This window comes from Eptesicus fuscus, chromosome 1 (genome assembly GCF_027574615.1).
Source record: "Eptesicus fuscus isolate TK198812 chromosome 1, DD_ASM_mEF_20220401, whole genome shotgun sequence".
NCBI lineage: Eukaryota > Metazoa > Chordata > Mammalia > Chiroptera > Vespertilionidae > Eptesicus > Eptesicus fuscus.
The window spans coordinates 122461027-122605205 of NC_072473.1; the positions used below are offsets into that span (position 1 = coordinate 122461027).

Genomic DNA, 144179 nt, shown 5'->3' on the forward strand with positions numbered 1-144179 from the left:
AGACCAGTGATGGGCAACCTTTTGAGCTTGGTGTGTCAAACTTCGCCAAAAAACTGAGCATAACTCGGGTAGTGTGTCACTTTGAGGAAAAAACATTATTTCGCAAATGTTTCATCCTCAGGAGCAGCAAATGTTTCATCCTCAGGAGCAGCAAATGTTTCATCCTTGGCATGCAGCCGCCTCAGCGGCCGCGTGTCATCAGAAATGGCTACGCGTGTCAGTGCTGACACGCGTGTCATAGGTTCGCCATCACTGTTCTAGACATTGTATTAGGTAGATTACATATAATATCTCATTTAATCCTCACAACCCATAATATATGTCCATCTTAAAAACCACTATGTCCATATTTAAAAATAAAGAAATAAGATTTAAACCGGTTGAGTGACCTGACAAAAGAAATGCACTGGAAATTGAACCCAGGTCTGCCTAACTCGAAGTTCATGCTTTTAACCACCGTAGTATCCTGCTTCTTGCACAAAAATAACTTTAAGACGCTCTAAAAGGTTGGCTCCCAGAAAAAAATACTACTAAGTAGGAACATCTTTTTCTTCAGCTTATTAGGACTTTTCCTTAACATATGGAAAAACTGGAAGGATAGCTCAATGAACACCAGGACACTATCCACTTAGGTTGAACAATTGGGTGCTCTCCTTCTAGGAAGCATGCCCATGCCATTCCCTTCCCCCTCTACTAGCCTCACAGGCACATATCCCCTAAACTCTATGGGACCCCATGACACTTGCAACCAGGGGAGCAATGGGCAGCGGCAGCTTGTCCTGGGCTAACCCCCTGAACCTGTCTGCAAGGCCCCCATTTCTCTGACTTCCCAGTGAGCCAAAGCAGCCCAGCCTAGGCTCTCCTGTTGCTTCTTCTATGCCCTTCCTTGTTTCACTGTCCTAAGTATAATTTTGCTGCTGCAGTCAATAAATTCTTGTTTGCTTATCTAAAAGAGAAAAAATTCAACAATTGTTCATTAACACTTTGCTATATTTGCTTTATCTCTTTCTGTTTAAACAGACATATTTTTCCTCTATTTTAAATTTCAGACATAATGCTTCACCAAAATGAGCACACACCACCTAAGAATAAAGTCATTCTCCTACATAACCACAACACTATTATCATACCTGAAAATTTAACAGTTCTGCAATAGCATCTTATAAACAAACCATATGCAAATTTATCCCAATAGTCCCAAGAAAATCTTTTATATCTATTTTTGGAGGAGGAGGAGGGCTTGAATTTGGTTTGTTTTTCAAACCAATCTAGATTCATGCAATATATTTGATTATTTTGTTCTATTCTCTTTTAGTTAAGGAGGAATTAATATCATTAAAATGTCTTAATATCACCAAAATATTTTTATTTTAAGCTTTTCCCCATTGCATCAGGACTCAATCTCTGTCCATCATAGTTTTTTAACTTGATGAAATCAATCCTTAATCCAATAATTGTAAATATTCCTTTATAAATATTAAAATGCTTCATCTATAACCAATGAATGCATGGATGGGTGGAACAACAAATTGATGTTTTTCTTTCTCTCTCCCTTCCTCCTTCCTCCCCCACCGCTGTCCCTCCATCTCTCTCTTCCTCTATTTAAAATTCATAAATAGCCTGGCCAGTGTGGCTCAGTGATTGAGCGTGGACCCATGGACCAAGAGGTCTCAGGTTTGGTTCCTAGTCAGGGCACATGCCTGGTTTGCGGGTTTGATCCCCAGTAGGGGGCATGCAGGAGGCAAACTGATGGATGTTTCTTTCTCATCCATGTTTCTATCTCTCTATCCCTCTCTCTTCCTCTCTCTCTAAAAAAATCAATAAAAACATATTTTTTAAATTAAAAATAAATTTTAAAAAATTTTAAATAAATTAAATTAAATGCTTCACCTTTTTAAAAAATTGCCTAACAGCTTTACTGCTCTGGACCTCTGCTTCACCAAGTAATGAAAAATTTATCTCCTCTTACCAAAAATCAAATTCATTCATTAAATCACAAATACCACCTACAGAACCCTCCAGTCCCTTCCTTTCTGCCTCTTGGCTAGAAGGCCAGATATGCATACTAGGTTTGAAAAGCAGGAAATTTTCTTCACATTTAAAACTTCTTGGGCACTGGGATTATATCTTCCTCTGGATTTTTTTTATAATATACTCAATCTAATATGCAAAATCTAATATGGGTAGATAATAAACATTATTGTTTCATAACACCTGAACTTGGCACTCAACTAACAATAACTGACTCCAACAATTATACAATGCTTTCCCTTATAGAGAATTATCTCTATGAGGCAAATTTAGATATAAATTTAAAAGGAAATGCTTAGAGTACTTATCACAGTTTGTGAATATATGCTTGTGTAATTATGTAAGTGTTGTCTATTCTCCCAAATAGACTGTTAGTTTCATAGGGACAGGGATCAAGTCTGGAACATAGTAAGTTCAATAAATATTTGTTGAATGAATGAATGAATGAATGAATGTTCTTTCTTGGTCTTTCTGGAACACATAATGAGAGAATCTGCATTTTTCAGATTTACCACAAGATGGGAATTCATTTTACTTTTATATTCCTTAATACCTAGTATTAATAAATAAGTTAACACCAGAAGTCACTTTCAGCTCCTGTGTCTTTCAATATCCCCAAATACATATTTTCTAATAAGACTTACATTTGTGAAGTAATCTTAGGGTTGGATAAAAAGGTCCTTCTCTTTGTCTAAAAAATAGTAACTCTCCATTTACTGTAAGGATTTCTATATGTTCATGGCTGTAAGACAAATGTCACAAAGTACAAGTTAGATATTTTCTTTCTAAAATGAATATGCCAAATAGCCTTTAAATAATGTATAATATGAAACATGTATATACAGATACAGTAAGCTTTTTTAAAAAATTTCAATAAAGATCCAAGCAAAAAAAAATTGTTTATCTGCTTTACCTATCATACCAGTCCAGTGTAGAGAAAAAATGAGCTGCTACACTCAATTTTATTTCACATATTATTAATTTCATTGTTATGTAATTCAATAAAACAAATCTCTGAAGTACAAATGAAATAAATTAAATCCAATTGTAAATATTTAACTGATAAAAAAATCAGTACATGTTTTCATATAGAAAAACACTTGAAAATATAAATATTGCTTAGAGTTATTCTATTTATCTACTCCCATAATCTATCAATAATTAATGTGAAAATAATTTTACTTATTATGGGTACAATCTAATCATACAATATTCAACTACTTAGGCCTGAGCTTCACATAGAGAAAAATAAAGACTTACCATCGCACTATTTTGACAGGATCTTTCTTAGGCATGATTTGATTAAGCCATGGTTCAATACCTGGAAATTGCTCTATCAATTGGTTCTTAATGCCCTTTATAACTGAGGTTTTCAACTGGATGCAATTGGACACATTTTCTTTTTCATCAAATCTGCCAAATGATTTTTGAAAGGAAAAAAAAGGTATTTCTAAGTAAACATATCAGAACAGCTAAAGGTAGTGTTTTAATTAGTCATATATTCCCAAGCAAGTATTTAGATGCCTAAAATAATAATGAAATAAGTTGATTTTTAAAATACTATTTACCTTTTATTCTGTCCAGCACAAGCAACGTCTTATTACATTAAAATAAGCTGTCATACATACACAATTAGCTGGGGAGGGGAGGATATGAGGCATATTTCACATTATAACCTGTAATCAGCTACACAAATGCCTGTTTTAGAAAATCTTACTGGTCTCTACCCAGGAAGAAACACAGACTTCCACCTATAACAAACCTGTGGGGGGGAACAAAAGAAGCAAACCAAAACAAAATAGCCCTCAAGCATTGAGATACAGAAGACCAACGCCAAGTATAACAGAAAATCGGTCCCTGCTAAATTACGCAATCTACTCAGATATTTTTTTAAAGTCATGATAATAATGATGACTTCTAAGATCCCTGTTTATTTTTGCTCAAAATGTCATAAATAAAACCCACCTTCCTTTGCCCATGTTTCCCCTTGGCTTTTTGCGTCTACGGAAAAGATAGGTTCCCAAGGAATTTTTGTCTTCCTTACACTGAATAGCCTAAGGGGCAATCACGCTGTTTTCAAGACAAGGTTAATCTGGCAGCTAAGCAATAGGCATGACAGCCCGCTTGCTTCCTGTCACCCAGACTCCTTCACTCCCATGACCCAGGAAGTCAAGCCTTCCCTTATTCAGTTCATAACTAATAAACAGAAGGCAGTGAGTGCATGGCTCTCCTCTTAGCTAAAGAGGATATACCCTTAAATCACAGTGTAAGGATGTGACTGGTAGAACCTGGAAATGGAGATGGTATTGGGAAAGGGAGCAAAAGAGAAAGAGGGGTGGTAAGGATAAAGAAAATAAAGGTGGGAGAACCGAAACCCGACTGGGGATTAGGGATGGAAAGCTTAAAGAAGTGTTGTAAGTTTTGAGTGAGAGCATAGTACTATAGAAAACCTTAGGGAGTAAGGATGGCAGGGGCAGGGGAGAGAGAAAGAGGATCTTTGCTCTCGCCCTCTTCCCCACCTCCCACCCCCACCACCTTTGTGAGCAGCGGACGGAGGCCACACCATGTCCTTACTTCTTGAACATGATCCAAGGTGAAGGGGGCGACGATGGGGAAGGGCCTGGAATGGGGGGAAAATTGAATTAGCACGGGTCCGGCGGATCCCCTTACAGGAGGAAGGCCGGCACTGACAGGCGGAGCTGTCTTCGTTCTCCGGAAAGGGAGACAGCCAGCAGCACTTTCCGGTTCTCAGCGAAATTTGACTACTTCCGCTCCTCAGAACACCTCGCCCACTTTTGCCGGCCCTTTTTGGGCAGCCGATTGCTATCCTGAGCGGGTAGCTGAAAGGGCGGGACTTGAGAAGGAAGGAAAAATAGAGAAATCATTCTAGTCGCTGGGAGAGAAGAATGGAGGGGGCGGGGAACTCAATCAAAGCAGCACTTATGGAAGTTGCGTCCTTACGGGTTCCTCAAAGGATCAAAATTCTTCCGCGTCGGCGCAACCTACTGTTAACCTAACAATTTTTTTTACTAGGAAAGGATTTTTGTTCCCCGAGGCAACCGAATGGATTGGTGTTCACCCAAGAGCATAAACTCAGGTTAGCCTTATAGTCTCCTGTAGATGTATTCGTGGACTTGCCAAGTTTAGCAAATAAAAATACAGGACATTGGTTAAATTTCAATTTTACATAAACAATGAATGTTGTTTAAAGTATAAATATACCTCATGTAATATTTGGGCATGCTTAGGCTAAAAAAAATGTGTTATCTGAATTTAATTTGGCATCCCGTATTTTAATCTGGCAACCATATTCACTGGCTAAAACGAAGTGTCCCCATAGAATTATTCACAAGGTTGCCATCCCCTGCCTCACCCCCAAACCTATGAGGTGAGGTATAAATCAATAAAGGCAATTTCCTTGAATGATAAAACGGCCTGTAGGCGAGCAATAGAAGATTAATCTGATGGAAGAGATAACTAAAAAACACGTTTTACTTATGTAATTTTTAAAAGTAGAGTGAATCAAGGGTTTTGATCAGCATAGAAAAATACAAAATCTAAACAGGCACTACCCCCAGGCGTTGGGGTAGATGTACACTGACCTGTAAAGCAAATACACCAGTCCCTCCAGGAAGTATATACTCAAGTCTCTATTGGGAAGATGGACGCCTGGAGCAATCATATGTATTTGAATTGTACAACTAACTCCCTTTGCGTTGATTCTATGGTAGCAACAATCTTCTGATTATAATTTAGCTTCCCATAAAGATCTGCCTGGAAACAATTTTCTATTTTCAAATCAAGTACCATGAACAATTGTTTGTCTTTGTAAATTAATAATTGGCATTCTGGTTTACACATGGGGGCTCTTGTGAACATCCTTATCATGACTTCGCATTCCCAGCATCAATCAATTTGAGACCTTTAGAATATTGAGTTTATGAACATGCAAAACTGAAAACCAGACCCTTAGTTGTGGTTAGTACTACAGTGTCAGGTTTGTTGCCAAACAGCTTTCCTCCCCTGGCAACTCTCACATCATCCTGGGAGCCTGCCATGTAACAATATGCATTGTAACAGCAATAAGCAGTTACTATCAAGAAGTTTAATAAAATAGATCATTTGTATTTGGTCTATATGTAACACAATATAATAACTATATATTCCACTAGAAACAAAATTTAACTTGATGAACCCCAAAATTAATAATACCTAGATGGACTTCCTAATCTCTTGAACTTTTGGCTTGAGAAACCTACTAATTTTAGACCTTCTAGAAAGTATTATGCTGAATATTTGCAGTGTTAGAAATGATAGTTAACTTTTAATTCTATAAAAATGAGACACTATCTAAATTATGACAAATCCCACATGCCTGGGGATATACAGCTACATATACATACATATTTTTAATTTGTCAATTACAGTTTACATTCAATTATATATTAATTTCAGGTGGTATACATATATATTTTAATCCATTTTCATATACTCTGATAATCACAGAAACTGAATCTGAGTTATGACAAATGCCAAGTTAGATCATTAGTATTAATGAGGTATTGAGTTCTCTATGTGTGCATCAATACCTTCATTCATAACCCACCTACACAGATACATAAGCAGAGCCCACTTGTCACTACAATGTGTTTCTGGTTTTGTGTTGTAAACAGTATAATCATAAATCTTGGACTCTGTTTTTCCAAGATTACAACTGTTTCTGGTTTTGTGTTGTAAACAGTATAATCATAAATCTTGGACTCTGTTTTTCCAAGATTACAACTGGGGTTTGCTCCTGCCAAAGGACTCATCTTCAAATAAATCATCACTACAACAAATAATAAGTCATAAAAGAAGAAATACCTCAAAATAAACCTCTTCAAAAATTAAAATAATAAAAAGGACACGTAAGGATTTAATCCCTTTCATTGTGTAGAGAGCCTCCTGGGAAGGCACCTGAGCATTCTATATTGGTCCTTCTTACCCTTTAGGCCAAGAGAGACCCTCTTCTCACAATTCAATTGCTCACAGCTGTTGCATGAGCTCTCTGTTCATGTCGAGGTTGAAGTCTCGTGATGACTGGTGCCATGGATCTGTCTCTCGCCCAGTGGGGCAAACTGAGCCCTCCCTGGAGAAGAAACCTGGGTTCCACAAGATATGTGATCAGTGCTGGGGCCCCGCCAGCAGACGAGGGGATCCCAAGGCAGGTGCTGGGCATGGAGGCCACGGGGGCATAGGCTACCAAGGAGACAAAACTGAACCTCACATCACTCTGCTTGGCCCCAGAGGATGGCTGGTTAGCCAGAGACAGGTAAGATTCCTCAGGGAAGGAACAACCTAAGACAGGCACAGTCGCAGAGGGGCCATCAAGAGAGAACTTGGGGGTCAACAGAGGTGGGGCACAGAACCTCACCCCCCCCAACAACCCTAGCCCCTTCTGAGGGAGGTCTCCTGCCCCCATGGCTGCTTTGTGCTTCCCATGCCCAGCTCAGATCAGGACCCAGGTGACCAACAGAAACTTGGCCGACAGCAGCTGCCCTCTCACTCCAACAAGAATTGTTTGAGTTGTCTTGTACCCATGGTGTGGGGAAGTGGGTTTACGATATCTAAATCCAGCCTACCACCAGGAATGCTCAGGACCTACTCAAGAAGGCAAATAATCCTTTTCACTAATATTTACAGGGTAAAATAAGATTGTTGTTAAGAGTAATAAATTTGACAGTAAAATAGTAGTCAAGTTTTCAGGCAAACTTAAATTGGCTAGTTGAAACAAGCGAATATTCTAGAAAAATTAATTGTACTGGACAAAAAGGTGTTCCTAAAGTGTCAACTAAAATTTTTATTGGTAGTCCATCTCATGATAAAATTGCGCACCATGTAATGAACCTAAAACAGTAATATTATAGTGCAAAAAATTAAAATTTAAAAGCCATCAAGACTACATTATAAAATTTTCAAAAGCCTCCTAATATTTAAATCAAGAAAGGGGGGGATAGTAGAAGAATATCATGTAAGGAAAAATAACCTGTAAGTAAATTACATCTAGAAAATTAATACTTTAGAAAATTAATTGTAAGGCTAAAAGCAAGACACCCATGAAAAACACACAAGGTGTCAAAACAAGCCAGAGGAAAATCATTTGGGCAAAAAATGAAATAGGATCCCAAGTCAAATTTATAGAAAATATTCCTTTATTAACTTTTGGTCGAGAATATGATTGTATATTTTCAGAAAACAACTCTGAGACCATGTGGATTCCAGCAACAGAGAGGAATCGTCAGGACTACTCCAGCCATGAAGACAGGAGAGAAGCAGTCCAGAGATGGAAGACACCGACGTGGCCTTGCCATACTAGCAGTTAGCAGCTGTGCGTCACTGCAGATTGCCCAGGACCAAACCAGAGAGAGTCGGACCTGCATTACCACCATTTGTCCACCATCCAGAACTGAAATGTCAGTGCTGACATGTACACATAAGGAACTGTTTGACATTGAAATTGGGTCTCAAAAGAACTGTTGGCCCAGAAAGAAACTCACTACAGACTGATTCAATTGCCTGTCAGCATAACCATTATTGCTTTTCTCATTTTCGGTTCTTATAAGTGTATTTCTAATAGCACATGATCTCACTCATCTAGGGGAAATAATGAACAACATAGACTGATGAACAAGAACAGACCCAGAAACAAGGAGGCATAGATCAGACTGTCGGGCCTCAGAGGGAGGGTAGGAGAGGGTGGGGGTAAAGGGGAGAGATCAACCAAAGGACTTGTGTGCATGCATATTAGCCTAACCAGTGGTTAAGGACAACAGGGGGGTGGGGGCATGTGTGGGGAGGGGTGTGGGATGGGAATGGGGGGATGAGGACAAATATGTGATACCTTAATCAAAAAGAAATTTAAAAAAAATTAAAATAATGAAGTTCATTTATTCATGCAGTAGTTACTATAATGGATTTTAATGCTTTATACATACATGCTCTGTACTGTAATTTGTGCATACCTGGTAAGTATTCTGTGCACATTTTATTTAATTTATTTTACAAGGGTCCTCAATGTACATGCAGCACAGAACATAGAAAACCCAAGTCTATCAAACATTTTACTAAAATAAGTAACTTAGCTATAACAAGCATTAAATATTTAATTATTGTGTTTGCCTTACAATTTGGAAATTATTTTATAGAATCATCTTGACATGAAGCTATAAAATTCTACCCAAAGGAGTTTTGTAGAAAGACCTCCTTTGCTTCTTTGTAAGCTTCCTTGAGCAATAAGCATGGCACCAAAACCCTTCAGGGTGTCCAGTAAAGAAAAGTTTCTTTAGGAGCTGGGCCACAGCTTTGTACACTGAAAAAAACTGCTTTTGCTGCAAGAAAGAATTGGGCCACTGTCAGAATCCTGCTGGACCTCACATCTCTAAGAATCTATAGCTTTGGAGTCTTCCATTAGGGTCACTTTTCCCACAAACTGCCTCTCAGCCTCACACCTTAGAGCCCCCTGCAACTGGCTTTATATCCCCCACAAGAACAAGACATACCTAAGAATTGCAGCACTATCCCCACCACCAATGAACTCTGGTGAGAAAATACATTGGCTCAACCCCTGTCCATACTGAGCAACATAAGGAACACCAACAAAACAGCAGCTCCTGCCTGCAGTCCCAAATACTAGTAGAGCTAAATTTGGAGAAATCTGAAAGCCCCCTATTTATCAGAAGATTGTCAGGACTAACCATCTTGCCAAACTTGTGATAAGCCAAACCCACATCCCTGTTTTCCTTTGTCATTACCCAATATGTAAGCACCCAGTTCACCTCATTTGCTATGTGCTCTTGGGCAAGTCAATTAATTCTGTGACTGTCTTCCATCCTATCTAATAAAGAGGGAATATGCTAATTGACTGCCCGCCCTCAAAGATGGTCGCAGCCACAGCCAATAAGGAGGGAACATGCATCATAAGGTCAAACTTAATTATGCTAAGAGGGCTGTGCCCTCTAACCTGGGACTTGTTTGTGGCTTTGCCAACAGGTCAGTCTGAGGCTTAACCCTATAGCCGCTCCCTACAGTTAAGTAACTTGCCCAAGATTACCAAGCTATGAAGTACTAGAATCTGGATTTGAACCCAAGTAATCAAACTCTGCCCTCTAAATCACAATACTTAAAGACCCCCTTCTGTGCCCTGACCTATCCTCCCCTCTTCAGATCTTCCCTCCCTTCCTTCCCCATCCTACCTTATAATAGAGAAACATGCAAATTGACCGCACCTCCGCTACGCCCACGATTGGGCCAGCAGGAGGCTGGGGGGCGGGACTCCGGGTGGCCTATCTGGCCTTTGAGAAGATCAAGATGGCGGCGCCCAGTCCTCTTAGTTCCGGGGGTCCCTGGGGAGATCAGCAACCTGGGGGGCATGGCCGGGCCCATCCAGCAGCTCCCGGGGGTCCCTGGGGCGATCAGCACCCCAGGGGGCGTGGCCGGGCCCATCCAGCCGCTCCCGGGGGTCCCTGGGCGATCAGCACCCCGGGGGGGCGTGGCCGGGCCCATCCAGCCGCTCCCTGGGGCGATCGGCACCCGGGGGGGGGGGCGTGGCCGGGCCCATCCAGCCGCTCCCGGGGGTCCCTGGGGCGATCGGCACCCCAGGGCGGCGTGGCCGGGCCCATGCAGCTGCTCCTGGGGGTCCTTGGGGCGATCGGCACCCCGGGGGGGCATGGCCGGGCCCATCCATCAGCTCCCGGGGGGTCCCTTGGGCTATCGCCAACCCAGGGGGCGTGGCCGGCCCCATGCAGCCTCTCCCGGGGGGTCCCTGGGGAGATCAGCAACCTAGGGGAGCGTGGCTGGGAGATCGGCAATCCGGGAGGCCTAGCTGGCCCATCCAGCCACTCCCGGGTGTCCCTGGGGATATAGGCAACCTGCGGGGGCATGGCCGGGCCCATCCTGCCTCTCCCAGGGGTCCCTGGGGAGATCGGCACCCTGGGGAGGTGAGGCGGGACTCGCCCAGGTGCTCCCAGGGTCCCTGGGAACATTGCAGGCATGTGGTTGCTGAGACCCAGACCAGGCTTCTGGCCACAGATTCATAGCTTTGTGGAGACCTAGGGCAGGGATCTGCCTCATCTGCAGAGAGACAGAGGTTCTGCAGTGCCCCCAAGACGTGGGTGGGCCCATCCAGGGATCAAGGGGCATGGAAGGACTCCTGGCAGAGGGGCTTGAGAAAGAGGCTCAGAAGCCTGACTGGAAGGTTTGTTCTGTTTGCTGGGCCGCTGCCCCTTAGGAAGCGCAAAGAGCATGGCTCTGAGGGCTTCCTGTGTGCTGAGTCAAGTTCCACAGTCAACTGGAATTGGCCTCAGTTTCCTGGTCTGTAAAATGGATGAAGCGTGTCCCAGTGCCTTCAATGAGCTTTGATGGCCAATTGAGATACTATATAAAGAAAATGAGGGAAGAAGTGAGAAAGAAAAGGAAGGACAAGCAACACAAAAGAAAGACTGAAAGGAACCTGTAAAGCCATTGTCACTTAAATAGGGAATATAGTCAATAGTGTTGTAATGATGGTATGATGCCAGGTGGGTACTAGAAATATCGGGGAACACTTTGTAAAGTATATGATTGTCTAACCACTATTCTGTAACTAATATAAAACCTAAAAACCAATACAAAATAATGTTGAATGTAAAGAAATGAAAATTGGAGTGAAATTTTTATAAATTTCAAAGTTTAAATAAAAGCTGTAAAGGAAGGAAGGGGAGAATAAAAAGTGTTTTTCATTTTGCCACTTCATTATAAAGACAGTTGTCTTTATATGGTGCTTTTATACTTTTCTAAGTCATTATCTCATTTTAATTTCCGGGCAACTTAAAGACAAGATAAGTATTCCCTCCACTATTCAAAGAAAGGAAATCTTGGTGTCTGGTCCTAATGATTCAATCGTCAAGCCCTTATTGTAAAGCAGGGTTAGTAAAATTTTCTGTGCAGGGTCATATCTATACTAATAAAAGCCTTGGGGGTGATCAGGCCAGCAGGGGAGGGTATTTGGGGGCAATCAGGCCTGCAGAGGAGCAGTTAGGGGGCAATCAGGCCAGCAAGGGAGCAGTTAGGGGGCAATCAGGCAGGTAGGTGAGCAGTTAGGAGCCAGCGGTCCCGGATTGTGAGAGGGATGTCCAACTGCAGGTTTAGGCCCGATTGCTGTGGAATCGGGCCTAAACCTGCAGTTGGACATCCCCCGAGGGGTCCCATATTAGAGAGGGTGCAAGCTGGGCTGAGGGACACCCTCCCCAGTGCATGAATTTCGTGCACCGGGCCTCTAGTAGTTAATAACTGGTAATAGTTGTGTGTGCATCCTTCCAGAAATTTTACTGGCATATTTACATATATATTGTACAAATGCATAAGAAACATAAATGGAATCATACTGAACATGCTATTTTGCTTTTGGTTTTTCACTTTATAGGAGAAATATATGCTGGAGATCTTTCCATGTCAGACCATATAGATAGCTAGATACACAGATTAACTTCACTGCTTTTTTAAAAATATATATTTTATTGATTTTTTTACAGAGAGGAAGGGAGATGGACAGAGAGCTAGAAACATCAATAAGAGAGAAACATCAGTCAGCCGCCTCCCGCACACCCCCCACTGGGGATGTGCCTGTAACCAAGGTACATGCCCTTGACCGGAATCGAACCTGGGACCCTTCAGTCCGCAGGCAGACGCTCTATCCACTGAACCAAACCAGCCAGGGCTTCACTGCTTTTGATGGCTATAGGGCATTTCATAGTATGTATATACCATAATTTATTTAACCAGTCCTCTTATGATAGTCATTTAGGCACCTGCAAGAAGATTGAAGGGTAGAATGAGTCACAGAACCCCAATGTTCCTCAGACCTTCTACTGGCCTGCCACTATCAGGGATCAGAGCCCTAATCTCTAACACCTATCTTAACCTCAAAAGTCCACAACTGCATCAATGGGAGGTCAATGGGGACCCCATACACAGGCCTGCCCCTGGCAGAAATCAAGAATAAACTTATACACTGGGACTAAAACCACACCATCCTCAAGGTTTTTACCCACTTTCAACAATGATTAAGAGGGGCCCAGGCATATCCTTGGCCTTCTCTTTGTCCATACTCCCTCCCTTGATACCTAGTCTCAAAGCTTTGAATATGCCAGTGATATCCACATTTATATTTTCAGCCTATACTTCTCCTTTGAACTCCAGACTCTATATCCAACTGCCTACTTGACTTCTCTGCTTGGATATCTAACGGATATCTCAAATTCATGTTCAAAACTGTAGATTCTCTCCATTCCACCCCCTGCCCAACACATCAATTCCCAAACCTATTTTACCCATAGTCTTCAGTTATTGACAACTCGATCCTTTCATGTTCTCAGACCCAAAAGTGTGGGAATTTTCTTAAGTCCTCTCTTTCACATTCCACATCCAAGGCATTGACAAATCCTATTGACTCTTCAAAATATATTAAAAAATTCGACCACGTCTAATGACCTTCACAGCTACCTTCCTGGTTCAAGTCATCATCATCATATCTCTTTTTTTTTATTTAAATTCTTTATTGTTTAAAGTATTACACATGTCTCCTTCCCCCCCCCCCCATTGACCTCTCCCCAGCCGCTCCCACCCCCCAGCACATTCCCTCACCCCCCTACTGTCTGTGTCCATTGGTTATGCTTATATGCATGCATACAAGTCCTTTGGTTGATCTCTTACCTGCTCCCCCCCCCCCCACTCGCCTTCCCTCTGAGGTTGGTCAGTCTGTTCGATGCTCCTATGTCTCTGGATCTATTTTTTGTTCATCAGTTTATGTTGTTCATTATATTCCACAAATGAGTGAGATCATGTGATATTTATCTTTCTCTGACTGGCTTATTTTGCTTAGCATAATGCTCCCTGGGTCCATCCATGCTGTTGCAAAGGTTAAGAGTTCTTTGTTTTTTACAGCAGTGTAGTATTCCATTGTGTAGATGTAATCATCATCATCTCTTGCCTGGATTATTTTAATAGCCTCCAAGCTGGTCTTTTACTTCTTCCTTACACCACAATTTACTCTTGACACATGCCAGGTTTTCTTATTAAAAATGAAAGTCAAATTAAAGTATCTTCTCTGCTCAAACCTTTCCAATGGCTCTCCATCTCAACCAGAGTAAAACCATTATCTGTAAAATAGCTTATATGGTCTTTAATTGAATTCCTGTTATCTCTTTGACTCTCCTCCCCTCCTCCTCCTCCTCCTCCTCCTCCTCCTCCTCCTCCTCCTCCTCGCCTTCCTTGCCTTTTCTTAGTCTTCTCCAGTCACAATGACCTCCTTGCTCTTTTTCTAACATCTTGGGCATACACACCTTAGGATTGTTACACTGGTTGTTCCTTCTACCTGGAAAGCTCTACCCCAAATCTCCACATAACTACTTCCCTCACCTCCTTCAGGCCTCTGTTCAAATGGTACTTTTTCAATAAAGTATTTCTCTACTCTCCCCGTTGAAAAATGCCATCTCCCCCATACCTTTACTCAATTCAAATTTTCCACAGCATACTATAAAATTTGTTTAGAAAGACAAATGTATGTATTAGAGAGGATGTGGGACACTGGAACCCTCATACTTTGCTGGTTGGAAAATAAAATGATACAACCTCTTTGAAAAACAGTTTGGTACTTCTACATAATGTCAAACATAGAGTTACCATATGATCCAGCAATTCCACTCCTCAGTATATACTCAAGAGAAATGAAAATATATGCCCATGAATGTGCATAACATCATTATTCATAATTGCTAAAAAGTAGAAATAACCCAAATATCCTTAAACTGGTGAATTGATAAACAAATGTGGCATATTCATACAATGGAATATTATTTGGCCATAAAAAGGAATTAAATACTAATACATGTTACAACATGGATGAGCCTTGAAAATATTAGGTAAAGTAAAGCAGCCACACACAAAAAACCCATATTGAGTGGGTCCATTTATATGGAACTAGAGTCCCGGTGCACAAAAATTGTGCACTGGGGGGGGGGAGTCCCTCAGGCCAGCCTGTGCCCTCTTGCAGTCTGGAAGTCCTTGGGGGATGTCCCTGATGGCTTGGGCCCTCTCCCCCTGGGGAGCAGGCCTAAGCTGGCAGTCAGACATTCTTAGCGCTCCCATCATCACCACTGCACTCAGCAGCCATGAGCCCGGCTTCTGGCTGAGCAGTGCTCCCCCTGTGGGAGTGCACTGACCATTGAGCATCTGCCCCCTGGTGGTCAGTGCGCTTCATAGTGACCAGTTGTTCTGCCGTTGGGTCAATTTGTATATTAGCCTTTTATTATATAGGATTTCCAGAATGGGTAAACACATAGAGACAGAAAGTAGATTAGTGGTTTCCAGGGTATGGGAAAAGGAGAGTATGGGATATGACAGCTAAGGAATAAAGTGTCTCTTTTGTGGATGATAAAAATGTTCTAAAATTAGAAAGAGGCAATGGTTGCACAACTCTGTGAATGTACTAAAACCATTGTATTGTATGCTTTCAAAGGGTGAATTTCACAGTATGCAAATTACTATCTAAAGAAAATAATTTATGTAAATTATATCTGAAGAAGCTGTTATCTAAGAGAATTTAACGGGAAAAAATATTGTGTTGCTATTTTTGGCTCTTTTTCTGTTGTTAATTTCTCATGTTATTACTTGTATGATTTCTGCATTTGCAAAAAAATACATTCTATGGTTGTACAGGGTAATTTATCATATATAATCAACCTTATTAAGTAGTGTTATGTGTTATGAACTTTTCTACATCCTTACTTATTCACCTAATCTGTTGATTTATGAGAGAAATATTTTACCTCGAATATGCCCAAAAGTCTACCAGCAATCAATACTTATCTCTTGTCAAGTCCTTCTGAACTGTTTCAAACCCTTCCCACTTTCATAAACTTCCACCACCCTCTCCTGTTCCATCACATCCTACTTTATACATAAAATACCAGGGCACTCCACCTGACTTTTGAAGAGAAGATAGGATTGCTCTTATCTGCCTGCTACCAAACATACACCTTAAAACAGTCTACCCCATTTCATTCCATTTAACTTTTCTCATTTGTGTAGCTCTCCCTCTTTCTGAGACTAATCTCTCCACCTGACCTTTTTTAAAAAACCTCACCAGAGGATATGCTCTTTAAATTGATTTTAGATAGAGTTGGAAGGGAGAGAGAGAGAGAGAGAGAGAGAAACACCAATGCAAGAGAGAAACATCTATTGGTTATGTCCTAAACCCACCCCACCAAGGGATCAAACCTGCAACCTGGGCATGTGTCCACACTAGGAATCAAACCCACAACCTTTCCATGCATGGGATGAGCACACTGGCCAGGGCACTCCACCTGACTTTTGAATTCCATACCTTTCCACTTTCTCAGAAGCCTGGCCTTATCAATTTTCCCTTTTCTCTCTTAACTTATTTCTCTCCTCTCTCTCTCTCTCTCTCTCTCTCTCTCTCTCTCTCTCTCTCTCTCTCTCTCCTCTCTCTCTCTCTCTCTCTTTTCCCCTTCCCCCTTCGCCAGCCCTCCCCTTCTCTATCTATATGTCTCTCAAGAGGTGAAGTTTAGCCCTGACCGGTTTGGCTCAGTGGATAGAGCGTCGGCCTGCGGACTGAATGGTCCCGGGTTCGATTCCAGTCAAGGGCATGTACCTTGGTTGCAGGCACGTCCCCAGTGGGGGGTGTGCAGGAGGCAGCTGATCGATGTTTCTCTCTCATCGATGTTTCTAGCTCTCTGTCCCTCTCCCTTCCTCTCTGTAAAAAATAAATAAAATAAATAAAAAAAAGAGGTGAAGTTTAATTCCCCTCTCCTTGAAACTGGTCTGGTCTTAGTGCCTTGCAGCTTCCACCTGGGCCTCTTAGAACACTCACTCTTAGACTTTTGAGATGCCATGTAACAAGTCTGCCTACCCAAAGTCTATCTTTCTGTGAGAAGACCCAAACTAGCCAGGTGGAGATACTATCTAGAGAGAAAGATGCCCAACTATTCTAGTTCCTAGCCATTCAGGTCACCCCAACTGAGGGGCCCAGACGTCATGAAGCATAAGTGAGCTGTCCTTGATATTCCTTATCTGAATTTCTGACCCAAATTACCATGAGACATGATGATGATGATTATAACTGTTTTAAGTCACTAAATTTTGGGATTGTGTGTTATACAGAAATAAATAATTGGAAGTTAAAAATGGCCTCATGTTGCTAAATGTAATAGACATGTTTGCATCCCTATTTATTTGACCTGTTAGCAGCTCTTGTCACAATTAATCATTCTCTCTTCTTTTAATATGTTTTTTAATTGATTTCAGAGAGAGGATGAAAGGGGGATAAAGATATCAATGATGACAGAAAATCATTGATTGGGTGCCTCCTGCATGCCCCCTACTGAGGATTGAGTCTGCAACCTGGGCATGTGCCCTGACCAGGAATGGAAGAATAACCTAGTTCATAGGTCAACACTCCAACCACACTGGCCAGGGCTGGAGAGGTTTCATTTGCTCAGGGAACCTTCCTTGACCACTCCTACAGAGCACTCATTACAGTTGTAATTTTTTGTGTATTTGAATAAATATTTTAATGTTTGTCTCCCTGATTAGACTATAAGCTTCAGGCTGCAGGCATCAAGGTTGGTTTGCTTGTTACTGTACTCACAGTACCTAACTCAATGTGTGGCACATATTACGTGCTAAGCATATATTTTTGGAGGAAAGTAGGGAAGAAGGAAGGAAAGGGAGGAGAGAAGGGAGGAAGGAGAAAAGGGGGAGTAGGAGGGGGTACTCTCCCTCTCCCATGATTGGTTATTTGTAAATTTTTACTCTCTTTGTATTTCTAATAGACTTTGCTTTGTATATCTCTAATTCATGTTGTTATGTGCATAAATATCCATGATTGTCACATATTCTTAGTTGAGTGCACCTTTTATCAATATTAAATATCCCTTTGTTTCTTTTAATAGTTTACCTCTGAATTCTTTGTTTGATTCAAATGGTGCTCTTTTTTTGCTAGCATTTAGACAACTCAGAATTTTACTGTTACTTTGCTCACACTATTTCTTATATTCTATATGTTATTTTCAAGATTCATTTTTTTATTTTGCTATAAACCTACCTGACTAATTCACAATGGTTCTGAATTTGTCTGCAATGTGCTCCGAATATGTAGAAAAATTAGAATCTAAAAATCAGAGTCATGTTCTGTGTATTATTTCCAACTCAGGGCCAATTATTCTATTTATTCATTTTGGTTCTTTTCTTTTATATTATAGATTTTCTCCAAATATTTGTTGATCCTTTGGTGTCTATGCATGTTAGTGAATAAGGAACAAACACATCTGCAAAGATAACTTGCCTGAGTTTACTCTGCAGTTATGTGTCCCTAGATAACCCATCTCCTGAGCTGGAGGGCCTTGTGTAAGTAGGTTGCATGTGTTGACTTGTCAGGCTTCACTTGGAAGTGGGTATGAAGGAGACAGAGACTGTTCCCCCTACTTCCTGCAAATTGCCAAAACAATTTTACTGTGGCAGTGGAAGACTCCAGTGTATTTCTTCCTGGCCAATTCTTCAATCGACCAGAGGGGGCTCCCACTACACCCGCTCTTTGTCTTTATTCATTCTGAGATTTGATTTTCTCTAATAATTTTCTCTTGCAGGCTTTGGACTTGACTATTCCTCCTATCTTATCAATATGATCATATATGATTTCTATCCTCAAGGAATTCATCTCAATTTCTGAACTACTGATGGTACATTTTCCTTTATTATACCACTCTTGTTTTTTGTGTGTGTTTTTTGTTGTTGTTTTGTTTTTTGTTTTTTCTACTCTGATGCTTTAAGGGACTTGGGGAAGAGAAGATGGGAACAAAATTACAAGCATTTATGTTGCCATCTTGATCTAATCTGACCAAAGTCATTTTCTTATGTCAATTTGCCTGAGGCAAGGAGAGTGGCCAGGGCTCACTCTGAGAGGCAAGGGAAAGGGCCTCTTCTATTGATAGCTTCTGATCACTCAGGACTTCCAATAGAGGCCCATTAGGTTTATAAATCTAGTATTTGCATAGCAATGCTTCTGAGAAAGCCAAGGCACCAACGAGCAGGCACCACCCTGGAGCAGAAAAATTGTGAAAGAAAAAGTACCCCCTTGCGGTGAATTAATTAGAAAAAGGCATCCCTTTGGGTCGTCCAAGTATAAAAATTCTAGCTTTCCTCTGCTGACAGTGGCATCCTAGCATTAGCAATCAAGGCTTGTAGACTAGCAGAATACAGGATAGATTTAATCCTACCTCCAACACACACACACACACACACACACACACACAGAGAGAGAGAGAGAGAGAGAGAGAGAGAGAGAGAGAGAGAGGGTTCACTTTGAAGTGGGTATGAAGGAGACAGAGATTGTTCCCCCTGCTCCCTGCAAATTGCCAAATATTCTACAGAACCATATATATTAAACAATAGCCTCTGTCAGTGCCAATTACAATGTCCAGAGATAAGGCCTCCATACTCTGGGGCTTCTCCCAATTCCACACAAGCCTGAGAGGTCAGGTTCAAGCTCAGAAAAACTTTCCTTAAGTGAGCCTCCTATAAAAGCAGCTTTTGCTCCCTGCTATTCACCACCCCAAGAAATAGGCCTCTGACCTCCCTGAGCCCTTGCACAGCCAACATTACAGAGCAGCCCAGAGAACTCTGATTTTACAAACTAGGCCTTCCTCACTTCTAGTAGAGCCACTCTCAGCACCAAGAGGAAAGGTCTTTAATGCAAATGCCACCAATAGGCTGCTCAGAGACCATTAAACACCACTAGGTCACTCCAAGAGTTGTGCATAGGAACTAGGGACAAGGACTTTACCGACCTTCCTCTCCTGCCCCCACAATGTACCCCCACTCACCCAATGGGGCATCAGCATATCTACCAGATGTAATTCTCTTGGCCAATCTACAAGAGATGATAAACATAGATATACATATACATATATATACATATACATATACATATACATATACATATACATATACATATATAGATGTAGATATAGAAATATATGTGCCCTTCTCTAATACCATCTCCCAGAAATTAGCTATATCAACGGTTTGCTGCATTGTGTTCTTGACTTGTTGCTATGCTTACTATGAAATGTCAGATGGAAAAGGACAAAAACCATATGATTTCACTCATACCCAGAATATAAAACAAAAAAGTAACAAATGAACAAATGTAACAAAACAAAAACAAGCTCATAGATACAAACAGAATGGTGGTTACCAGAGGGAAGGGGGAGGAGAGTGAAATGTGTAAAAGGGATCAAATTTATATTAATGGATGGAAACTAGACTTTTGGTGGTAAGCATACAATAGAGCATATAGGTACTGAATTATAATGTGATATACCTGAAATTTGTTATTAACTAATGTTACCTCAATGAAAATTATTAATTAATAAAATCAGCAGCCGTTCCTTATAAAACTCAATGGAATAGAAGAGAACTTTCTAAAGAGTATAAAAAAGCCATGAGCAAGCATCATAATCAAGTCACTTCCCATGAAATTCACAAATAAGACACGGATATCTTCCATAGTGTTCTGAAGGTTCTGAAATATAATGAACCAAGAAAATGAAATAAGCTGTATAAATCTAAAAGGAAGAAAGACAAAAAGGGAGAAAAAGAATAATTGTTTGCAGATGATATGATTATGTGCATTGAGAATCCAAGAAATGCAATTTAAAAACTATTAAAACTGAGAAGTCTATGTAGTGAACATCTACTGTTTTGGTTTGCCCAGCATTCCTTTCTCCCTGCTTCTGATAATAGAACTCTTCTTCCTTTGGAGGTCTACCCCTTACTCACTGACCTGGTAGGATGGGCTATGAGACTGCCCTACTCCATTCCTCATATACACACATGCCTGGCTGGGCCCCTAACCCTGGATGAGTTACCCATAAAATCAAATTCTGCTGGACACAGTGGCAGCTCCAAGTGGAAGGCATGTGACCCAGGCCAGATATATAAGACCTTTCTTAGAATATTCCAAATCAGAGGTAAAGAAGTAGTTTTCTCTTTTCTTTGGATCTTGAATCCTAAGAGCAGTTGGTAGCCCTGTCTCTACTATTTAGAAGAATCTTAGAGAATGAGGCAATGCAAAAAAGAGAGAAGCTGAGAATAGAAATGAAGAGATGAGTGAGAGCCTAATACCATTTGAGTCTCTGGCCTGTCTGAGATCTGCCCTATCCTTCCCAGTTAAAAAAAAATGAATGAACTCCATTTTCTTCTTAAGCTTATTCAAGTTGGATATCTGTCACCTGCAAACAAAGAGTCTTAACTGATACAAGCTAGATGTAAGATAAATATACCAAATCCCATAGCTTTCTTTTTTTCTAAGTATTATAAAGGAGCTCCCTTTTGTTTTACTATTTTCCAACTTTTATTATAATAATTTTCAGACAGAAAAGTTTAAAGAATTTTACCATGAACACCAATATACCCACCACTTAAATTTTACAATTAACATTTTATTATTATATACCAATAGCTTTCTTTTATTTTAGCAATAACAGAAATAGAAACGGGAAAAAACGTATCCCATTCACAATTGTGGAAAAAGATATGTGTGAAACACTAACCAGCACAAACAACTAAAGCTCTCATAAAATTCTGCTCTCGCTAGACAAAGGATCAGGAAAGGAGCAACGTAGCAAGACAGAAAATTTTAGATAACTGATTTACTCTAGTCACCCGCAATGGAAAAAATGCAGCCCCAGCTTCACCCACGCCAGGAATAGCCAAGTGGGGAGCCTAGACTCCAACCTTGGCAGGCTCCCATCCGCACCCCCACCCCCTAGTTCCCTCTCCCCTCCCCCTTCTGTGGAGACTAGGTGGGGAGTCTGAAACCCCGCCCCCTCCCCACTGGTGTGGTATCACAAAGGCAGGAGGGAGTCCCCATCCGTGTCAGGTAGGAATTGGGCCCGTCTTTGTACAGAATAACTCAGACTTGGGGAAATGTATCTATTTCAGATCATTTGAGGTTTTTTTTGTTTTTGTTTTTGTTTTTTGCTTTTGGTGCCAACCAGGTCCCTGCTGGGCTATTAGGGTTTCCCCTGAAGGGATTGGTCAAATCTGCTGTCAATCATCCTTGAAATAATTAAATATACATAAAATCCATGGGTAGAACTTCACGTGAAGAAAGAGCACAAACGTTGCTATGGTGATTACTGTTTACTAAAACTCTTCTTAGCCCTCTTGTTTCAGATCCCACTAGATATAGAACAGGACAACAACAAATCCTATTGATTCTCCTGGGACGGTGAGTTAACCCCCCCATTGGAGATGGTAAAATTCAGGGAGGGTATTCGTTAGGAACTTTTTATCTGCTTTTGACCAAGAGTCTAAGTGATGTCACATCTTTGGGCAATTTTAAATTATTCTTTATGTTACACTTCCTTTCATTATACCCAAAAATGTAGAAAAAGCATATTAGAAGTAACAGCCTTTATTCACCTGTGATATGGAGAATTTAGAGAAAAACATGTTAGAGCCATAGTTATCTGACCACAAGAGGACCCTCAACAGCCACAGCACTATAGCCTGTTGAAAAGACCAAAATAAAAGATAATGAGAGTCTTGATTCAGATCACAAGTAAGATTATACTTTGGAAAACCCTCCAAATTAGCTGGAGGACACTTTGAAGGGAGACTATTTCTTAGCATTCAAGCCAGCAGGGACCTAAGCCATCATAATATTTAAAAGGACATGTTATACTTCCAGTTTAAGATGTTAGTCTGAACAAATGTGCTTTTCTCCCCAAATTAGCTTTAAATGAAAGAAGAAAAAATATAAAAATAGAGCCATAACCATAAGGGATAACAGGGAAGGGTGTGATTAACAGGCCAAAATTGTCGTGATTTTCTTGAATATATGAAACAAATAGGATAAAATTGATTGAGAAACTACAGTCAATGAATCCATGACACCATAATGATATGGGAGAGGGCTACTGTAAAAGTGAATTCTCTGTTTTCTAACATAGAGTCCCAAAGATAGACAATGTCACAGTCACCTGGATCAGGGGATGAGAATGATGATGAGGCCATCTCAGAAGATAATGGTGAGTCAATGAACTAATAAAACTTAGAGTTAAGTCCAAATAATTTTTAAGAATATGTCTAGGAAGCTTGAGTTAATTATTAAGAAGTTATTCCTAAGAAGATGAAGCATAATGAAACCATCAATAGAAAATTAATAGCAAGGTAGAAATAAATTTCCCGAGATTGTTATTAGGTGATGATGGTCAAGAGGGCATTTCTGCTTTTGCTTTCCTGTGGTTGTTGTGTAGTGAGAATGAATTTGTGTAATATTTTGGCCAAAAAAAAAACACCTTTAAAGTTTGATAGTATTAAGTGTTGCTAATGGTGGGGGCAATCAGCAGTCATTCTGAAAGTGGGAGTGTATGCACAACATTTCTGAAGAGTAACATGGCAATCTATCAAAAGTTTAAATATACCTTCCCCTTGATACAATACTACTTCTCCAAATAAATCCTCAAAGCTACTTGTACACATTCACAAATATCTGTTACAGGATATTCACTGCTACATGATTGTCGTAGCAAAAAATAAAATAAAATAAAATAAAAATAACCAAATATACAAAAACTAGAGGCCCGGTGCATGAAATTCATGCATGGGTAGGGTCCCTAGGCCTGCCTAGCGATCAGGGCCAATTGGGGCCTCCCTTCCCCGGCTGCTGGACAGAGCCTTCCTTCATTCCGCACCACCCCCTAGTGGTCAGCACACGTCATAGCAAGCGATCAAACTTCTAGTCTCCTGGTCGAACTCCCGAGGGGACACTTTGCATATTAGCCTTTTATATATATAGATATGGGAGTGGTTTAAAAATCTAGTATATGTTTACTACAAAATAGTATGCATCCCTTAAACAGAATGATATAGATCTCTATGCACTGTCATAGAAAGATCTCTCCAAAGTATATTAAGGGTTTTTTTCAAAGTACTTTCATTAAGTTTAAAAAGAAAATTATAATCCAAGAGTAAGTAGAAGGAATGAAATAATAAAGATCAGAGTGGAAACAATGACATAGGAACTAAAAATAATAATAACAATACAAAAGATCAATGAAACCAAGAGCTGGTTCTTTGAAAAGATAAACAAGATTGATAAATCTTTAGCCAGACTCATCAAGAAAAAAAGACAGAGGACCCAAATAAATAAATCAGAAATGAAAGAGGAAAAGTAACAACTGACATCACAGAAATACAAAGGATTGTAAAAGAATATTATTAAAAAGTATAGGCCAACAAATTGGACAACCTGGGCAAAATGGACAAATTCTTAGAAACATACAATCTTCTAAAACTCAATTAGGAAGAATAAGAAAACTGAATAGACTGATAACTAATTAAATTGAAGCAGTAGTCTAAAAAAACAACAACAACAACTCCCAGCAAACAAAAGTCCTAGACCGGGTAGCTTCGCAGACGAGTTTTACCAAACATTCAAAGAACTACCACCTACCCTCCTCAAACTATCCAAAAAAATTCAAGAAGAAGGAAGACTTTCAAGTTCTTTTTATGAGGCCAGCATTTTATTTTAGCATTTCAAAACTAAATAAACTACAACAAAAGAAAATTATAGGCCAATATCCCTGATGAACATAGGTACTAAAATACTCAACAAAATATTAGCAAATCTGATGCAGCAATACATTAAAAAGATCATGCACCATGACCAAATGGGATTTATTCTAGGGATGCAAGGCTGGTACACTATTCACAAATCAAAATATGTGATACATCACATAAACAAAATGAAGAATAAAAATCACATGATCATATCAATAGACACAGAAAAAGAATTCAACAAAATCCAGAACCCATTTGTGATAAAAACTCTCAGCAAAGTGAGAATAGGAATCAGACCTCTACATAATAAAGGGCATATATGACAAACCTACAGCCAACATCATACTCAGTGGGCAAAAACTAAAATTGTTTCCCTTAAGATCAGGAACATGACAGGGATGCCCACTTTCACCACTCTTATTCAACATGGCACTGGAAGTCCTAGCCACAGCAATCAGACAAGAAGAAGAAATAAAAGGCATCCAATTGGAAAGGAGGAAGTAAAACTGTCATCATTTACAGATGACATGATATTGTACATAGAAAACCCTAAAGACTCCACCAAAAATGGTCTAATAAACTAATTTGGCAAAGTAGCAGGATACAAAATTAATATTCAGAAATTGATAGCATTTCTATGCACCAATAATGAACTATCAGAAAAAGAAATTAAGAAAACAACCTACTTACCATTGCAACAAAAAATAAGATACCTAAGAATAAACCTAATCAAGGAGGTAAAAGACCTATATTCTGAAAACTATAGGACATTGGAAAAATTAATAGAGGAAGATACAAACAAGTGGAAGAACATACTGTATTCCTGGATATGAAGAATTAACATCATTAAAATGTCCATAACACCAAAAGCAAATTATAGAATCAATGTAATCCCTATTAAAATACTGACAGCATATTTCATAGATCTAGAACAAATATTCCAAAACTTTATATGGAACCAAAAAAGACCCTGAATAGCCTTAGAAATATTGAGAAAGAAGAACAAAGTTGGAGGGATCATAATACCAGATATTAAACTACACTACAAAGCCATTGTAATCAAAACAGCTTGGTACTGGCACAAAAATAGGCATATACATCAATAGAACAGAACAGAGAGCCCAGGATGTCAACCCACACCATTACGGCCAATTAATATTTGACAAAGAAGGCAAGAACATACAATGGAGTTAAGACATACAATGGAGTTAAGTCTCTGCGATAAATTGTCTTGGGAAAATTGAACAGGAGTGTGCAAAAAAAAATGGAACTAGAATACCAAAATACACCATACACAAGAATAAACTCAAAATGGATAAAAGACTTAAAAGTAAGTCATGAAACCATAAAAATCCTAAAATAAAATAGGCAGTAAAATCTCAGACATCTCACATAGCAATATATTTTTTTATTTATGTATTTATTTATTTATTTAATTCTCACCTAAGGATATTTTTTCCATTGCTCTTCACAGAGAATGAAAGGGAGGGAAGAAGGGGATGAGAGAGAGAGAGATAAATATTGACGTGAGAAAGACACATCGACTGGGTGTCTCTCGCACGTGCCACCACCGGAGGTGGGGAGCAAACCCAAAATCCAGGTACGTGCGCTTGACCAGGAATCAAACCTGAGACCCTTCAGTGAGGATGTAGAGAAAAAGGAGCCCTAGTACACTGTTGGTGGGAATGCAAACGGGGCAACCGCTATGGAAAACAGTATGCAGTTTCCTCAAAAAAATTAAAAATGGAACTGCCTTATGACCTACCAATCCCACTTCTGGGAATATATATATATATATATATATATATATATATATATATAAAAAAGCCTAAGCAACTGAACGACTGAATGTCCAGTCGCTATGATGCACACTGACCACCAGGGAGCAGATGCTCAACACAGGAGCTGCCCCTGGTGGTCAGTGCACTCCCACAGCCAACCTCCTGTGGCCGGCCAAATCCCACGGCCTCTCCCCCTGGCCGGCCAACCTCCTGTGGCCCCCCTCAGCCCTGATCACGGCCAGGCCAAGGGACCCACCCATGCACGAATTTGTGCATGGGGCCTCTAGTATATTATAAGAATCCTGAAACACCAATCAGAAAGAATATGTGCACCCCAATGTTCATAGCAGCACTATTTACAATAGCTAAGATCTGGAAACAGTCCAAGTGCCCATCAGTAGATGAGTGGATAAAAAAGCTGTGGTACATTTACACAAAGGAATACTATGCAGCTGTAAAAAAGAAGGATCTCTTATACTTTGAGATGTGAAGGGACCTGGAGAGTATTATGGCTAAGCGAAATAAGCCAGTCAGAGAAAGACAAGTATCATGATCTTACTTATATGTGGAATCTAATGAACAAAATAAACTGCCAAACAAAATATGCCTAGAGGCATGGAAGTGTGGCACAGACTGACAGATCTCAGAGGGACGTGAGTGGGGAGGGGATGGGCAGAGAATAGCCAAATAACTTATTTGCATACTAGTGGCCTGGTGCACAAAATTTGTGCACATTAAAAGGGAATTAATTAAAGGAAATAGTTTAATATTGCTATTTGCCCTTTCTCTATAAGTGTCAGAGATGAAAGAAAATTAGTAAAATGTATATAAAAATCTCCCTCCCCTCAGGACCCAGAGTCAAGTCCCCGCCCACAACCCGCACACACTTCGAAAATGCAGGAGACCCAGACCTGGCCGGCCCCATCCCCATTGGGTGAGACCCAGCCCCAGCCAGCCCTACCCTTGTCAAGCCCCTATGGGCAGGGGGCACAGCCTCAGGTCCCTTGGACCAGTGCCAGGTGGGGGGCGCAGTCTCAGGTCCCCCATCAAGCCCTGCTGGGCTGGGGGTACAGCCTCAGGTCCCCTGTCAAGTCCCGCTGGGCAGGGGGTGCAGCCTCAGGTCCCTCAGCGCAGCCTCAGGTCCCCCAACCTGGTGTTGGGGCGAGGGGTTTGGCCTTAGGTCCCCCATCAAGCCCTGCTGGGCAGGGGATGCAGCCTCAGGTCCCCTGGCCTGGTGCAGGGGGCGTGGCCTGAGTTCCCCTGTCAAGCCCCGCTGGGGTGGGGGGGCATGGCTTGAGGTCCCCATTAAGCCCTGCCGGGCTGGAGGTGCATCCTGAGGTCCCCTGCCCTGGCCAGGCGCCATGTAGCCTCACGTCCCTGCTGTGTGGTCGTTATGTTACGGCATCCTGAACAATTTGCATATTCCTCTATTATTAGTATAGATATACATAATCCATGGACACAGACAATAGGGTGGTGAAGACTTGGGATAGGGCAGGAATGGGGTGGAGGGAGGCAATGGAGGACATTTGTAATACCCTCAACAATGAAGATAAATAAAATTTTAAAATAACTGTGTAACACTAAAAAAATACTATGCAGCTTTAAAAAAGAAGGGGCTCTTACCCTTTGCAACACCATGGATAGACCTGGAGCTTATTATGCTAAGGGAAATAAGCCAGTCAGAGAAAAACAAGTATCACATGATCTCACTTATATGTGGAATCTAATGAATAAAATAAACTGCCGCCCAGCTGTTTTGGCTCAGTAGATAGTGTCGGCCTGTGGACTGAAGGGTCCCGGGTTCGATTCCGGTCAAGGGCACATGCCTGGGTTATGGGCTAGATCCACAGTAGGAAGCATGCAGGAGGCAGCCAATCAAAGATTCTCTGTCATCATTGATATTTCTCTCTCTCTCTCCCTCTTCCTTCATCTCTGAAATCAATAAAAATATATTTAAAAAATAAAATAAATAAACTGCCCAACAAAATATGTCCAGAGACATGGATGCGTGAAACAGAGTAACAGATCTCAGAGGGGAGGGGGTGGGGGGGATGGGAAGAGGTTAACTAAAGAACATATATGCATAGATAGCCCTTGGACAAAGACAAACTTATATAATAAAAGGCTAATATGCAAATCGACCGAACAGCAGAAAGACCGGTCGCTATGATATGCACTGACCACCAAGGGACAAATGCTCAATGCAGGAGCTGCCCCCTGGTAGTCAGTGCGCTTCCAAAGGGGAGCACCACTCAGCCAGAAGCTGGGCTCACAGCTGTCGAGCACAGTGGCAGTGGTGGAAGCCTCTCCCACTTTCATGGCAGCGCTAAGGATTTCCAACTGCCGGCTTAGGCCTGCTCCCCACGGGCTCCCAGGCTACGAGAGGGTGCAGGACAAGATGAGGAACCCCCCGAGTGCATGAATTTCATGCACCGGGCCTCTAGTAGTGTGATAAAGGCCTGGGAAGGGTTGGGTAGAGGGGGTTATAGAGATGGGAAATGGGGGAAATCTGAAATACTCTCAACCATAAAAAAAGGCCCTGAAGTAGAAAACAAAAAGCAAATTGTGGAGCTATATGTACAGTAATGATACCATTTAAAAACACCAAAGTTGCCCGACTGGTGTAGCTTAGTGGTTGAGCGTTGACCTATCAACCAGGAGGTCATGGTTTGATTTCTAGTCAGGGCACATTCCCAGGTTGCAGGCTCAATAGAGGGCATAGAGGAGGCAGCCAATCAATGATTCTCTCTCATCATTGATGTTTCTATCTCTCTCTCCCTCTCCCTTCCTCTCTGAAATCAATAAAAATATTTTTTTAAAAATACCAAAGCTTCCTATTAGTATACTAGAGGCCCAGTGCACAAAATTCGTGCATTGAGGGGGGTCCCTCAGCCCGGCCTGCGCCCTCTCGCAGTCCGGAACCCACTGGGGGATGTCCACCTGCTGGCTTAGGCCCGCTCCCCTCAGTCGGACATCCCTCTCACAGTCCAGGACCCCTTGCTCCTTACCGCCCACCTGCTCACTGGTCCTTACTGCTCAGCTCGCTGCTCCTTAGCGCTGCCACAAAGGCGGGAGAGGCTCCGGCCACCACCTCTGTGCTCGGCAGCTGTGAGCCCGGCTTCTGGCTGAGCGGCACTCCCCCTGTAGGAGTGCACTTACCACCAGGGGGCAGCTCCTGCATTGAGCATCTGGACCCTGGTGGTCAGTGCACATCATAGCGACCGGTCATTCTGGTCATTCCGCCGTAACAGTCGCTTAGGCTTTTATTTTATAGACTAGAGGCCCAGTCCATGAAATTCATGCATGGGGGCAGCGGTTCTCTCAGTCTGGCCTGGCCCCTCTCCAATCTGGGATCCCTCTTGCAATCCAGAACCACTGGCTCCTAAGCACTCACCTGCCTGCCAACCTATTGCCCCTAACTGTTCTCCTGCCTGCCTGATGGCCCTAACTGCCTATCTGCTCTCCCCTCCTGGCCTAAACCCCCTAACTGCCCATCTGCTCTCTCTTCCTCTCTGCACCTTCAGACCCTGGCGCAGGAGGGCTGAGAGCTCTCTGCCAAGGCCCCGCCCCCGTCCTGACACCCCCCCCTCTGGGCGGGGCAGTGTGGTGAGCCTGCGCAGGACTCCACCGGGTAGTCCACCCCCCAGCAGCAGCCTCATGTCCTGGTGGCACAAGTCCCCGCCCCCGTCCCTGCCCACCAGCTCCTATGCGCATACAGCCTGTTGAACGGTCGTGACTGGGACACCGTTAGGACCAATTAGCGTATTACCTCTTTATATATATAGATATACAAATATATATGTACATAAATACTGTGGAAGACAATGCACCAAACTTAACAGTGAAGGAACACTTCCACGTTTTATCCTATAATCTTCAATATGGTTTGGTTTTTTTTTACAAGAATGTATATGTGTATCATTTGTATAAGTAAACAAAACTGAAAGATAACCATCAATAAACTGTAAATAGTGTGTAAAACTTGCATTAATAGTTGAAAAAAGGAAAAAAAGAAATTCAGTCAGTCCAGCAAAAGTAAGAAAAGAGTAAGAAGAAACCACAATCAAGTTTGATGATTAGAATTTTTTAAAAAGTGACAGGGGGCCCTACCTGGTGTGGCTCAGTTGGTTGAGCATTGTCCCATGCACCGAAAGGTCACTGTTTCGATTCCAGGTTAGGGAACATATCCAGGTTGCAGATTCAATCCCTGGTCTGGGTGTGTGCAAGAAGTAACTGATGGATGTTTCTCTTTCACATCGATGTTTCTTTCTCTCGCTCTCTCTCTTCCTCTCTCTCTAAAAAAAAATCAATAAAAACATATTTAAATTTTTTTTAATCTTTATTGTTGAGATTATTACAGATGTCTCTCTTTTTCCCCCCATAGCTTCCCTCCACCTGGTTCCCACACCACTCCAGGCCCTTGCCACCCTATTGTCTGTGTCCATAGGTTCTGCATACATGCATATAAGATCTTTTGCTCAGTGGTTAGAGCATCGGCCCTCAGACTGAAAGGTCACAGGTTTGATTCCCAGTCCTACCCAAAGAATGTGTCTCTCTCACATATATGTTTCTCTCTCACACAGCATGATAAAACATGCGTTTGCTTAAATGGGTCATGGTTTTTCTCATACCTCCATGTCTTTGTACACACTATTCCCTTTTTCAAGTAACCCAAAGGTCTCCAGATCTCATATCTTGATACTATAAACTAAGTTCAGATTTGTATAATTAGTATACAAATTACAACTCTAAGCCCCTATCTTGTTGACCAAGGAAAGTCTATTCTTCTACCAGGTTGGACAGTGCTTCCTCTAGCCCCCAAGTAATTTCAGAGAACCCACAAAAAATTCTTAAATGCGCTGAAAATCAGTCTTAGTTGTCATTTGCCATCCCTGACAGCTATTCTTTTCCCAAACTGCTATGCTCCAGAGTTTAACTTTGACTTTTAAAAACTTTTAATTATATAATTTTAATACTTACAAAGGAATATTTGTGACATGTGATTTATAATAATAAAACAAACCTCCATGAACCCATCGTCAGCTTAAGAACTAGAACACTACCAATGCTTTTGAATCCACCTAAATTCTCCCTCCTTGCTTCCTTCAGAGCAATCAATCCCCTACCCTGGATTTTGTGTTTATTATTTCCCTTATAAATTTTAATAGCTTTACCATGTATATCCATAAGTTTTCCTTACTTTTGAGCTTTACAATAAAGTTATCAAATCGTATGTATTCTGCCCTGACTGGTTTGGCTCAGTGGATAGAGCTTCAGCCTGCGGACTGAAGGATCCCAGGTTCGATTCTAGTCAAGGGCACATGCCCGGGTTGTGGAATCGATCCTTGATGTGGGGCATGCAGGAAGCAGCCTAACAATGATTCTCTTGCATCATTGATGTTTCTATCTCTCTTTCCCTCTCTGAAATAAAAAAATATATATTTTTAAAGAATCATATGTATTCTTCTATGATTTGCTTTTTCCATGTTACATTATTTCTGTGATTTATGCATGTAGTTGGAATTCATTTTTCAATGCTGTATAATATTTTATTGTGTGAATATACCACAATTTATTTAGCCATTCTATCAAGTAATATTCTTTTCCCACTCTTTGGAGTTTGTAGTATGTTCATTCATACTAGGAACAGAAATCCTTAGCATGTTTGGCAAGGGTCAGCATTTATTTATTTTTTTCTATAAAAGACTAGATAGGAAATATTTTTGGCTCTTCAGGCCTTAAGGTCTATGACAACGACTGAACTCTGTTGTTTTAACACAAAAGCAGCCATAGAAAATATGTAGATAAATGAGGATGGCAGTGTTCCAATAAAAATTATTTAGAAAAACAGGCAACTGGCTGTATTTGGTCCACTGGCCATCATTCCCAAACCCTGATCTCGTTCATATGAATCGCTATAGCGTTGTCCAGTCTTGGTCATACGTTATTTCTATATCTCACTTCTTTCTCATTATCTTATTTCCCATGCCTCATCAGCACCCCCCAACCCTGCCATTGTGATTCTGAGCTCCTATATCTAAGGATAAGCCCAACCTGTAAGTCCAATTCCTGAACTAGTATGGCGCAAAGCAAAAATTATTACCAGTAGCCCAGCTGGTGTGGCTCAGTGGTTGAGTGTTGACCTATGAACCAAGAGGTCTCCCTTAGATTCCTGGTCAGGGCACATGCCCAGGTTGCAGGCTCGATTCTAGCAGTGGGCACGCAGGAGGCAGCTGATCAATGTTTCTCTCTCATGGATGTTTCCATCTCTAAAAAAATCAATTAAAATATATTTTTTAAAAGAATTATTACCAGTAGCCACAGCTCAAACAGTATGTAGGATATAGGAGTAAGGCCTGGTGCTAAGAGGCCTAGGGATTACTTTAAGGCAGTGATTTTCAACTGGTGTGCCAAAAGACTTTTTTTTTGATATATATATTTTTTTAATATTAATACTTTTATTTATTTATTTATTTATTTATTTATTATTGATTGATTGATTTTTTACAGAGAGGAAGAGAAAGGGATAGAGAGTTAGAAACTTTGATCAGCTACCTCCTGCACACTCCCTACTGGGGATGTGCCTGCAACCAAGGTACATGCCCTTGACCGGAATCGAACCTGGGACCCTTGAGTCCGCACGCCGACGCTCTATCCACTGAGCCAAACCGGTTTCGGCCCAAAAGACTTTTTAAACCATGCAATACCCGACTATTTAGTCAGGGGCACTGACCTCTTTTCCTTAGATTGTTAAATTTTAAAAAATGATAACAGCCAAACACAATAGCCAACTGGTGTAAATGCCATGACTTGAGTCATAAATATGTAGGTCATATAATAGAGTTGCATCTTTTTTGTTGTTATTAATCCTCACCCGAGGATATCTTTCCATTGATTTTTTTAGGGAAAGTGAGAGAGGGAAAGTGTAGGGAGCAGTTATAGGGTTAAGCCTCGGACTGACCTGCTGGCAAAGTCGCAAACAAGTCCCAGCTTAGAGGGCACAGCCCTCTTAGCATAATTAAGCTTGACCTTATGATGCTCCCTAGATCCTTCCTGGGTAGCTAATGGGCTGTAGGAGGTGCAGCAAGTGCTGCCAAAACAAGTGAAACTCACAAGAACATTGTAACTATGGTGACCACTACCTTGTTTACCTCTAACTAAAAAATAAAGGCTCAGTTTGCCCTCTGGATCTGTTTTGTGGTCTCAGCCAGGCACAGAAGATCCACCTAGACCCATCTTATTCTCTTTGTCTTTTCTTCATCCTTTTCCGGCCCTCCCTCAGGCTTGCCGAACCCTTGGCTGTGCTGGCGTGGCACAGGAAAGACAAACAGAAATATCCATGTGAGAGAAACATATCAATTGGTTGCCTCCTGCACAAGCCCTGGCCAGGACCCAAGTCAGGGAAGAGCCTGCTCCTGACCGGAATCGAATCCAGGACCCTTTGGTCCACAGGCCAACACTCTGTCCACTGAGCCAAACCAGCTAGGGCTAGAGTTGCATCTTATTGGTCATGTGCAAAATTAGGGCATCTGACAAGTCAATTCTTCTTTTTTCTCCATTGACTTTTAGAGAGAGTGAAAGGGTGGGAGAGGTGGAAAGAGAGAAATATTAATGTGAGAGAGACATATTGATTGGTTGCCTCCCAAACCAGGGCCAAGGACCAAACCTACAACCCACATAGGTGCCCTTGACTGGGAATAGAACCCCGGACCCTCCAGTACGTGGGCCACACCAGCCAGGGCTGACTGGTTAATTATTGGTACCAGAAATCCTCATATACAGGTACTAGTAGCCCTGCGCATGAATCCATGCACCAGTAGCTCTCTGGGGGGCCTGGCCGCTCCATGCCTGCTGCCCAGAGGCTCTCTGAGGCCCAGAGGCCCTCCGCAGCTGGGGTGGGACGCTTGCCTTGTTACCATGGAAACAAGGCAAGCGTCCCGCACCGACCACTCTGTGCATGCATGCGCTGCCCACATGCCCTCCGTAGCAGCTGCCCAGAGGCCCTCCGCGGCCAGGGCAGAACGCTTGCCTTGTCGCCGCAGCGACAAAGCAAGCATTCCGCCAGGCCTCTCATGCTGCCCGCTCTCAGTGGCTGGCCCCCCAGGACTGGGGGACTCTGGCGGGGCTGAGGAGACTGGGTGCCGCCATCTTGTGGCTATGGGCACTGCCATCTTTGTGATGGAGTGATGGTTAATTTGCATATTACCCTTTTATCAGATAGGATAAGCACCTACAAATGCATTTCACAGATACCAATGGAGTATTTCACAGAACTAGAATAAATGCTTCAAAAATTTGTATGGAACCTTCTGGCCATTGTGGCTTGGTGGCTGACAAGGAGGTCACAGTTCAATTCCAATCAGGGCACAAGCCCTGTAGGGGGTGTGCAGGAGGCAGCTGATCAATGATTCTCTCTCATCATTGATGTTTCTATCTCTCTCTCCCTCTCCCTTCCTCTCTGAAATCAATAAAATCAATAAAAATATACTAGTATTATTAAAAATTTGCATGGAACCACAATAGCAATGGCAATCTTGAGAAAGAAGAACAAAGTTGGAGGAATCACCCTACCTGATATCAAACTATACTACAAGGCCATAGTCATCAAAACAGCATGGTATTGGCATAAAACAGACATAATAGATCTACAGAACAGAATAAAGACCCCAGAAATAAATCCATGCCTTTATAGTCAATTAATACTTGACAAAGGAGGCAAAAACATACAAGGGACTAAATATAGTTTTTTCAATAAATGTTGTTGGGAAAATAGGACAGATATGTGCAAAAAAATGAAACTAGACCATCTTCTTACACCTCTCACAAGAATAAACTTGAAATGGATTAACGACTTAAATGCTGGACTGGAAGCCATAAAAATCTTAGATGAAAACACAGGCAGTAAAATCTCAGGCATTTCTCACAGAAGTATTTTTTCTGATATATCTCCTCAGGCAAGGGAAACAAAAGAAAAATAAACAGAACTACATCAAACTAAAGAGTTTTTGCACAGCAAAGGAAACCATCAACAGAATGAAAAGACAAACCACTGAATGGGAGAACATATTCTCCAATGATACATCTGATAAGGGGTTAATATCCAAAATTTGTAAAGAACTTATAAAACTCAACACCAAAAAAAAAAAAAAAAAATTGGCAAAGGACCTGAATAGACACTTCTCCAAAGAGGACATACAAATGACCAATAGACATATGAAAGGATGCTCAATGTCACTAATCATCAGAGATTGCAAATTAAAACCACAATGAGCCTGGCTGGTGTGGTTGAGCATCAACTCAGGAACCAAGAGGTTGCTGGTTCAATTCCTGGTCAGGGCACATGCCAGGATTGCAGGCTAGATCCCCGCTAGGGGGCATGCAGGAGGCAGCTGATCAATGATGTTCCTTTCTTATCATTGATGTTTCTATCTCTCTATCCCTCTCCCTTCCTCTCTCTCAATACAAATATATTAAGGCAAACAAAAAAACCATAGCATCCGCACACAGTCTTCAAGAAAAATAAATAAAATAAAATCACAATGACATACTACTTCACACCTGTCAGAATGGCTATCATCAATAAATCAACAAATAACAAGTGTTGGTAAGAGTGTGGAGAAAAGGGAACCTTGGTGCACTGTTGGTGGGAATGTAGCCATTGTGGAAAGCAGTATGAAGTTACCTCAAAATTTTAAAAATGGAACTGCCTTATGACCCAGCAATTCCTCTTCTGGGAATTTATCCAAAGAAGCCCAAAACACGAATTCAAAAGAATATATGTACCCCTACGTATTTACAATAACCAAGATCTGGAAACAGCCCAAGTGTTCATCAGTAGATAAATGGATAAAAAAGCTATGGTACCTTTATACAATAGAATTCTATACTACTCTGCCATAAAAAGGAAGAAAATTTTACACTTTGCGACAGCATGAATGGACCTGGAGAATATTATGCTAAGTGAAATAAGCCAGTCAGAGAAAGTCAAGTACCATATGATTTCACTCATATGTGGAATTTAATGAGCACACTGAACTACCAAGCAAAACAGAGACAGATTCATGATAGAGAGCAGGCAGACAACTGGGGGTGGGGGTGGGGTGGGAAGATTGAGCAAAAAAAAAAAAATGAGAGAACTCAGGGACACGGACATTAGTGTGTGATGGTGGGGGTGGAAGGGAGTAGGTGGAGGTGGAAGAGGGCATAGAGGGGATAAAAGATGATAGGAAAAAATAAAAAATAAAAATCACTTTGGAGCAAAAAGGGTAGGTAATTACTATTATTATTTTTTGCAAATCATCAAAATCATACCTATTTTTTGTCAGATCGGCAAAAAATACATTTTTTGGTGTGCTGCAGAATTTTAGTAATTAGTTTATGTGTGCCATGAGATGAAAAAGATTGAAAAGTACTGCTTTATAGATCTGGCTGTTGTAGCTCAGTTGGTTGAGTGCAATCCCATGCACCAAAAGGTTGTGAGTTCCACCCCAGGTTGGGGTGCCTGCAACCTATCCATGTTTTTCTCTCTCTCCCTCTTCCTCTCCATTCCCCTCTCTCTCTAAAATAATTAAAAAAACATTTTTTAAAAGAAAAGAAAATCACTTACATTACAGGATTTGAGACTGGGATGCTGCCTTTATTTTCCTCCTTAGCACTCCAAAGTTTCTGGTTAAGAATGAAAGCCAGCATTATAAGAAATGCTAAAGGGATTGATATAAGGGATTGCTGAGAAGAAACAGAGAGAGAAACCTAGCCATACAGAATTAAAATGGCTATAAATAAGTACCTCAATAATAATCCTAAACGTAAATGGATTAAATGCTCTAATCAAAAGGTGTAGGATAGCTGAATGGATACAAAAACATGACCCAACTATATGCTGCCTTCAAGATACCCACTGAAAAGCAAAATACACAAGCAGGATGAAAATGAAGGGATGGAAAAAAATTTTCATGCAAATGTAAAAGAAAAAAAAAGCTGGAGTACCAATACTCATATCCGACAAAATAGACTTAAGCATCATGCTAAGCGAAATAACCCAGTCAGAGAAAGATAAATATCATATGATCTCACCCATTTGTGGAATATAATGAACAACATAAACTGATGAACAAAAATAGAGCCAAAGGGGAAAAATATACTAGAATATAACAGAAGTAATCCTGTTACTTGCAGATTTTTAATATTTCCTACAACTTTTGTGATGTCATACTAAGTTGGTACAGTTTTGATATTAATATACATAAATCCTTTTATTCTTGAAATATTAATGTTTGTTGCATGTAATATTATATGTAAGATCATTTTTATTGAATAATTGGTGTTTATTGCATGTAACATCATATTTAAAATAGTTTTTCTTGAGATATTAATGTTTATTGCATGTAACATTATATTTAAGATCATTTTTCTTGAAATATTAAGGTTTATCACATGCAACATTATTATATTTAAAATCGTTTTTCTTGAAATAAAAAAAAGAAACTAAAAAGAAAAAGAATGAAACTATTCCCTGAGAAATAGTCTTCTTGAAATTTCCTGAATATGCCTTATTCATTCTCCCTCACCTTAAGGATTTAAGCATGCTCCCTGTTTTCCTTCTTTGTGCCCCTGCTCCCTCCTACTCCCCTAGCCTGACTAATTCCCACTTACCTTCAGGGATTTATATTGAACTACTCTTTCTGGAAACTCTTCTCCTGACTCCTACCCTTCCTCTACCCCACCCACCATACATTTGTGCAGGTATCTCTCTCTGGGTTCCTAGCAGCTTTTACCTCTGGGTCTTGTTAACTGTCTTCCTCACCCACTAGGCCAATTGAGAACTGTTTGAGGTAAAGGGTTGTCTTTGTATGCTCAGTGACTGGATCATAATGGGTCCTCAGGCAGTGTTTATCCAATGTTTGCCTGGATTTGGCTAGTAGAAGGAGCTGAATTCTACACCCGGTGGAGATCAGCCAATGGCTGAGTGTCCAGCCAGAGAACCCACTGATTTCCTAGAGCCAAATTGCCACTGACCCCATTTTTTGTTGTTAATCCTCACCCAAGGATATTTTTTTCCATTGAGTTTTTTAGAGAGAGTGGATTTTTAGAAATAGTGGAAGGAAGGGAGAGAGGGGGAGAGAGAAGCATCAATGTGAGAGATAGACATCGATTTGCTGCCTCCCACAGGAGCTCCCACAGGGCCAGGATTGAACTTGCAACCTAGGTAAGCGCCCTAGGCCAGGAATTGAACCCGAGACCCTTGGGTGAGGAGGGGATGATACTCTAACCACTGAGCAAAACCGGCCAGGGCACCACTCTTTCCTTGAATGTACACTTCTTGCTGCTGTGTCCTTCCAGCTTAAGTAAGGATGGCCTGGACTGAATCCAAGCTTGGCCTCCTTTTGGACACTGTGATTTGGCTCATCTCAATAAAGGAGTTATTTTATGATTCCTCATTTTATTTCTCCTGGTGAGTGGGGCTCTGAACATCTTTTCCTAACTTGTCTATTACTTGAGACAATTTTTTGGCATGTCTGCTTACTAAATTGTCAAGTATGAGAAGTACTGTATTTGGAATTAGAAAGAAATAGGTTTGGGTTAAGTCTGTGGGCTTTGTGTCATTGACGAGTCCTTTTAACCTCCTTCCCTGAGCCTGTTTCTCATCTGTAAAATGGGGATGGCTTTGACCTATCTCACACTGTGACTATGAGGACAAAATAAGATTGTGTGTGAAAGTGTCTGGAAAGCCTGAAAAATCAATTGCAAATGGAATTTTGTATTAGTTCTGTATCCCCTTATGACATCTAGCACCATGCTTTGCCTGGAGTAGTTAGTTGCTCAATACATTTTTGTGGAATGACCAAATGAATTGGCAAGAGAAATAATGCTATTGGTGGGAATGAAGAACATTTAATAGAATCAGGAAAAACGGATCACTTGGAAATAGAAACATCCATATGGTAAGTAATAGTTCAGAAGTTGGGCATTTATGGATAGTTCCAAACCTACACTCCTAATGTCTGCTCTTTATTTTGCTTATTAAAAATATTTAAATTTTCTAAGATAGTTTGCTAGGTAAAATGAGCTGTCAAATTTGACTAGGTCTTAAATATTTAGTTCACAAAGTTGGATTTGCCCCAGGCAATACTGTGAAGTTAGCAAAAACGTACTCTCTGAAACTTTTCCTCCCTTGACTGTAACTTTACACCCCACCCCCACCCCACCCCCACTGCAATGCCTACTCATAGTTCTGTTTACCACCAGATTCTCCCTGGCTAATTTGCACTTGAAAAAAATGATTCCTAGTGAAGGGTATTTTTTAATCAAAGAAATGAATAAATAATTTAAATTTTAGGCATTAAAGGGAATACAAAGTAGGCTTATCAGCCTCATTCAAATCACAATAGTACTTACTGCACCTTCACTTGTGGTCTCTACTCTGGTTTATGCAGAAACACCCAGATAGCCTCTTTAGAATACTGAAAGTTGAGACCCTACTCACAGAGATTCTAATTTACTTGGACTAGGTTCAGACCTGAACAAAGGTGTTTTTTTAAAGCTCCCCAGGCAATTCTGTTGTGCTGTCACAGTTGGGAACCACGGATTTAAACCTAAATTGGCCCTGCTCTTGAGAAAAAGAAAAGCTGAATGTCATTTGAAGATCAAACCTTTAAGCAGGATGAGGGTGAAGGAACTGCGAGAATCATTGATAAAGTGAACAAAGGGTTAAAAATAGGCTCAGAAATTCCATAATAAGCAAGTGCTTGGCAGCACCAAAGGAAGAAGTTAACCTATGGCAGATTCAGTCTCTCATTCCCAAACCTCCAGGGTAAATGACCTGGCCCTGATGGTCCTTAAATCTGCTTTCCAGATGGCTCCTGGGTATGACCTTAGATAAAATCTCTGAGCTAAGGAACTAATTCCTCAAATGGTTGTTGATGTACCTGAGTCTGTAGTTCTTCAGATGAGACAATTTTACATATAAGATAAATGATTTTTTTACAAATGAGATTTGTGTTGCTTATTTACATTTTACTGAGCACTAAGGGTTCAGCTGTTATAGAAAACAGGAGAAGAACCAAGCAATACTTAGAGAGATGGAGTTACATTTATTATGCGCGGGTCCAGAGGAAAATGTTTCTCAAATTCTGGGCCCTAACATGGAGGAACTTTCCCTATTTATATGTTTTTACCTTCTGTGTCTCCCAAATATGGGGTGTTTTCGGCCCCCTTTGCAAGTTCTTAAAGAGCCCCTATGTGCTGGGGCCTTGAGGCCTCAACCAAAGGCCTGGCCTGGTGCCAGCACTGATAACTTCGTCCCGGGAAGGTATAATGGCCTCTCTGGAATGGGAGTAGTCTTATTTTCCTTATTATTTAAGCAAGCAAGTATTTACAGAAGCCAAATAGCAGGGTTAAAATTTCAAACAGCAGTTTTTATATAAGATGGATGCTTCACAGCATTTGTTATTCATTTGTCTTTTATATAAAGCAATTCCAGGATGGATAAAGGGTTAGTTCACATTGTGTAGCTGGATCATCCTTGCCTAAACTCTGGCCTCCCCAGTCATCCCATAGCAGCGCCTCGCTGTTGATAGCATAACAAAGCCCTTATTATGATATAGTGTTTCTCATCTCATCACTGCTTGGTTGGCCTTTGCCATATTTCCCTGCTTCAAAAGTGGTCCTTCATAAAAGTGAATAGAGAACATGGGCGACCTTTTACCCAGAAGTTTGTTTTTTTTCTGGACAGTTTTAAACAAATACGGCTGCAGAAACATCTTTGGTATTCTGAGCAAGCAGTATCTCTTATTTTTATCAAAAATCTCATGGAGAACAAGGCTTCCAGGAGTGTCTATCCCTTTGACAAGCCCCTGCTCTGAGATATCTGGATAAGAATCAAGCACTCAGGGGAATTCCCTTGATGAAAACAGGGAAACAGGTTGTACTCTGCCTTTTTAGAGAGATGCCTACAGAAGTACAGGAATGGAATTTAGAAAAACTAGCCCTCATCGTATTTCTTCCTTTATGCATATATTTGCCTTTAAAGTACCTACACATTTGTTTGTTTACTTGATTAAAAGAAGGACAATAATAACTACAAATCATTTGGCAGCATTGTAAAGTTTAATTACTGTTTCTAATGTATGAATTGAACTCACAAAATGAAAGATTCTAATATATGGAATATGTGGTAAGTGCCCAATCTGGTTTAGTCTGATAATGGCCATAATTGTATGGTGTCCTACACTGCATGTCTACATTATTGTGGTTTCAGTGATTTCAAACTTGAAAAATGTATTTTTGTGTTGAGCATGTGTTTAACATTGGGTGTATAGAATATACACTTATGTTTTAGCTAGCCTCAGTTAGTTGATTCTTGAAGTAAATGATGTTTTACAAAGCAATGTGGGAGGTTTTTTCTTCCTTTAGATTGGTCCAAGGGGTCAAGAAAACACAAATTTCTGGTCCTCACACATCATATAATATCTAAGTTGGTTTGTGCCATAAAATGTAAATATCACTATTAAAATAACATATGCATATTAAGATGTGCTATTTATCGAGGACTAACCTGGCACAAAGTAAAATGAGGCTATAAAGGGTCAAAAGGAAGATAATTATTAATCACTAAGAAAAACATATTTTTTCCACAAAACTCATTTGAGGCTATTTCACAGAAAACTTAAATAGTAGGTTGGACTATTGGACCATTGAAATTAAACTAGAGCTCAAGAGCCAAGGATCTGTGTTTTCATAACTAACACACAACTCCAGAGAGTGAAGGATTTAGATAACCATGTCAGATTAGGAGCTATTATTACTAGAATGTAGTTGAATATTAACAGGCTTCAGCCTATCCTTTATGTTACTTATAAAAGTTTATCTTTGTGTGGCAAACCAGTTTTCTTTTATCTTTATGCCCACTGCCTTTCAGTTGCACTAATATTTGTCATTTAAAAAATAGCTAGCACTTCCATACATCGTTCCAAGGAATATAATTCATTAATTAGAACAGAACCCACATTTTTGTTTTGCAAAGTTCTTGGCTAAAATGCAAATCCTCCTAGTAGAGGTACTTTTAGGGCATTATCAGCTGACCCATCCATACACCCGTTTTAGGAATATAACTGCATGAATTAGAACAACCTTGTTCATAATCCTGAAAATTAGCCATGGCATTATTTTATTCTCATTCAATGAAATATTCCATTCAATAAGTATTTACTCTGCATATACACATGTTCAGCATCCTGTGAAATGTGAGACTCAATAAAGAAGGTTTAATGTTTTTGGATACCTTCCTTGGTCTTAAGAGTTTACAGTCTCATATTAGGCATTAAGAACCCTATGGTACGTTAAAAACAGACAGGAGTCCGTCTTGCCCCTTTCAGGCCTCTATCTTCCTATTTTTGTGTGGCCCAGGAGTCTAAGTTCTACTAGAGCCTTGCTCTCAGCTGGCTCATCAAACAGCACAAAGCTGATAATGGCCCAATGTGGTACCTTTTCTAGGATGATTTGCATTTTAACCAAGGAATTTTCAAGACAAAAACAAAGTGAAAACAACAGAAACTAATAATCAAAAAGAACAAAGTGAGCCTGTGCAAACAAAGTTAGAAAATTTATTTATTCTTAGGGTCCTCATAGGTCTATCTCAAGTTATAGGATACAATCTGCTTTTTAAAAAATATTTTTTTTCGTTAATCCTCACCCAAGAACATTTTTTTCCATTGATTTTTAGAGACAATGGAAGGGAGGGAGCGAAGAAGGAGAGAAACTCTATGTCAGACTTCTCAATTGGTTGCCTCCTGCTTGCAGCCGACCAGGGATCTAACCTGCAATCCAGGTACACGCCCTTGATCAGGAATCAAACCCGAGACTGAGGGCCGACTTTCTAACTAAGAGCTACACCAGCCAGAGCACAAACTGCTTTTATTCCACCCACAATCCTGTCACTTCCCTGCTTTTAAAAGCCCAGCTTGCTTGCTGGTTTCCATGTTATCTATCCTAGCCTACAGGGTAGACTCCAAATTTTTTTGCTTTTTGTGCCAGGCACTCTTGAGCCTCACCTTCGTTACTTCCAACCAGACACATCCTACTTTCCACTACACTTTTCATATTTCTATAAGTAGGCCAGGCCCTCTCACAACTCCCTCCTTAGCCTGTTTCCCACTGTCCAGAATGCCTTTTACCTTCTTTCTCATCTTTTTGGCAACTCCCACTTTAAGACCCAGCATGAACATCAATTCTTCTGTGAAACTCCATTACAAAATCCCCCCAAATTTCTTGTTTCACCTGTTTCCACAGCACTTTGGACACCTGTTATAGTAGTATATGGAAATTAGTTTTGAAACTCTCTTACCTCACTGGCTTCTCAATGGCAGGACCTGGCATAGCTTCTGGCATATAAAGTCTTTCAATACATGCTTGTTGAATGTTTCTCCAGTTAGAACAATCAACAGGTTGGCAAATTTAGCTTTATTTGACACTGTGTTCTCTCCCCGCAGTGTTCTCAGGTTAAATAAAAACTCCCAGCAGGAGATTTACAAGGTTTACAATTTAACAAAATTTAGAGGTTTGTTCTTATGAGTAATCAAAAATTTGGGTCGTGGAATACAATGATAGAAAATGTTGTTTTAATATTTTTAACCAATATTCTCCTAAATTTTCTCCTTTTAGACAATGTATATGAGCTGAGATTTAGTAAAATTAAATGACTTTGTTTAGTCTGTATACTACTGGGTTAATGACTGATGGGGTCGGGTTGGTCCTGGGAATTGTGGTGTGGTATGTGTTTGGGGAGGGGGTATGTTAGTTACCTTCCTGTTTTTCAGCCTTAGAATGCACCCTTAACTTTGGCTTGCCATCTTATAAAATGCTCCTGGTAGGAAGGAAAAAGGGTTCGCAGCTACATAACTGAGAAAGATATAAAAACTCAGGCCCTATTCAGTATTGGGTTATTGGTGTCCTTGACATAAGAGAAACAATTCACAGCTCAACCAAATCAAAAACTCCTTTTCTTGCTATCTAAACTGTTTTCCCATTCCTATCATGACATTCCTCCCTAGCAGCATAGTGGCATGATGATTTTTTTTTTTTTATCCACTTCGGGTTACTCCTTCCCTTGCCACTCCTTATTCCTTTATCTCTTTCAAAGTTTCCATTCTCCCTTCCGTTGCTCTTTACTTCCTCCCTTTCTCCATCCCTCTTTCCCTCCTCCCCTATTTTCCCATCTAGCTCACCCCGCCCCTCACAGTCACCACCTTCCCTCCCTTTCGGGATCCGTCCGGATCCCGTCTCCCACCACCTTTCTCCCCCCCCCCCCCCCCCCCCGCCCCGCGCCGGCGTTGCGTTCACAAAGCTCCAATCAGTAGCTCCGAAGGTGTCTCGAAGGCCCGCCCCCTCCGCCGGGGCCAAAGCTCTCACCCTTTTTTTCCCCCTCCCCCACACCCCCCAAGTCCTGCGGACCTGGGGGCTTCTGGATCTGGGAGCTATGAAAAGTATCTCTTCAGTCACTTCCGGTAAGGACGCTGCGGCACGGAGCTTCCCGCGGGACCGTTAAGGAGCCGGTGGGAGTTTCGGGGAGCAGGGTGAGGAGAGTGCTGCTTGGCTTGGGGAGGGAGGGAGGGAGAAGAGGGAGCAGGAGAGTGAGAGGGGGAGCGGGAGAGTGAACCGGGGGGCAGGAGAGGGAAAGGGAGGCGGGAGAGTGAGAGGGGGAGCGGGAGAGTGAAACGGGGGGCGGGAGAGTGAGGCGGGGGGAGAGCGGGCGAGAGCCCTAGAGTCCGAGCGTCCAGAGCACCTCGGTCGCTGCTTTCCCGCCGCCTGCCAGCTCCCCCGCCCCCCTGGAGACCGCAGTGCTTCTCTCCACCCTCCTCCACTCTCCGGTTCTGACACCGCCCCGCTCTAGCTGCCGCGTGACCGGAAGTAGCGCCATCTTTAGCCTCCCGTGCTATTGACAATAACAAGCCCCAGCTCGCTCCCCCTCCCCCCAGCCAGGGCAGCTCTCCTCCCTCCTAGAGGGAGAGAAGGGGGGGGGGGGGAGGAGCTGCCGCCTCACAGACTCACTGAGTCGCTTCTGCAGCAAGGGGGGGAGAGAGAGACCGAAAAGCTGGAAAGGCGGACGGTTTGGCCGTTTACCTGTCTGCCTTCTCATTCGCTCTCCCCCCCCCTTGTTCTGCTCGCTCCTGGTGTCAGCCTATCCGCCTTCCCAAACCCTCCCATTCCCCCGGTGTAGCCCCCCCCCCCTTCACTTTCCTTCTTGTCCTCTGTGTTTCTCCTCTCTTCTTTCTTCCCTTCCCCCTCTAGCATTGCCACCTTCTCTCCTACACGCACGCAAGGCACCTAAACGTAGGTTTTTGATGCTCCTCTGCCTCTTGACCCCGCTATTTTCATGTTTCCAACAGGTTTTTCTTCCCCCAATCCCTCAGCTGCTGCTGCTGCTCAGGAGGTCAGATCTGCCACTGATGGTAATACCAGCACCACTCCGCCCACCTCTGCCAAGAAGAGAAAGTTAAATAGCAGCAGCAGCAGCAGTAGCGGCAGTAACAGTAGTAACGAGAGAGACGACTTTGATTCTACCTCTCCCTCCTCTTCCACTCCTCCTTTACCACCTAGGGATTCGGCATCCCCTTCAACCTCGTCTTTCTGCGTGGGGGTTTCGTTGGCTGCTTCCAGCCACGTACCGATACAGAAGAAGCTGCGCTTTGAAGACACCCTGGAGTTTGTAGGTTTTGATGCGAAGATGGCTGAGGAATCCTCCTCCTCCTCCTCCTCCTCATCTTCACCAACTGCTGCAACATCTCAGCAGCAGCAACTTAAAAATAAGAGTATATTAATCTCTTCTGTGGCTTCAGTGCATCACGCAAACGGCCTGGCTAAATCTTCTACAACCGCCTCTAGCTTTGCTAACAGCAAGCCTGGCTCTGCTAAGAAGTTAGTGATCAAGAACTTTAAAGGTAACCAAGGCTAAAATCCATAATCACCTAAGAATTTGACACTTGAGAGCGGTCACGTGCCTATTTATGTTAATATATTAAACAGAATAGAGGTGGTCTAATGTTTTATGCATAATCAATGAGGTGGAGGGGAGGTCCTTTTTTAGGTGGAGGGTTCATTAGGGGTGGTTGGTATCCTTGTGCTGAAGCATACACTGGGGTGTTTCTGTGCAGGATTTTGAGATCTATCTCAGTTTATTGTAGCTAATCTGTTGTTCCTTATAATATTGACATTCGGTATGAGTGATCCGGATTTTACAGGTGAGAGATTTATATTCTAAAGAGCTTCCTTTATTTCAGGTGCACAGTCTTAGCACTGCTGGGATTTTTATTTTTGTGCTTCAGTAGGCCACATTCTCCAGTTTCTAGAAATGCAGGTAGCAATGATGATCATTTCATGCTCAGAGATTTATAGTTAGATTCATAATGTTGAGTACTATATTCTTGAAACTCAGTGGAAGCAATATTTGGAGAAAAATATTTATGATCTCTGCATTTCTTTCCAGAGGTAGGGTTTGGAAGTGAAAAATGGTGTATATACTCAGAAGTAGTAACTCTCTGTACCACTAATCTAAAGATAGGAAAAATTACTATACCTATATTTTACCATTAAAGTGGTTTTTAAAGTACTGACCTGCAGCTTTTCAGAACATTTGTTCATTTTTCTGTTCGAGATATGTGATTGAGAGTATAATGAATACATTGATATAAGTATAAAATTAGCAATTTAAAAAATGTCAGTTGAGCTGAATTAGTTTGCAGCTGTTGGCTGTGTTTCTATTTTTCTGACTTTTTCAACACTCTTAGCTGCAGGTAATAGATGCTAAACTGTTAAATGGAGAAGTAAATGAATGAACTAAAGTAATTACCAGATTAGTGCCTTGTGACTAAATATCAATATTGGGAAAATAGATTTTCCATGCTTGTGTTTTCAACATTAATTTAGAAATCAGGAATATGCTCTATTTTGTCTCAAGTAGAGGGTTATAGTGTTTATTTTTAACCTTTTTTTTTCTATCACTCCTCTTCCATTCCCAGGCTCTCAAGAGTGTGTTGTAATCTTCCTGATTTAATAGTAGACTTTTCTGAAGTAGATATAAATTACAATTGACTAATGTGTTCACTGTTTCACTTAAAATACATCGGTTTATAGCCAAGGGTTTTTAAATGGATGAGCTGTGATCCTAATTGCATTTGCATACTGGTTTCAGATTTTGTTTGGATTTTTTCTCTCCCTCTTAGAAACGGAAAACACTTTTTTAAGGCATTTAGATGTTTTAGTTTAAAAAATACTTGTTGCTGATAAAGGAAATTAAAGCCTGGATTAACATGTTCCTTTCCTTTCTGAAAATGCTACATTCTGAAGTCATTGAGGTGTTTTAATTTTTAAAAATCTCACTGTGCTCAATGTAGTTTAAATTCAAACCTGAATTAAAAATGGTTGTCTCCATTTATGTAGACCCTGCATAAATGTGGGGGCCAAACAGACTTGGATTAGAATCCCAATTTTGCCACTGACTGACTATAGTGACCTTGGGCAAACCTTACTAAATACATCTTCCAGCCTCAGTTTTCTCAGTTGCAAAATAGGGAAAAAGATATCTTGCTCAAGGCATTATTAGGAAAATTAAGATGTTTATAAAGTACCTTGTATATAATAGGTTCTCAGTATTTTAAAACTCAGGTATAAAATTCATGTGGACTGACTGAGGTTTTACACATGATGGAATAAGATCAGGATTGCTTTTTTTTGTCATTCTTGAATTTTTATTTTTTGAAGCAATACAGTCAATAGTAGGAAAAAACCTCACTTTCAGTTTTAATAGGTGACTCAAAATGACTTAAATAATACTCTGCCATTTCAAATTTTATTCTTTATACTAAGCCTAAATACAGTGGTTACTTGAGTATTCAGGTGTAATAATTATAAAGATCACAATTTACCCTTAAAAAGTAGTAATATTATTGTATTTTATGGATCCTTCTGTTGCTCTGACAAGTTGTGTTGCTCTGTCTTACATATTATTCTGATATCAACTTTTTATATGTTATCTAGATAAGCCTAAATTACCAGAAAACTACACAGATGAAACATGGCAGAAACTGAAAGAAGCAGTGGAAGCTATCCAGAATAGTACTTCCATTAAGTACAATTTAGAAGAACTCTATCAGGTATGTATTAATGTGGATAACCAGCTTTGGTCAGTGTAAACTGAGTTGGATGTATACGACTTTTATTTTATGTTTTTACATTTAGAAATTTTTTCAATTTTAGTTTACACTTAATATTATTCTGTATTAGTTTCATGTGTACAGCATAGTGGTTAGACAATCATATACTTTACAAAGTATTCTCCCTAATACAGGTCCTTATGTAGCCTTTTGGTTCCTCTCAAATTATAATTTCTTATTAATTTATGCACACTTTAATAAGCTATGGGTACAATCATATTGGTATAAATTGGGCTTATCTTGGACCCATCTGATTATGATTTACAATTAGGAGTACTTTCGTATAATAGAGGTTTTACAAAACTATGCCTGAATCCCAAAGATGATTTTTGGTGACTTGTCATTCTGTTGTACTTGCTAAGTTGTGTTACTCACCTATAGGAAAGGCCTCAAGAAATGCAGATATTCTCCATATACTTTTGTCTATCTCCTTCCTGTTAGCCTTTTCCCATTTCTTTTTCTTTTTGTGTTCTTACCTCCTGGGACACACCTTACACAAAAAAATGAGCTGCAGGTTGTAGCCCAGCAGCTTCGCATGAGGTCCAGGTTTGTTTTTCATGCTTAGCAAATGGGTCTGTACTTGAAGTGTGTAATTTAAATATACTCTTAAGGACAATTAATAATTTAGAATTCTTGCTACCAACTTATTTTGCCCTATTGAATTTTTAAAATTGATTTTATGGGAAGGAAGAGACAGAGAAACATAGATCAGTTGCCTCCCGAACGCGCCCTGACCAGGGATAGAACCTGCAACCTGGGTATGTGCCCTGACCAGGAATCAAACCTGCCACCTTTTTGGTGTATGGGATGATGCTCCAACCAACTGAGCCATGTTGGCCAGGGCTGTCCTACTGTATTTTTTTAAAATACATTTGTATTGATTTCAGAGAGGAAGGAAGAGAGAGAAACGTTAATGATGAGAATCATTGATCGGCTGCTTCCTGCACACCCTACACTGGGCAGCGAGCTCCCAACCCGGGCTAGTGCCCTGACTGGGAATCAAACCATGACCTCCTGGTTCAATCACTCTCAACCACTGAGCTACGCCAGCCCGTCTGCCTTACTATATTTTTGACACAACCAATTTAAGAAGTTATTTCGCATTATAGTATCAGCAGTTTTGTATTTAAAAAAAAATATTTCAGAGTCCAGTAGTTTGAGTTTTTGCATTAATGAGTAGCTTGTGAGAAATGATGTTGTTGGGTTGATCAGAATTCATAGTTTTATATATGTTCATTTTATCTATTTAAATATGTTTTTATTGATTTTATTTTATTATTATTATTTTTTAAAATATATTTTATTGATTTTTTACAGAGAGGAAGGGAGAGGGATAGAGAGCCAGAAACATCAATGAGAGAAACATCATCGATCAGCTGTCTCCAGTACATGCCCTTGACCGAAATCGAACCTGAGACCTTTCAGTCTGCAGGCCGATGCTCTATCCACTGAGCAAAACCAGCCAGGGCTGTTTTTATTGATTTTAGAGAGAGAGGGAGGGAGAGAGAAAAACATGGATTGGCTGCCTCCTGCACGTCCCTGCTGGGATTCAACCCGGGCATGTGCAACCCGGGCATGTGCCCTGACGGGATATCAAACCTGTTACCTCTTGGTGCATGAGAAGATGCTCAACCAACTGAGCCACACCATCCAGGGCTCATCTGTTTATTTTAGTTGCAGAGGTAGTATGGTGATTGACAAATCCTAGATTAGGATCTAGTTTTGATTGCAATTACCCTTTTGATCTTGGGCAAGGAACTCGGCTTTAGTTTCCTCCTCTGTAACATAGGGGGAAAATGCCTGTCCTATTTACCTCATGGGGTTGCTTATAAGAATCAAATAAAATGTGAAAAATACCTTGAAGCACTATGATACAGAAATATAAGTCAAACTTATTTCATAAGCCAGTGTGGCCTTTTCACTTGTGGTTTGTCAATTGAGATCACCATTTCCTGTTGCTGTGAAAATTAAATGAGTCAATGCATGCAAAACACTAAGAACAATGACCAACACATGGTAATAATGCTATGTAATACCATAAGCATTACAGTGCTGATACCTTAAGTATTATAATGCTATGTGTCAGGTAGTAGTAGTAGTACCTCAGCTATTGCTTCAGGATAAACCCACCTCATTTGGCTATGTTGTTAGATTCCTTACATGGCTTCTGAGTTGTACAACAATAAAAGTAGAATTACAGAGTTAAGAGTTAGAAAGGCCTTAAGAGATCATGTGATCTAATATCTTCGTCGAGTGCACATGGCAGCCTATAAAAGTTCATCTCTTATCTCATTTAAGCATAGAAACCCTTTGTGAAGTAGATAGGGTAGTAATTATTATCGCTATTCTACTAACAAGGAAACTGAGTCTCAAGGAAGTTAAATAATGTGCCCAGAGTCATATATTGGCATAGCAGGAGACTCAAGCTAAGATGCCCAAGTTTCTATTTCTAGTTCAGTGCACTTTCCCTACAATGCTGCCTCACTAATACACCATATAGCCCTTTAAATGCCTCTGTAGTGCAGTGTTTAAAGCAAATAGTTTTACTTTAGGAGAGAAAACTCGTCATCAAAGGTGATTTTTTCCATTTGTTCATATATAGGGTGTTTATTTGGATACACTGTACAGCATCTTTAATTTCTATGATGTACTTTCTTTAGTTCATATTTATGACATTGATTTTGGTTGTTAATTTACCTTGTTACTTTACCTTGAATATTTTTCTAGAGCTTTTGGGTTCAAAAATATTTTTCCTGATACATTGATTCTGTTATATCCATTTATGTTTTAAGAGCACATAGCTTATATTTTTATGTTTTTCTGTTTCTTGTACTTCAGAATTATTACCTGCTATTGTTCAATTGCATTGTTCTACCTAAAATCAGTGTTATAATTTTTTATTAAATATATTTTTATTGATTTCAGAGAGGAAGGGAGAAGGAGAGAGAAATAGAAACATCAATGAGGGGTGAGAATCATTGATCAGCTGCCTCCTACATGCCCTGGACTGGGTATCAAACCTGGGACCCTTCAGTCCGCAGGCCAACGCTCTTATCTACTGAGCCAAACTGGCTAGGGCAGTGTTATAACTTTTCACTATTTGCTTTTTTCATAGTAATTCACTACAGCTGCTAAAGTAAATTTAAAAGCAGTTGTGTCTAGCTCTTCTTTTAAAATATATATGTATTTTAATTGATTTCACAGAGAGAGAGAAACATCAATGATGAGAGAGAATCATTGATCAGCTGCCTCCTGCACGCCCCCTACTGGGGATCAAGCTCGCAACCCGGGCATGTACCCTTGACCGGAATCGAACCCAGGACCTTTCAGTCTGCAGGCCAGCACTATCCACTGAGACAAACCTGCTAGGGCTCTTTCGTTGTTGTTTTGAACATACCAAGATTTTACTGTCATATAATAAGACAAAATATGAAGCTTAGAGCTGGATCACTTGACCCTTTCTCTTCTTATCTCCTCCCAGTTCAAAATGCTTGCATCTCTTAATAGCTAGCATTCTCTTAGATCTGCAGTTAGGCTTAATGCATTCAAGCCTCAGCACAATCTTTTTTATAGTTTTAGCCTTTTTTCGGAAAATCGGCTTAGTCTGCCCACCATAGCCACTTTGCTTCCTGTCATAAGGCTGCTTTCCCTGAGCATACAATTCTTGTACTGTGTTACTCTGTGGGGTTGATGCTTGCCACACTTCTTACAGAAAGTTCGGCGGGTTTTAGGAACGTTCACTATGTTTTCGAGAGCGCTATCAGCAGGGAAAGGTCTTTTGTTGCTTTTGACCATAATTTTATAAATGCTTCTTTGGATTCTCAGAAAGATTATTTTGAGCTGTTCAAGTTCAAAAAAGGATAAAGGAAGTAAAATTATTTCATACCATCTGGATTTCAGGTGTGTGTTTGATTTTGACTGGTTGAAATGTAATTTAAAATTGAAACAATATAGAAGTATATAGTAAACCAAACAAAAGTTCTCCAAACCTCTCATTATCCATTTGACCCTCTCTCTATCCCTGATGTCACCATTTATATGACTTATATCTATGCAGAACTTTTTTCTGTGTTTGTAAAATCATTTTGCTTTAAAGCTTAAGCATGAAAGTCCCTAGGGTGGATTGCACGTACTGCTCCTAAGTTTTTAATTTCTGGGAAAGAACATGCTCTTCTGAGTGCATTAGCAGTACGCAGAGGTAGTCTTTTAGAAGTGATTTTAATTTTACTTTATATATATATATATATATATGTGTGTATATATATATATATATGTGTATATATATATATATATGTGTGTATATATATATATATAATTTCAGAGAGGGAGAGAGAGAGAAACATCAATGATGAGAGAGAATCATTGATCGGCTGCCTCCTGCAAACCCCACACCAGGGATCAAGCCCTGCAACCCAGGCATGTGTCCTGACCCTGAATCAAACCTCGAATTCTTTTTTTTTTCTTTTTGTTTTTTTTTTGTTTTTTATTCAAACCTCGAATTCTGGTTCATAGGTCAATGTTCAACCACTGAGCAATGCCGGCCCGGTCTAAAAGTAATTCTTATTTTTATTTTATTTTATTTTTGTAATCCACACCTGAGGATATTTTTCCATTGATTTTCAGAGAGAGGGCAAGACCGAGAAATATTGATGTGTTTCTCTCACACCAATTGTTTGCCTCCCACACACGCATAGACCAGGGTCTGTGATCTAGCCTGAAACCCAGGTACATGCCCTTGACCGGAGTCCAACCCAGGACCCTTCGGTCCGCAGGGCAATGCTCTATCCACTGAGCAAAATGAGCTAGGGATAAAAGTTATTTTTTAAATTATTTATTTATTTTTGTTATCTTTTAAAAGTTATTTTTAAATGAGATGATACCTGAGTATAATAATTACCTTTCCTTGACAACCTGGAACCCTATAAGAGTGAGGCAATGGTTAATGTTGTTTTGGTTTGGATTTCTTTTTGGTTAGTTGGTTTTTAATTGACTACAGATAGGAGTATGGTTAAATGCACTTCTTTTTAGTTGATTAGCCTGCTTTAGATTAGAGATCAGCCATTCATGATAACTCTGGGCAAGTTACTTCTCTAAGCCTTGGTTTCCACATTTAAAAAATGGGGAAAACTAACACAACCTATATGGCAAGGTTGTTTAATTATAAATAAAATACTGGGGAAAAGTACTTACTACAGTGCCTGCTATATATTCTGGTGTCATGGATGGTGATGATGATAATAATAATATACATATTTGAGTCTTTAAAAAAGATATCTGTCTTATATTACATTTTATTATATAACTCTAAAGCCACATGTTTTCAAATTCTAAATCCACATTGAGCCAGAACAGCTGGTTGAATAAATAGATTACATTCTAAATATGTATCAGTAGATACCATTAGCCAAATTGGAAGATAATAGAAAAAGAGAGGAGCTCTCTAGGAACAGTGTCCCTCTGCACTTTCTCAAGAATGTATCTTGTTTTTTTTAAAATATATTTTATTGATTTTTTACAGAGAGGGAGAGAGAGGGATAGAGAGTTAGAAACATCGATCAGCTGCCTCTTGCACACTCCCTACTGGGGATGTGCCCGCAACCAAGGTACATGCCCTTGACCGGATTCGAACCTGGGACCCTTGAGTCCGCAGGCCGACGCTCTATCCACTGAGCCAAACCGGTTTCGGCTGTATCTTGTTTTTACATGTGGTAGCTTAATAATTAGAATTTTGGTCTTGGCATGTGACTTTTTTTTACTAAATATTTTAAATAATGGGGTTATTTTCCTCAGGTTCTCAGCCTTTGTATGAATAGCTGTGCAGTGTTTTTAAATCATCTACCATTCTCGGAGCTGGCTACATCTGTATTTTTTCAGTTTTTTATATATGAAAGTTATTTATTCATTCATTTATTTATTTATTTTGGTTAATCATCACCCGAAGATATTTTTCCATTGATTTTTAGGGAGAGTGGAAGAGAGGGAAAGACAGAGAGAAACATCGATGTGAGAGAAACACATCGATTGGTTGCCTCCTGCAGGAGACCCGACCAGGGCCCGGGCCAGGGAGGAGCCTGCAATCCAGGTACGTGCCCTTGGGCGGAATTGAACCCAGGACCCTTTGGCCCGCAGGCCAATGCTCTATCCAGTGAGCCAAACCAGCTAGGGCAACGTTTATTCTTAATATAAATGCCTAGCTATTATCTTTAGAGGCAAGCCTAGTCCATTATTCAATTCTGATGAAAAGAACTTTGTATTAATAACGGGAACTCTTGCTTGTTTAGCTTTTTGTAAAATAACTTAAATAATGAACCTTTTTATTAATGATTAATTTATTGAGTAAATGACCACAAGACTGGAAGCAAATAGTTTTTCCATTTCAGTATATAGGTTATTATCTATTGTAAAATCTGGTTGTTTAATTAAGCATCCAATGGTTATAGGAGAGCAGTTAGAGTCTTAGCAGAGATGGATACGTTCTATATTGTATTTTATGTACATTTAACTTGTCACACTGTTGGTGTTTTTAAGCTTAGTCTATCATGTTATGTAGTGCTCTTTTATTAAAGTATAGTTGACGTATTTTTAGGAGTACAACATAGAGATTTGACAATTGTATACCTTATAAAATGATCACAATAAGTCTAGTTACCATCTATCACCATACAGAGTTATTACAATACTATTGACTATGTTCCCTATGCTGTACATTACATCCCCATTTTTCACCCATCTTTTAAACCCCCTTCCCTCTGTCAACTATCAGTTCTCTGTAGGAATCTGTTTCTGTGTTATTTTTTTGTTTGTTTTTAGATTCTACAAATAAGTGAAATCATACGGTATTTGTCTTCCTCTGACTTTTTTAACATAGCATCATACCCTCTAGGTCCATTCATTTTGTCACAAATGGCAAGTTTTCATTCTTTTTTATGGCTGAGTAATTTTCCTGTGTGTGTGTGTGTGTGTGTGTGTGTGCGCGCGCGCGCGCGCCACCACATCATCTTTATCCATTCATCTATTGATGAACACCTAGGTTGTTTCCAAAGGAGACATACAGATGGCCAACAGACACATGAAAAGATGCTTAACATCCCTAATCATTAGGGCAGCAATTTTGTTTTTTTTTTTTAACAAGCTCCCATATTTAAAAAATATATATATATATATATATTATTATATATTTATTTATTTATTATTGATTTCGGAGAGGAAGGGAGAGAGATAGAGAAATAGAAACATCAGTGATGAGCGAGAATCATTGATTGGTTGCCTCCTGCAAGTCCCCACTGGGGATCGAGCCCACAACCGGGGCATGTGCCCTTGGCTGGAATCGAACCTGGGACCCTTTAGTCCTCAGGCCAACGCTCTTATCCACTGAGCCAAACCGGCTAGGGCAGGGCAGCAATTTTCAATATTTTATAATATACATATATATTTTGGTATGCTACAGAATTTTAGTAACTAGTTTATATGTGCCATGAGATGAAAAAGGTTGAAAATCGCTGTATTAGGGGAAATGCAAATCAAAACCACAATGAGATATCACCTCATACTTGTCAGATGGCTATTATCAAAAAGACAACAAATAAGTGTTAGTGATGATGTGGAGCAAAGGGTACTCTCCTGCACCATTGGGGAGAACATAAATTGGTGTATCCACTATGGGAAAAAAGTATGAAGGTTCCTTAAAAATAGAACTGCCAGTCCTGGCTAGTGTGGCTCAGTGATTAGAGTGTCGGCCCTCGCACGGAAAGATTGCAGGTTCAGGTCTGGTCAAGGGCACGTACCTGGGTTGCAAGTTCATTTCTGGTCCTGGTTGGGGCACGTGTGGAAGGCAACCAATCAATCTGTCTCTCTCACATCGATGTTTCTGTCTCTCCCTCCCTTCCACTCTCTCTAAAAATCAGTTGGAAAAAATATCCTCAGGTAAAGATAAAAAAAAAAAAAATTGAGTTGCCATATGACTTTGTAATTTCACTTCTGGGTATTTATCTAAAGGAAATAAAACACCAACTTGGAAAGATATATGTGCACCCCTATGTTCATTGCAGCATTATTTACACTAGCCAAGATATGGAAACAACCTACGTATCCACTAATAGATGAATGTATTGCTCTTCCTTTTATTGAATTATTAATACTATCCCTGCTGCCCTAGCTGGTTTGGCTCAGTGGATAGATTGTCCTCCTGTGTACAGAAGGGCCCTGGGTTCAGTTCTGGTAAAGGACACATGCCCTGGTTGTGGACTTGATCAATAGGGGGCATGCAGGAGGCAACCAGTCAATGATTCTCATCATTGATGTTTCTATCTCTCTCTCTCCCCCTCTCCCTTCCTCTCTGAAATCAATAAAAAATATATTTAAAAAATACCATCCCTGCTACTTTAAAAAAATGTGCAACTATAAATTCTTAGGCCTTGATAATCATAGTCTTAATTCCTCCTTGCTATATGTAAAAAGAAAAATAATTTAGGTTTCATTGTCTGTCTTCCTTTCTGCAAATTCTTAGTTTTTGCTATATTGTATATTTAAAAAAAAAAACCACATTTATTTATTTATTTTTATTCCTCACCCGAGGATATTTTTCCATTGATTTTTAGAGAGAGTAGAAGGGAGTGAGAGAGAGAGAGAGAGAGAGAGAGAGAGAGAGAGAGAAACATCAATGTGAGAGAGAGACACAGATTGGTTGCATGCACGCCCAACCTGGGACTGGGGATCGAGCCTACAACTGAGGTAGGTGCCCTTGACTGGAATCAAACCCTGGGACCCTTCAGTCCACAGGCTGATGCTCTATCCACTGAGCCACACTGGCTAGGGTGATTGTTAGTCATTTTTATTAGATGTAAAAAGAGAGTTAATGTAGGTTTTATTTCTGTATTAGTTGTTGAAAAGTTTTTTGATGTATTTTGTTTCTTTAAACATATGGGTTGAAAAATAAGACACAACCCATTAGGCCAATGACCAGAGTTCAGCACCGTGGTGGGAATTTAATATCTTTCTTATTTCTGGCATTGTTAAATTAGAAAAATTTCTAGATTTCCTCCCTTACTATTTTTAAGTCTTTTTTATTTAATCCTCACCCAAGGATATGTTTATTGATTTTAGAGAGGGGAAGGGAGAGAGGGAGGGAGAACGGGAGGGAGAGAAAGAGAAAGAAACATCTATAGGGTTGCCTCCCATATGCCCCCTACCGGGGGTCCAACCTGCAACCTAGGTATGTGCTCTGACTGGGAATTGGACCCACAACCTTTTGGTATAAGAGATGATGCTCCAATCAACTGAGTCACCCAGCCAGGGCACTATGTTTAATTCTTTATTTTTTGTATCTTTGTATTGTTTATCCTTATTTCAGTAATATTTTTTATTCTAGTCTTCTCACCCTCATTTCTACTCCTTTCCTTGTTCCAAATGTAATCTTTGCTTTTGCTGTTTCTTAAATTCTATTCCTCAAAGCATCAATTTTCACCTTTTATAGTTTTGCATTTCACTTGCTATATATTTATATTTTCTTGGGAGTGATTTTTTTCTTTTAGGAAAACACATTTTTGATATGACATATGTGGATATTTTGGGGGGAGGGACTGGGATTTGGAGGAAGAATGTTTTTATTTTATACCCAGTTACCTTCAAAAAAGATTTAAGGCAGCATTTTTGCCAGTAATGATTATGAGCTTAAGTGAAAAGATAGTTTTACTTGAGGGAATTGTGTAACTCTACCTAGAATCTGTTTAATACAAATAGTTGCCTGTGAAATGAGGTTATTTTTATAATAATTAATCTAGATCAAACTTCCAGGGATTTCTAAAGTGTTCAGTAAAATGTAAAATAATTGTACATATCTAATAGTGCATTTCAAATATCTGGTATAAAATAGAATTTATCTCAAACTCCTAAGTAGTGATTTAACTTCTTATGCATGTTTCTATCCCAGCACCTAACAGGATACAGAGTACTTAGTAAAGACTCAATTCTTGTTGAGTCAGTGACTGCTTCCTGTGTGCAAAGCTGGACAGAAGCCATGGGCATATAATGACCTCTTAGTTCTTGCCCCTAAGGTGCTTATATTCTAGTATGTTCATGACATTAGTAGTTTGTGACCAGCAATTTTTTAAAGAAATAAAATAGAAAATATCAGAGAACATAACGCATAGTAATGATTCATTGTAGTTTCATGAAGATTTTGTTTTAATTACATACATTTATTTGCTTACTAGAGGCCCGATGCACAAAATTTGTGTAAGAGTAGGCCTTCCTTCCCCTGGCTGCTGGCACCTGGGACTGGGCTTCCCTGGCAGCCCCGGCTTCGTCTAGAAGGTCATCTGCAAGGACGTCTGGTCTAATTATCATATTACACTTTTATTATTATAGATTTATTTATTTAAAATAATTTTTATTAATTTTTTGAGAGAGAAGGGGGAAGGAGAGAGAAACATTGATTGGCTGCCTCTCCTGCACACCCCCTACCGGGAATTGAGCCTGCAACCCAGGCCTGTGCCCTGAGCACATAGGCCAAGGCACATACATTTATTTTAGGTACAGTGGATTATGACATAAAATGTATTTCTTACTGGGGCTTCTCAAAAAATTTTGGAAGCCACTGTTCTAGCACACATAACTGTCCCTAACAAACCTTGCTTAAGAGTGAGAAAAGCAGCCCTACCCGGTTTTGCTCAGTGGATAGAGCGTTGGCCTGTGAACTGAAAGGTCCCAGGTTCGATTCCGGTCAAGGGCACATGGCCGGGTTGTAGGCTCGATCCCCAGTGGGGGGCTTGCAGGAGGCAGCTGATCAATGATTCTCATCGTTGATGTTTCTATCTCTCCCTCTTCCTTCCTCTCTGAAATCAATAAAAATAAATTTTTTTAAAAAGGGAGGAAAGCATGCCCTGACCGGTTTGGCTCAGTGCTTCGGCCTGCGGACTGAAAGGTCCCGGGTTCGATTCCGGTCAAGGGCATGTACCTTGGCTGCAGGCACATCCCCAGTGGGGGTGGGGGGGGGAGATGCAGGAGGCAGCTGATTGATGTTTCTCTCTCATCGATGTTTCTAACTCTCCCGCTCCCTTCCTCTCTGTAAAAAATCAATAAAATATATTTAATATAATAATTAAAAAAATAAATAAAATAAAAAGGGAGGAAAGCAGAGTGTTTAGATTACAGGGTGTGTAGAAGATTATAAGCAGACGTGAGCTAAAACAGTACATAAGCCTTGAATGTCATGCTGAAATAAAAAGTGTGGTGTGGGGCAGGGAGATAGAAAGGATCTTATTAGATAAGGCAAGTAATTAAGTGTTTTGAATACTAAATATATTTGCCTGGGTCAAAGCCCCCAAAGTATTACAGATTATGTAGTTGAAAAGTTTCACTTCCACCCCATCTCCCAACACCCAACTAGTTTCCCTCTCCACAAACATTACTAGACAGAGGGTATCTTTCCAGAGATTTTTTTTATGTATGTAAAAACAACTGTGTTTTTATTCATTTTCTCTTTTTTTACATAAATGATAGTAGGCCATGCACCACATTACACTGTTCAGTTCTTTGTATTTTTTATACCTATTGTGGAATTTCTCTGTAATAGTACTTGAAGAGCTTGATGAAAAGTTGTTGAGGAAGGGAAATTACTGGATCTAGTCCATGTGTTAAGCAGTCAAAGCTAAACTAGAGAAGCATAGTGTTCTCTTCCAACTTGACCTTCAAAATTCACCTTAGATGTACCTGCCATTCCTGCTTTTTTTTTCTTTTATTATTAATTTTTAAAAAATCTTTTTTGTTGAGATTATTACAGATGTCCCTCTCTTTCTCCCTATTGTCCCCCTCCACCTGGTTCCCACCCCAACCCAGGTCTTCACCACCCTATTGTCTGTGTTCAGAGGTAATGGATATCCTATCTAATAAAGAGAGAATATGCTAATTGACTGTCACACCCTCACAAAATGGCGGCACCCACAGCCAATAAGGAGGGAATAGGCTAATTGACTGCCATGCCCTCAAAGATGGCAGCGCCCAGTCCCCTCAGCTCCCCAGCCCCCCAGGGCTGGCCCGAGGTGCAGGCAAGCCTCGGATTTCAGCTGCCCAGCCAAACAGGGCCGGCCCATGGGAAAACCAAACGACTGAACAAGCAGGATGCTTGGGGCGACCAGGCCAGCAGGAGGGTTAGTGAGGGACGATCAAATGACTGAACAGCAGGCTGCGTCGACCAGGCCAGTGGGGGGCTGTGAGGGGTGACCAGGCTGGCGGGGGTGCAGTTGGGGGTGACCAGGTCAGCAGGGGGGGGCGTTTGGGGGTGACCAGGACGGCAGGGGAGGTAGTTGGGGGTGACCAGGTTGGCAGGGGGGACAGTTAGGGGTGACTAGGCTGGTGGGGGGGGGCAGTTAGGAGCGACCAGGCTGGCAGAGAGGGTACAGTTGGGGGCGACCTGGCCAGCAGCAGGGGGCAGTTAGGAGTAATCAGTCTGGAACCGCAGAGGCAGTGAAGGGAGATCAGGCCAGTGGGGCGTGGGCAGTTAGGAGTGACCAGGCAGGCAGGCTGGTGAATGATTAGGAGCCAGCGGTCAGCAGTCAGACTTCCCCTGAGGGGTCCCGGATGGGAGAGGGTGCAGGCTGGGCTGAGGGCACCACCCTCCCATGCACAAATTTCATGCACCGGGCCTCTAGTATGCACATGCCCATACTAATCTTTTTGTTGAGATTATTACAGATGTCCCTCTCTTTCTCCCTGCCCCCCTTCCCTCTGAGAATCATCAATCTGTTCCATTTCCATGCCTCTGATTCTATTTTATTCACCAGTTTATTCTATTCATTAGATTTCCTATTGGTTTATTTTTATTTTTAGATTCAGTTGTTGATAGGTATGTATTTGTTGCCATTTTGTTGTTAATATTTTTTATCTTTTTCTTCCTCTTAGAGAATACCCTTCAGCATTTCATATAATACTGGTTTGGTGGTGATGAACTCCTATAACCTTTTCTTGTCTGTGAAGCTCTTTATCTGACCTTCAATTCTAAATGAGAGCTTTGCTGGGTAGAGTAATCTTGGTTGTAGATCCTTGCTGTTCATCACTTTGAGTATTTCTTGCCACTCCCTCTGGCCTGCATAGTTTCTGTTGAGAAATCAGCTGACAATCGTATGGGTGCTCCCTTGTAGGTAACTAACTGTTTTTCTCTTGCTGCTTTTAAGATTCTCTCTTTGTCTTTTGCTCTTGGCATTTTAATTATGATGTGTCTTGGTGTGGTCCTCTTTGGCTTCCTCTTGTTTGGGGTTCTGTGCGCTTCCTGAACTTGTAAGTCTATTTCTTTCACCAGGTGGGGGAAGTTTTCTGTCATTATTTCTTCAAATAGTTCCTCAATATCTTGCTCTCTCTCCTCCTCTGGCACCCTCACAATGCGAATGTTGGTATGCTTGAAGTTGTCCCAGAGGCTCCTTACACCATCCTCACATTTTTGGATTCTTTTTTATTTTTGCTCTTCTGATTGGGTGTTTTTTGCTTCCTCATATTTCAAAGCATTGATTTGATTCTCAGAATCTTCCACTCCACTGTTGGATCCCTGTACCCTGAATATTCTTTATTTCAGTCAGTGTATGCTTAATGTCTAACTGGTCCTTTTCCTTTTTTTTTTTTTTTTTTGGAGGTTTCTAAAAGATTCTTGAGTAACCTTATAACCATGGTTTTGAACTCTATATCCAGTAGTCTGCTCTCTTCCATTTCTTTCATTTGCGACATGCCTCCCTGTCTCTGCATTTTGGCTGCTTCCCTGTGTTTGTTTCTATGTATTGGGTAGAGCTGCTATGTCTCCTTGAGTTGGTAGAGTGGCCTTGTATAGTAGGTGTTCTATAGGGCCCAGTGGCTCAGCCTCCCCAGTCACCTGAGCTGTGAACCCTTTGTGGGCTGGGTGCACAGTCTTGTAGTTGAGACTTGATTGCTGTTGGTGTCATTAGGAGGAATTGATCTCCAGGCCAATTGGCTGTGAGGACCAGCTATGACTACAGTGGGAGAGCTGCTGTGCAGGAGACACCCCTATAGAACAGGACTTGGTTCAGTAGGGCTTTGGTGCTTACTGACTCTTGCCTGTTGAGTATGTCGCGTATGGGTGTGTAGAGTTGTAATCTGGTATAGTCTGACATTGACCACTGGATACCCTGGCTCTTGGGTCTCCAGGGAGATGCAAAGTCAGCCAGTGCCTGGGGCCACCCAGCAGAAGCTACAGAGAGATCTGCAGATTCCTTCTCTTTGTATCGGGTTTAGAAGTGCCCAGATAGGCCCAGCTATGAAGCAAGGCAGGCTGGTGCTGGTGCTGGGTCTTGGGCCTTTTATTGATAGGTTTGGAGCTCCCTGACCCAGCTGCACTTTGAGACATTTTTACCCTGAGCAAGGAAAGGCCATTTGTATGCAAAAGCTGATACACACAGTTTAGGTGGGATTGTAAATTGGATAAGGTGGGGGTCTTAGCGAATCACCAGGGTGGAGCAAACAAATGGCTGCCAGTCAGCCCTGTGACCAGAGAAGTCCAATCATAGGAACAATGATCCCTGCGAGTACCTCCATCTGGGAGAAAGCCACCCCCAAGTTCCTGCCTCAATGCCAGACAATCCAGTTCCTCCTTGTATGTGTCTGTGTTCCCTAGAACCTTGTCTTCGTGCTGGAGTTTAGAGCAAGCAGGACCTTGTAAAGTCAGTTCATGGTGCTGGCCTTTTAACCATTTGTACACCATAAGCGTATATAGACACAAGCAATGGACCTTCCCCACACACCGCCCGCATCTATAGCCGCAAACTCTGGTCACCCAATTTAAAAATCAGACTTTTTAGTGACATTTCTGGGTTTGTAAAGAAAATTGTGGTAACTTAAATTCGTAAATATTCCAGTGCATATGGAAGAAATGGAGATGGTTTCCATTTTGGACGCGTGGCAGTTAACTGGTTAAGAGGAACAACTGGATCTCCAGCATCCTCTGGGTCACTGAGCCCCAATCCACAGTTTTTTACAGCCCATAGTTCTTACTGCCTGTAGGGACTTCTTTTCCCAGCTCTGGGACCCTGGCCTGGGGGTCTGGTGTGGGGCTGGGACATCCTTCTTTGGGTGGCCTGTGCAGAGATAATCTACCTCCTGATTAAAAACGCGGCACACGTGGGTGCTGGACAAGCCTGTTCCGCACCTCCTACCAATCTCAATGTGCTTTCTTCTTTACTTCTCCAATTGTAGGACTTTTTTTTTTAATTTAAGAAAAGTATTACATATGTCTCCTTTCTTCCCCATTGACCCCCGCCCGCCACTCACACTCCCGAAGGCAAGCCCCCACCGCCCTAGTGTCTGTGTCCATTGGTTATGCTAATATGTATGCATACAAGTCCTTTGGTTGATCTGTAACCCTCCCCTCCCCTGCCATTTGTCTCTGGATATATTTTTGTACATCAGTTTATGTTGATCATTATATCCCAGACTAGAGGCCCGGTGCACGAAATTGGTGCACGGGGTGGGTGTCCCTCAGTCCAGCCTGCACCCTCTTCAATATGGGACCCCTCGGGAGATGTCCAACTGCAGGTTTAGGCCTTATCCCTGTGGAATCAGGCCTAAACCTGCAGTTGGACATCCCTCTCACAATCCGGGACCGCTGGCTCCTAACCGTTCACCTGCTTGCTTGATTGCCCCCTAACTGCTCCCTTGCTGACCTGATTGACACCTAACTGCTCCTCTGAGAGCCTGATTGCCCCCAAATACCCTCCCCTGCTGGCCTGATCACCCCCAAGGCTTTTATTAGTATAGATATGACCCTGCACAGAAAATTTTACTAACCCTGCTGTACAATAAGGGCTTGGCGATTGAATCATTAGGACCAGACACCAAGATTTCCTTTCTTTGAATAGTGGACGGAATAATTATCTTGTCTTTAAGTTGCCCGGAAATTAAAATGAGATAATGACTTAGAAAAGTATAAAAGTATAAAAGCACCATATAAAGACAACTGTCTTTTTAATGAAGTGGTAAAATGAAAAACACTATTTTTATTCTCCCCTTCCTTCCTTTACAGCTTTTATTTAAACTTGGAAATTTATAAAAATTTCGCTCCAATTTTCATTTCTTTACATTCAATATTATTTTGTATTGGTTTCAGGTTTTATATTAGTTACAGAATAGTGGTTAGACAATCATATACTTTACAAAGTGTTCCCCGATATTTCTAGTACCACATGTACCACAGGCTGGCAGAGAGGGTACAGTTGGCATCATACCATCATTACAACACTATTGACATCATACCATCATTACAACCTGGCATCATACCATCATTACAACACTATTGACTATATTCCCTATTTAAGTGACAATGGGTTTACAGGTTCCTTTCAGTCTTTCTTTTGTGTTGCTCGTCCTTCCTTTTCTTTCTCACTTTTCCCTCATTTTCTTTATATAGTATCTCAATTGGCCATCAAAGCTCATTGAAGGCACTGGGACACGCTTCATCCATTTTACAGACCAGGAAACTGAGGCCAATTCCAGTTGACTGTGGAACTTGACTCAGCACACAGGAAGCCCTCAGAACCATGCTCTTTGCGCTTCCTAAGGGGCAGCCGCCCGGCAAACAGAACAAACCTTCCAGTCAGGCTTCCGAGCCTCTTTCTCGAGCTCCTCTTCATTGCGGATGCTCCACATTCTTTCCTCTCCCCCCATTCTTTACTGCCCCCGCTTCTCTGAAGCAGGTGGAAGGCTTCCCACTCACTGCCTAGGCATGCTCTGCTATGGGGCAGGGTGTCGTGGGCTTGCTTTTGGGTCAAAGCAGGAGCAGGAGTCCCTGCCTCTGAAGTGTGAAGGCTGCCTGAGCGAGGCCCATTAGCACTGGGAGCTCCTCTGAGTCACATCAGTCAGTCCAGTACCCTGCAGTGCAGCACCCCTCCACTGAGGTGGCACCACCCCTCAACCCCCGCCTCAGGGGTGAGGGTCCTTGCCCCTCTGCCCAGGAGTCCTTCCATGCCCCTTGATCCCTGGATGGGCCCACCCGCGTCTTGGGGGCACTGCAGAACCTCTGTCTCTCTGCAGTTGAGGCAGATCCCTTCCCTAGGTCTCCGCAAAGCTATGAATCTGTGGCCAGAGGCCTGGTCTGTGTTTCAGCAACCCCATGCCTGCAATGTTCCCAGGGACCCCCGGGAGCGGCTAGGTGGGTCCGGCCTCGCCTCCCCAGGGCCGCGATCGTCCCAGGGACCCCCGGGAGTGGCTAGGTGGATCCGGCCTCGCCTCCCCGGGGCCACGATCATCCCAGGAACCCCGGGAGCGGCTAGGCGGGTCCGGCCTTGCCTCCCCAGGGCCATGATTGTCCCTGGGACCCCTGGGAGCGGCTAGGCGGGTCCGGCCTTGCCTCCCCGGGGCGGCGCTGTTCCCAGGGACCCCTGGGAGCGGCTAGGCAGGCCACTGCCCCTCCTGGGGCCTGCGATGGACCCAGACCCCTCCTGTGCCATCTGGCGCTGCCCACCCCACCGCCTCCCCTGCCGATGGACTGGAACCTTGTGGGCAGTGTCTGGCGCTGCCTGCAGGGCCTCCTTTGCCCCCGATGGACCCATTCCCCTGGAAGCAGGCCATGGTGCTGCCCGCCCTGCCTTTGTATGCAAATTAATCGCCATTTTTGGTGGGTTAATTTGCATACTCACTCACTGATTGGCTGTGGACATAGCGAAGGTATGGTCAATTTACATATATGTCTATTATTAGGTAAGATATGAGTAAGATCATGTGATACTCATCTTTTTCCAACTGGCTTATTTTGCCTAGCATAATGCTCTCCAGGTCCGTCCATGCTGTTGCAAATGGTAAAAGTTCCTTTTCTATAGCGGTGTAGTATTCCATTGTGTGGATGTACCATAGTTTTTAATTCACTCATCTGCTGATGGACACTTAGGCTGTTTCCAAATCTTAGCTATTGTAAATTGTGCTGCTTATAAACATAGGGGTACATATATCCTTTCTGATTGGTGTTTCTGGCTTCTTGGGATATAGTCCTACAAGTGGGGTTACTGGGTCAAATGGGAGTTCCATTTTCAGTTTTTTTAGGAAACTCCATACTGTTCTCCACAGTGGCTGCACCAGTCTGCATTCCCACCAGCAGTGCAAGAGGGTTCCTTTCTCTCCACATCCTCCTCAGCACCTGTCCTTTGTTGATGATAGCCATTCTGACAGGTGTGAGATGGTATCTAGTTGTTTTGATTTGCATCTCTCGGATGATTAGTACTTTGAGCATGTTTTCATGTCTCTCGACTTTCTGTATGTCCTCTTTAGAAAAGTGTCTATGTAGGTCCTTTGCCCATTTTTTGATTGGATTGTTTATCTTCCTTTTGTTAAGTTATATGAGTTCCCTGTAAATGTTGGAGATTAAACCCTTATCTGAAATAGCATTGGAAAATATGTTCTCCCATGCAGTGGGATTTGTTATTTTGTTGATCGTTTAATTTGCTGTGCGGAAGCTTTTTATTTTGATGTAGTCCCATTTGTTTATTTTCTCCTTAGTACCCAGTGCCCTAGGAGCTGTATTGGTAAAGATATTGCTATGGCATATGTCTGATATTTTGCTGCCTATGGAGTCTTTTAAGATATTTATGGTTTCCTGTCTTACATTTAACTCCTTTAGCCGTTTTGAGTTTGTTTTTTGTGTATGGCATAAGTTGGTGATCTAGTTTCTTTTTTTTGCATGTATCTGACCAAATTTCCCAGCACCATTTTTTGAAGAGATTGTCTTTACTCCATTGTATGCTCTTGCCTCCTTTGTCAAATATTAATTGAGCATAGTGGCTTGGGTCAATTTCTGGGTTCTCTATTCCGTTCCATTGGTCTATATGTCTGTTCTTGTGCCAGTACCAGGCAGTTTTGAGAAGCGTGGCTTGGTAATATAGCTTGATATCTGGTATTGTGATCCCTCCAACTTTGTTCTTCTTTCTCAGGATAGCTGTGGCTATTCAGGGTCTTTTTAAATTCCAGATGAACTTTTTGGAGAGTTCTAGGTCTTTGAAATAAGCCGTTGGTATTTTAATGGGGATTGCATTGAATCTGTAGATTGCTTTGGGTAGTATGGACATTTTAATGATGTTGATTCGTCCAACCCATGAACATGGTATGTTCTTCCATTTGTTTATGTCTTCCTCTATCTCTTTTTTTCAACGTCGTATAGTTTTCTTAGTACAGGTCTTTTACCTCCCTAGTTAAGTTTATTCCTAGGTATCTTGATTTTTTTTGGTGCAATGGTAAATGGGATTGTCTTTTTAGTTTCTCTTTCTGTGAGTTCATGATTGGTGTATAAAAATGCCATAGATTTCTGGGTGTTAATTTTGTATCCTGCTACATTTCCAAATTCATTTATTAAGTCTAGTAGTTTTTTTTTATTATTTTTTATTTTATTTTTTTTATTTTATTATTATTTTTTTTTAATTTCTTTATTGATTAAGGTATCACATATTTGTCCTCGTCCCCCCATTTCCATCCCACCCCCCTCCCCACACATGCCCCCACCCCCCTGTTGTCCTTAACCACTGGTTGGGCTCATATGTCTGCACACAAGTCCTTTGGTTGATCTCTCCCTTTATCCCCACCCTTCCCTACCCTCCCCCCGAGTCCCGACAGTCTGATCCATGCCTCCTTGTTTCTGGGTCTGTTCTTGTTCATCAGTCTATGTTGTTCATTATTTCCCCTAGATGAGTGAGATCATGTGCTCTTAGAAATACACTTATAAGAACCGAAAATGAGACAAGCAATAATGGTTATGGTGACAGGCAAATAAATCAGTCTGTAGTGAGTTTCTTTCTGGGCCAACAGTTCTTTTGAGACCCAATTTCAATGTCCAACAGTTCGTTATGTGTACATGTCAGCACTGACATTTCAGTTCTGGATGGTGGACAACTGGTGGTAATGCAGGTCCGACTCTGTCTGGTTTCGTCCTGGGCAATCTGCAGTGATGCACAGCTGCTAACTGCTATTATGGGAAGGCCACATCAGCGTCTTCTGTCTCTGGACTGCTTCTCTTCTGTATTCATGGCTGGAGTAGTCCTGTCGATTCTTCTCTTGCTAGAATCCACATGGTCTCGGAGTTGTTTTCTGAAAATATACAAACATATTCTCGACCAAGAGTTAATAAAGGAATATTTTCTATAAATTTGACTGGGGATCCTTTTTCAATTTTTGCCCAAGTGATTTTCCTCTGGCTTGTTTTATCACCTTGTGTGTTTTTCATGGGTGTCTTGCTTTTAGCCTTACAATTAATTTTCTAAAGTATTAATTTTCTAGATGTAATTTACTTACAGGATATTTTTCCTTACATGATATTACTCTACTATCCCCTCCTTTTTTGATTTAAATGTTAGGAGGCTTTTGAAAATTTTATAATGTAGTCTTGATGGCTTTTAAATTTTAATTTTTTGTACTATAATATTACTGTTTTAGGTTCATTACATGGTGCACAATTTTATCGTGAGATGAAGTACCAATAAAGATTTTAGTTGATACTTTAGGAACACCTTTTTGTCCAGTACAGTTATTTTTCTAGAATATTCACTTGTTTCAACTGGCCAATTTAAATTTGCCTGAAAACTTGACTACTATTTTACTGTCAAATTTATTACTCTAACAATAATCTTGTTTTACCCTGTAAATATTGGTGGAAGGGATTATTTGCCTTCTTGAGTAGGTCCTGAGCATTCCTGGTGGTAGGCTGGATTTAGATATCATAAACCCCCTTCCCCACACCATGGGTACAAGACAACTCAAACAATTCTTGTTGGAGTGAGAGGGCAGCTGCTGTCGGCCAAGTCTCTGTCGGTCACCTGGGTCCTGATCTGAGCTGGGCATGGGAAGCACGAAGCAGCCATGGGGGCAGGAGACCACCCTCAGAAGGGGCTAGGATTCAGGGCCCTGCAATGTTGGGGGGGGTGAGGGTCTGTGCCCCACCTCTGTTGATCCCCAAATTCTCTCCTGATGGCCCCTCTGCGACTGTGCCTGTCTTAGGTTGTTCCTTCCTTGAGGAATCTTACCCGTCTCTGGCTAACCAGCCATCCTCCGGGGCCAAGCAGGGTGACGTGAGGTTCAGTTTTGTCTCCTTGGTAGCCTATGCCCCCGTGGCCTCCATGCCCAGCTCCTGTCTTGGGATCCCCTCGCCTGCTGGCGGGGCCCCAGCCCTGATCACATATCTTTTGGAACCCGGGTTTCTTCTCCAGGGGGGGCTCAGTTCGCCCTACTGGGTGAGAGACAGATCCATGGCACCAGCCATAACGAGACTTCAACCTCGACATGAACAGAGAGCTCATGCAACAGCTGTGAGCAATTGAATTGTGTCAAGAGGGTCTCTCTTGGCCTAAAGGGTAAGAGGGACCAATATAGAGTGCTCAGGTGCCCTCCCAGGAGGCCCTCCACACAACGAAAAGGGTTAAATCCTTACATGTCTTTTTTAAATTGCTGCCAGACATTCCAAGAATTAGTTTGTACGTTTGCTTGGGATAATTATATATTATGCTTTAGTAATTCTAAAGTATCAAGAGATGTTTTAAGTTTGTCTCCAAGCACCAAACAGATGACTTTTTTTTTTTTTTATTCCCAAGGGTGCGAGGAACTATTATAAGTATTGGGGATGATCCAAATCTGGGGATAAATTTTAATGATAGTGTAGAATAATATCATGCAAGGATATTCTTTGTTCTCATCCATGGGAATTCCCTTTCAAACTGGCTGTCCATTTCAAGTCTAGTAGTTTTTTGATGGAGTCTTTTGGGTTTTCTATGTACAGTATCATGTCATCTGTGAATAAGGACAGTTGTACATCTTCTTTTCCAATTTGGATTCCTTTTATTTCTTCTTCTTGTGTGATTGCTATGGCTAGCACTTACAGTACTATATTAAACAGGAGTGGTGGAAGTGGGCATCTCTGTCTTGTTCTTGTTCTTTGGGGAAATGGATTTAATATGATGTAGGCTGTAGGTTTGTCATATAAGGCTTTTATTATGTTGAGGTACGATCCCTCTATTCCCACTTTTCTGAGAGTGTTTATCAAGAAAGGGTATTGGATTTTGTCAAGTGCTTTTTCTGCATCAATTGATATGATTATGTGATTTTTATCTCTCAGTTGTTTATGTGATGTATCACATTCATTTATTTCCAAATATTGTACCATCCTTGCATCCCTGGAATAAATCCCACTTGGTCATGGTGTATGATCTTTCTAATGTAATGCTGGATCTGATTTGCTAGAATTTTGTTGAGTATTTTAGCATCTTCTGTTCATCAAGAATATTGGCCTGTAGTTTTTTTTGTGGTGTCTTTATCTGTGTTTGTGATTAGGGTAATGCTGTCTTCATAGAAAGAACTTGGAAGTGTGCCTTCCTCTTGAATTTTTTGAAATAGTCTGAGGAGGATTGGTTTTAGTTCTTTGAGTGCTTTTTTAGAACTCCCCTGTAAAGTCATCCAGACCAGGGCTTTGATTTGCTGGAAGATTTTTTATTACTGCTTCAATTTCTTCCGTAGTTATTAGCCTCTTCAGGATTTTGATTCTTCCTGATGGCGGTTTGGGAGCTTGTATATTTCTAAGAATATGTCCATTTCTTCTAAGTTGTCCAGTTTGTTGGAATAGAGTTGCTCAAAGTATTTTTTCATAATGCTTTGTATTTCTGTGGGATCAGTTTTACTTCACCTCTTTCATTTCTGATTTTGTTTATTTGGGTCCTCTTTCTTTGATTTTTGGTGAGCCTGGCTAGAGGTTCATCAATCTTGTTTATCCTTTCATAGAACCAGTTCTTGGTTTTGGTGATATTTTGTATTGTGTTTTTTGGTCTCTGTGTCATTTATTTCCACTCAGATCTTTATTATTTCCTTCCTTCTGCTTACACTGGGCTTTTCTTGTTGCTCTCCTTCTAACTCTTTGAGTTGTAGGGTTAGGTAATTTATTAACATTTTTTTCTTGTTTTTTGAGGTAGGCCTGTAGAGCTCTGAACATCCCTCTCAAGATTGCTTTCACTGTGTCCCATAGATTTTGGATTGTTGTCTTTTCATTGTCATTTGTTACTGGGATGCTTTTTATTTTTTTTATTTCTTTGTTAACCCATACATTGTTTAATAGCATGCTATTTAGCCTCCAAGTGTTGACTTGTTTTCATTGTAGTTGATTTCTAATTTTATGCCATTGTGATCTGAGAAGATGCTTGATATGATTTCTATCTTCTTGGATTTGAAGAGACTTTGCCTCTATCCCAAAATGTGGTCTATCATTGAAAATGACCTGTGTGCACTTCAGAAGAATGTATATTCTGTGGCTTTGGGGTGAAATGTTATGAAGATATCAATTAATTCCATCTGATCTAGTGAGTCATTTAGGATTGATGTTTCTTTCCTGATTTTTTGTTTAGGGCAGTGGTCGGCAAACTCATTAATCAACAGAGCCAAATATCAACAGTACAACGATTGAAATTTCTTTTGAGAGCCACATTTTTTAAACTTATACTTTTTCTAACTCCACTTCTTCAAAATAGACTCGACCCGGCCATGGTATTTTGTGGAAGAGCCACACTCAAGGGGCCAAAGAGCCATATGTGGCTCGCGAGCCGCAGTTTGCCGACCACAGGTTTAGGGGATTTCTCCAGTCGTGTCAGTGGGGTATTAAAGCCCCTACTATGACTGTATTGCTGTCAGTCTCTCCCTTGATATCTTTCAGAGGTTTTTTTTTATGTAGTTGGGTGTTTCTGTATTGGGTGCATACATGTTTGCCAGAGTTGTTGTATCTTGTTGAATTGCTCCCTTTACTATTGTGACGTGGCCTTCCTTATCTCTTGGGTTTTTTATTTTATTTTATTTTAGTTTTTATTCTTTATTGATTAAGGTATCACATATTTGTCCTCATCCCCCCTTATCTCTTGTTATGGCCTTCACTTTGAGATCTAATTTGTCAGATATAAATATTGCTACTCCTGATTTGTTTTCATTTCCATTTGCATCAAAAAATTTTTTTTCATTTCTTCACTATCAGTCTGTGTGAGTCCTTTGTTCTGAGGTGGGTCTTCTGTAGACAGCAGATATATGGGTCATGTTATCTTATCCTTTCAGCTAACCTATGTATTTTGATTGGGACATTTATTTCATTTACATTTAAAGTTATTGATAGGTACTTGTTTGTCGCCATTTTTATTCTTTATGCCTGTGTTCCTTCTTCCCTTCCTATTTCTTCTTTTAATAGTGGTCCCTTTAGCATTTCTTGTATTGCTGGTTTGGTGGTAATAAACTCCCTTGTTCCTTTTTTGTCTGTGAAGCTCCTGATTTCACTTTCAATTTTGAATGATAGCATTACTGGGTATAGTATTCTTGGATTCAGACCCTTGCTTTGCATGACTTTGTATATTTCATTCCATTCCTTTCTGGCCTGATGTGTTTCTGTTGAGAAGTCAGTTGATAGTCTGATGGGAGATCTCTTATAGGTAACTTTCTGTCTCTGTCTGGCAGCCTTTAAGATTCTTACTTTGTCGTTGGTGTTTGCCAATTTAATTATAATGTGCCTTGGCATGGGTATTTTTGTGTTCATCTTGTTTGGGACTCTGTGAGCTTCTTGGACTTGTGTGGGGGTTTTTCTTTCCAATATCAGGGAAGTTGTCTGTCATTCTTTTTTTAAAAATTTCTTTATTGATTAATGTATCACATATTTGTCCTCATCCCCCCATTCCCATCCCACACCCCTCCCCACGCATGCCCCTACCCCCCTGTTGTCCTTAACCACTAGTTAGGCTCATATGCATGCACACAAGTCCTTTGGTTGATCTGTCATTATTTCTTCAAACAGGTTTTTCTATTCCTTGCTCAGTTTCCTCTCCTTCTGGGACCCCTTTTATGTGGATGTTGTTTTGTTTCATGTTGTCCCAAATGTCCCTTAGGCTCTCCTGTTTTTTAAGTTTTTTTTTTTCCATTTTCTGCTCTGTTTAGTTATTTTATCCTACCTTGTCTTCTAGCTCACTGATGTGGTCCTCAGCTTCTTCTAGTCTACTGTTGATGCTTTCTATTGTGTTCTTTATTGCAGCTATGTCATTCTTCATTTCTTCTTGGTTCTTCATTTCCTCTTGGTTCTCACACATGTTGTTGAGTTTGTCTTCCATCCTTTTCAGCGTCCCTATGACCATTGCTCTGAATTCTTTCTCTGACAAATTGCTTGCCTCCATTTCGTTTACTTCCTTTTCTGGTGATTCCTCCTTTTCTTATGGGTGCTATTTCTTTGTCTCCCCGTTTTTGCTCCTCTCAAGGTGACTGGTTATGTGGCTCACTCTCTACCACGTTGACTTAGAGGCACAAAATAAAACTCGACAAAGCACAACACAGAGGGCACAAAACACGAACGTATTCATGATAGCAATAACCCCAAGTAAAGGTGACCACCAGGGGAAAGAGAATTAGGGTAGAGAAAAGAGCCCAAACATGATACTGAGAAAAGGAAAGAAGGTAAGAGAAAAAGAAAAAAAGAAGGTGAAAAATATGTATATAGGGAGAAAACTTCAAAAAACCAACAACTAATCCAAACAATGCGAACAATAAACACCCAGAAAAGAAGGAGGGGAGCTGAATCAGAAGAGGCAGAGCTTATTTCCAGAAGGTAAGGTCAAGGAATTGAATGAATGGGGTAATGGCCATGGTTCACTTTAGAGAGGGTAGAAAGAGAATGAGTTTATAAGAAGAACAGGAAAAAACAAAATAATAAAAAAGTAGAAAATAATAATTGAAAAAAATTAATTAAAAATAAAAAAATAAGTAAAAATATAAAAATAAAATAAAGTGAAAAAATTTGTTTCTTAAGTAAAAGATAAATAAAAAAAGTGAAGTAGTAAAGTTCGTTAGCTTCATTGGAGCTTCAGTGTCTCATGGGGGCTGGTTTAAGACCCCTCTATAATGTTCTGCCTGCCACATCTCAGTTTTCTGTCAGATAGTCACCACAGTGTTGAAGTTCCTAGTGATCCACCGCTCCTCTGCCACGACCTTAGTTTCAAGCAGACAGAAGCAATCTGTCCAATTTGTTTTTCTGCCTGCTTTCAGTCGTATTTACACAAGCGTCTAGTTCTGACATGGCCCCTAGGTGGCTGTGTTTCTGTATTAGTTTCTGGGATCAAATGGCCCCTCAACCTAGTCCCCCAGGGCTCCCTGTGGGTATTTAGAATCTTCCTTTCCCTGGGGCGCTCAAGACTGGGTGTGGCTGCACTGCTGGAAGGTGCCTGGTCTTTGGGAGAAAAATGCTCAGGATTGAGGGTTGGACTGTCCCAGAGCTGGCTTCCTCCTCATCTGTCCCTCTTCTGCTCCCCAGTTTCCTCAAAAACCACCTTCCCCTGAAATCTTGGTGAGTGTTTTTTTTTTTTTTTTTTTTAATTTACTTTTTTTTAAACTTACTTTTTTTTTCTTTCTTTTTTTTCAGTGAGTGTTTTAATCGAAAGATCCTATGCACTGGGTTTAGCTAGTAAAGCAAGGAAGTTATAAAGACAGAGCAACCACACAGCCTCACGTCTTTCTCCCCCCAGCACCGTGCAACTGGTATAGAACTTCAGGCTGCCTTTCTGGGTGCAGTTTCCCACGGCTGTAGGCTTAGATCTAGAGTCCCCCATTGCTAGCAGCCCTGTGGACCCTCTTCTACATTTGCGGGCTACACTGACCCCAAGAGACAGGGATTTGGTGCAATGCAGTCTCCCTCTAAGACTCTAGTTCCGGCTGCACACGCTTCTCCCTCCAGCCCAGATCCCTGATCTCACCTCTCTCCAGGCCATCTCTGACCTTTTCGTCAGTGGATTGCCTCACCAGCTGTGTTTAATTCCTCAATTCCAGGTGGTGGTTATCCGATTCAGTTGTTTCTTCTATCTGCTCTGTGAGAAGGCGCAGGACCCATCCGTCTATTCAGCTGCCATCTTGTCTCTCCCTGGACAAACGTTTTAGGCTCCTGTGGCTGGGTAGGCTGGAGTCTCGGTGTTGGTAGGTTCACAGCTGAGGCAGGTGGTCCCTGGGCTTTGTGGCTATAGGGTCCTGGGTGGTATCCGAGGTCTCCCTGGGTGAAGGTAAGGCTGGGCTTTCGATCACAGCTGGTCTCCCCTTCAAGATGGCAAGGTCTCTGCGGCAGAGCCAGCTGCTCTGGGAGAGATTGCAGTGGTAGTAGAGGCTGCCTGGCCAGGGGAGCCTGGTCCGCCAGTCCCTGACAATCCTGTGGAATATAACTGTCCCTCACTCACAAATACACACACTCCCCACACATCCACGCACTCTCCTTTTGATCTTTCACTCACTCACACTATCTTGCTCACTGCTGTCCTGTTGGCCATCATCTTACCTGTTCCCAGTTGTAGGACTTTCATTCAGCCAGCTTTCCAGCAGTTCTGGATGATGGTTGTTCTGCATTTTAGTTGTAACTTTGATGTGGTTGTGGGAGGTGGCCAGTACAGGCGTTTACCTACACCGCCATCTTCCAAGAACTGTATCCATCCTGCTTTTCTTTCCTCTCTAACATCTTAAAACACCTTCCATCTAAACACAGGTGAGGCTGTTTGCATTTAAAGCCCAGATTACTTCTCTATTTCTCACTTTTCCCACCAGCTCTCTATCCATTTCCCTCTGGGTCTTTTTTAGACTCCACCTCTTTACCTCTGCTCAAGAAATCTTTCCTAACTTGCCTCTGCCCCAAAGACTGGATTAGGGGTCACACCTCTATGCTTATCCCTATCACAGCATCTAGCACAGTGTATTGTAATTGTATGTTTTCTGGCCAGTTTTCTCCTTACATCATAAAAGCCTCTTCTATGTGCAGCACACATTGCTAGTTAGAGGTATGTTAGTGTTTTTTTTTTGTGTTTTTTTTTTTTGAGTATTTACTATATTCACCTAGTTCAAAGCCCAAAAAGTATTAACGAACACATATCAGTAGACACTTGAACACATGGTCTCTTTCTGTCAGTAAGGAGAATTTGGGGACAGGATATACACATGAAGACATGTGGTATTGACTCAGTGACATCAGTGTGGTATGCCAGGTGAGTCACTAGTTGCTGAGGCAATTAAGGAAAGCTTTATTGGAAGAAGGAAGACCTAGTTGAGTAGTGAGAGAATATGGTATCTTGTGTGAGAAGATAAATAGATGTGTTGAGGACTACAATATGGGAGAAGGAGGAATATAGCAGAAGGGAATGGAGAAATAGGACTTGGAGAAGTACTGGAAATGGGTGGGAAATGTGGACAAGATGAAGTAGAAAGACAGAATCTAAGCAGGAAAATGAGAAATGCTGAGAAAATGAGTCCCTCAAAAGGATCACCTTGATACAATGAGAAGAATCCTAAAGGAGGAAGGGGGAGAGTCCATAGAGGACCAATAAATAAATATAAAGACACCTTTTAGACATTTGTGGCCTAACCCTAGGAAAGTGGCCTTTTTATTCCTCCTTAGCTGCTGGATCTAATTGGACTGCTGTTTTCTGGTGAGTTGTGACTCCTTTCCTCCAATGGTATAAGTGGTTTCCTTTAAGCTTTCTTTTCATTTGCTGATTCATTTATTGGACCTGCATACTGGCAATATGACTAGCAAATACATATTTATAAAATCCCACTTCAACCAACAGAACTTGGATGCTCCTTTAGAGTCAATTTTAATGAATTTTTGCCTTCTGTTATGGTAAGACAGGAATCCTGATGTTATACTAAGTCATAACTAGTTGGAATTATAGATTATATCGGAGCTCATCTAAAGAGTTTTACCCAGGCTGTTGTTTTAAATTTGAAAGTCTTTTGATATGCATAACAAGAAACTCATTGAAATCTGAAGTTTGTCCTTTTAGGAGCCGAGTATAAAAGAAGACCAATTCAACTATTAGAATGAAGTAAAAATACAGTCATTTTTTTTATAATTAATGTTTATTCAGTTCAAATTTTGAAACCTATATTTATTTAAATATTTTAAAACTGAAACGTTGGAGAAAAATTCTTAGTGGTTAATTACATCATATATATAATACTGCTAGAAGTAATTTCTGCATTCTGTTCACGAGAACCAAATTTTTGTTGTTGTTGTTGTTTGTTTTTTAATTTCTTTATTGATTAAGGTATCACATATTTGTCCTCATGCCCCCATTCCCATCCCACACCCCTCCCCACACATGCCCCCACCCCCCTGTTGTCCTTAACCACCAGTTAGGCTCATATGCCTACACACAAGTCCTTTGGTTGATCTCCCCCTTTACCCCCACCCTTCCCTACCCTCCCCCCGAGGCCCGACAGTCTGATCCATGCCTCCTTGTTTCTGGGTCTGTTCTTGTTCATCAGTCTATGTTGTTCATTATTTCCCCTAGATGAGTGAGATCATGTGCTATTAGAAATACACTTATAAGAACCGAAAATGAGACAAGCAATAATGGTTATGGTGACAGGCAAATGAATCAGTGTGTAGTGAGTTTCTTTCTGGGCCAACAGTTCTTTTGAGACCCAATTTCAATGTCCAACAGTTCGTTATGTGTACATGTCAGCACTGACATTTCAGTTCTAGATGGTGGACAAATGGTGGTAATGCAGGTCCGACTCTGTCTGGTTTCGTCCTGGGCAATCTGCAGTGATGCACAGCTGCTAACTGCTAGTAGGGGAAGGCCACATCAGCGTCTTCCATCTCTGGACTGCTTCTCTCCTGTCTTCATGGCTGGAGTAGTCCTGTCGATTCCTCTCTTGCTGGAATCCACATGGTCTCGGGAGTTGTTTTCTGAAAATATACAAACATATTCTCGACCAAAAGTTAATAAAGGAATATTTTCTATAAATTTGACTGGGGATCCTTTTTCAATTTTTGCCCAAATGATTTTCCTCTGGCTTGTTTTATCACCTTGTGTGTTTTTCATGGGTGTCTTGCTTTTAGCCTTACAATTAATTTTCTAAAGTATTAATTTTCTAGATGTAATTTACTTACAGGATATTTTTCCTTACATGATATTCCTCTACTATCCCCTCCTTTTTTGATTTAAATGTTAGGAGGCTTTTGAAAATTTTATAATGTAGTCTTGATGGCTTTTATATTTTAATTTTTTGCACTATAATATTACTGTTTTAGGTTCATTATATGGTGCACAATTTGATCGTGAGATGAAGTACCAATAAAAATTTTAGTTGACACTTTAGGAACACCTTTTTCTCTAGTACAATTAATTTTTCTAGAATATTAGCTTGTTTCAACTAGCCAATTTAAATTTGCCTGAAAACTTGACTACTATTTTACTGTCAAATTTATTACTCTAACAATAATCTTGTTTTACCCTGTAAATATTGGTGGAAGGAATTATTTGCCTTCTTGAGTAGGTCCTGAGCATTCCTGGTGGTAGGCTGGATTTAGATATCGTAAACCCACTTCCCCACACCATGGGTACAAGACAACTCAAACAATTCTTGTTGGAGTGAGAGGGCAGCTGCTGTCGGCCAAGTCTCTGTCGGTCACCTGGGTCCTGATCTGAGCTGGGCATGGGAAGCACAAAGCAGCCATGGGTGTAGGAGACCTCCCTTAGAAGGGGCTAGGATTCAGGCCCCTGCAATGTTGGGGGGGGGGTGAGGTTCTGTGCCCCACCTCTGTTGATCCCCAAATTCTCTCCTGATGGACCCTCTGTGACTGTGCCTGTCTTAGGTTGAGAACCAAATTATTAATAAAATTTTATTCAGTGGTGGTCAGACTGCCCAACCTTTCCGATGAAAATTGGTGAAATTATTTTTTAGGCTCAAAATGGACTTCTGCTTATGAAAACAATGGACATTTTAAAGAACAAGACAGCATTTATATGTAGCAGTTGTTATAAATTGAATGTCTTCACCTTCATGTGGGGGAGAGGGGCTTGGCTTGATTCCCCCCATCCTTAAGACCTTTACAGCCATAATCAATAAATTATAATACATTGGTTATGAAAAAGTTCACCTCCCACATTGTTAATATATTGTTGTTTTACTATGTGTTTTAAATGGATGTTCAACCCTTTTTAATAAGCTTACATGGTAGAAATACCAAAATAATAAAAATTTATGTAAATAATTGAGAATGCCCCCCCCTCTGTTCTTCCCTTAAGCATGTGTGTGTTTAATCTTACAGGCTGTAGAAAATCTCTGTTCTTACAAGATTTCTGCAAACTTGTACAAACAGCTGAGACAGATTTGTGAAGATCACATCAAAGCACAAATTCATCAGTTCAGAGAATATCCTTTTAAAAACAAAACATCTTGTATTTTTATCATTTATTCTCTTCCTATCCCTCACTATTTAATTCAGCTTGAAATGGAATACAGTCAAACCTCATTTCTCCAATGTCTCCTACCTTGAATAATTCAGTTCTCAACCAAGTTGTTTACAAAAATAATATCTCCGTTGTTGAACCAACTTCCTTGGTTTTTGACCTGACAACCCTTTCATGCTTGTACAAAGGAGAGAATGCTTTTGTTGCTGGTGAAATCCCATAATTAGTACAATTTTAAAACATAAAGAGGCCATCGAGAATGCTAATGTTGCTAAGGGTGTGAAAGAAAAAATGATCATGGGCAATTGGAGAGGTAGAAAAACTGTTGTTGATTTGGATAAATGAAAAGCAGGTAACCAGTGACAGCATTTCAGAGACAGTGATAATGTGAAAAAGCAAAGATGCTGCATGTTGATCTTAAAGACACCTATAGAACAAGAGCTGAAAGTGATTCCTTTAAGGATAGTAGGGGCTGGTTCGATAAATTTAAGAAAAGAAGTGTTCATTTATAGGTTAAACAGTACATTAGACATGTACTATATATAAGAAAGGTTAAGACAGAATCATTTGGGGGGTCTGGAACAGATTAATTCAATTTACATGATTTCTAATGGAAAAAAAAAGAATCTATTTACGAACAAATTGCTTCTTGAACAGCCTTCTGGAACGAAGTAAGTTTGAGAACTGAGGTTCCACTGTAGCTGTGTTTTGTAGATTTAATTTTGTTTATTTTGCTTCTAGAGAAGAATTTTTTTAGCTTTAATTAGGATGTAAGTCTACTATGTGGTATTAATGTAAATAAGATGTTCTTGCATCTTTACCCTTTCTTTGCCCTAACAAATTTCCATTTGAAGAAAGATAATTTAAGGAAATCATAAACTGAAAACACAATGCTCCATTATGCTTAAGTTTTTTTTTAAAATATATTTTTATTGACTTCAGAGAAGAAAGGAGAGGGAGAAAGAGAAAGATCAATGATAGAATCATTCATCGGTTGCCTCCTGCATGCCCCCTACTGGGGATCGAGCCCGCAACCCAGGCATGTGCCCTTGACCAGAATGGAACCTGGGACCCTTCAGTCTGTAGGCCGACACTCTATCCACTGTGACAACCCAGCTAGGTCAAGACTTGTTTTTTAGGTATTTTTAGTGAGATATAATATTTTTACAGTTTAAGAAATGGCATTTTGTTCTATAAATAAGTACTATTTAGTTTCATTAGTATGTAAGGTATTCCAAATTTAAGACAAATGTGCTATTACTTTGCACATGCCACTTATACTGAGCACTTTAAAATATCCTTGACGTACATCTCACGGACTCATTGGATAGTGTTCTTTTTCTAAAGAAGATTGATAAATGCTGGCAGAACCACTGTAGACAAATGGTAAGCTGGAAAAAGTATTACATTTCAGCTAAATGTTATAGTTAAAAAATAAATTTCTTCAAATACAGGAATGTTAGTTTTAAAAGCTATGCAGTAAGGGCCTGCCTCCATATCTGTTCTTCTGAATTGGAAACTAATTTTGGTTTTGTTTTCTGTTTTGAAAATTCAAGTTACAAGTAAGCAAGCATTTAATTTTTTTTAATGTTCATTGATTTGAGAGAAACATTGATGTGAGAGAGAAACATTGATTGATTGCCTCCTGTACATGCCTCTACCAGAGATCAACCCCAAAACCTAGGTATGTGCCCTGACCAGGAATCAAACCTGCAACTCTTTGGTGCCCAGGCAAATACTCTAACCATTGAACCACACCGTCCAGGGCTTGATTCCGTTTTTTAAAAAAAATATATTTTATTGATTTTTTACAGAGAGGAAGGCAGAGGGATAGAGAGTCAGAAACATCGATGAGAGAGAAACATTGATCAGCTGCCTCCTGCACACCCCCCACTGGGGATGTGCCCGCAACCAAGGTACATGCCCCTGACCGGAATTGAACCTGGGACCCTTCAGTCTGCAGGCCGACGCTCTATCCACTGAGCCAAACCGGTTAGGGCGCGTTTTTTATTTTCAGTTACTTTTTAAATTTATTGATTTTAGAACGAGAGGAAAGGGTGTATATATATTTGTTGTTCTACTTATTTATGCATTCATTGGTTGATTCTTTTTTTAAAATATATTTTATTGATTTTTTTACAGAGAGGAAGGGAGAGGGATAGAGAGCTAGAAACATCAATGAGAGAGAAACATCAGTCAGCTGCCCCCTGCACACCCCCCACTGGGGACGTGCCCGCAACCAAGGCACATGCCCCCGACTGGAATCGAACCTGGGACCCTTGAGTCCGCAGGCCGATGCTCTATCCACTGAGCCAAACCGGTTTTGCCTCATTGGTTGATTCTTGTATGTGTCCAGACCAGGGATCGAACCTGCAACTTTAGTATATTGGGATGATGCTCTAACCAACTGAACTACCCCACCAGGACCTCAGTTACTACTCAAGTTGCAAAGAAGTCATAGGATCATTTTAAGTGCCCCTTTTCTGGAAACTACAGAAGGATTAAGATAATAGAGTAGTTTAATAAAAATGGTATGGCCATATTTTATGGTATATCTGTTCATCTGTATGTTTGATCCTAGTAGTCTAGTATATATTCAAGCAAATCCTGCAATTTTATTCTTACTTTATTGAGCAAGTATTTCAGCCTCACAAAATATAAAAATTGCTTGATTTCTTTTTTTTTTTTGACAGATCATGATCAGGAGCATTTTTTTGTTTCTGGATAGAACTTATGTTCTTCAGAATTCAATGCTACCCTCCATTTGGTAAGGATGCTAGAAAAAAATTTTGAAAAGATTTGTTACAAATCATTTTCAAATCTTAATTACACTAATATTGAAGAGATTAAGTAATAATGTGAATATTCTCTTAAAAACCTCACATTTGGCTTCTAAAAACTTATATTTATATAGTAGTTTTACCTTCTTAATTATGTTTTATATTAATATTAGAGATAGCTAACATTCACTGAGCCTATAATAATTTATAAAGTTTTTCTATGGGAATTAAAAGTTTTCTCTGAACTATCTATGAATATTTGTTGCTGATCAAGAATTTGCTTATTATCCTTTTGTTGTGGTTAATCCTCACCTGAGGATATTTTTCCATTGATTTTTAGAGAAGGTGGAAGGGAAGGGGAGAGACAGAGAGAGAAACATGGATGTAAGAGAGACACATTGATTGGTTGCTTGGGGCCTACAACTGAGTACATGCCCTTGACCAGAATCGAACCCATGACCCTTCAGTCTGAGGGCTGACTTCTCCTTCCACTGAGCCAAACCAGCCAGGGCTGCTCATTATCTTTTAACAATTTTATGGAAAATTCCATCTATACAGGAAAATAGAATAGTGTAATGAGCTCTTCCCCCACCATGTGTACCTAGCATCTACCTATAGCAATTATCAGAGTTGCTGATTTTTGAGTACTAAAGCCAGATGACAAATGACCAATTAAGCCTTCATTAACAGTACAGTGAAGACCATTTTATAACTTTGAACTAATTTTGTCTCTTAATTTGACCAAGGAAGAAATCCACCAAAGGAGATAATATAATAAAACTTAGTTCTGGAGGAAGATAGGAGTTTAGCCTTATTTCTCATTAGAGACAAAATGAGTTTCCTGTATACTTTAGTTTAATAATGTTATTTAAAACTAGAGGCCCAGTACACGAAATTTGTGCACAGGTAGGGTCCCTAGCGGCTGCCAGGTGCCAGCCGGGGCCTTCCTTCCCTGGCTGCTGCTGCTGGCTGGGGGCCTTCCTTCATTCTGTGCCACCCCCTGGTGGTCAGCAACATCATAGCAAGTGATCGAACTTTGCATATTAGACTTTTATATATATAGATTAAATGTGTGGATTTTATCCTTTTACAATAGCTATTTCAAAGCCTGAAGCCCTAATTAACGTGTGTCTCTCCAGAAGTGATATTGCTGTCAGTTAATTTAGATTATATTTTTATTTTAGGGACATGGGACTGGAGTTATTTAGGGCTCATATTATAAGTGATCAAAAAGTCCAGACTAAGACAATTGATGGCATTCTTCTGTTGATTGAGAGGGAAAGGAATGGTGAAGCAATTGATAGAAGTTTACTCCGAAGCCTTTTAAGCATGCTCTCTGACTTGCAAGTAAGTTAACTACTTCACTTACTACAGAGCTGATGGTTATCCCTAGTTTGATGTGTAAAAACCAAATTAATAGTGCTGTTTACATAAAGAACATTCAATAAGTAGTTAATGAATAAATGAACTCCTTTATTTTGTTTCTCCCAGATTTATCAGGATTCTTTTGAACAACGATTTTTGGAAGAAACTAACCGGCTTTACGCTGCTGAAGGCCAAAAATTAATGCAGGAAAGAGAGGTATTTAAAAATCATGATTACTAAATCCACTGTATTCACAATAGACCTTACTTATAAAACATAAGCTGCCCTTTGCATTTATCTTCCCAACATTGTGATGCTTTTCTCTCACTTAGGTGCTCCTTTCTTTTCTCTCTTCTTAAAGGCCAGAATTCTGGATCATAAACTCTACCTATAATTTTACATATGATTCAACCCTGCCACATTTGGCAGGGCTGCTTCCAGGATCTTTTGGACTTGACATTTTCTGAATGATTTATGGGGAGGAAAACAATAATATAAAAAACTATCTTTGTAGGTTCCTGAATATCTTCATCATGTTAACAAACGTCTAGAAGAAGAAGCAGACAGACTTATTACTTACTTAGATCAGACCACCCAGTAAGTATGACAAGCTCTGCCTAATAGCCTTAACCTTTGTTGTGGAATTGCTTAAGGTACTTTAGGCATCCCCAAATATGTTAGTAACTATTTTCAGGTGTGACTTGAGATTGCTTAATAATTGTTTTTATAATATAAGCTTTAAGTTATTTGATTAAGGTTAAGGATATGATTATTGGTTGTGTGTATGTGTTTAGGATATAATTTAAAAATAATGCTAGAAGCTGGTTATCTTTGAAATCTTTGGGCCGACTAAAATTCAGTGGGTGTGAATAGTAGAAACTGTTTCTGTGCTCCCCTATATATTACCAAAATAAGGAGTTCTAGAAAGCAGCATCGATAATTTCTTTACCTTCCTAATAAAAGCAGAGAAACTTGAAAAAGGCAGCCACGGCAAGACCTTGGAAATATCTATCCTGTATAATCATATATAATAAAGAGGTAATATTCAAATTGACCATCACACCCTTGCACAAAGATGGCCACCCTCATGTGGTCACAAAATGGCCACGCCCATGTCTTCACAAGATGGCTGCCACAAGATGGCTGGCAGGGGAGGGAAGTTGTGGGTGATCAGGCCTACAGGGGAGGGCAGTTAGGGGCGACCAGGCTGGCAGGGGAGGGCAGTTAGGGGCAACCAGGCCTGCAGGGGAGGGCAGTTGGGGGCGATCGGGCCAGCAGGGTAGCAGTTAGGTGTTGATCAGGCTGGCAGGGGAGTGGTTAGGGGGTGATCAGGCTGGCAGGCCGAAGTGGTTAGGGGCAATCAGGCAGGCGAGCGGTTGGGAGCCAGCAGTCCCGGATTGTGAGAGAGATGTCTGACTGCCAGCAGTTGGACATCCCCCGAGGGGTCCCAGATAGGAGAGGGTGCAGGCTGGGCTGAGGGACACCCCCCCAGTGCATAAATTTCATGCACTGGGCCTCTAGTGTATATATAAAAAGCTAAGTGACCAGCTGACCGGCTGATAGGTACAATGTGCACTGACTACCAGGGGGCAGACGCTCAACGCAGGAGCTGCCAAGCAACAGCAACTTTGCAGAGTGCCCTCTCGCACTCCGGGACCCCTTGGGGGATGTCAGACTGCTGGTTTTGGCCTGATCCCTATAGGCCAGGCCGAGGGACCCCACCTGCGGGAGGGACCCTGCTCACTCCGTGGACACCCTTCAAGCCCCAGTGCCAGCCGCCCCAGGTGCGACGGCCAGGGAGGGACCTCAGGAGGTTGGCTCCAGGATGTGTCAGGCCTGTCTCGCCCAGTCCCACCCCACTAGCCACCTTCTAATTAATTTCTTTGCAGTGTGCAGGAATCTGTGCACCAGGCTTCTAGTTTATTTTATATATGCAGTCTTTTCCTTTTTTTAGGCATAGAGTAATGCTGATCACCGGTAAAGACTGAAATATGCAGTCTTTTCCTTCTTTTAGGCATAGAGTAATGCTGATTCCTACATAGGATAGGAATATTAAAATGAACACAAAATGAGCTATTTGATTTTTCTCACCCAGAAGAGGCTTTAAAATTTCAGAAAAGTCAAATCTCAGTAATTCTAAACTCTTTTTTTTTTCTTTGTAGGAAGTCATTAATCGCTACTGTAGAAAAACAACTTCTTGGTGAACACTTAACAGCAATTCTTCAGAAAGGTAATTGGCAATTTATAAATCAGATAGCAGCAAACGACTGAAACAAATTTAAAGATTGCACTTTTAAAAGCTTTATAGCATGTGGTGACTGCACTTCTAAGGATGGATACAACCCTTTATTCCTATTCATCACAGTAAACTTTCAAGAGGTGCCCCTTTCCTTAACTTAAGATACAGGAGCTGAGATGAGAGAGGTCCACCAACACTGGTGAAGAAACAGTGGGAATTTGGGAATTCTTGATTTAATTTGTAACACTACAATAAGGAAAGGCATTACGTTTTGCATTAAAGTGTTTTTGTTTGTAGCATATAAAACCAAGCACTTCCACCAAGCATTGCTAAGTGATCTTAGCAATACTATACTTTTAGAGTATACCCTGCATTTACTTTGATAATGCCAGTGATAGGTAAAAAGTCTTACTTTTCTCTTCAACCATCTTTTCTTTTGTATAAAATGGATATATTTTAGAATTTGAATACAGTTACACTGTTATTTCATTCTGAAAATCAAATACATTAGAACCTCATTTAAACTTGGCCTATTAATGTATGGTTCTTGATATACTACAGGCCATATCCAATACTCTGAAATATAGCTATGTACACTAATGCCAGGTATAGTATGGCTACTAGAGATACAAGATTTTTATAATGTGCATTTATGCAAATTCGTTTTTATAAATTGGTTTATACATTTGATCTACCATGCTAAATGGTACAAGCTGTTACACAATTATTTTTATATAGGTTAAAGTTTCCTATATTTAATTTTCACTTGGAAAGGTGATTTTCTATTTGGGTTTAATTTAAAGCAAATCTCTATATAAAATCCACAGACTAGTCATAGTTCAGGCCAGTATTGCAATAATAATTTAACTTAATTTTCATTAAAATATCTGTCATTTTTGTTTACCTTTTAAATACCAAAATGTTTCAAATTTCAGGTTTAAATAACCTTCTTGATGAAAACCGAATTCAAGATTTATCTCTTCTGTATCAGCTCTTTAGTAGAGTTCGAGGGGGAGTTCAGGTTCTCTTGCAACAGTGGATTGAATACATTAAGGTACTAACAATTAACTTGTGATTTTTTTCTCCATTATGGTTTAACCTGTACACCTAGAGTGCATATCAGCAAGTATTTCTTACTGGTACTTGTTAGATCCAGTATTTTTTAAAAAACGTTAGCCCTAGCCAGTTCTGCTCAGTGGCTAGAGCATCGGCCTGTCGATCTAAAGGTCCCGGGTTTGAGTCCGGTCAAGGGCACATACCTTCGTTACAGGCTCCTCCCCAGCCTGGGCCCTAGTTGGGGCGTGTGCAGGAGGCAACCAATCATTGTGTTGCTCTCACATCAATATTTCTGTCTTTCCCTCTTTCTTCCACTCTATCTAAAAATCAATGTAAAAATAGCCTTGGGTGAGAATTTAAATAAATAAATAAATTAATTAATTAATTAAAAAAAATTTTAATCCTGAGAGGACATACTTAGAGAGAGGAAGGGAGAGAGAGAGAAACATTGATGTGAGAAAGAAACATCGATTGGTTGCCCTGACGGGATCAAACCCAGTATGTGCCCTTACTGGGTATCAAACTGGCAATCTTTTAGTGCACAGGACGACACTCAACCAACTGAGCCACTCTGGTTGGGCCCAATATTTTTAAAGTAATGGGCATTTTGAGAGCAGTCAACCTGAGAATGATAGCTGTGTGGTAAATCAGCAATGAAACATTACCTTCTTGATATTGTCTGTAATTTCTAGCTACAATGCTTATATAGCAGTGAATATGGAAAGAGGACTTTTATTGGATCCAAAATTTCCTTTCCTTTCTTAAGTCTTTCCTTTCTTAAATCCGAAGGCAGATTTCCATTTTTATAAAACTTAAAGTTGACTTCTTTTTAAAAAATATATATATTTTATTGATTTTTTTACAGAGAGGAAGGGAGAGGGATAGAGAGTTAGAAACATTGATGAGAGAGAAACATCTATCAGCTGCCTCCTGCACACCCCCTACTGGGGATGTGCCCACAACCAAGGTACATGCCCTTGACTGGAATCGAACCTGGGACCCTTTAGTCCGCAGGCCGATGCTCTATCCACTGAGCCAAACCAGTTAGGGCAAAATTGACTTCTTTAAAAGTAGGAAAAAGAGCCTAGAGACTTACAATCATGTCCCATTATGATATTGTATACCCAGTGCTCATTATTTGGTGGTACAGAGGAATGGTATCAGTCTAGATGTTTTATCACTTTATTTTTTCCTGACTTCAAAAACAGCTTTATTTTACTTGTTGAAATTTAAAAATATGTATACCTACTTAAAATATGATTTGGGGATTGTTTTCATTGTGGATAATTCAATTTTAGTAAAAAAGTAATTTTTGTTTTTAGGCATTTGGCAGCACAATTGTAATTAATCCTGAAAAAGATAAAACCATGGTTCAAGAATTGCTGGATTTTAAAGATAAGGTTGACCATATTATTGATATCTGTTTTCTGAAGAATGAAAAATTTATCAACGCCATGAAAGAAGCATTTGAAACATTCATTAACAAGAGACCAAACAAACCTGCTGAACTTATAGGTACTTTTCCAGTCTCTTTTTCCAGTTATTAAATGTTTTTCTTTTATTCATAAAATTTCAGGTTAGGATGGCAATATATCAACACCATTTACTTGATGTTGCTTAGCTGGTAGTTTCTAAGAAACCGAATATAAGAAATATTAGTTCTTGAAACTAAAGAAAGACTCAAAGCCAACCTGTCAAACTATGTTCTTTCATTGTAAGACAGTACATTGGACCCTATTTATTTTTGTTTATAATAAGCTCGAGATCTGTTTTATAAGACCACAGCAGTTTAGAGGATCAGTTGCTATTTTTAGAGGCTCATAGTTAGGGGTACAAGAAAGTATAGCAGAAATTAAAATTGCCAGTGAGAAAAGAAAATGCCCAGGACAAAAACAAACCAAATAATCTGGGCCCACTTAGTGTAAGGGTGTGATTAACTGTAGTGTTTCTCAGGTTTTTCACACCTCAGTACCCCTTAACGTCAGAAGAAGATGTACTCTGAGAAGGTCTAGGGTCTTCTGCGTAAAGGATAAAATTTCATTGGTGTACTACTTTTACTTAATTTTTTTTGCAAATTTTGCCTTCAATTCTGTAATTCATATGGTTTGTTTGAATAGAAAAGTAGTATTTTAAGATTGCTTACCATCATTGTAAAATGGACACTTTAGTGGAAAGTACATTAGATCTGGAGCCAGAAGACTTGGATTTGAGTTAAGACTGTAATATTTGCTAACTCTGTGACATTGTTTAAAGAAATGCATGTATACCTCTGAAAAACTCAGTATATCATACTTCTGTTTGGGTATGATAAGGATAGTTGTGATCACTTAACAACAAACTTTCCCCCCATTTTAGCTAAGTATGTAGATTCAAAGCTTCGTGCTGGCAACAAAGAAGCTACAGATGAGGAACTTGAAAAAATGTTGGATAAAATTATGATCATATTTAGATTTATCTATGGTAAGTTTATTTTTATTTTAATATTTTTCTTTTAAAACACTCAACAGAGAAATTAGCAAGTATAATCAACCTGGAAGTATTATTTGGGAGTTAATGTAAAATTCTATTTGGGATATTTAAAATTTGATTACATTCCTTGCATTTTAATTCATTGGGATGCTTGAGGAATATTATTTAATTGCCGTGTGTTTTGACTTTTTCATTATTAGTAGCCTTGATTTTTATTACTTGTTGTAATCTCTAGAGTATTGATGCTAAAGCTACTAGTTGACTAAAGCTTTTTTTTAAATTTATTTTAAAATTTTTTTTCTTAATCTTTACCCAAGGATAGTTCTCCATTGATTTTTAGAGAGAGTGGAAGGGACAGGGAGAGACAGAGAAAGGAAAACATCAATGTGAGAGAGACACATCAATTGGTTGCCTCTGACACGCACACTGACCAGGGCCAGGGGATCAAGCCTACAGTCTAGGTACATGCCCTTGATCAGAATTGAACCCGGGACCCTTTAGTCTGCAGGCTGGCACTCTGTCCACTGAGCCAAACCAGCTAGGGTGACTAAAGCTTTTCTAAAGAAAAGTTAATGCAGTCTTAATTCTTTGTAGCAAGGAACTTTTTTTGTTGTTAATCCTCCCTCACCCTAGGGCTGTGGTCGGCAAACTGCGGCTCTCGAGCCACATGAGGCTCTTTGGCCCCTTGAGTGTGGCTCTTCCACAAAATACCACGGCCTGGGCGAGTCTATTTTGAAGAAGTGGCGTTAGAAGAAGTTTAAGTTTAAAAAATTTGGCTCTCAAAAGAAATTTCAATCATTGTGCTGTTGATATTTGGCTCTATTGACTAATGAGTTTGCCAACCACTGCCCTAGGGTATTTTTTCCCATTGATTTTATAGAGTAGAAAGGAGGGAGGGAGGAAGGGAGGGAGGGAGACAGACAGACAGACAGACAGACAGACAGAAACATTGATTGGTTGCCTCCTGCACATGCTGACCAAAACTGGGGATTAAATCTGCAATCCTGGTATAAGCCCGACCCCTTGACTAAGAATTGAACCTGCGACCCTTCAATGTGTGGGCCAATGCTCTAACCATTGAGAAATACTGGCCAGGGCACAGGAAACTTTCGAAACATCTGATACAAATGTCTGCTTCTAATATTTCTTGCATTTAACGAACTTGGATAAAATGTATAAATTTAAATAACTTGGAGTAATGGTGTGATTTATTAAATACTTTAAAGCAATTTTGTCAGAACTTTTAATTGGAATGTTTTATTATTTAACATAGGCAAGGATGTGTTTGAGGCCTTCTATAAGAAAGATTTAGCCAAACGCCTGTTAGTTGGGAAGAGTGCATCTGTAGATGCTGAAAAATCAATGCTCTCAAAACTTAAACATGGTATGTTTGTCATTCTTTCTGTTCATTTTCTTCTTTGATTTCTGGGAGGGAGGGGGATGTTAGCTTAATTTTTACTGTTTTGTCAATTATTCTATGTTCATATTATGAAAATATAAATTAAGTAAGCTCATGAGGTTTCCAGCCTATTTTTGCAAACATGTCTAGAGCTGTTGTGATTCTTAAAAAATAAAAGATTCTTCTTATTTTTATTATTTGTATAAAATATTTCCCATTTATTTTATTCCTAAGTAGGAGATAAGTTTACTACTATAGGATTAAAGAGTTTGATTCTCAATTAGTGGGGCATACACTTTGGGGTAGGGATTTTTTTATTCTTATGAATAATTACAAATCATAGTTCATGCTATTACTTTGTTTTACATTCATGTTTTTAATTTTAAATTCCTTGTTTTTAACCACTTTGAAATATTATAAATGTATAAACATCTTTAATAGAATGTGGAGCTGCTTTCACCAGCAAACTTGAAGGAATGTTTAAAGACATGGAACTTTCTAAAGACATCATGATTCAGTTCAAACAGGTAAAAGTGAGTTAAACTCTTACTTCATCCCTTGAACGTAAATATGTTTAGTTATCTCCTTGCTGTGGTTTGTACTGAAGGATAAATAGAAACATGTTTTTGTAAATATTTCATAGCAATTTAAGTGAAATGTAAGTATATTTGACCTACTTTAATATTCTCAATGTATACCCATGATAACACAAAAATAGAAATAAAGTGTATTGAGCTGAAGTCAGAACAAGAAAAGCTGTAGCTAGATAGAACAGGACTTTCTCTAGCATCTAATCACTGTTGATGATTCACATGTTGAAAGCTGGCAATAGAGAGGGAGGAGATGTGACAGAGTGGTTGTGTAAAGCCTTTGGAACATTGGCAATGAGAATCTATAGACCCAAAGTTTCACAGATGTTATGAGAGGTGGTTTTGAAATATTTAAAAACATAGGAATAGTGATAGCAAATGAGATTTTCCTCTCTTAGGGTTTTAATAATGACTTCTTTTACCACTATATTGCTACAGTGGGAAATGAGTTGAAGACTCAAGAGAAAGATCAGGATCAGTAGGATCATGGGTCCTATGGTAGCTACAGAATAGGGTTTATCTGCTTTGCCCTTTCCCCTTTTTCTTCCTTCCCCACTTCAGGTCACCCCCTGCAAACAGGCGGTGGAGCAAGTGAAAAACCGGAGACTTGGGCTGGCTGGTGGGGTGAGGAATGGGGGTTGCTGCAAAGTGTTCCAAACCACATAGGGGTCTCCAAAGGTGGGGACTACAGGTGGTATGGGGAAAACAATGAAGAGATCCTATAACAGCCCAGCTATATGTGAGAGACCACTTAAGTTGATAATGCCTCTAACAAGGTCATGTGACCTTGTGCCATTGTAACAAAATGTTAACCAGTGCACTTTCGTAGTGCATTTAATATAGGCTTCATTTGTAGTCCTTTAATAGTTGCCTTTTATTTTAGAGATGGTCAGTATCTGCATGTAATTTTATAATGGGGAACTTCTTGAATGGGTCATTATTATGAAATGAAATGTTTCCATTTTTAGTTTTAAAATCTCAGTGTGTGTGTTTGATCTTATTGTAGTATATGCAGAACCAGAATGTACCTGGGAATATTGAATTAACTGTGAATATCCTGACAATGGGTTATTGGCCAACATATGTGCCTATGGAAGTCCATTTACCGCCAGAGGTAAGAGTTGCTCTTTAGGACTTGAGTTATAAGCATAGAAATACATGACACTTCTATTTTGTTTGTCATTGAAAATACTTTTAATAAAAGTTTGTGACAGTAAGCACACCAATACAAAATGCCAGCTATTTTTATTTTTTAATCTTTTTATATTACTTTTGCATTAATATCATTAGAGCATAAAGATGCCAAGTTTCTGGGTTCAGGGCTGATTTCCCTGGCTCTTCTTTCATTTCCCAAGATAGTACTCACCTCTCTGCTCAGCGCTCAAAAAGTCTTGCTCATGTGTCACCTGGGGATTGGATGGCTGAGTGATGAGTGCTTGAGTAAATCCATCCTAACTCCTTGGGGAAATGTTGAACTTAGGACTGAAGCTTAGAAAAGGGGTTAAGACTAGAGAGAAAGATAACTGAAAATCCTCCAGGGAGTAGATCTCTCATTAGGAGGGAGAATGTAGAAACAGGAAGAAGATGGCTGAGGCAGAACTTTGGAAAGGGCTGTCATTTGGAAGGTGGTTGGAAGAGGAACCTGTGAAGAAAACCAATGAAGAAGCAATAGTGAGAGAAAGGATCTAGCATGGTGCAGAGGCACAAAAGGCATTGGAGGTAAATGTTTCAAAAGAGGGAATGATTAAAGCAAGAGTGTGAAGACTGATAAATGCCATTAGATTTGGTAATTGGGGAATCATTGCCTTATATCAGTGATCAGTGGACCTATTGGATAGTCTTAAAAACATCCAGAAATTAGAATACATGAGGTAAATATAAAGAGTGGTGAATGTGTAATATTGGAAACAGCTTAAATAAAGCTTTATTTTATTTACTGTAGATGGTAAAACTTCAGGAGATTTTTAAGACATTTTACCTAGGCAAACATAGTGGCAGGAAACTTCAATGGCAGTCGACCCTAGGACACTGTGTGTTAAAGGCAGAATTTAAAGAGGTAAGTGGATGTTCCCCAAACTTAATTTTCACGTTCATCTTTGATATTGAGGTCATCCCTCCTAACTTGTTTATAATTGTATCCTTAATGCCTATATGACAGTGATAGCTTGTCAAAGCTCTCTGTATATTATAAGAATTTGGTCCTTTCCACAGTTGATTTGACCCTGCTGCATAACCAATAACAGTAACCCTTTTGCCCACTCTTTCCCCACCTGTGGATGTACTAGTAGAATCCACTGCCACTTTTTGACAGAAAACTTATTTTCTTGTTGCTGGGGGCTAGAGAATAGAGTTCCTGCAGCTTTTCATGACTTACCTGAATCAAAAAAGTCAAAAATGCATTTGAAATAGTGATTTCTTGCTGCTCATGATAAATATCTGTAATGACAAATAAGAAGGCTAAGTTACTAGTTTTCATTACTTTGTTGTTCAGTTTTAATTATAAGGCTTTAAAAAGGACTTTAGAAAGGTCACCTAATACTTCCTCCTGTTTTAGGTAGGACCACACCTAAGCCCAATACTGAACATACTGGCTTTTCTGGATACTGTTAATCCATGTTCCTAAGTCCAATAATTGGGAAAAAATGGTTTTCCTGTAAGAGAGTAGTTATTGGATTAATGTTTCATCTGTTTTTTAAAAAAACGATGGCTAAACACTGCTGTTTCTCCCAACAGGGTAAAAAAGAACTCCAAGTCTCTCTTTTTCAAACACTAGTGCTGCTGATGTTTAATGAGGGAGAGGAGTTCAGTTTAGAAGAGATCAAGCAGGCTACTGGAATAGGTTTGTGTTGAATCAGTTGATTAGCAAGCATTATTAAGTGTCTACTCTGTGCACTCTGCTAGGTTAAGAGCTCTGGGGGGATATAAAGGAATAATCCCTCTCTTTGGCACTCCTAATGTAACCACTGGGAAAGGGGGAAATGACACTTGAAATAATTTCTAGTACCAATCTGTGGTGCTGACTCGTAGTGTAAGGGATTTGGCAAAGCAAGAGATCACTGTGTAGTGGTATATTTGGGAAAGCCTTTATGAAGGGGGTGGGACTTGAGCTGGACCTTCAAGCTTTAGTTAGGGAGAAAGCATATGCTGCAAGTGGACATATTGTGAGAAAAGACTTGGAGGTAGCAATGAGCACAGTGTGAGCAGGAGTCATGAAGAGTTTAACTGCAGCACAGAATAGGGAGATTAAAAAGTTAGGGTAAGATAGGTAGAGACTTACAAATATAGGAAATGAAACATATTGTAGGGTCTCGAGTGTGTGACATAATGGAAGTCACTTATATAGGATAGTTTGGAAGATGAAGAGGTTCCAGTCCAGTAACTAGTGGGGTAATTCTTTTATAAAATGATAGGGGCTTAGACTAGTATGAGGCCAATGGGAATGGAGAAGAGGCATCTCTAAGGAAGCAACAGCTTAATGGATAAGTGGAAGATGAAGGGGAAGAAATATAATTGCAGCATTTCTCACCTGAATAGGTTGGTAGATTCATGACTAACAGTTGGAAAGAAGACCCAGTTTTATGGGGAAGATGATGAATAAAATTTTGAACATACTGGAGTAGATGATAGTAAAAACAGCCAGGTGGAGTGTCCTTTAAATGTGGGACTGGAGAGAAGTGAGATAACATTTCTGAAGGTTTGGTAGTTAATTCACATGGAATGGTAATTGAAGTCTTTAGAGGATAACCAGGAAAAAAATCCATTAGATGAAATACAGAGGGAGTCATTGGTGACCGTGGGGTAAAAAGGAAACAATATTAATAGAGGGATGGGGTGGAAGCTAGATTAAGGTTGAATGTCACTATTCTTGTTGATGAGCTATTATAAATGACTCAGCCACTATTTCTTCTTCAGAGGATGGCGAATTAAGGAGAACACTGCAGTCTTTGGCCTGTGGCAAAGCTAGAGTTCTGGCAAAAAATCCGAAGGGCAAAGATATCGAAGATGGTGACAAGTTCATTTGTAATGATGATTTCAAACACAAACTTTTCAGGATAAAGATCAACCAAATCCAAATGAAAGAAACGGTATTTCTTTTACCTTCTCCTCATCCTAATGCACTGGAATTATATGTGTTCATGATAAAAATTGATAAAGAAGATTGTGTTTTTATTTTTTAAATATATTTTAGGATTTTTTACAGAGAGAAAGGGAGAGAGAGTTAGAAACATCGATGAGAGAGAAACATCAATCAGCTGTCTCCTGCACATTCCCTACTTGTGCCTGCAACCAAGGTACATGCCCTTGACTGAAATTGAACCTGGGACCATTGAGTCCGCAGGCCGACACTCTATCCACTGAGCCAAACCGGTTAGGGCTATAAAGAAGATTTTATAGCTATAATACTACCACTGGTGTTAATATTTTCTATGGCTATCTCTAGGTCAGTGTATTTCAGTATTTGATTTTGCAGGGTGTTTTTTGCAAGGGAGGTGCACACAGTTAGACTTGATATTGGACATAGTTTTATATCCTGTGTTTTGTGTTTAATATTAAATCTTTAGACTTCTTCCATGCTATTAAATAAATATCTTGATAAAATGGCAGATGGCCATACAATATTATTTTACAGGTCTAAAAAATTTTTAGTATTTGTAAATAAAACTGTAAGAACCTCTTTGTACCTAAATCTTAATCTCTCTGAGCCTCCCCTTATGATAAATTCATGGAAGTAGACCTGTTGGGTCAATGAGTATGAACATTTGAAGAGTCTTAATACATTATGTCATATTGTGTTCCAGAAAGGCTGTACCAATTTACACTCTTGTCTAGCAGCATGACTGCCTGACTTAACAGTGCCCTCACCAGCACTAAAGATTGTATTTTCTTTTTAAAATTTTTGCCAACTTGCTTGATGAAAAATCTGAATGATTTAGTATTTCTTTGATTAATAGTGAATATTTTGTTGGTTTTTGCCTTTTGAATTTGTATGACTTTTATTAAGGAACCATAGCATTAATTGAAACCAGAAAAAGTTTTAATGTGGGACAGAGGTCAATATCTCAGACAAGCTCCTGTTTTGTTTACATTTACATCAAAGATGTGATATTCCCTTAGAACCGTGGTCGGCAAACCGCGGCTCGCGGGCCACATGCGGCTCTTTGGCCCCTTGAGTGTGGCTCTTCCACAAAATACCACGGCCTGGGCGAGTCTGTTTTGAAGAAGTGGCGTTAGAAGAAGTTTAAGTTTAGAAAATTTGGCTCTCAAAAGAAATTTCAATCATTGTACTGTTGCTATTTGGTTCTGTTGACTAATGAGTTTGCCGACCACTGCCTTAGAAGATGACTGTGTCCTTTTTAAACATTTATGCTGTATCAGAAAGAAACTGCTGGCAAAAAGCCCAAACTATTCTTTTTTTTTAATATATTGTATTGATTTTTTATAGAGGAAGGGAGAGGGATAGAGAGTTAGAAACATCGATGAGAGAGAAACATTGATCAGCTGCCTCCTGCACACTCCCCACTGGGGATGTGCCTACAACCAAGGTACATGCCCTTGACCGGAATCGAACCTGGGACCTTTCAGTCTGCAGGCTGACGCTCTATCCACTGAGCCAAACTGGTTAGGACCCAAACTATTCTTTTGATGTAAGTGCTAAAAATTATATTTTAAAATTTTTTATTTATTTATTTTTCGGAGAGAGAGGTACAGAAACATCAATGATGAGAGAGAATCATTGATTGGCTGTCCCCTGCACGCCCTATACTGGGGATTGAGCCTGCAACCCAGGCATGTGCCATGACCTCCTGGTTCATAGGTTGACGCTCAACTACTGAGCTACACCAGCAAGGCACAAAAATTATTTTAAAAAAGTTTGACTCTGTTAGCTTAGCTAGTTAGTACAATATTTTGAGTCAGAGGTCAGAGTCAATCATTTTTACAGAGAAGTATACAGAAATCGACTCAACAACCCCTTGTGACACATTTAGAAAATTTCAAGGACAGAATAAAATAACCAAGTTCTGTATCATCTGGTGTCTATTAGAAAAACAACTCAAAGATTGTATTTTTTAATTAACTAATATTGATATAACTTCATAGGTACAGGGCAATATAATTAGGACAGAAAGAAGTTATGTTTTTTTTGCCCTGTAATTTTCTGTATTTATAAAGGTCCTTTAGATAATTCAGCATATTTAGCGCATTAACAGTGTGTCTGTTCCTAAAATGTAAAATTAGTGTAAGTAATCAAGTTTAACTTGAGATACAATTCCTAAGTGAAACTTTTTTTGTTAGGTTGAGGAACAAGCAAGCACTACAGAAAGAGTATTTCAAGACAGACAGTATCAAATTGATGCTGCAATTGTTCGAATTATGAAGATGAGGAAGACACTTAGCCACAATCTCCTGGTTTCAGAAGTGTACAACCAGTTGAAATTTCCAGTAAAGGTAGGTACTTCTGTGTTTTTATATTGAGCTTGTCCTATATAATAAAAGCTTAATATGCAAATAGACCAAACGGCAGAACAGTCGGTGGGGGGCGGGACCAGCAAGTGGGCGGTGTCAGGCCAGCCAAGGCGGGTGCCAGTGGGCAGAGGGAGGGGACAGCAATTGGGGGGCAGTGGCCACCGGTGGCAGTGGCAGCGGGGCGATGGGGATGTGGGGCTGGAGCTGCCACCTGGTGGTCAGTGTGTTTCCACAGGGGGAGCGCTGCTCAGCCACAAACCAGGCTAATAGCTGGCAAACGCAGTGACATTGGTGGGAGCCTCTCCCGCCTCCGTCACAGCGCTAAGGATGTCTGACTATGGGCATAAGCCATCAGTCGGACATGCCCGGGGGCTTCCGGGCTTCGAGAGGGCTTAGGCTGGGCTGAAGGCTCCTCCCCCCTACCCCCAAGTACACAAATTTTCGTACACTGGACCTCTAGTTATATATAAAAGAATACATATTTTCAAACATGAATCTTACAAACATATTTATTTAATAACTATGTTTTCATTGATTTCAGAGAGGAAGGGAGAGGGAGAGAAAGAAACAATGATAAGAGAATCATTGATCAGCAGCCTCCTGCACGCCCCAAACTGGGGATCGAGCCCGCTACCTGGGCCTGTGCTCTGACTTGGAACCAAAGTGTGACCCTTCTGGTTCATAGGTCAGTGCTCAACCACTGAACCACACTGCCAGGCGCCAGTACATTTTTAAAAAATAAAAATGCAACCTGACTTTGAGAACTATCTTTTGCCCAAATGTAAGGTTTACCTGTCTTTTCAAACTATCTTGGCAAAATTAAATAGCATTTTGTTTCCCTAAACTTATAATGTGTTTCTCATGTGAAGTTATGAGTTAGTTTTCTTGTATTTGTGCAGAGAAGAGCTGGTTCTTAGAAGACCTCTTTAAAATAGAAAGTGTTGTATAGTAATATGACAAGGTGTGACAGTATGTGTATAGTTTAAAATATTCCTTAACTGGTTTATTTCCATTATACTTTATCTTTTAAAAAGTTGAGATTTTAAAAAGTAAAAATTAACCCTGGCTGGTATTGCAAGTGATTAGAGTGTTGGCCAGAGCACCAAAAGGTTGAGGGCACGTGTATGGGTTGCAGGTTTGATCCGCACCCCTGTCAGGGCATTTGGGGCTGCAACCAATTGGTGTGTCTCTCTCACATCAATGAATCTCTCTCTCTTTTCCTCCCTCCCTGTCTTCCCTTCTTTCCACTCTATAAAAATCAATGGAAAAAATACCCTCAGGTGCCCAGCCAATGTGGCTCAGTTGTTGAGCATTGACCCATGAACCAGAAGGTCATGGTTTGATTCCTGGTCAGGACACAAGCGTGGGTTGTGGACTCGATCCCCAGTAGGGGGTGTGCAGGAGACAGCCGATCAATGATTCTCTCCTCATAGATGTTTCCCTCCCTCCCTCCCGCCCTCCCTCCCTCTATCTCCCCCTCTCCCTCCTTCCCTCCCTCTCCTTTCCTCTCTTAAATCAATAAAAACACCTCCCTCCCTCCCTCTCCCTTCCTCTCTGAAATCAATAGAAAAACCTCCCTCCCTCCCTCTCCTTTCCTCTCTGAAATCAATAAAAACATATTTTTAAAAGCCTTGGGTGAGGATTAACAAAAAACAAAAGTGAAAATTAAAAAAATCGAGATTAACAACCAAACAGTTCCTTTTTTAGATGATGATGATGATGATGATTACGATTACGATTACTAGAGGCCTGGTACATGAAAATTCATGCACTGGATGGGGGGTCCCTCAGCCTGGCCTGCCTCCTCTCACAGTCCGGGAGCCCTCAGGGATGGGAGGTGACCTGGCGATCAGGGTAGGGAAGATGACACCCCCATCATACCTCTGCTGCTGCCACTGCCAGCAGTGCAAGCCTCAGCTGGCCCTGGTTACCTGAGCCTCAGGCGGCCCTAGGCGGCTGGGCAGCTGCCATCCGAGGCTTGCCTGTGCCTCGGGCTTGCCCTGGGCGGCTGGGCAGCCAACACCTGAGGCTTTCCTGCGCCTTGGGGCATTGGCTGGGCAGTCGACATCCAAGGCTTGCCTGTGCCTTGGGCCGGCCCTGGGCAGCTGGGGGGCTGAGGGCGGGTCCGACCACACCGTATGCCTGCCACCCCCCAGCGGGGCTGAAAGGACTGGGGGACTTTGGCTGGGCTGATGGGACTGGGCACCACCATCTTGTGGCTATGGGCGCCACCATCTTTGTGATGGCGAGATGGTCAATTTGCATATTTCCTCTTTATTAGATAGGATTATTTTAATCCTCTACAGAGGATATTTTTTCCATTGATTTATAGGGAGAGTAGAAGAGAGAGGGAAAGACAGAGAGAAACATCAAAACACAGCAATTGGTTGCCTCTTGCACATGCCCTGACCAGGGCCCGTGCCAAGGAGGAGCCTGCAACCAAGGTACATGCCCTTGATTGGAATTGAACTCGGGACCCTTTGGTCTGCAGGCCGAAGCTCTATTCACTGAGCCAAACGGACTAGGGCTGTTCCTTTTTTTAATGGGGTGTTGGTAAATGGGCTTGATCCAGTGACTGTGAGCTTTGCACTGAAAATTTGCTTTCTCTTACAGCCTGCTGATCTTAAGAAGAGAATAGAATCCTTAATTGACCGGGACTACATGGAAAGAGATAAAGAAAACCCAAATCAGTACAACTACATTGCATAAAAGTTTGGCCTTGGAGCATTTTGTGTTTCATTCTGTAGCCAGTGGATAAACTTAACTTGTTGATCCTATATTGTTTGACTTCTTTTATACTACCGATGACCAAATGAAGCAGTATAATGGAAATAGTTGAGTGGACATTTTCAGTGGTTAACATGCCCATTAAAAGAGTAATACCTTTAAGAAGAATGTTGTTGAACTCTTTGCATGTTATTTAGTATGATGTACAGAAAACTCTTAAGAAAGTACTTGGTCTTCATGATTCCTCTTTGGAAATAGGGAAGAGGTCCCCATGGCTATTAAAAAAGGGGGGTTCTTATACACCGTTAATTATGAAGCAAAGGTTTATTTGCTTAAAATGTCATTTAAAGATACTTAAACTGCATGCAAACTTTATTTACTGTACAGAGTTCTGGATGTATTTATCAAATAGAAAAACCACCCTGGACTTGGTTGTTCACCTGTTTTGTGATTTCCCTTGAAAAGAAAAATAAGTTGTCGCAACTAATTCCATTTTACTAAGTAATGTTCTGTTACACTCAAAGGGATGCTTTGAAAATTTTATTTGGAAACAAGTTTTCAAGTAGAGGGACAGTTGCTTATATAATCTCTTGTATATACACATCCTCAAATGTTCCATTTATGGCTGTGAGATGTGTGTATATGGCTTAGCCTTGAGTTTACTGTGCTAATTAACAGGTACTTACAAAAATAGCTGAAATAGAAAATTGACTAGAAGAACAAAATAGAGAAAAATCCAACTTTCTTCATATTAAAAATGAATACAATATGAACATTGCAAAAGAGACCAAAACCCGCATATTTTGTAAATTTTTACACAACTAAAAATTCATCAGGTAGTTTTCAACTTCATTTAGACTTTAATGTTGCTTGAACGGTTTTTTGTTTAACTTGGACCAATTGTAGATTGTTACAGGCTTTTTAGGATTTAGCATTCTTATTTTTTATTACCAAAGTTTTTTTGGGGGAAGCACCCTAACTCTTTGTTGGTAAATAAGCCTTTACTGTCTTTTATTCTAACTTCCTAAAGCCCTAGATGTAAAGGTCCCCTCATTTTCTCCACACATTCCCCAGTTGGGAATTTCAAATTCTATTTCATGTTTATCTTGTTTCTTTCAAAATTGTTTGAAGATTTTTCATAATGACCAGGCACCTACTTTTCAGGGGAATGTCCTAGGATTGTTCAGACATAGAATATAGCAAAAGTATTGTTCTTCAGATTGATCTTGAGAGTAAAAGGCTTATCTTTACCACCAGTGGTGGTTTTTTTTTTCTTTTGTATTTTTTTTTCCTTGAAGCTTTTAAATTAATCGATGACAAAGGAAAAGTAGAAAATTTTGTTCTTGTTTCTAAAAATTAGAACTGTTTTTGCAGTAGTTTATTTCCTTTACTATTTGGAGTCACTAGGAAGAATACCTAGGTTCTAGCCAGAGACGTGATTTTTGTGTCTGGTATTGTTTTCTTGAGTTCTCAAAGACCTGTGAACAGTTATTTTAACAAAGTTGCCTGTGTCTCTAATTGCATCAGTGTGCACACTGTTGTGTAAAAATATGTGGTATTTTGAATGCCTTCCTAATTTTCTTTTGAACAGTCATTACCTTTATATTCTCAGCTCTTCTGGTATTTCCTTATATGAGGTCATCTGACCAGGAAATACAACTATTTTGTTTGCCTTTTCTCCATATTGGACCATCTACATCAGTGTTCTAACTCATCCCTGATGGTCTCTGAGATATATAGACAGGTTCCACAAGACTTGGTAGTTACTCTTAAGAAATTATATAGATTGGTCCTGTTAGGAGGAGATTCTTGGTGTCACCTTTATCATCTTGACAGCTGGTCCCTTCTCTGAGGCTCTTAATTTTTGAAAACTTGATGCTGGTTCATCTGAAAAATTGGCAAGGCTATTAAAAACAAATTGAGTAGAACTGTTTAAGAAATTGAAAAGTAATTGCAAACATTGGGTTATTGTGACTTTTCAGTTCTGTATCGGTTAAATTTTTGTGTTCTTTTTCCTGTGTATGTGGTGGTTCTATTTTTCTCCAATAAAAGTTTTATTTAAAAAAAGTTTCTAGAGAAGACCTTTAAAATTCAAATGTTGTAAAGAAAGTTATAAAACTGAAGACCCTAAAATCTTCCTAGTGATTTCTTTGACTGAATTCACATAATTTCTGTTATTGTTTAAGTTTATTTTTGTGGTGGTTTAGTGGTAATAGCATAGGAATGTGCAGAGGGAGGAGGGTATGGTAAAGGGTGAGTAAAATTCCCAAGAATCCTCAAGTTGGCTAGATACTCTTAAATATCATTTTATAAAAATCAAATAGAAGTATAAACATTCTTACATTCTAATCCTCAAAGTCAAATAGTTGCATAAAGTCAATATGAGAATATTCTAGATTTACCTTGAGGAGAGAATAAAAGATTAAATACTTTTGTTTTAGTTATGGCTCTTGATCTACCTTTTCTGTTGTTATGAGTTCTAGGCCATATACTCTCACACTTAAGATTCTACTGAAGAACTTGACCAAACCAGAAATTCAGAAGCCTTTTCAAATCCAGTTCCTGAGTCTGTTGAAAGGCCTCAACATGGTGTCTCACCATACTGGCAAGTCTTATCTTGTACATGTGTATACAGTTCAGGAAATCAGTTTATTCTATTTAGCATCTGCTTCTGAAGATTTTCAGAAGTTGTTTTTTTAAATCTTAGCATTCATAAGGTTGCTTTTTTTACAGTAGCTGTTTTAATTTTGTTTTGAAGATCATTCTTTTTAATGCTATGAATGACAGGTATGTTATGAACATGTTCTGTTCTCTCATCTACAGAAAATTGCCAAAACAAATTGTTCATTAAAAAGAAAAGAGCATTACTAATGGGAATTTGGATAATTACGCTTTACATGGTATCCATGCTAATACGCCATTAATATTTTTCAGTTTCCTACAAAAAAATTGCATTTGAGCAATGAAGAGATTTGTTCACCTTGAAACACTTGGTTCAAATTTAACACTTTGTTTGATTATTTTCCTTGCTATTAAGAAAGGCATTTCTTTTTTGCACATATAACATACTTTTATATTTAATAGCCCTAGGAATTTTTGTCTGTCATAGTTAAAAATTAAATCTAACCTTTCTTTTGTAGAACTATTTTTTTAAAATCCTTACCCAAGAATATTTTTCCATTGATTTTTAGAGAGAGTAGAAGAGAGTGGGAAGGACAGAGAAACATCGATGTGAGAGAAACACATCTATTGGTTGCCTCCTGCATAAGCCCTGACCAGGGTCCAGGCTAGGGAGAAGCCTGCAACCAAGGTATGTGCCCTTGACCTTCAAATCCGGACCCTTTGGTTCATAGGCCGACACACTATCCACTGAGCCAAACCAGCTAAGGCTTGTAGAATCATTTTTTTTTTCTAAAATATATATTTTATTGATTTTTCACAGAGAGGAAGAGAGAGGGACAGAGAGCCAGAAACATCGATGAGAGAGAAACATCGATCAGCTGCCTCTTGCACACCCCCCACTGGGGATGTGCCCGCAACCAAGGCACATGCCCCCGACCGGAACCGAACCCGGGACCCTTGGGTCCGCAGGCCGACGCTCCATCCACTGAGCCAAACCGGTTTCGGCTTGTAGAATCATTTTGATGTAGAATATTAGAATGTGATATAGAGACACATTAGAATTTAATAGTTTTGCAAACCATAAATAGAAGAGATTCTCACATCCTCTAATTCTTGTAAGTAAATCTTTTAAAACTTAAAAATAACTTACTGTAAAATACAATGTAAAATTCACCATTTTAAAGTGTACAATTCAGTGACTAGTACATTCACCATCACCATTCTCTAGTTCCAGAATATTTTCATCATCCCAAAAGGAAGCCCTTTACTCATTAAGCATTAACTCCACAGTACACCCAGCCTCTAGAAAACACTAAACTGCTTTCTGTGTCTATGGTTTGCCTAGTCTGGATATTTCATATCAATGCAGTCATATAATATGTGACCTTCTGTGTCTGTGGCCTAGCACGATGTTTCAAGTTTCCTCCATGATGTAGCATGTTTCAGTACTTCATTTTATGCTTGAATAATAATAGTATGCATATACCACATTTTGTTCATTCTGTTGATGGACATTTGGGTTGTTTCCTCCTTTTGGCAATTGTGCTGTTATGACAATTTGTATACAAATATCTGTTCAGCTCCCTGTTTTCATGTCTTTGTAGTAGTATACCTAGGAGTGGAATTGCTAGGTTATATGGCAATACTATGCTTTACTTATTGAGGAACCACCAAACTTTTCCATAGCCGCTATACCATTTTACTAGTACATTCCCAAGAGCAAAAACAAGGATTTATAGTTTTCCACACCCCCATCAACACTTGTTATTTTCTGTTTTTCCTATTATCATTGTGGGTATAGTTTTTGAATTTCATTTCCTTAATGACTAATGATGTTGAACATCTTTTTATGTACTTGTCAGCCATTTGTACATTTTCGTTGGAAATGTGTCTATTCAAGTCTTTTGACTATTTTGTAAATGGTTTGTCTTTATGTTGTTGAGTTGTAAGAATCTATATATATAAAAGCCTAAGCAACACCAGCCTACCGGCTGGTACCTATAACACACAGTGACCAGGGGGCAGACGCTCCAACCTGTAGCTGTGATACGCACTGACGACCAGGGGGCAGACACTCAACACAGGAGCTGCCGAGCTGCCATCACTTAGCAACTGCGGTTCTCCAGTGACACAACTGGAACCAGAGCGGAGGGAGTCCGATTCTGGGGTTTGTCCCTGAGAACCACCCTCTCGCAATCTGGGCCCCCTCGGGGGATTTTGGAGAGCTGGTTTTGGCCCGATACCTGCAGGCCAGGCCAAGGGACCCCACCGGTACACGAATTCATGCACTGGGCCTCTAGTTCTTTATATATTAGGATACTAGACCCTTAGCAGATATAATGGTTTGCTAATATTTACTCCTCTTCTGTGGGTTGTCTTTTCACTCTTTTGAAAGTGTCCTTTTTAAAATTTATTTTTCAATTATAGTTGACTTGATGGTCTCTTGATGCACAAAAGTTTTCATTTTAATGAAGTCCAGTTAACCTATTTTTTTTGTCTTGTGCTTTTGGTGTCATAGCTAAGAACCCATCACTAAATCGGAACCCATGTTGATTTACACCTATATTTTGTAAGAGTTTTTGGTTTTATTTCTTAAATTTAGGTCTTTAATCTCATGAGTTCATTTTTGCATATGATATCAAGTAAGTGTCCAAATTAATTCCTTAGAAGGTGACTATCCAGTTGTCCCAACACCATTTGTTGAAGAAACTATTCTTTCCTGCATTGTATGGTCTTGTCACCCTTGTTGAAAATCAGTTGACCATAATTTCTGTGGGTTTATGTCTGGGCTTTCATCTATTCCATTGATTTACATATGAATTGTTATGCCAATACTACACTGTTTTGATTATTGATTTTTAGTAAGTTTTGAAATTGGGAAGTGTGAGTCTTCAACTTCTTTTTCAAGATTGTTTTAAATATTTTGGTTCCTTGCTATTCGTATGGATTTTAGGATCAACTTTTCCATTTTTTCAAAAAAGGCCATTGGGTTTGTTTTTTTTTTGTTTTTTTTTTTAATATATTTTATTGATTTTTTACAGAAAGGAAGGGAGAGAGAGAGAGCGTTAGAAACATCGATGAGAGAGAAACATCGATCAGCTGCCTCTTGCACACCCGCCACTGGGGATGTGCCCGCAACTAAGGTACATGCCCTTGACCAGAATCGAACCTGGGACCTTTCAGTCCACAGGCTGACGCTCTATCCACTGAGCCAAACTGGTTTTGGCGGCCATTGGGTTTTTGATAGGGATTGCAATATATCTATAGACAGCTTTGGAAGTTTTACCATCTTAACAATATTAAGTCATCCAGACCATGAACACAAAATGTCTTTCCATTTTTAAAGACTTTTTTTTTTTTTTAGAGAGAGAGGAAGGGAGAGGGAGAGAGAGATAGAAACTTTGATGAGAGAGAAACATCCATTGGCTGCCTCTTGCATACCCCCTACTGGGGATTGAGCCCACAACCCAGGCATGTGCCCTACCGGGAATCAAACTGGCAACTTTTCAGTGCATGGCACAATGTCTAACCAACTGAACCACACTGGCCAGGGCTTTGCATTTTTAAAACCATTTGTTTTAGTTCTTTAAAAAATTGTTTCAGTATTTTGTGCTTTCACTCTATGAGTCTTGTGTCTCCCTGGTTAAATACATTCCTACATATTCTATTCATTTTGATGGTATGGTAAATAGAATTTACATTGCTAATGTGTACAATTTGTGTGTGTTAATCTTGTATCTTGCAAGTTTGCTGAATTTGTTTACTAGCACATCAATAATTTTTAAAACATGAAATTACTAAGGGAATTGGGGACTTCTTTTCACTTAGTAATTAGTTTATGTGCACCATGAGAAAAAAGGGTGAAAAATGTCTGGCCTATAAATAGACATAGTTTTACTTCTTCCTTTCCAATTTGGTTATGTTTTATTTCTTTTTGTTTAATTTCTCTGGCTGGAGCTTCCAATGCAGTATTGAATAGAAGTAGCTAACACAGACATCCTTGTCTTTTTCCTCATTTTAGGGGAAAAGCTTTCAGTCTTTTCTTATTGAGTACTAGAGAATCAGTGCACAAATTTGTGCACGGGTAGGTTGGCCAGGGAGAGGGGCTGCAGGAGGTTGGCTGGCTGCCCTGATTGGGGCCAATGGGGCCAGCCACCCTGGGGGAGGTTTGGCCGGCTCAGGGGAGGGACCACAGGAGGTTGGCTGTGGGAGCACACTGACCACCAGGGGGCAGCTCCTGCATTGAGCGTCTTCCCCCTGGTGGTCAGTGCGCATCACAGCGAACGGTTGTGCAGTTGGTTGTGCAGTCGCTTATCCTTTTATATATATAGATGATACTAGCTGTAGGTGTTTCATTAATGCCCTTTATCCAATCTACTTGTAGTTTTTTTAGTGATACTATCACCAAAGAATGTTGCATTTTGTCAAATGCTTTTTCTGCATCAATTGAAGTGATCATGTAGTTTTTACCCCTTATTTCTATTAAATTGGTGTACAGTAGTACACCCTTATCCACAGTTTTAACTTTCCACAGTTTCAGTTACCCATAGTCAACTGCAGCTCGAAAATGTTAAATGGAAAACTCCAGGAATAATTAATAAGTTTTAAGTTGTGTACCTTTCTAGGTAGCATGATGAAATCTTGTACCATCCCACTCCCTCCCACTCAGGACATGAATCATCCCTTGGTCCAGTGTATCCATGCTGTGTACACTACTTGCCTATTAATCACTTAGTAGCTGTCAAGGTTATATGAGATCCACTGTCGCAGTATTGCAGGACTTGTGTTCAAGGAAGCCTTATTTTACTTAATAATGGCTCCAAAGTGCAAGAATAGTGATGCTGACAATTTGGATATGCCAGAGAGAAGCCATAAAGTGCTTCTTGTAAGTAAAAAGGTATGTTTCTATAGGAAAAAATAGTATATGTAGGGCTCGGTTTCAGGCATTCACTAGGGGTCTTGGAACATATCCTCCATGTATAAGGAGGAACTATTATTACATTGATTATTTTTCATACGTTGAAACACCCTTGCATTCCTCACATAAATCCCAATTGATCATGGCATATAATCCTTTTGATATGTTGTTGGCTTTGGTTTGCTGGAATTTTGTTGAGGATTTTTGCATTTTCATAAGTGATATTGGTGTGTAGTATTTTTGCAGTGTCTGGCATTGCTTTCAGGGTAATGTTGGCCTCAAAGAATGAGTTACAAAGTATTCCTCTTCTATTTTGGGGAAGACTTTGAAAAGGATTAGTGTTAATTCTTCTTTAAATATTAATAGAATTCACCAGTGAAGCCATCTGGTCCTGGGCTTTATGGGGAAGTTCATGTTTATTGATTCAATCTCTTACAGGTCTGTTCAGGTTTTCTATTATTGAATAACTTTAATATTTTGTTTGTTTCTAGGAATTTGTCAATTTCATCTTAGTTATCTAATTGTACAATTGTTCATAGCATTTATATATATATATACACACACACACATATATGTGTGTGTATATAGATACATATATATACACATACATACATATAAAGAGGTAATATGCTAATTTGTCCATGATGGTGTCCCCATAATGACCTATTTGCATATTGATGCATGCACAGCAGGGGGCGGGTGGCTGGAGCCAAGTTCCCTGGGGTCTGAGGAGACTGCCTGATAGGAGCCCAGACTGCAAAGAAGGAAGAGGAAGCGGCTAAAGGGAGCTCTTCCAATCCCCCTGCATGGACACCCTACCCCAGCCCCCACACCCCTGGGGGGACGGGGAGGCTGACCGGACAGATGGGGAGAAGACCCAGCCGCGGGAGTAGCTGAAGCCCACACCTCTTGACTCGGGATCTCTTCCCCCTCCAGGGGCACCCACGACAATAGCACACTGGAGACCACCCATCAGTGCCCACGGGGCCCGCAGCCCGCCACTGCCAGGCCCCCTCCGCTGGGGCCAGGCACACCTCTCCTCCCTACAACTCCAGACCCGGGTGGAGGCAGGCCTGAGCGGCCCTCCAGGGTCAGACCCTTCCCCCCAACAACAGCAGCGCCTTCTCCACAGAGGAAGCACGCTGAGCCTTGCTGGGGGCGTGGCTAAACTCGCCCTCCTAGCCCACCTGGCTCTGCCCTGGCCTGGCTCCCACCCCACTCCAGGAGATTGGAGCCCCGCCCTGAGCAGATGCAGCTGTGAAACAGCCACGAACAATTTAAAGAATGGCGCCAAGTGGGAAGGTTTGACAGTTACTCCCCCTTTGGCCTCACAATCCCCCTAACTCCCTGCCCCCCGCCAGCACCTCCAGGGATGACCACTGCTACAGGGCTGCTGGCCAGAGCCCGCCCCTCTGAGGCCTGTGGAACCCTCTGCAAAGCATCCGTAGCTACAGTCCCGGGAAACAATCATGCCCTCCTCCCCTAATCAGCACCTGCTACCTGCGAGGATACCCATGGGCTTAAAGTAACAATCCCTTCCCATTTAGACATCACTTACTTGATGAAACATTTCTAGGTTTATTAGCTCAGTACCTCCTCATGACAACCCAGTGAGGTAGGCGGAGAAGAGATTACAATTCCCATGGTATATGCGTATGTATTCAGAAATGAAGCTCAGAGAGGAAAAGTGTCAAGCCCACTGGTTCCCAAGGTGCAGCACACGCCCCACGGGGGAGGGGGCAATTTGAATTTAAGTGGGGGCAATTTGAGAATGAGTTAACTGAATTTTTTGCATTTCTTCTGGTTCTAGGGGACCTCATCTACAGCGTATCCTACATAATAAAAGGCTAATATGCAAATGACCAAATGGTAGAATGACAGGTCACTATGATGTGCACTGACCACCAGGAGGCAGACACTCAACACAGGAGCTGCCCCCTGGTGGTCAGTGAACTCCCACAGGGGGAGTGCCGCTCGGCCAGAAGCGGGGCTCATGGCTGGCGAGCACAGCAGCAGTGGTGGGAGCCTCTCGCGCCTCCGTGGTAATGCTAAGGATGTCCGACTGGTGGCTTAGGCCCACTAAGCCGTCAGTTGGATATCCCCCCAGGGCTCCTGGACTGCAAGACCGTGCAGGCCAGGCTGAGGGACACCCCCCCGCAAGTGCACGAATTTTGTGCACTGGGTCTCTAGTATATATATAATTCTTTATTGTTGAAAGTATTGCATACATCTCTTTTTCCCACTATTGACCTCTCCCAGCCCACCCCCATACTGCCAGCACATGCCTTCACCCCCCTATTGTCTGTGTCCATTGGTTATGCTTGTATGCATGCATACAAGTCCTTTGGTTGGTCTCTTACACCCTCCCCTTCTCCCTCCCATGCCTTCACTCTGAGGTTTGATGGTCATTGCAATGCTTCTTTGTCTCCGGATTTATTTTTGTTCATCAGTTTATGTTTTCATTATATTCCACAAATAAGTGAGATCATGTGATACTTACCTTTCTACGAATGGCTAATTTTGCTTAGCATAATGCTCTCCAGGTCTATCCATGATGTTGCAAATGGTAAGAGTTCTTTCTTTTTTACAGCAGTGTAGTATTCCATTCTGTAGATGTACCATTGTTGTTTTTTGGGGGGTTTTTTTTTGGAACATTTTATTTTAATTTATTGTCTAAAATTTTACATATGCCTCCTTTTCCCCCAATTGACACCCCCACAGCCATTCCCACCCCGGGCAAGCCCCCACTGCCCCACTGTCTGTGTCCATTGGTTATGCTAATATGCATGCATACAAGTCCTTTGGTTGCTCTCTAAACCTCCTTCCCTTTCATTTGTCTCTAGATCTATTCTTGTTCATCAAATTATGTTGATCATTATATCCCACATATGAGTGAGATCATGTGATATTTATCTTTCTCTGACTGGCTTACTTCGCTTAGCATAATGCTCTCCAGTTCTATCCATGCTGTTGCAAATGGTAAAAGTTCCTGCTTTTTTATAGTGGCATAGTATTCCATTGTGTAGATGTACCACAGTTTTTTAATCCACTCATCTGCTGATGGACCCTTAGGTTGTTTCCAAATCTTAGCTATTGTAAATTGTGCTGCTATGAACATAGGGGTGCATATATCCTTTCTGATTGGTGTTCCTGGTTTCTTGGGATATATACTTAGAAGTGGGATTAGTGGGCCAAATGGGAGTTCCATTTTTAATTAAAAAAAACAAAACACCTCCATATTGTTCCCCAGTGGCTCACCAGCAGTGCATGAGGGTTCCTTTTTCTCCACATCCTCACCAGCATTTGTTGTTTGTTGATTTGTTGATGATAGCCATTCTGACAGGTATGAGGTGGTACCTCATTATTGTTTTGATTTGCATCTCTCAGATGATTAGTGACTTTGAGCATGTTTTCATATGTCTCTCGGCCTTCTGTATGTCCTTTTTTGAAAAGTGTCTATTTATGTCCTTTTCCCATGTTGTTATTGGATTGTTTATCTTCCTCTTGTTAAGTTGTATGAGTTCCCTATAAACTTTAGAGATTAAAACCTTTATCGGATGTAACATTGGCAAGTATGTTCTGTCATGCAGTTGGCTCTCTTGTTGTTTTGTTAATGGTTTCTTTCGCAGTGAAGAAGCTTTTTATTTTGATATAGTTCCATTTGTTTATTTTCTCCTTAGTTTCCATTGTCCTAGGAGATGTACCTGTAAACATACTGCTACACAATATGTCTGATATTTTGCTGCCTATGGATTTTTCTAAGATGTTGATAGTTTCCCGTCCTTTGTTTAAGTCTTTTATCCATTTTGAGTGTATTTTTGTGTGTAGTATAAGTTGGTGGTCTAATTTCCTTTTTTGGCATATATCTGTCCAATTTTCCCAGCACCATTTATTGAAGAGACTGTCTTGACTCCATTTTATGCTCTTGCCTCTTTTGTCAAATATTAAGTGAGCATAATTGCTTGGGTTGATTTCTGGATTCTCTGTTCTGTTCCATTGGTCTATGTCTGTTCTTGTGCCAGTACCAGGCAGTTTTGAGAACAGTAGCTTTGTGATATAACTTAATATCTGGTATTGTGTGATCCCTCCAACTTTGTTCTTCTTTCCCAGGATTGCTGTGGCTATTTTGGGGTCCTTTTTTATTCCATATACATTTTTAGAGAGTTTGTCCTAGGTCTGTGAAATATGCCATTGGTATTTTAATGGGGATTGCATTGAATCTATAGATTGCTTTGGGTAGTATAGACCAGCAGTCATCAACCTTTCGGACCTCACAGACCACCAGTGGTCCGCGGACCACAGGTTGGTGAACACTGGTATAGAAAGTTTAATGATGTTGATTCTATCAATCCATGAACATGGTATATTCAACTTGTTTATATTTCCTTCTATCTTTTCACAGCATCCTGTAGATTTCCGGGTACAGATCTTTTACCGCCTTAGTTAAGTTTATTCCTAGGTATCTTAACATTTTTGTTGTTATGGCAAATGGGATTTTTTTTTTAGTTTCTCTTTCTGTGAGTTCATTATTGGTGTATAAAAATGCCATAGATTTCTGGGTGTTAATTTTGTATCCTGCTACATTGCTGAATTCATTTATTAAATCTAGTAGTTTTTTGATGGAGTCTTTAGAGTTTCCTATGTACAATAGCATGTCATCTGTGAATAATGACAGTTTTACTTCTTTTCTAATTTGGATGCCTTTTATTTCTTTTTCTTGTCTGATCACCATGGCTAGCACTTCCAATACTATATCGAACAGGAGTGGTGAAAGTGGGCATCCCTGTCTTGTTCCTGTTTTTATGAGAAATGGTTTTAGTATTTGCCCTTTGAGTATGATGTTGGTTGTAGGTTTATCATATAAGGCTTTTATTATGTTGAGGTATGATCCCTCTATTCCCACTCTGCTGAGAGTTTTTATCAAGAAAGGGTGTTGGATTTTGTCAAATGCTTTTTCTGCATCAATTGATATGATCATGTGGTTTTTGTCTCTCGATTTGTTTATGTGATGTATCACATTTATTGATTTGCGGATACTGAACCAGCCTTGCAGCCCCGGAATAAATCCCACTTGGTCATGGTGTATGATCTTTTTAATGTTTGCTGGATGTGATTTGCTAATATTTTGTTGAGGATTTTAGCATCTATGTACATCAGGGATATTGGTCTGTATTTCTCTTTCTTTATAGTGTCTTTATCTGGTTTTGGGATTAGGGTAATGCTGGCTTCATAGAAAGAGCTTGGACTTGTTCCTTCCTCTTGAATTTTTTGGAATAGTTTGTGGAGGATCAGTGTTAGTTCTTCTTTGAATGTTTCGTAAAACTCGCCTATGAAGCTGTCAAGACCTGGGATTTTGTATGCTGGAAGTTTTTTTATTACTGCGTCAATTTCATTGGTAGTTATTGGCCTATTCAGGTTTTCTGATTCTTCCTGATTGAGTTTTGGAAGATTATATTTTTCTAGTAATATGTCCATTTTGTCTAGCTTGTCCAGTTTTTTTAGTAGAGTTGTTCGTAAAATATTTTACGATTATTTGTATTTCTGTGGGGTTAATTGGTACTTCCCCCCTTTCATTTCTGATTTTGTTTATTTGAGTCCTCTCTTTGTTTCTTGGTGAGCCTGGCTAGAGGTTCATCAATCTTGTGTATCCTCTCAAAGAACCAGCTTTTGGTTCTATTGATTTTTTTTGTATTGTCTCATTGATCTCTGTGTCATTTATTTCTGCTCTGCTCTTTATTATTTTCTTCCTTGTACTTACTCTGGGCTTTTCTTGTTGCTCCCTTTCTAGTTCTTTAAGTTGTAGGGTTAGATCATTTATTACCATTTTTTCTTGTTTTTTGATGTAGGCGTGTAGTGCTATGAACTTCCCTCTCAGAACTGCTTTCACTGTGTCCCATAGATTTTGGATAGTTGTGTTTTCATTATCATTTGTTTCCAGGGTGATTTTTGTTTCTTCTTTGATCTCTTTGGTAACCCATTCATTGTTTAATAGCATGCTATTTAGCCTCCATGTGTTTGATAGTTTTTTTATTTTATTGTAGTTGATTTCTAATTTTATGCCATTGTTATCTGAGAAGATGCTTGATATGATTTCAGTCTTCTTGAATTTGGAGAGACTTAGCTTGAATTCTAATATGTGGTCTATCTTTGAAAATGCCCCATGTGCACTTGAGAAGAATGTATATTCTGTAACTTTGCAGTGAAATGTTCTGAAGATGTCAATTAGTTCCATCTGATCTAGTGAGTCATTTAGGATTGCTGTTTCTTTGGTGATTTTTTGTCTAGAAGATTTATCAAGTGATGTCAATGGGGTATGAAAGTCCACTACTCTGATTGTATTACTGTTGACCTCTCCCTTGATATCTTCCAGAAGTTTTTTTATGTATGTGGGTGCTCCTGTATTGGGTGCATAGATGTCTACCAGAATTATATCCTCTTGTTAAAGATCATGTTAGTGTTATTTTTATCTCTTGTTATGGCCTTCACTTTGAGGTAAATTTTGTCAGATATAAGTATTGTTACTCCAGCATTTTTTTCATTCCTATTTGCCTGAAAAATTTTCCACCCCTTCACTTTCAGTCTGTGTGAGTGCTTTGTTCTTAGGTGGGTCTCTTGTAGACAGCATATATAAAGGTCATATTTTTTTATCAATTCAGCATGCAATCTATTTACATTTAAGGTTTTTATTGATTTGTACTTGTTTGTTGCCTTTTTTATTCTTTATGCCTATGTTCCTTCTTGTCTTTCTATTTCTTCTTTTTACTGAAGTCCCTTTAGCATTTCTTGCATTGCTGGCTTGGTGGTAATACATTCCCTTAGCCATTTTTGATCTGAGAAGCTCCTGAATTCACTCTCAATGTTGAATGAAAGCCTCGCTGTTTAGAGGATTCTTGGATTCAGTCACTTGCTTTGCATCACTTTGTATACTTCATTCTATTCCCTTGTGGCCTAATGAGAAATCAGTTGTTAGTCTAATGGGAGATCCCTTGTAGGTAACTTTCTGTCTCTCTCTGACAGCCTTTGAGATTCTTACTTTGTCATTGACATTTGCCAATTTAATTATGATGTGTCTTGGTATCAGTCTTCTTGGGTTCATCTTGTTTGGGACTTTCTGTGCTTCTTGGACTTGTGTGACTTCTTTCTTTCCAAAGTCAGGGAAATTTTATGTCATTATTTCTTCAAATAGGTTTTCTGTTCCTTGCTCAGCTTCCTATCCTTCTGGCACCCCTAATATGTGGATGTTGTTCTGTTTTGTGTTGTCCCAGAGACTCTCCTCCTGCTTTTTAATTTTTTTCCAGTTGCTGCTTTGCTTGGATGTTTTTTCCTACCTTGTCTTCTAACTCGTTAATTCTGTCCTCAGCTTCTTTTTTTAATTTAAATAACTTATTGTTGAATGTATTACATATGTCTCCTCTCTCCCCTCATTGACCTCTCCTCAGCTGCTCCCACCCCCAGCACATGCCCTCATACAGGTCCTCAGCTTCTTCTAGCCCACTGTTGAAACCTTCCATTATGTTCTTTATTTTCGCTATGTCATTCTTCATTTCCTCTTGATTCTTATACATGTTGGTGAATTTCTCATCCAGACCTTTGAGCATCCTTATAACCATTACTCTGAATTCTTTATCTGACAAAATGCTTGCCTCCATTTCATTTAGTTCCTTTTATGGTGATTCCTCCTTTTCTTTCATTTGGGGGTTGTTTCTTTGTCTCTCCATTTTTGCTATTCCTTTGTAATTGTTTCTATGTATTAGATAAAACTGCTATGCCATCCAGATTTTTTAAATTGGTCTTATGTAGTAGATGTTTTGTGGGACCCAGTGGTGCATTCTCTCAGGGTATCCTGGGCTGGGAGTTCTAGGGAAGCCCCCTACTTGAGATATTGGGGTTCTCCTGATGTAGTTGGGTCTTGAATGTTATTGTCCCTTTCGTGGATGGAGTCTCTTCTCAGGGTTTCTGATTATGTGGCTTTCTCCCTACCACATTGTGCCAGCCATTGTGGAAGTTCTGACTGAATAGCACAAAATACAACACAAGACACAGCACAGAAGGAACAGAACACGAATGTACACAAAACACCTATAATCCCAATAAAAGTGACCACCAGAGAAAAGAGAATTAAGAAATAGAAAAGAGAGCCGAAACCGGTTTGGCTCAGTGGATAGAGCGTCGGCCTGCGGACTCAAGGGTCCCAGGTTCGATTCCGGTCAAGGGCATGTACCTTGGTTGCGGGCACATCCCCAGTGGGGGGTGTGCAAGAGGCAGCTGATCGATGTTTCTCTCTCATCAATGTTTCTAACTCTCTATCCCTCTCTCTTCCTCTCTGTAAAAAATCAATAAAATATATTAAAAAAAAAAGAAATAGAAAAGAGAACAAGAATGATAGTAAGAAAGAGAAAAAGAAAGAAAGAAAGACTTGGGAGAAAACACAACAAAACAAGTAAACCAAAAAGCACAAACAAAAAACACCCAGAAAAAAAGGGGCAGTGTAGAATCTGTAGATGAATAGCTTAAATAGAGAAAATAAGGTTGAGGAGTTGGATAAATAGAGGAAGGACCATGGTTTATGTTAGAGAGTGGGAATTTTTGAACATGCTTCCTCCTAGTCGACTTGGCCATAAATCCCAGCTGCAACTAACAAAATAGCCTTACAAAATAAATTATTCTCAATTTTCTTGAGAACAGGATGCCAGTAAACCTTACAAGATAGATCACTGTCAACTTTCCTGATAACGGGATGCAGTTACTTACTCCACCAGGTGCCAGGACCCTGTAAATTACATGCTGACGTTACTTAAGAAAAACTGCTTTGTTTTAAATTGTTTGCTCTGCAAAAACAGGATGTAGTGAATGGGTTTAAATATGGTCGGACAGAAAAGGTCGGGGCTGCTCTCTGGGCTTGCTGCATGGAGAGAGAGCAGTCAGCTGGCTGGTTAAGGCTCCCTAAATTTTAATTTGGTCTGGACTCCAGTTGTTGTTTACTCGCGTTCGCTCCACAACATTTTGAGGCCCCAGCGAGATAACCAGCCTTTGCCTGGTCCTATGACCGGAGCCCACCGGGGTCCCCGGACTCTCCAACCTAGGGGGAGATCTCTGAGAGACGTTCCTCAGCCCCGGGACTGGTAGAGGTCAGAAACCCCGCCTGCTAAATTTCCTGATTGACTCTGATCGGAGCCACCTGGATATGATTCTTACCGGTAAGAAACGTATTTCTGGTTCTGTTCTGTGGGCGCCCATCTGGGGTCTCTGGAAGGCTGGACGCAGTGCTACTTCCAAGACCAGATCCCGGCACACAACGGTGCCCGGCGATCCTGTTTGGTTGTCATTGTCTTTGTTATTCTGTGTTATTGTGGTCTAATTGTCTCTATCATTAGAATGGGTCAGTCTAGTTCATGTTCCTCTGTCTGTACTCTCCTGCAATGTTTTTTGAAAATTTTTCAGGAATTCAAGCGGCAAGCAGATGACTACGGAGCCTCTGTTAATGCTTTTGTTTTACAGAAATTTTGTGAGCAGGAATGGCCAACTTTCCCATATTCCAGTGAATGGCCTCCAGAGGGGTTCACCCATCTAGGGCTGGCATATAACATCCAATGTGCCATTTTCGACAATCCCGGCCACCCGGACCAAATTCCTTATATCCAAATTTGGATAGACATTTTGACTGATAATCCCAAGTGGCTACGGAGCTGCCAGAAACCTCCCCAGAAGAAGGAAAAATTGGGACAGAGACAAAGACGGACTATCCTCCTTACTATACCTCCTCCCAGAGAGACCCAGGGGAAGCCGGCTGCACCAGTGCTGCCGGGAGGGCAGGAGGGAGCGAGCGAGGGGACGGAGGCGCCGGATGGGAACAGGGAAGTGCTGACACAGGAATGCTGCTGCGTGCTGGCCGGGAATCCGAGCCGCTGCCTCGCCCCGAGACTGACAAACAGCCTCCTGTTCTTCCACACCCCACCCCCGGAGGACCCCCTCTTGACAGAACCTCCCCCATATCCATCTGCCCCAATTGCAGTTCCCCCTGAAGACCCAATGAGTTCGCCCCACACTCACAGCAGGACTGAGTATAGACCCCATCATCTGGACCCTTCCCCTGATTCCTCAGGGGTCCCGATGCTGCCCCTGCATCAGGTAACTCCAGTGGCAGAGGATGGTAGGCCGTTTATGGTTTATGTCCCTTTCATGACTAGTGACCTGTATAACTAGAAGAATCAGAACCCCTCGTTCTCTCAAAATCCCCAGGGACTCATCTCTCTTTTGGAGTCTGTATTTTTTACCCATCAGCCCATTTGGGACGACTGTCAGCAACTCCTCCAGACTCTGTTCACTTCGGAAGAGAGAGAAAGAGTGAGAACGGAAGGGAGGAAACTGGTCCTCAGACCAGATGGTCAGTCAGTGTTGGACCTGGTACAGCTGGAGGCCCTTTTTCCACTCTCCCAACCCCCGTGGGACCCCAACTCGGATCAAGGTAAGGAGGCTCTCGATTGGTATCACCAGACTCTGCTGAGGGGAATCCGAGCAGCCACGCGGAAGCCCACCAATCTGTCTAAGGTAACTGAAACTGTGCAGGGACTGAATGAATCCCCGGCTGCTTTTCTAGAGCGCTTGTGTGAAGCCTACAGGCTCTACACCCCCATAGATCCAGAGGCGCCAGAAAACAGGCGGGCAGTTAACATTGCTTTCGTGTCCCAGTCGGCCCCAGACAAGAAAAAATTACAAAAGTTGGAAGGCTTTGAGGGAAAGATGCTGTCAGAATTGGTAGAGGTAGCACAGAAGACGTTCAACAATAGAGAAGACCCTGGTGAGCTAACCAAAAAGATGGCACAGGTTTTATTAACCATGAACGGGGAAAAAGGAGATGGGAGGAAAGGAAACCAGAAAGGAAAAGAAGCTTGTGGAAAGGTCGCAACTGGATGGCGAAGGAGATGGGCCTCTTTCTAATCCGTTCTCAGCTTCATCCACCATTAACCCTGTGCCATTAGTAGGGCTCCAAAAACCAGAGATGAGCCTGCCAGTGCAACCTGGACAAGGAGATTCTGAAGGGTCAAGTCCTTTCACACCAGTGGCTGATGAGGACAGTGTGGTCTTTAGCAAGCTAACTTACTTAGGCTGTGCCTCAGTCAATGCTCCCCGGAGTGAAGTGGAAGCCTTAAGGATGATGTCCATATTAAGAAGCCAGTGTCAGATTTCACTGGATATAACCCTATCAATGACAAATGTGTCTGAAGGAACTGTGAGACTCTTAGATCCGCAGACAAACACTGAAATAGCAAACTATCCTATCTACAAAATCCTCTTCTATGTCAGAGGGCATGATAGAACTCCTGAAAGTGACTGTTTTGCTTTCACTGAAAGTCATTACAATGCAGAGCTCTTTAGGATACACGTCTTCCGATGTGAAATACAAGAAGCTATAAGCCAGATACTCTACAGTTTTGTCACTGCCTTCTGCCGTTCTGCCAAGCAGACCCCACTTTCAGCCACTGCTGCACCCCAGACTCCTGAAGTGACATCTTTACCTTCTCTGTGTCTTTAGAAATAAAAGAAGATGATGGTAAAGGTTATTTTAGGTAGGGCATCTGTGTCTTTAGGAATAAAAGAAGATGATGGTTATTTTAGGCATTTAAAAAATATCTAATCATTCATGAATTGAGCTTATTTTTGAGTCATGGATGACAAGGCTTCTGTTGGAAAAATCAGTGTGTCCTCAGACTCAGTATCCACTCTAAATAGTGAAGATTTTGTCTTGGTTTCCAGGCAAGGAGATGAGACACCATCTACAAATAATGGGAGTGATGATGAGAAAACAGTACTCAAGATTATAGGGAATGGAAGTGAGCAGCAGCTGCAAAAAGAGCTGGCAGATGTGCTTATGGATCCTCCAATGGACAACCAGCCAGGGGAGCAAGAAGGGCGCCTCTGCATCCCTGCGGGACCCCCACGCACTCTAGGTCGCGACAAGTAGGAGGGCTACTGAGATTGGCCTTAAAACCTAGGGTGTGGGCCCAGGTGGAGTGGCTATAGGTGAAGGATTCACCTAACTCAGCAGATACTACAGGCAGGCTGGACGGCAGCTGGATGGCTTGGTTTCCTGGCCCTATGGGGCACACTTAAGATTCAATCATGAAATTCCGGCAAATGTAGTCAGTTACCATTCTTGTTGTGTTTATGCAAACAATCAGGGCAAATTAAATACAATAGATAAATTGGTCTTGATCTGGCTCTTTTGATAAACATAGAGGTAATTTTGAGGAGAAAAATTCTATTTCAATAGAGGTTATTAAAACTGAAATGTTTTCTTTCCCTTCCACCAGACCATTTGTTACAGTTTGTCTCTGCCAGGTCACAAGCCCACCTCCTTCTGTGCCCAGGCCTCATCGTCCCTCTGACAGACAGCAAGGATCTCTTGGCTCTGAGGGAAAACTTCGTCCCTCCTCAGCACGAAGCAGCTACAGAAGAAATTCAACGTCCATTTTCCCTAAAAGAATTCAGAGCCAGGATCCTTGAGGTAATATATTAGGCAGTTAGACAGACATGAGCAGAGCAAGGACGATGGGCCAACTAGTGCTACCAGATGTAACGAAGTCTTTCCACCTCTATGTATGTGAAACAAGGGGCATAGCCAAAGAGGTATTCACCCAAAGTCTCAGCCCCTAGAAAAGGCCAGTAGCCTATTTGTCCAAAAGACTTGACCCCTTTGCATTTGGGTGACATACTTGCCTCCAGGTGGTAGCAGCCACAGCCATGCTTATCGAAAAAGCAAATAAGTTAACCCTAGGGCAGTAACTAATCCTAACTGCCCCACATGAGGTCGAGGCTTTACTCTGGAACACACTGGAGCGCTGGATGTCAAACACTTGAGTCACCCAGTTTCAGGCTCTCTGGTAGACAAAAGAAAAATCAGTAACAATTTATACTGATAGCAGGTATGCATTTACAATGGCTCACATACATAGTGCTATTTACAAGGTAAGGGGTCTCCATAGAAGCAAGAGGGAACCGGGCCACAGATGAAGCTGCCCAGGAGGCTGCCCTAAAACCAGTTGGGCCTCTACAGATTCTAGTGACTCTTCCAGACCCTGATCTACCCAATCTAGAAAAGCTGAAATCCATAACCAGTCTTTATTCAAGTTCTTACAGGCTTTACAGTCTACCCAGAAAGCAGTCCAGAAGCATGTATACCAACTTCTGATCCGGTCCATCCTTCCACCCTGGTGACTCTGTTTGGGTAAAGAAATTTGCCACACAAGGACTGACTCCTACCTGGAAAGGACCACCCCCACAGCAGTCAAGGTCGACGGGACCCGGATGTGGCTTCATCACACCTGGCTTAAGATAGCCCAGGCAAAATAGAGAGTCCAGGGCGTTTCAGACCCTCTAAAGATTAGTCCTGGCCCTCATTCTGGGCCCTTATCTTATAAACAGGCCCACTGACTTTATTCAGCAGAGAATTAATTCTGTCAAGCCTATAGTCCTCATAGGTCAATATTACTCCCTCACCAACAATGACCCAAAAGAGTCAATGATTTGACTCATGTACATAAAACCAGTGGGGAATGTTAGAGAGTGAGAATTTTTGAGCACGCTTTCTCCTAGTCGACTTGGCCATAAATCCCAGCTGCAACTAACAAAATAGCCTTACAGGATAAATTATTGTCAATTTTCTTGAGAACAGGATGCCAGTAAACCTTACAAGATAGATCACTGTCAACTTTCCTGATAACGGGATGCAGTTACTTACTCCACCAGGCACCAGGACCCTGTAAATTACATGCTGACGTTACTTAAGAAAAACTGCTTTGTTTTAAATTGTTTGCTCTGCAAAAACAGGATGTAGTGAATGGGTTTAAATATGGTCGGACACAAAGGGTTGGGGCTGCTCTCTGGGCTTGCTGCATGGAGAGAGAGCAGTCAGCCGGCCGGTTATTAAAGGCTCCCTAAATTTTAATTTGGTCTGGACTCCAGTGGTCGTTTAATCGCGTTTGCTCCACAACAGTTTAGAATAGAGGAGGGAGAAAAGAAATGAGAAGGAAAAATAAAAATTAAAATTTTTTTTTCTCTTTTTTTGAAAAGAAGAATAGAGAGAGCAGATAGGCCTATATCTAGGAAGTGAAACAAGTTAAAAATTAGGAGAAGAAAGGAGCAAGAGAAGAGAAAAAAAGAAAAAATTGAGTAGTAAAGAGAAGGGGAAATGAAGTAGGAGCAGGGAAAAGGAAGTTAGATATATGAATAAACCAACAGAGACTAGAATACTAACACATCAATAAAGCAGATAAAAAAGGTCCATTTTTTAAAAAGTGGGAAGAGGAAAAGGAAAAACTAAAATGAGGACAGGAGAAGAAAACCGAAGGAAAGAGAAATGAGGAAGAAAAAGGTGCAAAAAAGTAAAAAAAAAAAAAAATAGGATAAAATGAAAAATAAAAAATTAAATAAAAAAAAAGTGAAGTGTCATTTGCTTCAGCCAAATTTTAATACCCCATGGGAGCTGATTTAGGACCCCACTCTTCTGTCTTCTAATTATGGTAAGGTGACCAGATTTTAACATTGGTAAAGCGGGACACCATTGACCGAGGGGGGGGGGGGCGGGGGTTCTTGATTAAAAATTTGGTCTATATGGAGCAACAAAAATTTTCATAGAACGCAAAAATAGTATTGTAATATATTTTTTAAAATTTCAACGTAAGTACAATCTAATCTAATAATAGACAAATATGCAAATTGACCGCACCTTCGCTACACATAAGCCACGCCCACCAGCTAAGCCACGCCCACCAACCAATCAGGATGAGTATGCAAATTACCCCAACAAAGATGGCGGCTAATTTGAATACCAAGACAGTGTCGAAAGAAGCCAAGAGCTGCAGAAGGGAGTAAAGCTTTGAAGAAGCAAGCAAGCCAGGGGGGCGGGGGAGGAGAAGGGAGGAGCAAAGTCTGGGCCGGGGGCAAAGGGAAAAGCAGGTGGGCTGGCAGAGAAGGTGGGGTGGGCGACAAGGGCGGAGCAGAGGCGGGGCCGGGGGCGAAGGGAAACGCAGGCGGGCTGGAGGAGAAGGCGGGGCGGGCGACAAGGGAGGAACAGAGGCGGGGTAGAATGCAGCAGGAAATCCTATTGCAGGATTTTTCCTGCAATGGGAACGCTAGTTTACAAATATAATAAATAAAAAATTATGTATAGTATTATTTTATTCTTTGGCATATTTCTCATTTGAGTGAATTTTTTTTAGTAGATTGCTGTCGTTGTTTAAAAGGTCATGAATTTTTTCACAAGAATTTGTTAAATTATATTTCACACATAAAATGGCTTTCAAAGTCTCAACACTGAATTGTGATTTTTCTGATGTCCACACTTTATTTACCATAGAAAAAACGTGTTCAGTTGCAGCATTAGTTCCTGGTAAGGACAGCGCATATTCCACAATTTTTAGTGCATTATTGTATGGAACATGGTTTGTTTCAAAATGATGAAATATTTCTAACCATTTGTTCTCTATTGTGATTTTTGCTGATGCCCAAGATTTAACCTTTTCCTTATCAATATATTTTTTAAATAATGATACCTCATTAAAAAGATCATTTTCGGAAATATTACTATATGGGAAATTTTGAGTAATATGATTGAATGATTTTTGCACATCATTCCAATTAAGTTCTTGTTTTATTTTATTTATTTATTTATTTTTTTAAATATGTTTTTATTGATTTCAGAGAGGAAGGGAGAGGGAGAAAGAGAGATAGAAACATCCATGAGGAGAGAGAATCATGGATTGGCTGCCTCCCACACGCCCCCTACTGGGGATCGAGCCCGCAACCCCGGACATGTGCCCTTGACCGGGAATCGAACCCAGGACCCTTCAGTCCACAGGCCGACGCTCTATCCACTGAGCCACACCAGCCAGGGCCCAATTAAGTTCTTGTTTTAATGTAACCCAATGAAAATGTTCAATATCATTATAATGTACCGTCCACTCTTCTAAATAATCTATGCAGTTACTATAGAACTTTTTGACGTGATTCATGATATCTGCATGATTTATTGCACCTTGTTCTTCTAGCTAGCTTAAACTATTACGGATAGTTAACGGAAGAAAATTATTTTCTAACCGCTCTTGACACTGAAATTTTAAATTATTAACTTCATTTGCTACTTCGATTACCGAAATTTTGTTGTCACCTTCAATAAGTTTTATAGCATTTTGAAAAAGAGCGGCTTGATTGTGTACAAACTCAAGCCAAATTTTTGAAGATTCTTTTTCAAAAAACTCTTCTAAAATTCTAGGACATTTTTCCTGTGATAGAAAGTAGGATTTCAAAGGATCGTATATTTTCAAAATTATTTCAACAGCTGGCAAAAGAGCTAACCAGCGCGTTTTACTGTATCCAAGTATTTTCTGATATTCGACTTCCAGTTTCACAAAATTCTTTAAGCATTTCAACACGCACAGTGTATATATAGAAATAAGATTATATTTTAATAACAATATTTTCCACATCTACGGGCAACAAGTCAGCAGCTGTTTGAATGGCGTTATGTATTATGTGTGCTGCACAACCAACACCAATAATGTTTTGATTAAGGTTTTTGTTTAATTTATAAAAAAATATTATTTGTACCTCTTCTCGCTTTTCCTCCAAATTTTGCATTCATGCTGTCTGCACAATATGCAATCATTTTATGTTTTAAATTTTTTTTTTCCAAAATATTAATAATGGAATTGAAAATTATTTCAGAAGTTTTGCCGGGCAAAGAAACGAAATCTAAAATTCTAATTTTTATTCCAGTTTCCGAATCAAAAAATCTAATAATGGCTGGAAATAACTTTATATCCTTATGATTAGATGTGTCAGAATATATGGATATAAAATTAATTTTTTCTAGATTTTTGTTTGATTCTGAAAATGCATATGGGGAAAGCACATTACACACAATTGCCTCGGATTTTGTTCTAGCACAGGCAAATTTTTTGTTGAATAAGTTTTTGACAACTTGTGATGTACAGTCCATAGATCTGAAGGAATGATTGTGATTAATATAAGGTGACCAGATTTTAACATTGGTAAAACGGGACACCATTGACCAGGGGTGGGGGGGTGGGGGGGTTCTTTTAAAAAATTTATTTTTTATTGAGGTATTATATGTGTACATATCTTACCATTGCCCCCCCCCCCACCCCACACCCATACATGCCCTCACCCCCCAGAGTTTTGCGTCCATTGGTTATGCTTATATGCATGCATACAAGTCCTTCGTTTGATTTCATATCTCCCCCACCTCTCCCTAACCTTCCCCCTGTAATTTGACAGTCTGTTTGATGCTTTACTGTCTCTGTATCTATCTTTTTGTTCATCATTTTATAATGTTCTTTATTATCCATAAATGAGTGAGATCATGTGGTATTTTTCTTTCATTGACTGGCTTATTTCACTTAGCATAATGTTCTCCAATTCCATACAGGTTGCTGCAAATGATGAGAATTCCTTCTTTTTTATGGCAGCATAGTATTCCATTGTGTAGATGTACCCTAGTTTTCTGATCCAGTCATCTGCTGATGGGCACCTAGGCTGTTTCCAAATGTTAGCTATTGTAAATTGTGCTGCTATGAACATAGGGGTGCATATATCCTTTCTTATTGGTGTTCCCAGTTTCTTAGGATATATTCCCAGGAGTGGGATTACTGGGTCAAATGGGAGTTCCATTTTCAGTTTTTTGAGGAAACTCCATACTGTTCTCCACAGTGGCTGCATTCCCACCAGCAGTGCACGAGGGTTCCTTTTTCTCTGCATCCTCGCCAACACTTGTCGTTTGTTGATTTGTTGATGATAGCCATTCTGACAGGTGTGAGATGGTACCGCATTGTTGTTTTGATTTGCATCTCTCGGATAATAAGTGACTTAGCATGTTTTCATGTGTCTCTTGGCCTTCCTTCTGTCTTCTTTTGAAAATATTCTGTTTAGGTCCGTTGCCCGTTTTTTATTGGATCATTTATCTTCCTTTTATTAAGTTGCATAAGCTGCCTGTAGATGTTGGAGATTAAACCTTTATCAGTGATAGCATTTGCAAATATGTTCTCCCATAGAGTGGGCTTTCTTGTTGTTTTGTTGATGGTTTCTTTTGCTGTAAAAAAGCTTTGTATTTTGATGTAGTCCCATTTGTTAATTTTCTCTTTAGCTTCCATTGCCCTAGGGGGAGTGTCAGTGAAGAAGTTCTTTTGGCATATGTCTGAGATTTTGTTGCCTGTGGCTTCCTCTAGTATTTTTATGGTTTCCCGTCTTATGTTTAAGTCCTGTATCCATTTTGAGTTTATTTTTGTGTATGATGTAAGTTGGTGATCTAGTTTCATTTTTTTGCATGTATCTGTCCAATTTTCCCAACACCATTTATTTTTTTTATTTTTTATTTTTTAAAATTTCTTTATTGATTAAGGTGTCACATATTTGTCCTCATCCCCCCATTCCCATCCCACACCCCTCCCCACGGATGCCCCAACCCCCTGTTGAACTTAACCAATGGTTAGGCTCATATACATGCACACAAGTCCTTTGGTTGATCTCTTCCCCCCTCCCCCCACCCTCCCCTATCCTCCCTCTGAGGCCCGATAGTCCGATCGATGCCTCCTTGTTTCTGGTTCTGTTCTTGTTCATCAGTCTATGTTGTTCATCATTTCCCCTAGATGAGCGAGATCATGTGTCACTAGAGATATACTTATAAGAACTGAATGTGAGACGAGCAATAATAGTTATGCTGACAGGCCAATGAATCAGTCTGTAGTGAGTTTCTTTCTGGACCAACAGTTCTTTTGAGACCCAATTTCAATGTCCACCAGTTCCTTATGTGTACATGTCGGCACTGACCCCTCAGCTCTGGATGGTGGACAAATGGTGGTAACGCAGGTCCGACTCCCTCTGGTTTGGTCTCGGCCGGACCCAGGGGCACGGCTTCACCTGGACTCAGGGGCACGTGGCCTCACCCGGACCTAGGGGGCGCGTGGCCTCACCTGGACCCAGGTGCGTGCGGCCTCACCTGGACCCGGGACCCAGCCTCACCCAGATCCAGGGGCACACAGCCTCACCCAGATCCAGGGGCACACGGCCTCACCCGGACCCGGGATCCAGCTTCACCCGGACCCAGGGGCGCGTGGCCTCACCCGGACTCAGGGGCGCGTGGCCTCACCCGGACCCGGGACCCAGCCTCACCCAGATCCAGGGGCGCGAGGCCTCACCCGGACCCAGCGGCGAGTGGCCTCTCCCAGACCCAGGGGCATGTGGCCTCACCCAGACCTAGGTGCGTGCAGCCTCACCCGGACCCGGGACCCAGCCTCACCCGGATCCAGGGGCACATGGCCTCACCTGGACCCGGGATCCAGCTTCACCCGGACCCAGGGGCACGTGGCCTCACCCGGACCCAGGGGCACGTGGCCCACCCGGGCCCGGGACCCAGCCTCACCCGGATCCAGGGGCACACGGCCTCACCCGGACCCGGGATCTAGCTTTACTCGGACCAAGGGGCGCATGGCCTCACCCGGACCCAGGGGCGCGTGGCCTCTCCTAGACCCAGGGTCGCATGGCCTCACCCAGATACAGGGGCACACGGCCTCACCTGGACCCGGGACCCAGCCTCACCCGAATCCAGGGGCACATGGCCTCGCCCGGACCCAGGATTCAGCTTCACCTGGACCCAGGGGCGCATGGCCTCACCCAGACCTAGGGGCATGTGGCCTCACCTGGATCCAGGGGCACATGGCCTCACCCGGACCCAGGGGAGCGTGGCCTCACCCGGGCCCAGGACCCAGCCTCACCCGGATCCAGGGGCACATGGCCTCACCCGGACCCGGGATCCAGCTTCACCCGGACCCAGGGGCGCGTGGCCTCCCCCAGACCCAGGGGCGCGTGGTCTCTCCCAGACCCAGGGGCGCGTGGCCTCACCCGGACCTAGGTGTGCGCAGCCTCACCCAGACCCGGGACCCAGCCTCACCCGGATCCAGGGGCACATGGCCTCACCCGGGCCCGGGCCCCAGCCTCACCCAGATCCAGGGGCACATGGCCTCACCCGGACCCGGGATCCAGACCCAGGGGTGTGTGGCCTCACCTGGATCCAGGGGCACACAGCCTCACCCGGACCCAGGATCCGGCTTCACCCGGACCCAGAGGCGCGTGGCCTCACCCGGACTCAGGGGCGCCCAACACCATTTATTGAAGAGACTGTCTTGACTCCATTGTATGTTCATGCCTCCTTTGTCAAATATTAATTGAGCATAGTGGTTTGGGTCAATATCTGGATTCTCTATTCTGTTCCTTTGTTCTATATGTCTGTTCTTGTGCCAGTACCAGGCTGTTTTGAAAACAGTGGCTTTGTAATACAGCTTGAAATCTGGTATTGAGATCCCTCCTACTTTATTCTTCTTTCTCAGGATTGCTGTGGCTATTTGGGGTCTTTTTTTATTCCAGATGAATATTTGGAGAGTTCTTTCTAGGTCTGTGAAATATGCTGTTGGTATTTTGATGGGGAGTGCATTGAGTCTGTAGATTGCTTTGGGTAGTATGGACATTTTAATGATGTTGATTCTACCAATCCATGAACATGGTATGTTCTTCCATCTGTTTATGTCTTCCTCTATCTCTTTTTTCAGTGTCCTGTAGTTTTCCACGTATAGGTCTTTTACCTCCTTAGTTAAGTTTATTCCTAGGTATCTTAATTTTTTTGGTGCGATGGTAAATGGGATTGCTTTTTTAGTCTGTATTTCTGTAAGTTCACTATTGGTGTATTGCCTGTCTGCCAGCTGTTAGTCTTAATCACTCAAGTGTCTGTTTCTGATAGGGCTTTAGGTGGGGTTGTTGCTGTTTCGCTTTCAGGGAGTAAGATGGGTGTTTTTTTTCCTGACCCAGACCTACTCCTCCATGAGTGGCCCAAAATATTACTCTGGCCTTGGTTGTTCAGAGATCCTTGTAAGGAAATCAATGGGGTTGGCTGGCAACCTGGAGTTTTGTTTTTTTTGTTTTTTTTACAGAGAGGAAGGGAGAGGGATAGAGAGCTAGAAACATCGATGAGAGAGAAACATCGACCAGCTGCCTCCTGCACACCCCCTACCGGGGATGTGCCCGCAACCAATGTACATGCCCTTGACCGGAATCTAACCTGGGACCTTTCAGTCCACAGACCGACGCTCTATCCACTGAGCCAAACCGGTTTCGGCCAACCTGGAGTTTTTAATCAGTCTGGTTCCCAGAATAGCAGGCAGAAAGGCCCCTCTTCCAATCCAATTACTGAGGGCTCTTTGGGCCTATTCAGACCCATAAACTTGGCCTCTTCCTTTGTTTCCTTCCTATAACTCAAAATGCAGGCAGGATGTGGCAGCCTGTATTACCTGCCTTGAGGCTACTGGGAGGGGCTAGCTCTTCCAGGGAGAAATGGCCGCTTAGGTTGGAAGCTTTGGAATGTCCCAATGCAGGATTCTTGGCCAAGTCTTCCTGCCCTGCTCCCCTCCCAGCCTCTCCACAGGCACCTCAAGTCTGTGCCTCTCTCCCTGCACCTAAGTCTTGGGTGAGTGTTTGCAACTGAAAAGTCCTGTGTTCTGGGTTTAGCCAATTAAAGCAAGGACAAAACAACCATGAAACTGCAGGTTTCTGCTCAGGCCACCTTTCTGGCTTCGTGGCTGTGGTCTTAGGTCCATATTCCCTGGCCACCAGCAGCCCTGTGGCTTTTCTTTTCCACAGTTGGATGTTACGCCTGTTTCCAAGGGTCGTGGATTTGGTGCAATACAGCTTCCTCCTCACCCTCTCAGCCCACTGGCCTGTCCCTCTCAAATCCAGATCCCCATTCCTATTGTTCTCCAGGCATTCTCTGTCCTTCATTGTTATAAATTGTCCCCTCAGCTGTGTCTAATTTGTTGATAGCATTCTTTTATAATCCTTTTAATTATTTAAGGTTGATAGTAATGTCCTACTTTTATTTCTGAACTTAGTGATTTAAGCCTGTTCTCTTTTCTTCCTAGTTTAAAGGTTTGTCAATTTTGTTGATTTTTTTTCTTTTTTTAAAAAATATATTTTATTGATTTTTTACAGAGAGGAAGGGAGAGAGACAGATAGTTAGAAACATTGATGAGAGAGACATATCAACCAGCTGCCTCCTGCACACCCTCTACTGGGGATGTGCCTGAAACCAAGGTACATGCCCTTGACTGGAATCGAACCTGGGACCCTTCAGTCCGCAGGCCTACGCTCTATCCACTGAGGACTTCTTTTTTCTTTTTAAGTACAGTTTCCTTTTAATATTATTTTGTATTGGTTTCAGGTGTACAGCATAGTGGTTAGACAATCATATGCATTACAAAGGCTCCCCCCCCACCAATATTGCAAGTACCCACCAGGCACAGTACCTAATTATCACAATATTTGACTATATTACCTATGCTGTACTTTATTTATTTATTTTTATCTATTTTTTTTTCTATGCTGTACTTTACATCCCTGTGACTATTTTGTAACTACAAATTGCTAATTCTTTTTTAAGTACCTATACTTTTATTGATTTCAGAGAGGAAGGGAGTGGGAGAGAGAGATAGAAACATCAATGATGAGATAGAATCATTGATCGACTGCCTCCTGCACACCCGCACTGGAGAACGAGCCCTCAACCCAGGCATGTGCCCTGACTGGGAATTGAATCACGACCTCCTGGTCCAGTGGTCGGCAAACTCATTAGTCAACAGAGCTAAATATCAACAGTACAACGATTGAAATTTCTTTTGAGAGCCAAATTTTTTAAACTTAAACTTCTTCTATCGCCACTTCTTCAAAATAGACTCACCCAGGCCGTGGTATTTTGTGGAAGAGCCACACTCAAGGGGACAAAGAGTCGCATGTGGCTCGCGAGCTGCAGTTTGCCAACCATGGTCCTGGTCCATTGGTCGACTCTTAACTACTGATCCACGATGGCCAGGCAATTTTGTTTTTTTCATTCATTGGTTCCTTCTTGTATGTGCCCTTCCAGGAGATCGAACCTACAACCTTGGCGTATTGGGATGCACGAGGGTTCCCTTTTCTCCATGTCCTGGTCAACACTTGCCATTTGTGGATTTCTTGTTGATAGATTATTGATCTTTAAAAAAACAAAAAACTTTTGTCTTTGTTGCTTTTGTTGTTGTTGTTCTCTATTTCCACTCTGATCTTTATTATTTACTTCCCTCTGCTAGCTCTTGGTTTATTTTTCTCTTCTTTTTGTAGTTCCTTAAGGTGTAAAGGTTAGTTCATTGATTTGAAATCTTTTGTTTTTAGTGTAGGCATTTATAGCTATAAGTTTCCCACTGGGCTCTTCTTTTGCTGCATTCCATAAGTTTTAGTATGTTCTTTTCATTTTCATTCACCTCAAAGTATTTTCTAATCTCCATTGTGACATTTTCTTTAATCCATTGATTAAGAGTTTGTTGTTTAATTTCCACATATTGTGAAATTTTCAGGGTTTTTTCTGTTATTGATTTCTAATTATATCTCATTGTGGTCAGAGAAGATACTATATATGATTTCAGTCTTTTAAATTTCATTGAGACTTGTTTTGTGGCCTAATATGATTTATCCTGGAGAATGTTTAATATGGACTTAAGAATAATGTGTATTCTGCCATTTTTGGTGGAATGTGCTATATATATTTGCTAAGTCAAGTAGGTTTATGGCATTAAGTTCTCTATTTTCTTATTGATATTCTGCCTAGTTGTTCTATCGTTATTGAAAGTGGAATATTAAATTATCCAACTATTATTATAGAGCTGTTTATTTATTTCTTCAGTTCTGTCCATTATTGCTTTATATATGTTGGGATTGTTAGTTGTGTGTGTGTGTGCGCGCGCACGTGTCTGTGTGTGTGTGTGTGTGTGTGTGTGTGTGTGTGTATTTACTTCTAGCAAGAAGTAAAACAATCATATATATATAGATTGGCCTTTAATATACAGAGGTAGGTTTACAGTTGTTCACACAATAATACACAAAAGTAGGTTTACAGTTGTTCATACAATAACACAATAATTAAATAATACAAGAATAAACTGTGTTTTGCATACTCAAAACCATAAACCTACTTTTGGTCACCCTGTATAATATCATTTGTCTTTTATAATAATACAGTTTTTTAAACATATACAGTATGTTATTATTGATTTCAGAGAGGAAGGGAGAGGGAGAGAGAGAGAGAAACATCAATGTTGAGAGAGAATTATTGATCAGCTGCCTCCTGCACGCTCCCTTCTGGGGATCAAGCCCACAACCTGGGCATGTGCCCTTGACTGGAATCAAACCTGGGACCTTTCAGTCTGCACGCCGATGCTCTATCCACTGAGCCAGACCAGCTAGGGCTGTAATAATACAGTTTTTTACTTAAAAGTCTGTTTTGTCTGATATTAGTAAAACCACCCTAGCTCTCCTTTGGGTACTATTTGCATGAAATATCTTTTCCATTCTTTTTCTTTTAACCTATTTGTGTCATGGGATCTAAAGTGAGTCTCTGATATGCCCTAGCTGGTTTGGCTCAGTGGATAGAGCATCACCTGTGGACTGAAGGGTCCCGGGTTCAATTCTAGTCAAGGGTACATGCCCGGGTTGCAGGCTCAATCCCCAGTAGGGAGCATTCAGGAGGCAGCCAATCAATGATTCTCTCTCATCACTGATGTTTCCATCTCTCCCTCTCCCCTCTTCTCTGAAATCAGTAAAACTATATTTTTTAAAAAGGATATTAATGTAAAAATAAAGTGAGTCTCTGGCAGACAGCTCATAGTTAAATGTTTTTTAAATTTATTCTTTCAACCTCTGCCTTTTTAAATTGGAGACTTTAATCCATTTACACTTAAAATAATTTCTGATGCCCTAGCTGGTTTGGCTCAGTGGATAGAGTGTTGGCCTGTGGACTGAAGGGTCCACGTTCGATTCTGATCAAGGGCACATGCCTGGGTTGCAGGCTTGATCCACCAGTAGGGGACATGCAAGAGGCAGCCTATCAATGATTCTCATCATTGATGTTTCTATCTCCCTCTCCCTTCCTCTCTGAAATCAATCCTATATAATAAAAGGCTAATATGCAAATCAAACGAACTGCGGAATGACGAGTCGCTATGACGCGCACTGACCTCCAGGGGGAATACGCTCAATGCAGGAGCTGCCCCCTGGTGGTCTGTGTGCTCCCACAGGGGGAGAGCCTCTCAGCCAGAAGCCAGGCTCATGGCTGGCGAGTGCAGCGGCAGTGGCGGGAGCCTCTCTCGCCTCCGCAGCAGCGCTAAGGATGTTTGCCTGCCAGCTTAGGCCCACTCTCCATAGGGCCTAAGAGGGTGCAGGCCAAGCTGAGGGACCCCCCACACACACACCAAGTGCATGAATTTCGTGCACCAGGCCTCTAGTTAAAAAATAAAATAATTACTGATGAAGAACTGCCATTTTGCTTTGTTTGCTATATATCATGTCTTTTTTGTTCCTCAATACCCTTATTATTGCCTTCTATTGTATTTGATTTTTTTGCAGTATACCATTTTTATTTTATTTTCATTCCTTTTTCAGTATGTCTTTTAATTATTTTCTTAGTGGTTACCCTGAGGATTGTTCTTTCTATCTTAAATTTCTTACAAACTTGTATGAATTAATACCATCTTAGCTTCAGCAATATATAAAACTCTGCTCCTATACACCTCTACCCCTCCTCCATTATGTAGTTATTGTCACAAATTACGTCTTTATACATTGTGTGTCCATTATCATAGAGGAAAATCTTTTTCATATTTCCTGATCAGTCTTGTTTTTTTTTAATAAATCTTTATTGTTCAGATTATTACAATTGTTTCTCCTTTTTTCCCCCCATATCTCCCCATCACCGGGTTCCCTCCCCCCTGTTGTCCTTATCCATAGGTGTATGATTTTTGTCCAGTCTCTTCCCATACCCCCCACACAGACACCCCTTTCCCCCTGAGAATTATTAATCCACTCCCATTCTATGCCTCTGATTCTATTATGTTCACCAGTTTATTCTGTTCCTCAGATTTTTAATTCACTTGATTTTTAGAATCACTTGTTGATAGATATGTATTTGTTGTTCATAATTTTTATCTTTACTTTTTTCTTCTTTTTCCTCTTTTTAAAGAATACCTTTCAGCATTTCATATAATACTGGTTTGGTGGTGATGAACTCCTTTAGCTTTTTCTTGTCTGTGAAGTTCTTTATCTTCCCTTCAATTCTGAATGATAACTTTGCTGGGTAGAGTAGTCTTGGTTGTAGGTTCTTGATATTCATCACTTTGAATATTTCTTTCCACTCCCTTCTGGCCTGCATAGTTTCTGTTGAAAAATCAGCTGACAGTCGTATGGGTGCTCCCTTGTAGGTAACTAACTGTTTTTCTCTTGCTGCTTGTAAGATTCTCTCTTTGTCTTTTGTCCTTGGCATTTTAATTATGATGTGTCTTGGAGTGGTCCTCTTTGGATTCCTCTTGTTTGAGGTTCTGTGCGCTTCCTGAACTTGTAAGTCTATTTCTTTCACCAGGTGGGGGAAGTTTTCTGTCATTATTTCTTCAAATAGGTTTTCAGTATCTTGCTCTCTCTCTTCTGGCACCCAAAAAATTCGGATATTGGTACGCTTAAAGCCATCCCGGAGGCTCCTTATGCTATCCTCACACTTTTGGATTCTTCTTACTTTCTGCCTCTCTGGTTGGGTGTTTTTTTCTTCCTCATATTCCAGATCTTTGGTTTGACTCTTCGGGTGCGGTGGTCTACTCTGTATATTCTTTATTTCAAACAGTGTATGCATAATTTCTGACTGGTCCTTTTCCATTTTTTTTTTTGTATTCTCATTTAGGTCCTTGAAGGTCTCTTCAAGTTTCTCAGTGGTTTTTAGAAGATTCTTGAGTAACCTTATAAATATGGTTCTGAACACTGTGTCGTCCATTAGTTTGCTTTCATCTATTTCTCCTACTTGAGACATACTTCGATGTCTCCACATTTTGGCTGCCTCCCTGTGTTTATGGAGTGGCTTTGTGTGGTCGGTGACCTATAGGGGCCGGTAGCTCAGCTTCCCCAATCACCCTAGGTGGTCGCTCTTGGTACTCCCCTTTGTGGGCTGAGTGGAAAGTCTTGGTGTAGTTAAAAGCCCTGATTGCTGTTGGTACACTGGGAGGTATTGACCTCCAGTCCTATTGGTTGTGAGGGCCTGCTGTGTCTATAACGGAAGAATTGCTGTGCTGGAGACACAGTAGGGCTTTGGTGCTCACTGAGTCTGCCTCTTGAATGTGACCCTTATGAGAGTAGTTGAAATCTGGTGTCGTCCACACCGACAGAAAAGTCACTCTCACTCTCTGACCGCTGGCCGAGAGTCCCGTAGGTGTCTGGGTCCCCCGTGTGTCCCCAGAAACTGGAGTTCAGAGTGGTTGGGATTGTTGGTATCACTGGCGGGAGTTGATCTCCAAGCCAGTTGGCTGTGAGGATCAGCAGTGTCTCCGCTGGGAGAGCTTCTGTGCTCAGCTTGGATGGGGCAGAGTCTCAGGGTGGCACAGACAAGCTTTGGTTTCCCGTCTGCTCCGCCCTAAGAGGGGCGGTTTTTCTGTGCCCGAATTAATGGCCGTGTGCCTCTGAGAGAAGGCAGCTTTTGAGCCTCTCCCACTGCCTAACAGACCAGTTTCTCCCCAGCTGGGGCTGGATTTCAGTGTAGACCAGAGGTTTTGTTTTTCTCCTGAACGAGAAATCCAGTCACTGGGATGGCTTTCTCCCCAACCACAACTGGATTTCAGTGCAGTCGGGAGGTTTTGTTTTTCTCCCAAACGAGAAAGCTAGCCATGCAGCGTCTGCTGCCCTCCCTCTCCGCGCTGTGAGCAAGCCTGCTGCGTATTCAGCTGCCCGCCCTTTCCGCACTCACAGATCTCCGCACCTCCACAGCTCCTGAGGCTCAGCGTCCCCCTCTCTTTTTTTCTCTACTTGTAGGTTTTCCACTCTGCCAGCTTTCTGGTGGTTCTGGACGGTGTGTGTTCTGTTTTCCAGTTGTAGTTTCAAAATTGTTGTGGCAGGCAACAATTAGGTGTTTACCTTATGCCACCATCTTGGTTTCTCCCTGATCAGTCTTAAGTAGGCAATGAGGCATTAAGTTGAAAACAATGTATATATCTACACTAATAAAAGAGAAATATGCAAATTTACCATACCTCTGCAACACCCACCAGCCAATTAGGAGTGAGCATGCAAATTAACCCAACAAAGATGGCGGGTTAATTTGCATACGCAGGTGCGGAGCAGCTGGGGTCACTGCAGCTGCTTGTGCGCATGTAGGTGCCAAGTGGCCTGCATCCCAGGGACAGGAATCATCGGGACCCAGGCCTCTCTGAGCCTGTAGGCCTGCGCATAGGCCCGGAGCAGCTGGGGTCCCAGAATGACCCCGGCCTCTCTGGGTCTACATGCGCAGGTGCGGAGCAGCTGGGGGTGGGGTAGCACCAAGCGGCCTGCGTCCCGGGGACAGGTGTCCTTGGGAGCCAGGCCACTCTGAGCCTGTAGGCCTGTGCATAGGCCTGGAGCAGCTGGGGTCCTGGAACGACCCCTGGCTGCTCCAGGCCTATGCACACAGGCGTTGAGCAGCTGGGGGTGGGGTGGGAACATCCGCCGCGTTGCCATGACAACACGGTGGATGTTCCTGCCCTGTGGCTACTTACACGCGTGCCGGTACCAAGCGGCCTGCATCCCGGGGACAGGCATCCTCGGGTGCCAGACCACTCTGAGCTTGTAGGCCTGCACAGAAGCCCGGAGCAGCTGGAGTCCTGGAAGGACCCCTGGCCACTCCGGGCCTACGCGAGCAGGCATGGAGCCGGGGGCAGGGCGGGAACATCCCCCACAACGAGCAAGCAGACAGCAGGGCCCTGCTTGCCCCTGCAGTGGCAAGCCAGAGAGTAAACAGGAGGGCCCTGCTTGCACCTGGCCCCGGCGGCTAAGGGTAAGCAGGCTCCCACAGAGAGCAGACACCAAGGGCCTGCAGTGGTGTCAAGCAGGCAGGATCGCAGAGAGCAGAAAACCATGGGGAGCAGGCCTAAGCCATCAGTAGGACATCCCCTGTGGGCTCCCAGATTGGAGAGGGTGCAGGTCAGGCTGAGGGACCACCCCCTGATCCCGTGCATGAATTTCGTGCACCAGGCCCCTAGTGTATGTGTGTGTGTGTGTGTGTGTGTGTATGTATATGTGTATGTATGTATATATATATATATATATATATCAAAGAGTGAGGTTTTTAGTTTTTAACTTTTGTGTTGATTAAATTTATGCTATGCATAAAACCATTTCCTTATTGTTTATTACTATATGTGGGAAGTCATTTTTAAAACATTTTTAAGACAGTAAGAAAGTCTTTATTAAGTTTATATCATTAAATCATTGTTGTGTTTAAACCTTGAAAATATTTTTGAAAGATAATTACTAGTAGTTGTCTGAAAATTCATCACAATGGTTAACATTATACCTAAAAGGGCAGTATGAAATTTGGTAGATTTTTAAAGACAACACAAAAGCAAAGGCATATTTTCTTTTTTTTTTAATAAATCTTTATTGTTCAGATTATCACAGGTGTTCCTCTCACCCCTGACATAGCTCCCCTCCACCTGATTCCCCACCCCACCCCATGCCCTTACCCCCAGCCACTGTCTTCATCCAGAGGTGTAAGATTTTTGTCCAATCTCTTCCTGCACCCCTCAGACCCCTTTCCCCCTGATAATTGTCCATCCCCTCCCTTTCTATGTCCCTGATTCTATTATATTCACCAGTCCATTCTGTTCTTCAGATTTTTTATTCACTTTATTTTTAGATTCACTTGTTGATAGGTATGTATTTGATGTCTTTTTGTTGTTCATAATTTTTACCTATACCTTTTTTTTCTTCTTCCTCTTCTTAAAGAATACCCTTCAGCATTTCATGTAATCCTGGTTTGGTGGTGATGAACTCCTTTAGCTTTTTCTTGTCTGTGAAGCTCTTCGTCTGACCTTCAATTCTGAATGATAGCTTTGCTGGGTAGAGTATTCTTGGTTGTAGGTTCTTGCTATTCATCACTTTGAATATTTCTTGCCACTCCCATCTGGCCTGCATAGTTTCTGTTGAGAAATCAGCTGACAGTCGTATGGGTACTCCCTTGTAGGTAACTAACTGTTTTCCTCTTGCTGCTTGTAAGATTCTCTCTTTGTCTTTTGTCCTTGGCATTTTAATTATGATGTGTCTTGGTGTGGTCCTCTTTGGATTCCTCTTGTTTGGGGTTCTGTGCGCTTCCTGAACTTGTAAGTCTATTTCTTTCACCAGGTGGGGGGAGTTTTCTGTCATTATTTCTTCAAATAGGTTTTCAGTATCTTGCTCTCTCTCTTCTTCTGGCACCCCAAAAATTCGGATGTTGGTACGCTTGAAGCCGTCCCAGAGGCTCCTTACGCTATCTTCACACTTTTGGATTCTTCTTTCTTTCTGCCTCTCTGGTTGGGTGTTTTTTTCTTCCTCATATTCCAGATCTTTGGTTTGACTCTTCGGGTATGGTGATCTACAGTTGAGTTTCTGTATATTCTTTATTTCAGACAGTGTATGCATAATTTCTGACTGGTCCTTTTCCATTTTTTTGGTATTTTCATTAAGGTCCTTGAAGTTTCTTCAAGTTTCTCAGCTGTTTTTAGAAGATTCTTGAGTCACCTTATAAATGTGGTTCTGAACACTGTGTCGTCCAGTAGTTTACTTCCCTCCATCTCTTCTATTCGTGACATACTTTGTGTCTCCGCATTTTGGCTGCCTCCCTGTGTTGATGGAGTGGCTTTGTGTGGTCAGTGACCTATAGGGGCCAGTAGCTCAGCTTCCCTAATCACCCTAGGTGGTCGCTCTTGGTACACCCCTTTGTGGGCTGAGTGGAAAGTCTTTGTGTAGTTAAAAGCCTTGATTGCTGTTGGTACACTGGGAGGAATTTACCTCCAGGCCAATTGGCTGTGAGGACCTGCTGTGTCTCTAATGGAAGCACTGCTGCACTGGAGACATGCTTGTGGTACAGGGCTTGTTTGAGTGGGGCTTTGGTGCTCACTGAGTCCACCTCCCGAATGTACTTATGGGTGTGAGGAGTTGAAATCTGGTGCCTCACACTGACCACTAGGTGCATTGGCTTCTGGATCTCCAATGGGGTGCAGTTCAGCTGCTGTCTGAGGCCACCCTCAGGAGCTATAGCAAGAACTGCTGTCCTCTCCTCCCTGCTTGGAGCTTGGTGGCCTTGGAGCTGTCTGAACCGGGTTGCAAGTTTACTAGTTTAAACTGCAATAGAGAAGGCCATTCATATGCAAAAGCCACTGCTAGGAGCTTGGGTGTGTTTGTAGATTGTGCAGGGCGGAGTCTCAGGGCGTCACTAGGCTAGGGCGTGTCAAACAGCAATGGCTGGCAGTGAGTCCCCTCCAACCGTGTCCCTCAACGGCATCCCCACTCTCTTGCACGCTGGTGCAGCCCACAATTCTACCTCCACGCAGCTCTGCTAGTAAGCCAGTCTCACTCCGACCCAAGGGCAGACAGCCCAGTCTCTCCCCAGAAACTGGATTTCAGAGAGATTGGGGGCTTGTATCTCTTCAGATTGAAGAAAGCAATGCCTGCCTCCAGCTGGGATCTGCCGCCAGCTTGTAACGCGGCGCGTGCTCCCCTGTACCTCAGTTTTTCAGCGTTTGTGTCCTGATTGCGCCCGTCTCTTTCGGTCTAGTTGTAGAGGTTCTGCTGAGCCAGCTTTCCCGTGGTTCTGGGTGATAGATGTTCTGTCTTTTAGTTGTAGTTTTGGAAATTGTTATGGACGGCAGTAGCCCAGATGTTTATCTACACTGCCATCTTGGATCCTCTTGTGTCCAAAGGCATATTTTCTTGGAATCAGACCTACAAGATGAATGAAGCTTTTGTCCTATAACACTAACTGCAATATAAGATGTGGAGTTGGCATATTTCAAAGATTTATTTCTAATTCCTCTTTGAGTTAAGGAGTTATGATTATGAGGTAGAAATATATTATACAAACATCTTCCCTTTTATCTAACTTTCAAAGATATTAAATTCTTAATATACTTCATAATGTATTAAGAATATCAAGTATCTTGCTTAACATGGTTTTGTATTTGATTATCCTAACAGGAAGTTAGGTATAAATAGGTCGTATGTTTTAACCAAAGATAAGTAGGATGAAAGCCTCAAAGCTCTTAAAAGCAATGGGGCCTGTATTAGCCTTCTCACTCTACTGTTATGTAGGCAGTAATAGAGGGTCATTTCATTCACAATTGAAGTGGACTAGAAAAGTTAATTGTTCTAGATCAGTAGTATATATAATTCCCACATAGAACAGATCATTAGATTCTATCAGCCAGTAATGTATTTGGGGGCTATCAAGTTATAATACTAGAACATTCTGTTCATTTAATTTCTAATTTATTGATCCAAAGCAGACTATTAAAATGTGCTATTTATATGAAAAGAGTGGGGTGCAAGAAGCAATGGTGACTAAAGTAATTGTTATTTTTAGTTTAATTTTGTTGGAGAAGGTAAAAATAAGATTGGCACTTAAATACTAAACAAGCTAACATGGAAAGGGAGAGTTTGGAATTTAAATGTATTAAGGTCTTTGTTTTGTGCAGATGGAGGATAAAGATACTGTGCATATTAACCCTTTGCACTCGCTTGCTTTTTTCGATTCCTTTATTCTACTGCTAACTGTCGAGTCACACTCGACATCCGAGTGCAAAGGGTTAAAATTTAAGGATAACTGGAAATACCACTCCTAATTTACTTAAGAGGAATTAAAACTTATGTACACAAAAGCCTGTATACACTGAGTGGCCAGATTATTATGATCTCTGAACGCATAATAATATGACCACTCAGTATATATATACATATTAGAGTCACGGTGCATTAATTTGTGCATGGGTGGGGTCCGGCCAGCCTGACTAGGGGGAGGGGACATGGGCGGTTGGCTGGCCTGCCTGCTGGTTGAACTCCTGGTCGAGGGGACAATTTGCATATTAGCCTTTTATTATATAGGATATACACTGAGTGGCCAGATTATTATGCATTCAGAGATCATAATAAATATTTTATTATGTATAAATATTTTACAGTAGTTTTATTTATAATTGCCAAAAACTTAAAACAATCAAAATGTCCTTTAATTGTTGAATAGCTAAACAGTAGTACCTCTATGCAATGGAGCATTACTATTGGAAACATAAAGGAATGAACTATTGATAAATTCAACAACATTAATAAATCTCCAATGTACTTTGCTAAGTAAGAATCAAAAGGCTGCTCAGCCGGGTGTAGCTCAGCAGTTGAGCGTCGACCCAGGAACCAAGAGGTCACTGGTTTGATTCCCGGTCAGGGCATATGCCCAGGTTGCAGGCTCGATCCTCAGTAGAGGGTGTGCAGGAGGCAGCCAATCAATGATTCTCTCTCATCATTGATGTTTCTATCTCTCTCTCCCTCTCTCTTCCTCTCTGAAATCAATAAAAAAAAGAATCAAAAGGCTGCATATGGTATAATTCTACTTACATTACATTATGCAAAAGGCAAAACCAGAAGTAGAAACGGATCAACAATTAGCATGATTGGCATGGGGGAGGGGGTAACTAAAAAGGGATAGTAAGGGGCCCTGGCCAGTGTGTCTTAAGTGGTTAGGGCATTGGCATTCACACTAAAGGGTCACAGGTTCAATTCCTGGTCAAGGGCACATACCTGGGTTTCAGGTTTGATCCCCAGCCCCAGTCAGGGCGTGTGTGGGAGGCAACCAATTGATATGTCTCTCACATTGATATTTCTCTCTCTGCTCTATCTTTCTCCCTCCTCCACCCTCCCACTCTCTCTAAAAATCAATGGAAAAATATTCTTGGGTGAGGATTAATCAGAAAACAAAGGGCGATAGTAAGAGAATTTGAGGGAGCAATGGAACTACTCTGTCTTAGTTGTGGTGGTTTCACTATGCATTTGTCAAAACTTGCAAGTGTACACCAAAAAATTAATTTGACCATATATATATATTAAGTTTTTAAATATATTTTTATTGCCCTTGACTGGAATCAAACCCAGGACCCTTCAGTCTGCAGGCCAATGCTCTATCCACCGAACCAAACCAGCTAGTGCTAGATTAAATTTCTAAAAAATATTTTAAGGGCTATCAAATAAGAAATAGAATTTATAACAGCCAAACCAGTAGGAGGGAAAATGTGATCAATCTAATAGAGTCAGAGAAAGGGTGCAGGAAAATAGGCTTTGAAAAAGCAAAGTTAATACAAAGCTCAAAATAATACAGTAGAGAGTCAAAAGCCCAATAATATGGTAGATGTCCTACCCCAGCAGTCAGGCAGGAGGAAATTCCCACTCACTCTTGGGAGGGTCAGCCTTTTTGCTCTATTCAGGCCTTCAACTAGTTGGATGAGACCTAGCCACTTTAGGAAGGGCAATCTGCTTGACTCCGTCTCCCAATTCAAATGTTAAAAAACTCTCTCATAGCCATACCCAGAATAATGTTTGACCAAATATCTGGGCACCCCATTATTATTAGTGGAAGTGGGGTGTCCACCAGTGGAAGGGGGTATCCCCTTCCCCACTGGGTGCTCTTGGTCTGGTCCTTATGATACCTCAAGAAAAATAATTTTCTGAGACTCGCATGGGAGTATAAGTGATCTTCATTTGCGTGGAATTACATTCTTCAGTTTCTAAAGTCCCAGTTCCCTTAATCCAGTCCTGGAAGAGGTGCAGCTGGGGATTCAGCAGAGCTAGAAGCAAAGCCAGTGTTCAGTTTCCATTCCATGGTAGAAGTGGGTCCGGTACAGCATTAGGCTAGCTACAGTCCATCAGTCCATTGTGTGGGGGTCCACATGGCCGTGGGCCATGTGAACAAATGCCGGAGTGTGAGAGTCCTGCAGCCAGGCAAGAGGCAAGAGGCAATAGGGAGGGCTCCTATGTTTAGGAGATAAGTATCTTGAATCTTCCCACTCTTGCAATTGCCACATCTACTTTGACCAAATGACCTGTTCCCAGGTATGACTGACAGAAAAGTACCTTCCCTACCTCATCCAGATTTTACTGGTCATGTGTCTAATTGGTCTTTCCTTTGCTCCTTTCCAGTTATTCAAAACTAGGTAATTACAACAGTGTCACCATGACCCAGTTAAGTTCTCACGGGAAATTAACCATTACATCCAATATATACAAACTATTTTCATTTCAACATGTAATCAATGTAAAAATAATTAATGGGATATTTTATATTTTTATACTAAGTAATTGTTATTACTAGACTCTCATAACCCAGAGTGTATTTTATACATGCAGCCCATCTCCATTTGGGTAAGTCATATTTCTTGTTTTCAATAACCACATATGGGTAGTGGCTATTGTATTATACATGATAGCTTGCCTTTTCACATCCTTAATGATGCCTTTTTAAAAAATAAATATTTATTGTTCAGATTATTACAGTTGTTCCTCTTTTTTCCCCCCATAGCTCCCTTCCACCAGGTTCCCACCCCACCCTCTGCCCTTAATCCCCCCACACTGTCCTCATCCATAGGTGTATGATTTTTGTCCAGTCTCTTCCCGCACCCCCAACACGCCTTTCCCCCCGAGAATTGTCAGTCCATTCCCTTTCTATGCCCCTGATTCTATTATATTCACCAGTTTATTCTGTTCATCAGATTTTTTATTCACT

At 41.0% G+C, this 144179-nt stretch overlaps 2 protein-coding genes and 1 pseudogene across 5 annotated transcripts in view; 1 reads left to right on the top strand and 2 right to left on the bottom strand.

Annotated features, from left to right (window-relative positions):
* MCTS1 (MCTS1 re-initiation and release factor) overlaps nt 1–4770 on the bottom strand; it is a 15194-nt gene extending 10424 nt beyond the window's left edge. The window contains exons 1-3 of one of the 2 annotated variants that reach the window (XM_008156122.3): nt 4606–4770; nt 3292–3444; nt 2676–2773 (exon numbers count right to left, since the gene is read on the bottom strand). In XM_008156122.3, coding sequence (XP_008154344.1) covers nt 2676–2773; nt 3292–3444; nt 4606–4616 — 262 coding nt within the window. In that variant the 5' untranslated portion in view covers nt 4617–4770. Of the gene's footprint in view, nt 1–2675; nt 2774–3291; nt 3445–3996; nt 4030–4605 lie in introns of those variants that run through there. The other variant, XM_008156121.3, reaches the window with a different exon arrangement.
* A 17559-nt stretch (nt 4771–22329) lies between these two features.
* Nucleotides 22330–101021, top strand: CUL4B (cullin 4B). Of its 3 annotated transcripts, XM_054709830.1 has the most exons (22): nt 22330–22357; nt 23082–23159; nt 45860–46411; nt 48507–48622; nt 79740–79843; nt 81198–81267; nt 82575–82648; nt 83846–84008; nt 84153–84242; nt 84541–84623; nt 86189–86256; nt 87201–87319; nt 88644–88836; nt 89677–89781; nt 91064–91174; nt 91631–91716; nt 92786–92893; nt 93722–93835; nt 94513–94618; nt 95692–95864; nt 98074–98226; nt 100858–101021. In XM_054709830.1, exons 2-22 carry the CDS (start codon nt 23099–23101, stop codon nt 100951–100953), a joined length of 2745 nt encoding a protein of 914 aa, XP_054565805.1. In that variant the 5' UTR covers nt 22330–22357; nt 23082–23098; the 3' UTR covers nt 100954–101021. The 3 variants fall into 3 exon arrangements, with proteins under 3 accessions (XP_054565805.1, XP_027987847.1, XP_027987849.1); XM_028132046.2 differs by lacking the exons at nt 22330–22357; nt 23082–23159 and adding an exon at nt 44925–44977 and having other exon boundaries at nt 91631–91722; XM_028132048.2 differs by lacking the exons at nt 22330–22357; nt 23082–23159 and adding an exon at nt 44925–44977.
* LOC114227936 (60S ribosomal protein L36a-like) lies at nt 52119–52477 on the bottom strand (annotated as a pseudogene).
* Nucleotides 101022–144179: the final 43158 nt, after the last annotated feature.

Excerpts from the sequence above, each read along its gene's own strand:
- CUL4B (XM_054709830.1), top strand. The coding sequence starts at position 23,099 with ATGTCACAGTCACCTGGATCAGGGGATGAGAATGATGATGAGGCCATC. Across the intron at positions 23,160-45,859 it reads GGCCATCTCAGAAGATAATG|GTTTTTCTTCCCCCAATCCC; the intron begins GTGAGTCAATGA and ends TGTTTCCAACAG. Across the intron at positions 93,836-94,512 it reads TAAAGGCAGAATTTAAAGAG|GGTAAAAAAGAACTCCAAGT; the intron begins GTAAGTGGATGT and ends TTCTCCCAACAG.